Consider the following 115,531-nt stretch of genomic DNA (forward strand, 5'->3'; position numbering starts at 1 on the left):
GTTTAATGTCTCTTTAAGAATTGCAAAAAAGGCGAGAGATTTGAAAGATGAATTCGGTATTTTAGCGATTCCTGATCCGAAAAAAGGGAAAAGTTTACCTGAAATTACAATTAAAGAGATAAACAAATTTTATGAAACTGATATTAACAGTCGAGTTATGCTGAATAAGAAAGATGTAGTTAAAATTAACGAAAATGGTGAAACTCAGTATGATCCAAAAAGATTGCTACTATGTGATATTAAAGTATTGTATCGAACTTTTAAAGAAGAATGTCCACAATTTCCTATCATCTTTAGTAAATTCGCCGAACTATGTCCAAAATGGTGGGTTTTGGCTTGTGAAAGAGGCACGCATAGGGTGTGTGTATGTGTAATACACCAAAATTTCAAGGCCATGTTTGAAGCATCCAAATTGATGATTCTCACGAAGAGATCTGGTGATCCAATAAATGGTTATATCGATTGCTTTTCGTTCATCTTATGCAGAAATCAGAATCCTGCTTGTTTTTTAGGAAGTTGTCAAAACTGTGGTAATTTTTTAAGATTTGAAGAACATGTATCTTCTGTATTATACGAAAATAAGATTGAAGAATTAATTTTTAGTGTCTGGCAGTTAACAAATAAATGTACTTTAAAAAGAGAATGTCTTTTGGTGGATGATTTTACGTCTGAATTGTCTTTGAGTTTAAAAAAACTTATACCACATCATTTCATCGCAAAAAATCAATCTAAATATATAAAAGATCAGAAGAACAATTTACAAGAGAACGAAGGGCTTCTGGAGATGGATTATTCTGAAAATTTTGCTTACGTCGTTCAGGATGCTGCTTAGCAATTTCATTTTAACAATGATCAGTGTACAATATTTAAAACCAATTACAAAAATTTCAGAAGGACATGCAGTACTATATTACAGAGAAGATAATGAAACAAGGCATTGTAGTTTTATAGCACTTTCTGAATGTACTACTCATGATACGGCCGCAGTTTATATTTTACAAGAAAAGATTATTTCTGAAATAAAGAAAAGATTCCCAAAATAGTATATTATGCAACGGGTACAGAAAGACTGCATTTTCAAAACGAGAGTTTACAAAATGCAGTCTTTATATACAAGTTACATACGATATTTTCTACCACGAGAGCCGAAAATTCACATTAAAGTTGTGATTTTGAGGTTAGAGTGGTATAAATGAATAAGATTATATACGTCACAGATGGTGCAAAGCAGCAATATAAAAATATATATCAAATGATGAACTTGGTTAATCATGAGTCAGATTTCCAAATAATGGCGGATTGGCTTTTCCATGCTACTGCTCATGGAAAAAGTTCATGTGACGGAGTGGGAGCCGTGTTAAAAAGAGAAGCTACTCGTACCAGCTTGCAGGCCAAAGCTACGGAAGCGATTTTAAATTCAAAACAACTTTATGACTGGGCGAGACAAAAGTTCCAAACAATAACATTCTTTCACTATTCCAAAAAAGATTACGAAAAAACTTCAAGATCACTAAAGAAAAGATTCTCGGCTGCACCGTCTGTTACAAAAATTTCAGAAGGACATGCGTTTTTAGTTTCTCCCGACAAAAAAATTACTGTCTTTAGATACTCTAATGCACCAAGTCCATTATCAATAGTACAATATTAATAATTGAATTTAAAATATGTTCAACAAAATAATACAAATATACAAAAATAAAAGTAATAATTAAAAAACTTAAAAAAATAAAAAAAAGAAAGTAATGCGGGTTTTGTAATAATGACAGTTTCAACCCTGTAAAATGCAGAGAGCTTTCATAGGAATCAATAAAAAAATTGCACAGTATAAACCGTATTATCAGTAATCAGTTACATTATTTAAGTGCACTGAAGTAAAAGTAAAGAAATAAAATTTAGCTTCGTGATCAAATTCAGTGGACCAAAATTCATAAAAATAGCCTTCGTCAATGATTTTCCTCTAGATTTAAATTTCTTAACCGCGTAAAAAAGACATTTTGGATGGTTTTTTGAGGTTAGGGATGGGCGCTTGAGGTATCGGTAAAAAAGACGGCCGGTTTCGTGTTCAGCAGCACAAAATACATAAAAATACTCTCTGTCAATAATTTTCCTCCCGTCGATCACAGAATAAACCTCTCAACTGCGTGAAAAAGCAATTTTGGGGGGTGTTTTTTGAGGTTAGGGACGAACGCTTGAGGTATCGGTAAAAAATACCGTCGGATTCTTGTTCAGCAGCTTAAAATACATGAAAATAGTCGTTGCTTAGAATTTTTCTGAGCCCCTGTGATTACTGACAGCTTGATCATTTCGTAAAGTAGTGATATTTTAAGATTAGGGAACGTGTAGCTCCGCCTGGGAACAAAATTTAAAAAAACGCTCCTCACTAATTAAAAGTACATAAAAATGCTAAATTTTCCATATTTTTAAAAATTTTTAGATCAAAAGGAATTTTGGGCAGAGCTTTGTTACGTTTGACTTTGAATGTCCCATATATATACGGGATCCCATATATACAGGAACAGATACAAGAAAGAGTGCGCTGTTCCTCACACATATAGATATACTAACTCGTAGAATAGGCACGTTGCTTTGGGGCTAAAAGTAAGAAAAAAAAGTCGACTCTTGAACGATAGTAATTTACGTATAAAATTATATAATTTAATTTATGAAAGTCAAAATATATAACGTGTTTTGATTAATTATGTAAAAAATTAGATAAAAAACTGTTAGTGAAAGTGCATTGTGAAGAGCAATGTAAAGTGAAATTTATCAGCAAGATATTTTTTTTATCAACAAAGACTTTCAGTAAGTTTTGTAAAGCATAATATATGTCTATATATATATATATATATATATATATATATGCCTACTTGGAATAGACTCTTTTTCATTAATTATTATTGTTATGAGTTTGTCTAAGGGACATAACAACGTCTACATATTTTTTGTACGTATCTTCAGTATACGTACTAAAAACATGTATTTTGCCTGATAATGCGTATGTGCTGATTTTGGACTGACTATTTTTAATATATTGAATATAAATATAAGTATTTGATCGCAGTCCATAAATGAGAGTACCATTAGGATACTATACATTAGGAACACTATACTATAACACATATTTATATTCATTATATTTAAAATAGTCCAAAATCAGCATATATTTATAATACACATTAACAGGCAAATAACATGTTTTTAGTACGTACTGAAGATACATACAAAAAAAAAAATACGTATGTATTTTCAACAGGGTACGTGGATTAAAAAATAATTAATTTGTATCATCCATAGATGATGGCTGCAGAGGTTACGAGAGAGGTTACACATGCTCGTGTAAAATATTTAACAGATGATTTCGAATAAGCCGAAGTACAGGAAGGACTTTGATGGAACTAAAGTTTACAAAGCTAAGTACCAGGATGAGAAAAATCCGAAAGGAGACATCTTAAAAATTCAAATAGCTGATTTAGCCTGTAAGTTTATTCAAATTTATTTGGCCATATATTATAAGTTAAATTTTATTACATACGTTATCTTTTGTTTAAATATATCAGGTGGACTTGATGAAGTAGAGGAATTAGAGAGTACTCGACCAAAATTTGCTCGGCTTCATAAAGATGACATTCCAAGTACAAGTTATGATAACGAGACGAATGAAGTAAATTCAGATGAACTAGAAACGAGTGAACAAGAAAGTGATGTACCACAAACTAAGGTATATTTTTTGAAAAATTGTATTTTATTTGACTAATGACTTTCTTACAAAAGTTTATATATTTTTGTTGACTGAATTTTTCAGTAATTTAAGGAGACGAATTCCCTTTAAACTCTGAAAATATAATATGATAAATAATAATCAAAGACTCTAATGCTCGTTGTATTTTTAAACTTTATTGATTGAAATAATAACTACGAGCAACGCTATAATGTTGCTCGTAATGATTATTTCAATCAATAAAGTTTATAACATGATAAACTCTTTTCATACAATTTATTATTGTTTATAAATTTGTAGAGAATGAAAATCATTAAGAAAAAGAAGATTGTAAACAAACGTGGATGTTCAATTATCAACCAGCTTAGTAAGCCCAGGAATTCATTAACATTTTATGATAGCAATGATGAGACAGATGATTTAGCAAGTAACCATGAAGCATGTAAACTAATTTAAATATTTATATTTTTAAATGCCAACCCCGGTATAAATGTTAACATATATTTATTTATTTAGATCCTTTGGCTTTCTCAACTATACGTAACAACCACAGCAATGCTGGTTTACCAGAAGAGATTTTACCAGGGAGACAGAATCATAACGGAGAACCTGTACTAGAAGAAAATGGTCAACGAAACCCAGAAGAAAATGTACATAATCAATCGAACGCAGAAGAAGATGCACTTAATCAATCAAACGCAGAAGAAAATGAACATAATCAGCCAGATGTGGATAACGAACCTATACCAGAAAAGAATTACTCAATGAACAATAAATTTCTAAGTAAATTCATCATTGATTCAATTGATTATTATAAAGCAACGGAAGGTCATGGATATGAGCAGAGAAATGCTCGCTATAAACCAATAAACGATACAGCAGAGGTAAAAGTATATATAATATTAAATAAAAATCCGATTTCGTTTATTATTATACGCACGTAGAGTAGAAAATTTGTTTACATAACAATATAATTAATTATTGTATTTTATTTTTAGCTTTACCTCGGTGAAGAAAAAACTGTAAGACCAGATGTATGGAGAATATTGCAGACAGAAAAGCCTAATGTGTTTTTGAGAGAAATCATAATGAAGTTGTGGACAGCTAGAGATTTGGCAAATAGAGCTCTCGATTTAAAGAAAGTACATATAAATATACCAAATAGGTCGCCAGTAAAACGAATTCAACTAAATTTGTTAAGGCTATTAATAAGTAATAAATAATTTTTGGACATTACTATTTTTGTTATTTAGTTTACTAATTTGAAATTTTTGTAGGTATATTAAATGATTTCTTGGAACGTCAAAGAGGATATTCGCCTGAGGAAAAGGCTAAAATTTTGAAAGGTTCAACTCATATTTTATCTTAAAAAATCAGAGATTTACGAAGTCAAGAAAGAGGAAAAAGCGTAGCAAGAAAGCGTATATCTTACAACTAATAATTTAGAATTAAAAAAAAAATAATTCTAAGGTTTACTGTGATCTTTAACGAAAAAAAGTTTAATTAATGTAAGATTTCAAATCAAAACAAAAGTATTAGTTATTTTTACTGTTAGATACTTAAACAGTTTTTTTATTTTTATATATTTTCATTGCAATTACGTGCTTAACGCTGTACCAAAAATATATTTGGTATTAACATAAAATATTTATCATGGTATGGATTTAATACCTGACTGAGTTATGAAGAAATATTATTCTAATAATTAATGATAAATCGTTGATCGATATGAAGTAAAATTTAAATCATTAAAAAGAATTTATATTCATTTTCATAATACAACTTTTTGAAAGTTTGAAATAAGAGTTATAAAGAGTTATAACTGTACTTTGAATAATAGCGCAAGAAGCCGCAAAAGTAATCGTGCGACAAAAATTAAACAAATAATACTCCTTTATGTTGACTATAAAAAATATTGTATTGTTTCTTCGTTTCATATAATATGATCTTATGTAAGTTGTATGTATAATGTAAACCTAAAATAAAAAATGTTTCACGACATTCAATTAGGAATTATTTTATTTAAAACATTTTGAATAAAATGAAATACGATTAATGTAACATAATTATATTTAATAAAAATAACAACATTATTATCAAACATATATTGTTTAATGAATGTACAAATTTTGCATGATTAGAGACATGTTTTATCACGTGTAATATCGTAAAATTTTTACATGCGAAATTTCGCATATTCATGTGTTTTATTTCATGTTTTTTTACGTGTTTCATCACATGTTTTTTACGTCTTTTATTATATGCACAATCACGTGTTAAATTATATATCAAATCGGTTTGAAATAATCATATGATTTACCATATGATTATATTTGCAATTTGACATTTGATAGAATATATGTTTATACATGTGATAAAACACGTAATAAAACACGTGATTTGACATGTGATTAGATATGTGATTTACCACATGTATATTTTCAGTAGGGCAACGCACGAAGACAGCAAGGATTTTTTATTTGTTAATTTAAATAAAAAATTCTTGCCGCATTCGTTTGTTGAGATCATTTCAGCCCTTCACTCTCAACTATTACGAAGGATCGAATTATCTTATCTCTCTAGGCTAGCATTCTTCTTATATCGTAGGCTTTATTTAATTATCAACATATTTGTATACTTTCAAAGATTTACATATTACATTTTAAATGGTAATACTCGTGTCTATGATCAAACTTCAAATTATTTTTAGACACCTGCTTTCAATCGCTGTAAGTCGGCACGACATAGCTTTCAAATCGTATTCTACTCGCTTTACAGTTTTAAACTACTAGCAAAATTAAAAAAATTGGATTGCGCATACGCAAATTCATCATCAAGTGGCGCGGTAGCGCCACGGAAGCGAGTTTGAGAAGCAGACAAAGCCGCGGCGCCCGTGACACTATTTACTTCTATATTAGTGTTCGGAATTGTCATTACACAAAAAAAAAACCGCTGCCAATTCATTGGCACGTAGCTTCCTCCAACTAAATTTACAAAGACTGTCGTCAATTTTTTTTCACAGAAATGCACGCATGTTTACATGTGTTCCTAACCAACCTAACCATCAAAACAACAGGCTATTCATTAGATAGGTCCCTGGTAGAAAATTGGCTGAATGATCTGGCCGCGAAACTATCTTTTGGGCAGTTCTGAAAACATTTTCTGCGCAGATTTTGGCAGATTCGGCCAGAATCTGGCCGGGAAGTTAATTTTCAAAAGAGTCCCTAACCTTAAATTACAAAAGTGTACATCCTACAATAAATAAGAATTTCGTAAATATTGATGGAAATGAGCCCAGTTTTGTTATTCAGGGGTTTTGGGGGTCGCTGAACACGAATATCGCAACGGAAACACTCTCAGAAGTACCTATTACCCAAGGTAGACAATATTGATGTCGTCACCTGGAGTTTTGTTAGAGCTTGTAACATAATTAGTCGAAACTTGTTACTCGAGGGTTTTCGAGGTCGCTGAATACGAATATCGTAACGGCAACACTCTCCGAGGTACCTGGTGCCCAGGGTGAATAGTATCAACGTCGTCTCCTAGAGTTTTGTGGGAATTTGATAGTAATTGAGTTAAATACGTTACACGGGGATTTCTCGGGCCACGGAACATGGATATGGTGTTCTAATTAAAATAATTGTAGGAGACGACGTTGATACTGTCTATCCTGGGCACCAGGTACCCCGAAGGACCTTATCGTTGCTATATTTGTGTTTAGCAACCTCGAAAATCCCCGAGTAACGAGTCTCAACCAAATATGTTGTTAATTTCTCGTAAAACTCTAGGGGACGACGTTAATACTGGCCACCCTGGGCATCAGGTACCTCGTGGAGCGTTGCCGTTACGATATTCGTGTTCAGCGATCTCGAAAACCCCCGAGTAAAGAGTCTCGGCGAAATTTGTTATTAATTTTTTGTGAAACTCTAGGAGACGACGTTGATATCGTTCACCCCGGGCACCAGGTACCTCGGGGAGCGTTGTCATCACGATATTTGTGTTCTGCGACCTCAAAAACTCCCGAGTAACGAATTTCGACTAATTATGTTTTAAATTCTATCGAAACTCCTGAGAAAACTCGTTTTAATTAATGTATAACCTCAAAATCCTTACTATTATTTTGCTCGCCACCAGATTCAGGCCGAGTACCGTCGTCCCTGGGAGTAGATTTTGCCCAGATTCTCCAAGATATTCTGGCCACCAGCATAAAATTCGCCAGATTCTGCACAGATATGGGGCAAATTTTCTACCAGGGATCGCTCGCGCCATTTTCGAGAAAACGATTTTTACATTTTAGCTCTTTAGTTAAAAACCGCTTGACGAAATCGTTTAAAGTTTTAGCAGCAGATAGCTTCTTTTATGACGAATTACCAAATAAAATTTTAAAGCATTTGAATACATTGTTTTAGAGATATAAAACATTTTCAAAAAAAAAATAATTGAAACCTTAATATCTTACGAACCATAGGGATTCAAAGCTGTGCAATGAACTTAGCCAAAACACATAAAATATCTACTTTTTCCCGAAATCTCAAGTGATATAAGGCCTTTTTTCGTCCGTAATCGAGGCACAAAAAAATTAATTTTTTTCAGTTTTCGATTTATTACTGAAAAAATAAGTGATCAAATCACTTGAAATTTTAATAGGATATAGTTTGACACGTGACCCATCGATTTCGCGAGGTTATGATGTTTAGTTTCAGAAATATGAATTTTTAAAAATAAATCACCTTTTTCATTTTATCTACCGAACAAACAAGTCGACCCCGAGCACCAAACAAGGAAAAGTAGGTAATTTTACTCTCTTTCAAATGCATTTTAGCTGAATTATTTGTAACAATGAGATGATTGAAAAAGACGCAAAATAGTGTTTTTCAAAAACCAAAAAATGGCCATAAAAAAAATAATTAAGAAAATAAAAAATAACTGTTTCCCCGAATTCAGAATCCAAAAATAGATATGCATGTCAAATTTTATTGATATTGACGGAGTCGTTTAAGAAATATTACGGTATACATACACAAACACACACACACACACATCCACACACCTACGCGGGGATGCCGATACCCCGTATGTGGCGTGTCCCCTGGGTGGCGGATAGGGCTCATCGGCGCGTCGAGATCTCCTTAACCGGCCGAAGAACAGAGCAGAAATAAAATATGCTTCGCGGACCAAACAGGCTAGGGGAATTAGAAACCCTGAAGATAAATCGAACGCAGATAGTGAGTTAATAACATTACTACCCCAAGCGGATCAAGCCACAGTGTCCAGTCCCGTCGTCGATTCCGATCGGGTGAAAGCCCCTGTGGTCGACGCCTGGCCCCACCCTGATAAGACAAAACGTTAATAAAACGTCCTTAAGACGTCTTAAAAAAGACGACATAACGTCTTTTTTCAATGTCCAAAATTTTTGGCCGCGGAATTTTCCCAAAAATCTTTTATAGAAACCTTTAAAGACGTTTTTTAAACGTTAAAAAAACGTCTTTAATACGTCTCCATAACAGTGAATAACGATTTTAAAACGTCTTTAAGACATTTTAATATCCAAAAGTAACATTCCAGAAACGTCTTTTTAACGTCATTTAAAAGTATTTTATTAATAGAAGCTAGTGATGGGCGATTCTTCAAAAAAGTATCGATGCCAAAGAATCGAATCGTCAAAAGAATCGATTTCTGAAAATCGATTATTTTCAAAAATAATCGAAGTATCGATGTCAGAATCGATACCAAATTTTCGTAGCGCGAAAAATTAAACAATTAATAATTAATTGAACATCAAATTAATACTGATAAGGTTATTTATTAATGAATGTATATAAAAATACATTAAATTTTAATTATTAAAACGGATATATATTATACATGATTTTAAGAAAAATCGTGATCACTTGATTTCAACTTTTTGAACTTGATTGAAGCTTTCGAGACACAAGCGATTTAGATGTGATTTAGAGGTTAGACTCACGTAGATGTTTTCTCTCTCTCTCTCTCTCTCTCTCCCTCGTCAGCTCAGAGTGGTAACTGACATAGAGAAAGAGAACAGAGACTACTGAAAATATATAGATATGTATACTGATTCCCTCTCCCCCCCCCTGTTTTCGTGCGACACGATTCGATTCTCAGTTCAAAAAGAATCGATTCCCGAGAATCGCTTGTCGAAAATAATCGACGAAATAATCGATTCTCCAAGAAAATAATCGTCGATTTTTAAAGAATCGAGTAGAATCGCCCATCACTAACAGAAGCTGTAGGAAACGAATAACTATAAACGTTATAAAGACATCTTAAAGACATTTTTCCAACCCGCTATATACGTCCATAAAATGTTATAATGACGACAAAAGGACGTTTTTATGACGTCTATGTATATGAAAAAAAAATTTTTAATCAAACATTATACTTTTATTTATTGAATGACTTGGTACACAAGATAAATGATCATTTTTTCAAAGATGTAAGGAGGATATTTATTAAATTTAAAAGCGATTATACAATAAATCACCTAAAGAATCTTAATCATTAATGCTTAAACTTAAGTTACATTCAATGTTACAAAATATCTGCTTACTAGCTCGCTATTATAATTGAAAATATCGCATACAGTGTCATAATATACCTATTCTCTTAATCATTTTAACATTTACAAGTACAGTTTCGTTCATAAGTCACCAATTTATATTGTATACTTTAAAGAACGCGAGATGTCGCTAATTACCTTATCGGTGAGTTATTGCATTTATAAATACCAATTTTCAATCTAACAGCTTTTATAAATTAACAATTTGTTATAACTTCTGGAAGATTTATAAATTTCTAAAGTTTAATTTTTTAATCATTTTAAACTTTGTTATTGGAAAAGTCGGATTTGCCATATAACCAATAACTTGCAAGTACGGCTGAAGTATAATTATTTGAAATTATAAATCTTAATTTTTACTCTTAAGTTTACAGTAAATTGTTACTCACTAATTATTTCTTTAATCGAAAAATGACTACAGCCCTATAGAAATGATGTAGGTAAATCGTAATCGAATATATATAAATTTTATACTGCAAAATATTTCTATATAACGTTTCATTTTCATAAACACGTTGAATGCCGAATGTTATATATGTACATGTTATAATAACCTCAAGATACAGGGAACAGCAAATGAAAAACGAGACATACCTCTGCATTTGACATGTTCATTCTGCAATAATTAATTCGTTTCAAATATTACGTTGTTTAGTCATTCAAAAATTACGTTTTTGTCATGTACTATTGTACTTGTATATGTAGCTATGGCGATACTACATAAAATTTAAATAATCGTTAATCATACAGACATCTGTTGATGTATGCAACATATCGCATAGAGTATCATCATAATCTTTTTCTTACATAATTTATGTATACTCACTATATTATTATATTCATAACTACTTATTTTCAATCTAAAAACTTTTATAAATTAACAATTTTGTATAACTCCAACACATTTTAAACTATTATTAGAAAGGTCGGATTTGTTATGTAATAAATAACTTGGAATACGCTGAAGTTGTTCAGCGATTTAAAAAAAATAAAATATTTTTTCTTTATATCCATATCGATGATTCAGTTTAACTGAAGCCATCTGCTGAGACGGTTTTATTTATCCGATTACTTAAAAGTGATAAGGCAGTATTTCTGTTTACCTTCTATCTCAGCAAACTTTTCCCCTTTCTCCGGTTAGTTCTCTTCCCTTTATCACTTTTTGCGGCTTCGTTTTTTTCTGCTGTAATTAATATTCTTTAATATTATCTGTAAAATCTTTTCAAAAGTAAAATTCCCAACTCTGAGATCTTCCTCCCCTCTGCAGATGCCTAGCTTATCCACAATCATGTACTTTGTTTTTGATTCACTCACTTCTAACCCTGTATACTCCACCGCTTTTATGAGGATTTCCGCGTTTCTTACTACCGTTTCCCTACAATCCCCCAGTATATCCAAATCATCTGCCTAGCCTAGTATCTGCGTTGTTCCATTAAGCGTTGCGCCCAGCTGGCTAACCTGCATTTTTCTAACGGCATACTCTAACGTTAAGCTGTTACAATTCCGCTACCCTAAGCGGGTCTTGGGCGTTGTCGTACAGATCGGTCGGGTGGGTGCCTATCACCACTACACAGCGCGTCCTTAGGTTGCGGATAGAGGAACAGCCCCTGAGAAAGAGGTTAGCTGCGAATAAATTGAATAAGCAGCCGCGGACAGCCGATAGGAACAGGCGTGGGTGTGATGAGCCCACACTGTCGAACGCATTCATCTAGAAACACTACGCAAGCACCACAACAACAAAAACACTTCACATTATCTCTTATCTCTCAATCTATCTCTTTCATCACACATTACAAAAATGGGCAAAAATCCTGCTGCCGAGGAGGATGCGGGAGCGATGACAACTGCCCCGAAAGGGGATGTGTAGAATGATTCGTCACCTGGTCTTACGCGGTAACGATGCCAGCGACGGCGCGCTGCCTTTCAGGGGGGCGTTAGGATGCGAGAATGAAACCGTAGTGTGTCTGACGACGAATTGACACTGTCCTCGTCAAAGTCGGAAAGCTTTCATACTTACAACTCGTGAGATTAATTCAAATATGTCTGAACGGAAGCACGGGAAAGGTCCGAGTAGGCAGTAATGTATCAGAACCCTCCCTGATAGCACAGAACGGTTAAAAAACGTTTAAAAAGCGTTTAAAAAAATACCGGAAAACGTTTTTCAGAATTAGTTGAAAATATGTTTAAATGACGTTCATAAAACGTGAAAAATGTCCGCATCTTAGATTCGTTATTATAGAATTGGTTTTAAAAAACGTAATTTTAACGTAAAAAATACGTAGGATAAACGTTGCAAATACAGTAGATAAACGTTTTTTTTTAAGTAGTATTAAACGCTTTTTTTTAACAAAAAAGGAAGCCATACAGAGGTTTAATTATACGTTTTCGTATCGTTAATAAAACGTTTATTTTTAAACGCTTATCTGACGTTTTTATAACGTTATAGCAATTTATCAAGCCGAAAAATGCTTTTTATAAAAAAACGTTTTTAAAACATGAAAGGGATGTTTAATAAATGTTTTATTCTACACCAAAAATAAACGTTTTTAAAACATCGTGATCAGAGTTTATAGATTTTTATTTAGAGGTTTGTTACAAACAATTATATTCATATTGAATATTTAGCTTTTTTAAGATTAACTTAGATTAACAAACTTAGATTAACAATTATATTCATATTGAATATTTAGTATCTTAAAACTATATTTCGTTATATTTCATCTTATGAGTCCTCTTCATCATATGAGTCATCTTCGCTTAAAATCGGGTCAACTTTGCTACAAAAAATAATACATAATTTAAGGTAATATATATTATATATTTAATAATTAATATTCTTTATTGAACCCCTAACCTTCGTTTTCTTGATTTTCTTTCGTTTTTTCCTTTATTCTCGAGGTTTTCGTTCTTTTCTTGTTCTCTTTTTTTCGCTTCACTTTCCAGCCTAGTAAAACAAATATCCGTATAAAATAATTGTAGATTATATAATTTAATTAAAAAATGAAGATATTATGATGACAAAAATGTAAAATTTTAAAATTATTCCCATTGAATGTTTACCTTGCGTCTATTCTTCCTTTACTTGATTTTAGCCAATTGCCAACGGCTGTTCGAATGTCCTTCACTTTATTTTTCACAGTGCATTTCATAGCAGCAGCTAAAATTAATAAAAGTTATGTAAATAAGAAGATAAAAAAATAGAATTTTATTGATTTAAACTAAAATTTACCCTCTAAAATATGGTAGAACGGTTTGTCATCAAATCTCTCTTTCTCTAACTGGCCTTTTAGACTATATAAAACTCCTACGTTATCAGTTATAATTAATCTGAGGATGTTACGCGCAATTGCAGCACCATCATTTTCGCCTAGTGACTCGAAGTATTTTTTCTACAATAAATACAAGTAAAAAATTAATTACTTTATGTATACTTGTAAATATTTCGTATAATTAAAGGGAACGATTATCTAAACATTCTAATTTATAATCAGAGATAGCATTTCACAAAAAAAAATATAATTAGTAAATCGTAGATGCTAAAATAACGATTCGTACATAAAATTAAAACGTACAATAGAAAATGAGTAATTTGTTTTAAACATGCTTATTTTTAATTCAAAATGAAACGTAAAATAATACTTACAAATCTCATTCTGAATTCATTGTCGGTCTTCAAATGATTGTTGAATACATCAAACTGTGCCTTTGAGCGCAAAGGAAATTTCTCTTTGATCAGTATTCCTATATCAAATAATTCATTTGTTTTCTCCTCAAAGCGCGTAGTCTTCGTACCTTCGTTAACTTTTTTTCTGATCTGATTTGTTAGAATCGTCTGCATCAGCACTGAAAAGTGATAAATTTTTGAAGCTAGCTATGTAAAAATAATTTATTACACTGACCGTTAATGGAAACTTTGAATATTTAGAACGTCAGCCATAACACTTGTCATGTATCTGTTATATGAGAAGCTTTGACGTTAAAAATATTCAAACTTTCCATTAACAGACAGACGTACAGACATCGTATCTTCCAAAAGGTTGTATTAATAAAATTAAGTTTACTTACATATTGAATGAACGATTAAGTCCCTGTCAGACAAACTATTGATTTGAGCCACTGTTAGTATCCCTAAAATATGTATAAGAATCTGTTAGTAAAATTAAATTTTTTTTAATGATCATTCAAACAAGTCTTGATTTACACACCACTTTTGTCAAATGCTGCAATTTTCTTGCTCGGAGTTTTTTCTTTACTATTTGTATTTGAATCCTTGCCTGAATCGAAAAGTATATGTATTCTTATTTAATTGCCTGTACTGTTCAGAATATAAGACTATGAAAATTCTGCAATTTTCATAGCCTTCTTTCTGTAATGTGTGTGTGTGTGTGTTACTTACTAATAGTAGTACTTGCAGATGTACGGGGTACAGGATTTCCGTTTGCATTCTTTTTTTTTAAATTTGATCCTGACGACTGCTTTTTACGTTGATTGAGGGAGTATCTACTTGAATAATCTGCATATAAGTAATAAAAATTAATTTTTTAACATAAATATCAATGTAATCTATAATAACAATGAATTCATTTAAAATTTTATTAAAAAATGGAGATTGATATTTTTACGCAGCATCAAAAATTAAACTTTTTCAAACTTTAATATGAATTATTAAATGAAATAGAAGATGACCCAGAATTATGTTAATTGACGGAAATAATTACAATTTTTAAGACGTATTTACCTTTTCTTTGCTCATCTTCTGAAAAATCTACTTCCTGCCCATCATTAACATCGCTGAACGTCGATTGATTTTTCGACAAATTCGGATCGTTACTTAAGACGTCTAGTGCCGATGAGAAGCCACCGACTCCAAGTGTAGCATAATCTTGCTTATCGCCTTCATTATTTCCTTTAGGTGCTTGCACATCATCATCTAGTCAAATTCATAAATTTTATTATTTTTTATACACAAAATTAAATTCATAATGATCGCATTAATGAATTTTTAGTAGAATCATTTCGTTACTTGGCCGAATAAAAATATGTAAAAGAATTGATGTACAATTCCAAAAATGATATTTACAATCCCTATTGAAAAATCTCACGTGAGATCTCACATGAGATCTCAGGTGAGATCTCATGACAAAATCTCATGTAACCAATTTTGTGTTATAATCACCTTTTTAACCATTCTTAGTCGATTGGTAACATTTTTTGAAAAATTTGAACTTGGAAAATTTTTGGAAAGTCGGACTCTATTTTTCTAAGTCCAATTTTGTGAAAAATTTTCTAAGTCCAAATTTTTAAAAAAATGTTACCAATCGACTAAGAATGGTTAAAAAGGTGATTATAATACAAAATTGGTTACATGAGATTTTGTCATGAGATCTCACCTGAGATCTCATGTGAGATCTCATGTGAGATTTTTCAATAGGGATAAAGATCTATAATAATTAATAACAGAACATTATGAAACATTTAAAGTAATAACTGTTTAAATTTTTAGACAATTTATACCGAAAAAGACAAAAAAAAATATATTTAAAGCGATCATCTAATTATAATTTATCTAGCGATTTAGCATTGTGGCTATTATTAAATTAAATTGCGCTACTTACTAATAATAGTACTTGCAGATGTAATCGGTGCAGGATTTTTGAGATTTACATTGTCTCTTGCCGAACTGGCCGTAGAGCCTCTATCTGTACTCTCGTTCTTCCGGTCAGAGATGCTTAATTTTAATTTTTCGATATTTACATTACTCTGCTGAATCTTTTTAACTTTGACTAGATGGGATTGAAACTCTTTTGATGGTGTTATCGGGAAAATTAGAGTACCTGCTAAATTTGTGATTTGACATTGATTGTTTTTAAACTAGATATTATACTTTAACTATATATTTACCATTATTTTTTTTCGGTACTGTCCATTTCTTTTTTTTCCTGCTATTTTCATTATGATCGACATTACTCTCTATGTCGGAATTTGATCCTGCCGACTGCTCTGTAGGTTTATTGGAAGGTCCAGTATCATCATGTGCAGCTTGTGACATGTCGTCTTCTTCACTTACGGCGTCTAATGCCGATAAGAAATTATGAACTCCTGCTCCAACATGCCCTTGCTTCTCGCTTTCATTAGCTTTTTTATCTACTTCAGCATCTGCTGAAATTTAAGAATTTTATTAATTTATTCAAAGGCATAGGCTTCAATTTTGTACATCTTGTGTACGCAAAATGAAATGCATAATTGATAGCAATCATAAATTTTTTGTAGAACAGATTTCTTCATTTCATCGAATACAAATGTGTCAGTTTTTACGTCTGTATTTTCAAGTGATATTTCAATAAAATTTATAACCGAATATTATGAAACTTTTATAGTAATTATAGATAGCTTGTTATAAAATTTATAGCGAAAAAATCCGCGAAAAATAGTAAAACATTTGTGTAAGTTTTGTAGTAAATCTTTTTTTAAATTATCAACATTTATTTTAATTGAATTGTGTATAACCAATGCTCTGGTTTCTCTATAAACTGATATTTAATTTACCTTGTTTCTTTGACTCTTGTTCATCTTCGTCAGATTCCTGTGCGGGTTCATGTGCATTATCTTCCTCCTGTTTGATATCTTCTACATTATCCTTTTGTTGTGTATCTATTCAATAACAAGATTTATGAATTTATGGTGATTAAAAAAATTTTTTTTTTAAAATGACGCTAATATATTTATTTTTTTTTTAATGTCCTTATTTTTACAGTGATATACTTTTTTTCAAGATAGAGTAATATATGAATCATCATGACTTTAGTAATAAGAGCAATGCATTCAAATTTCTATATTCTATTCGATATTATTGTAGTTAAAAATTTTAAAAATATTGTCAATTTACCAATTAACATTTGCTTTGGTGGAGTTGGCACATCGTGCAAGGATGCTATAGTTGAAAATGGTGTTGAAATTTCATCCTGTTTGATATTTTTTCTGCTGCTTGTCTCCAATTCGTCATCGCCATTATCATCGGAAGACTCTAGCGCCCTTCTTTTAAGGTTTTTGCGATTTTTTGGATCTACAAGTTTCTCGTATTCGCCATTTAAATCTGACGTATCCTCTGCAAATTCCGCTTTCTTGGCAGCTTCTCCATATGTGTCACATACTGTTGAGATGATTTATTTATAATATGTAGATATATGTAAGGACAAGTATTACTATTTAACTTTATAAGAATGTTTCAAAGTAGCGCTATATTCATTATTAACTATTGCAATTTTAGGCATTTTGAATTCCAAAGAATGCATCTGTTTTACAAGCATTTTAAAACGTTCTTTTATAGTATCATTCCATCTCTCTTAACTAGTCTTGTTTAGATAGTAAATATAACTGTATTATAAAAAAGGTTTTGTAATCAACTTTACTATAAAATAGTACGTAGTATAAAATGTAGCCTATTTTATGAAAAATAGATTTACAATAACGTGCTAATAATATAATATCATGCAAACATTTTTTTACGTCAATATTCATTCGAGTAAACAAATGAAAAACAAATCTTTATTGAAGTAATTATGCCTGGTTCATGCATTTCGTAACGAAGGAAAACCAAAGTAGACGGGAAGACGAAATTTTAATTTGTACTAAGCGAGAAACGATAAAACAGCATCAATTGTTTGCATGTTTATAGAATAATCAAACTCAATAATGGTATCGCGCATAAAACAATTATTTTCTTTTTGCGCGACGATGCGGTGCAACAACTGCGTCGCAGATTATATCGGCCATCAACAGACTCTACGCTACGTGATTATACTTATACTCGCCTAAATACTGTACTGTCAGCACACGTAGTGGCGAATGCGACCGATCACGCGCGATCGACCGTAGTGTTCAAGCTCCGCCAATGAAGAGAGCGCGCCTCACTGCCGCGGCGGCGCATCGCTACTAACTTACCGTCGTCCAGCGGCGATATTTCAACGCGGCAAGGCACAAACTTTTCGCGTGCGGCCGATTCGTATGCCATCGTCCACGAGCGATCGGGCTTGGCCAATGAAAGAGCATCTGCATGTCACAGCAGCTCGTCGCTATGTCGGGTTCTCGCGAGCGGCGGGCGCTTTTATTTCCCTCCCCTTAAAAAGTGCAAGGCACAAAGTTTTCGCGTGCTGATGATCTTATGCGATCGTCCGTAGGTCACAGCTTGGCGCGTATACTAAGAATTTCGAGAGTTCAAGACAAACGCGAGGGAAATAAGAGCGCCCGCCGCTCGTGAAAAGCCAACACCGGCGAGCACATAAGACCATAACAATAAGACGCATTGCCAATTTGTACATAGAAATCTTTTCTATATACAGATATATGTACATACGAAGCAATGAAAGCTTGCGTTTACTTATCAAATCGTTTTAATGCCTATAGACGTGTAAAGTAGATAAATGTAAAATAAAAACATACCAGAATCCCTGTAAACTTTCTTCAATTTGCAAATAGACCAACTATCCTCAGGAGATTTGCGGGATGCGATGGCTCTTATTGTTTTACGATCATTTGTCCATGGTGGCCACATAGCATCTTCTCCATTATTAAGTATCCAAAAATCGGGAATGGCTTCAACTGACTCTTTTTCTTCACCATTTTCCGCAAAAACCACTACATACCATGTTCCTTGATCGTTGAAACAATTTTCGTCGTCCATTTTTGTGGGCAGGCTACTTCCGACTCGGCACTTCGGCAGTCACAGCACGTTTAAGAAAATCTCGGATAACAAAGAACGGAGGGAGTAGAGGAGGAGCATCGATGAGGGCTAACCCGCAAATATAACAGCTTCACCATGCCCACTATATACTCAGGTATAAGTTGTACAGCGCGACCCCACGGGACTTTACGAAAGCTGCGATCGCTATGAACAGGTTGACACGGGTATAGGCGTATAGGCATACCTGCTGCACGATAGGTACTTACGCTATATGTATAAGTATTTGCGAACTACAAACGTTTTTTCTTTAGAAGTCTTACGGAAAATTCTGGTAAGAACTGGTAGGAATTGTACGTTTGTACGTTGATACGAGGGTAACAGGACTGTATCGCACATGTTTCATACATATTGTATGAAAAATCTTCGACAGTTATTGTTCCGAATTGTCTCGTCGAGTGATTTGTATATTGATTGTAGTTGTGTCTGCATAATACACCAACTACAAGACACACAAAGTCCATCAGTCAAGAAACGCTGCATAGGTTAGTATATACAAGATGTCGCATTAATTATCGAATTGTAACGTTTTAGTGTTTACTCAATAGTTTCTATCGACTTTTAAAAATTATTGTTTTAGTTGATTATAACTGATAAGAGGAGAGTAATGGCAATCATTACATTAAAGCTGTATCTCTAAGATTTCGTGCAATCACTTATATTATTATTTAACGACAAGTGACGACCGTGATGAATTTTACTCAACTACCCCCTTCGAAATTGATATTTTTTCAGGCCTACGACTGATGATTTTTCATTTTATGGGTGAGATTTCAGATAAGGGTCTGATCAGGGGTTTCTGATCATACATTTATTAATAACTATTTTTGCTTTGGGGCGTTGTAAGACATTTATGACAAATGTTTTAGAAAGTTTCTTTTTGCTTTCATATAAAATCTGGAATACCTATAGAGCTGAAAATACGTATAGATATTTGTTTTACAATGTTGAAACATTGTATTAAGTTGGATTTTACTAAAAATTTTTTTTTTCAATTTTCACTCCGACAACCTTGTGAACTGTTTGACGTCGAAAGAAAATTTCCAGTTAACTGTTGGAAGGACAAGTAAAAGTATATCACCTAAGGTAAATTGAACTTGATATCTTTTTACAACATTCTAAAACAAATCTCCATACCAATTTTCAGCTTTGTAGGTGTAATAGATTTTATATGAGTCCAAGAAGAAAATGAGATGAACATCGGAATAGAAATTTCTTGAGGAATGGTTTTGTGGCTCTAATACAAACTCTATCACACCTATGAAGCTGAAAATACGTATAGATATTTGTTTTACAATGTTGAAACATTGTATTAACTTGGATTTTACTCACATTGTCTATTTTCATTTTCCACTCCTACAACCTTGTGAAAATTTTGACGTCAAAACAAAATTTCCAGTTACCTGTTATAATGACAAGTAAAAGTATATCACCTAAGGTAAATTGAACTGGATATCTTCTTACAACATTGTAAAACAAATCTCCATACCAATTTTCAGCTTTGTAGGTGTAATAGATTTTATATGAGTCTAAGAAGAAAATGAGATGAACATCGGAATAGAAATTTCTTGAGTATGGTTTTGGCTCTAATACAAACTCTATCACACCTATAAAGCTAAAAATACGTAGGATATTTGTTTAACAATGTTGAAACATTGTATTAACTTGGATTTTACTCACATTATTTACTATCATTTTTCACTCCGACAACCTTGTGAAAATTTTGACGTCAAAACAAAATTTCCAGTTCCCCGTTGTAATGACAAGTAAAAGTATATCACCTAAGGGAAATTGAACTTGATGTCTTCTTACAACTTTGTAAAACAAATATCCATACCAATTTTCAGCTTTGTAGGTGTAATAGATTTTATATGAGTCTAAGAAGAAAATGAGATGAACATCGGAATAGAAATTTCTTGAGGTATGGTTTTGTGGCTCTAATACAAACTCTATCACACTTATGAAGCTGAAAATACGTATGGATATTTGTTTTACAATGTTGAAACATTGTATTAACTTGGATTTTACTCACATTGTCTATTTTCATTTTCCACTCCTACAACCTTGTGAAAATTTTGACGTCAAAACAAAATTTCCAGTTACCTGTTATAATGACAAGTAAAAGTATATCACCTAAGGTAAATTGAACTGGATATCTTCTTACAACATTGTAAAACAAATCTCCATACCAATTTTCAGCTTTGTAGGTGTAATAGATTTTATATGAGTCTAAGAAGAAAATGAGATGAACATCGGAATAGAAATTTCTTGAGTATGGTTTTGGCTCTAATACAAACTCTATCACACCTATAAAGCTAAAAATACGTAGGATATTTGTTTAACAATGTTGAAACATTGTATTAACTTGGATTTTACTCACATTATTTATTATCATTTTTCACTCCGACAACCTTGTGAAAATTTTGACGTCAAAACAAAATTTCCAGTTCCCCGTTGTAATGACAAGTAAAAATATATCACCTAAGGGAAATTGAACTTGATGTCTTCTTACAACTTTGTAAATCAAATCTCCATACGTATTTTCAGCTGTATAGGTGTGATGGATTTTAAATCAGAGCAACATCGTATCAAAAATATCTGACAAAAGATAAACGCAAAAATTCTTATTAATGAAGTTATAAAACTGGCAAAGTAATTACATCTGTAGGCATTGTTTGCAAATCAAAAGTTCCTCGAGAGCAGGAAATAGAATGTTGATATCAATCAATCTATTCCTGACCTCAGAGGTTCCTTCCACTGCTGGAGTTTATATCTTTGTTGCTAAACTTAAAGGTCTTCTCCTGTCGGCAGGTTCATCCTCGCATGTTGCTCCTACAAATCTTCTTGGTCTCTTCTTGCCTCTTCCTCGAGAGTACTTCTTGTCAGGATGGGTACTTGTAAACTTTTCCTTGGCATCTCGATTATCACACATATTTTTCAAATCACTACACTTCACACTTTTTTAAATAATTTCACTGCTCTGCTTTTTTCACTAACACTTCACCTATTTTTACTTTTTAGGGTTATAAGCTATAAGCTATAACCCCAAAAACACTACAAACACTACTTAGATTAATTAAAGCACACTTTTGAAAAATATCATTTTTTTTTTTATGTATTAAAATATCAGCTGTGTTTGGTCAGTGTAAAACACATCCCAGGACTATATCAGCTGTGTTTTGAAATATTTGCTGTCTGCTAGCAGAACAGCAGAACGGTCGCTCTGTCCTTCTCCGATACATGGATTCTAATCTGCCCCCAGGTGGCGCCCGGGCGCGCGATATTTGAATTCAAATAAATGTCCCTACGTTCGATCGAAGCCTCATATGAGAAGCGAAACTAGAAATTTATCTCGAAAATAACGCAAAAAAATCTTATTAATACGCTTGAATTTATTTACTAAAATGTGTACGCGGAGCATAATATACATATATACTCTACGGCAAAAAAAATGTATTTTCAACATTTACAATAAAAATTTTATTCAGATTAAATTTATACAAGTTAAAATTAAAAATATTAGTCATATTAGACAAAAAATGAAAAATACGCAATTTTACGAAAAAACGATAAAAATTTTGTTTTAGTATTTTGATTATAACTTTGCGGGAATTTTTTTGTTGTTGATAAAAGGGTTCCAGGAGCGTGGTCTACGGAACATTTCATGTCAAAATAAGCAATAAAAAAATCAATTTTTTGAAATTTAAAGGTGTCGTGTCCCCTTAAATCCATCGCGGTAACCTGTTTTTCATAATGAAAATTATTATCTTTGACATATTACACGCAACAATTATTTTCAATACAAAATTTATAAGGAGTGCATGAATTTCATTGCTCTTGTTTATTATAGCTATGATCCATGTGTAGATGTATCCATATATGTTTTGAACAGAACTAGATCTTTAATTCATTCGTTTTTGTTTAGCTCACCTAAAGTCATCAATACCATTCAAATGAGAAGGAATCTTTGTTGAACGTTGTCATTTATACTGCATTAGGTTGCATGTTTAATGTTTTCTTTATCATGAGGCATTGCGATAATTAAGCTGATAGATATCGAGCCAACATTATTACTATTCATCCAGAAGTTGCCACTACTGTTTGCAGGTATGTATTTTTCCATGTATTAAAAAGCAATGCTTATGTACTTGTAATTATTTGCAAATTTAGCAAACTAATTTTTTTCTTTTTTCATTCATATTAGAACTGGTGATAACATCATAACGAAGACTTTAATTTGGTAATTTAGTCATCTAATCCAGATTTTTCCGAGGTGAGTCAGAAAACAAAGCAGGTAATGGACAAACTTATGTGACTAACTGTGCCTGACTTAGATTGATTTAATTGCAGTGTAATAAATCATAGTATGATATATCATGTGAGAAATATTTTTGTTTGGAAATCAATATTTGAAATAGAAGTAAAAACTCTGAAATTATTTGAATTTATAAATCTAATCAAGCATTGATATTGTATAGTAATACGTATATTTTACATTTGATGGTAACTTTAATTGAAAATAATTTTGTTACCTGGACTTTCTTCCACTCGCTTCTAATTCTTATTATTATTTAATTTTCATCTTACAATTTTTTTGACTTTTTGTTAATGATTTTAGATGCTATTCTTTCTTCCTTTAAGAGGATTATCAAGAGAGAGAAAGAGAGACAAAGAGAATCGTAAGATCAAATATTTGTTAATGTACTACAATTGGCAGTAGTTTTGATCACTTCTACGTATGATCGAAGCAGCAACAAGAAAAGTGTTGCTGATTTACATTTGTCTAATAATCTGCGCTAACGGCACACCCTGCCTCTTGACGCCCTACTTAAGTGACCACAAGGATTGTTCACTGTAACAGGTCCCATAAACAGGCACTTTATTCACTTGAAAAAGCAAGAGCAGCAGTTTATTAATACAGGTGTTTGTTTTTTATTCTTTAGAATCAGAACCTAAGCTTAGCCGATTTTCACCAGAGTTTCGTGCAGTTTTACATGCATAAGTAATTGTTCACTTTCTCGCATTCATTTATGAAAAGTTCTAACTTTGCTATATTCTATAATTTTTTAATAAATAAATTTAATATTATAATAATAATTATATTAATAGAATCTATTTTTCACAGACATATCCTAAAGCGGATTTATAGTATCATCAGTTTGGACTGACTGCAGGCGTTCCTATTGTCAATGAGTGAATTCTATGTACATGATCCAACTTATAACCCGACATTCCATCGTCAAGCAAGTTGATGTTGTACGTCAACTATTCATGTTCTTATAAGCGACACGAATAAACGCAAGAATTGTTCATTGCAACAGGCCTAGTATCGGCAGCTTCATTACTTCGAAAAGCAAGAGCGAAACTTTAAAACTGGTATTTGGTTTTAATTCTTTAAAATGCCAAGAAAGTGTTATGGCAAACCTTATACGACAAGGCATATCCGCCGACAAATCAGTGAAAGAAGAGCATCTATAATGAAAGATGTAAATGCTCAATTTTTACAATATCTTGACTTAGCCTGCCAAACCTTTGAAAATGATTGCGAAGAAAACGAAGAACATAATAAAAATGTGAATAATACGGATACTTATGCAGATGATATGAATTTTGAAGCATGTATAAATATCTGTACACAAAAAGATAATACTGCAAGTTTATATTGTAAGCAATTAAGTGTAGAAAAATTCAATGAATATGATGTTTGCTCACAAAAGTCTCACAATGTACATAATAGTAATACTTTATCTACTGGTATCAATGAAATGCAGCAAAGTGATTTTGGAGAATCTGCAAAAGAAAGAACAGAGGCAAAAATGCATAGTGTTGATCCATTTATGCTTTTCCTACAGAATATTAATGACAGTGAAATAAGTAGTGACTCAGAAAGTGATTCACAAGAGACTGACAGTTTATCTGATAACAATGGAAAAGATGCCAAATTTGTTGATTCTCTTCGAAATTTCTGTTTGAAGTACATCCATACTATACCTCACGTTGCGGTCAATGACCTATTACATATCTTGAGGGAAAATACAAATACATATTTCCCAAAAGACGCTCGTAGTCTATTGAAAACGCCAAGATTTACGGAACTACATCAAATGAATAATGGACAGTATTGCCATTATGGATTAAAACGTGCCATTACTATTTTTGTGCTGAATTTTATAGAAAAAAATATAAACGTTGATTCAATACAATTGCTTGTCAACATCGATGGTGCTCCTTTAGCCACATCCTCCGAAAAAGGGCTATGGATTATTTCATGCTCGGAAACAGTATTGAACGATGTCGAATTAGTTGGCATCTATCACGGAGAAGATAAGCCTCCCGACAGCAACACTTTAGTCAAAATGTTTGTGGACGAATTAATACTTTTATGTAATCATGGTTTCGAGTGTGATAGCAAAGTATATAAAATCACATTACGAGCCCTCATATGTGACGCCCCAGCAAAAGCTTATATCTTAAAAGTGAAATATCACACAGGATATTGCAGTTGTACAAAGTGTCAGAAAGAAGGTGAATGGCTAAATAAAATTTGTTTTCCTGGTGATATTGCTACTTTAAGAACAGATCAAGATTTTAGAGATTATAAGTATGTGGATGAAGAGTATCAACGTGAACGAACCATTCTAGCTGACATTCCGAATTTCGGATTGGTCACAAATGTTCCGTTAGATTACATGCATCTCGTTTGTTTGGGCGTAACGTTAAAATTAATTGAGCAATGGATAAGCGGAAGAAGCAAAGTGAAATTATCTGAATATCAGCGAAAAATGATATCTGACCGATTAGTGAACCTACAAAAATATATGCCGTCCGACTTTAGCAGAAAGCCGAGAAAATTTCAAAATGTTCGACGTTTGTGGAAAGCGCACGAGCTTAGGCAATTTTTGTTGTACTCAGGGCCCGTAGTACTATATAATATTTTAGATGAAAATGCATATTTTAATTTTTTACTCTTGCACGTGGCTATATCAATATTAGTTAACCCTATTCTGTCTTCTAATGATTGTTATTTACATTATGCTGAACAGCTTTTGACGAATTTCGTTAAAAGTTTTCAAGTTTTATATGGTGCTAATAACGTGACGCATAACGTTCATAACCTTTTACATGTCGTTGGAGATGTAAGAGAGTACGGTTGCTTAGACTCTTTCAGTGCTTTTCGTTTCGAAAATCACATCCGAAAAATAAAGCAATTAGTAAGAAAAGGGGATAAACCTTTGCAGCAAATACATCGCAGATTAGGAGAAATCGTAGCATGTAAAACATATTCAGTGGATATAAATAACAAAACTTCTGTATTGTCAAAAAATTATTATAATGGTCCTATACTTCCATCTCATTCACGAGATAATCAGTTTCAAATTTTTAGAAAAAGCTCATTATACTTAAATATTGCTGATAGCAAAAGTAATTGTGTCTTATTAAAAAATGGTATGGTCGTCGAATGCTTAAATTTCGTTGAAAACATAGACAAAAATCAGTTCATTATGGGTAAACCGTTGGAAACAATCGATAACTTTTACTCTTATCCGTTAGATTCCAGGACTTTAAATATTAAAGTAGTGAAATATAGCAATGAAAATTTACAATCATACTCTTGCGGATCGATTTTAGCGAAATTATGTAAGTTACCGTATAATGAAAACTTTGTAGTCTTCCCACTTATCCATACCTACAATTTTGAAGCAAATTAATAATAATTTTTCATTAGAGTATTATGATCATGAAAATTAGTCATATAATGTATACAAGCGATCTGATACATGGTATAATCGAAATTTTATATTTAAAATCAAAATATTGTTAATCGTACGTTTTGTATATATTCTGCACTTACTATATTAAGACACAATATTTTAAATAATTATTGTTGTAGCCTGTTTTTGAGTAAAAGAGAGCCACATTGTAATAATTTTCTGAGGGCAATCTGAATGCTGCTCTCATAATCCTTTTATAAAATAAATAATTGTTAATCACCTTTTGTTGTACATCAAAAAGTTGTTTGTAACAAACCTCTAAATAAAAATCTATAAACATTGATCACGATGTTTTAAAAACGTTTATTTTTGGTGTAGAATGAAACATTTATTAAACATCCCTTTCATGTTTTAAAAACGTTCTTTTTATAAAAAGCATTTTTCGGTTTGATAAATTTCTATAACGTCATAAAAACGACACATAAGCGTTTAAAAATAAACGTTTTATTAACGATACAAAAACGTATGATTAAACCTCTATATGGCTTTCATTTTTGTTAAAAAAAGCGTTTAATACTTGTTTAAAAAAAAACGTTTATCTACTGTATTTGCAACGTTTATCCTACGTATTTTTTACGTTAAAATTACGTTTTTATAAAACCAATTCTATAATAACAAATCTAAGATGCGGACATTTTTCACGTTTTATGAACGTTATTTAAACATATTTTCAACTAATTCTGAAAAACGTTTTCCGGTATTTTTTTAAACGCTTTTTAAACGTTTTTTAACCGTTCTGTGCTATCAGGGCTTCATGATACGCGATGGTTTAAAACAAGGGGATTGGCTCTCTACGGTGCTGTTCAACTTAACGTTAGAGTATGCCGTTAGAAAAATGCAGGTTAGCCAGCTGGGCGCAACGCTTAATGGAACAACGCAGATACTAGGCTACGCAGATGATTTGGATATACTGGGGGATTGTAGGGAAACGGTAGCAAGAAACGCGGAAATCCTCATAAAAGCGGTGGAGTATACAGGGTTAGAAGTGAGTGAATCAAAAACAAAGTACATGATTGTGGATAAGCTAGGCATCTGCAGAGGGGAGGAAGATCTCAGAGTTGGGAATTTTACTTTTGAAAAGGTTAGCGAATTCAGGTATCTGGGTACGACCATAAATGATAGAAACGAGATTAATGTCGAAATAAATAAGAGACTCCATTCGGGTAATGCTTGCTTCTACGCCGTGAGTAATTTACTTAAGTCGAGGCTGTTGTCTAAAAGCGTTAAAATAAGAATATACAGGACAATAATACTGCCGGTGGTTCTGTACGGGTGCGAAACGTGCGCTCTCACTAAGCAGGCGGACAACCGTTTTAGGGTATTTGAAAATAAAGTCTTGCGAAAAATATACGGGCCGCAGAAAGATGAGGAAACCGGGGAATGGAGGAGACTACACAATGATGAGTTACACAATCTGTACGCGTCACCAAATATTAACAGAATAATAAAATCGCGCAGATTGGGATGGGCAGGGCACGTAGCGAGAATGGGAGACGACCGTACGGCAGCGCGTGTCATGAAGGGCAGGCCGATGGTAACGCGACCTCTAGGTAGACCTAGACGTAGATGGGAGGACAACGTAAAAGCGGATCTAGTAGAAATAGGACGGGTGGGTGTCGATCGGAGAGGTGCATCTTGTGTGGGGTTGACACAAGATAGGGCAGCGTGGAAGGCTTGCGTAGATGAGGCGATGAACTTTCGAGTTCCAAATGCCATGTAAAAAAAAAAAATACTCTAACGTTAAGTTGAACAGCACCGTAGAGAGCCAATCCCCTTGTTTTAAACCATCGCGTATCATGAAGGGTTCTGATACATTACTGCCTACTCGGACCTTTCCCGTGCTTCCGTTCAGACATATTTGAATTAATCTCACGAGTTTTTTCGGTACACCGAGAAGTACTAGAATTTGATACATTTTGCTTCGCTTAATAGAGTCGTACGCTTTTTAAAATCTATAAATAGTTGGTGTATGGTTTTGCAAAATTCCCACTTTTCCTCTAACAACTGTCTTATGGTAAACATTTGATCGCTCGTCGATCTGTTGCGCCGAAATCCGCACTGATAATCTCCTACTATATCTTCCGCGAATGGAGTGAGTCTAGCTTGTATTACGTTTGACAGAACTTTGTAGCACGTTGCGAAAAGTGAAATACCCCTATAGTTATTGCAGTCTGTCTTATCCCCCTTTTTAAAAATTGGTATAATGATAGATTCATTCCAATTTTCGGGTATTGTATCATTTTTCCAGATGGCACATACTAATTTATAGATTTTGAAAGTGAGCTCGACGCCCCCATATTTGAATAACTCATCTGGTGTAGAGTCATTTCCCGCGGCTTTGTTGTTTTTTAGTTTTTTAATCGCGGCCTCTACTTCTTGGTAGCTCGGTTCCTCCACGTGGGGTTCAGCAGTGTGAATTTCGTCCCCTAATTCTTCGCTATTTTCGTGCACGTTTAATAATTTATCGAAATAATTTTTCCACAGCGACAATAATTCGTTGTCATTTGTTACGAGGTCCCCGTTTTCGTCCTTCATCAATTGCGCTCTACTCCTAAAACCCTTTCTGATGGCGTTAATCCCTCTGTACATTTCGCGGGGGTTATTTTCCTTACTGTTAGTTTCTATTCTCCTAGTAAGATTCTTTTGATACTCACGCTTCTTATTTCTGTAGATCGCGCTCGTCTGCTTCCTTACGTTAGAATACTTTTCTACGGTCCTATCGCTTCTATTTTGTAAGCTATCTAATTTAGCCTTTTTGCGCCTTTCAAACCAGAGTTCACACTCTTCGTCAAACCATGGTTTGCTCTTTGACTTTTTCTTTTTACCCAGTACTTTGTTCGCGGCCTGTTTTACCGTTTTTTCGATGTCCCCCCATAAGCTATTCGGTTCGTCATTCCCCTCCGGCGATGTGTTTGCTTCTTCAAGTGCCTTAAACCTGTTATTAATTTCTATCTGGTACCTAATTCGCTCTGTTCTATCTCGTAGTTTCTCAATATCGAAGCTTTCTACCTTGTTTGCTCGCTTACTATTTTGATTCGCTACTAGTCTAGCTCTTAATTTGGCTACTACTAGGAAGTGGTGCGAGTCGCTATCTGCCCCTCTATAAGCCCTTACGTCAAGAACATTAGTATGACGCCTTTTTTCAATGAGGAAATGATCAATTTGGTTCTGTGTGGCCCCGTCCGGCGATGTCCACGTTGCCTTGTGTATGTTCTTGTGCTTAAAACACGTAGTTTTGATTATAAGATCTTTTGCCGCCGCGAAATTTATGACCCTAATACCGTTATCATTGCTGGCTTCGTGCAGGCTTTCCTTACCTATAGTAGGCCTAAACATTTCCTCCCTACCTATTTTAGCATTGAAATCGCCTAATACTATTCTTGTGTCGTAAGACGCGAACTGGTCGATTACCTGCTCTAAAGTTTCGTAATAGAGATCCTTAGCTTCTTCTTCTTTGTCCTCCGCAGGACAGTGTACATTAATAAATACATATCTATACCATTCCCCTTCGATAATGATGTACGAGAGCCTATTATTGACGGATTTGAAACTTTTAACCGAATGTATGATGCTTTTGCTTACGAGAAATCCGGTGCCTAGAGATCCCCCACTCCCGGCCCCATACAGGTACGTGAAGTTACCCGATGCTAGTACTCCGCCATCTGGCCACCGCGATTCCTGTATTGCTACCAAATCTAGATTGTACCTATCAGCTTCCTTTACGAGTTCTTTAAACGTACCTGCTCTGTATAGACTGCGAACATTCCAAGTTCCGACCCTTAAGTCCCTTTTGGTTCGGATTTGATTTTTTTGAGCCATGATGTTATGTTAAACCCGCGCGCTTCGGATCCTGTTCCGATCGCAGGTGAGTCCACCGTTCTAGAGGTGATAACCACCATACCTCTCTAGAACTAAGTATGAGAGCTTTCCGACTTTGACGAGGACAGTGTCAATTCGTCGTCAGACACACTACGGTTTCATTCTCGCATCCTAACGCCCCCCTGAAAGGCAGCGCGCCGTCGCTGGCATCGTTACCGCGTAAGACCAGGTGACGAATCATTCTACACATCCCCTTTCGGGGCAGTTGTCATCGCTCCCGCATCCTCCTCGGCAGCAGGATTTTTGCCCATTTTTGTAATGTGTGATGAAAGAGATAGATTGAGAGATAAGAGATAATGTGAAGTGTTTTTGTTGTTGTGGTGCTTGCGTAGTGTTTCTAGATGAATGCGTTCGACAGTGTGCCCTGGTAAAAATAACTTATTAAATCCGATTCGAAAGATAATAGGGTTTAATTGGATTTCTTAATCGGAAATTATCGAATTAAAACCTATTTAATCGATTAAAATCTATTTAATCTGATTATACGTTTTAGTCGGTCTTAATCGGATTGAAACAGTTGTGTTTTTAAATAAAATGTTATATTTGATGAAAAATACAACTGATTGAATCCGATTAAAACCGACTAAAAGTTATAATCAGATTAAATAGATTTTAATCGATTAAATTGGTTTTAATTGAATAATTTCCGATTAAGAAATCCAATTACAACCTATTACCTTTTGAATCGGATTTAATAAGTTATTTTTACCAGGGTAACCATACACACATACATATAAGAGATACTTTATACCAGATATAGTATACAGGTTGTATATGTTGTCTGCTATGTTATACAGCAGAATAACAGATAACACCGCACACAGTTCTCACATTATCAGTCAATGTTAAAAATGATATGGTATTCACTGACTCAATCATTGTTGATTAAGTGTAAATTATAAAAAAGTGTCATCTATGTGCCCAAAGTCACCAATGATGAGGTCTGCAAAGTGAATTCCACAGATATTTTTATCTCATCATCAGTATGCGAGCCAGTTACTGTGAATGTCCAAATCTGTCATTATCATGCTAAATCCATGATATTAAAGTTGGATGTCTGTTCTTTTGTGTAAAGACTTGTTAAATTATTTAAAAACTGACTGCCATGTCAGTTTTTACTTAAACATCTTGGTTCGGCTTTTGATCTTGAACCCTATGGCTTTGGCGGCAAAATATACAGGTGGGTCTATACATGAAAAACGAATTCATATCAGCTAGAATGAATTCAACTAAATATATTGTTTCAACATGCCAATACAAATTAAGATGCAAATTTTTAGTCCTCTAGGTATGATAGTTTACAAATGAGAGCAAAATCAAATTTTTATTGGTTTCGATTACTTTTTTCACAGTTTTATTTTTGCTCTTATTTGAAAATTATCATACCTAGAGCATTGAAATTTTGCAACTTAATTTATATTGGCATGTTCAAACAATATATTGAGTTGAATTCATTCTAGCTGATATGAATTCAACTTTCATGTATGAACCCACCTGTATTTTTTGACGCCAAAGTCATAAGGTTCAAGGTGAAAAGCCGAACCAAGACAGTCAAGGAAAAACTGACATGGCAGCCAGTTTTTAAATAATTTAACAAGTTTTCACACAAAAGAACAAACATCCAACTTTAATATCATGGATTAAGCATGATAATGATAGTACTTGGACATTGACAGAAACTGGCTCGCATACTGATGAGGTTGAAATATCTGTTCAAACCTCATCGTTGGTGACTTTGAGCACATGATGACACTTTTTACACAGTACTTGCACTTACACAACACAAAGTCAGTCAGTACTGCATACTTGTACATACTTTGATATATGAGTGTATGCATCTGTAGGGTTAGGTTGACCCTTTTGACACATACCTTTTATACTAAAAGTTTACATTGAAAAATTGTCAAAAAACATATTTTTGATTATTTCTTTTGATTCTAAGTCATTTTTATTAATTTCCAATGCTAAAAATAGTAAGAAACGCACAATTGTTATTAGTTTTATTTTCAAGTCTGATTCCCCAGTCCTTGGCCAGTGACTGTGTCAAAAATCTGATGAAGTAGGCACAGCGACTGGCGAGTCACTGCTGAATGCACTGGCCAGTTCAATCTGAACTGGGCAGTGACTGCTAATAAACTGCTGAACATTTCTACCAGGGTATGAATTAGTGGTATAACGGCAAAGTAATTCTTGGTTTGTAGAGGAAATTTGCATACTTTTGCTGCAATTACTTCAGTTGAATAAATTGTAGAATGCGTTGATTTGGACTCTTCTACAATTTTAATATGTAATCTATATCCGATGTGTCCTCTAAATGGTTTTTGTACAAGTTATCAACTACTTTCAACATTTTTCCAACAACCTTTACATTATTCTGTTCGTCTTTTATAAAATAATGGCACTGAATATAATAACCATTTTTTAATAAAATACAATTGTTGCTTTCGTTGCGACAATCTATGCGAATTAAGTCCTTTAAGACATGAAATTGTTGCATTGGACAATACTTAGATAAATCAAATTTAATTATGTCGTCATCTGAATATACTTTACATGTTCTAATTTCTGCCAGTCTCTTCCAAATTTGTACAAGTGGTTGATTGCCATTTCGAACCAGTTGTTTGATTTTTCTTATATGATTTTCAAATCGAAAAGCGCTAAACTCGTCTAATGCTCCAAAATGCCTTACGTTTGTAACTATATGTAATAAATTGTGCACGTTAAACGTGACATTCTTTCTTCCATAGTGTACTTCGAAATCGCTAACAAAATTTTGCAATAGTTGATCAGCATAGTTTAAATAATCATCATTTTTACATAAAATTGGATTCACAAGAATGGAGACTGCAATGTGTAAGTACAAAAAGTGGTCATATAATTGTAATGGTAATATATGTAATAAAACAACCGGACCAGTGTATAAAAGAAATTGTCTTAATTCTGTAGCTTTCCATAAACGTCTAATTTTTCTAAATTGTCGGGGATTTCTGCAAAAATCTTATGGAACAAATTGTTTTATATTTATCAATCTTTCAGACATTTTGTCAATATCTGCATCTGACAGTATATTTTTTATCCATAATTCAATAAGTTTCAACATTACTCCAAGACAAATTAAATGCATGTAGTCAAGGACTACATTAGTAACCAAACCAAATTTTGGAATATCCTTTAAAATGGTTTCTCCATTTTTTTGATAGTCATAGCCCAATGGATCATTGTACTCGCGATTTTTTACTTTTTCGCCAGTCCTTAAAGTGACAATACAACCAGGAAAATGTACTGCACCATCGTATTCACCTTCAATTGTACACTTCGTACAGCTGTAATAGCCTGAATGGTATTTGACGCATATAACATACGATTTTGCAGGTGCATCACATACTAACGCATGTAAAATCACAGAATAATGTTTATCTTTATGGCTGATTCCATTATTTATGAAAAGTGTGACTTCTTTAAATTCTTTCAATAACTCATTGACATTAGATGGTTTATCTTCACCATGATAAATTGCAAGTACTTCAACTAGCTTAAGTTCTTTTTCAGAGACACTAATAATCCATAACCATTTTTCCGATGAAACAGCAAGAGGAGCACCATCTATACTTACAAGAAGTTTAATGCATTCAACAACAATTCCTTTGTGTACATACTCATCAATAAACGATCTTAATGCATTCTCAAGTCCATAATGACAATATTGTCCTGATCCCATCTTACGAGTACTTACAGTTCAAGGAGTTTTAAAAAATGTTTCAGCAGTATTTGGGAAGGGTGCACCGGTTTCTTTTCTTAACTTTAAAATAGGTTCTTTAACAAATTGATGTGTTATAATGTGTGCGTATTTTAAGCACATTTCTCGAATTTCCATCACAAATTTCATTTTTGGGTTATTTATTTCTAAAGTAGAAATTAAATATTCTAAATCTTCCTTTGGGCAATATTCTTCTTCATCGTCTGATTCTTCGTCAGATGCTTCATCAATAGAATACTGCAAAAAAAGTCTGAAACAACAGTTTTTGTCTGTGTCTGTTTTATTTCTGACGTTTAAGTCAAGCATATCAGCAAACATTGTTTCGTTACCCTGGTAGAATCGGTAACCCAGTTAATGGCCAGTTTTCTTTGCCATTTCTTAGGCAGAATGTAACGCTTTTTCACATTGTTAGTGGCCAGTTTTTTGTATCCATTATTTCTACCCAATTACTAAGCATTAATTTCCCAAGAGAATTGGGTGTATAAAAAGATCAAGCTATGCTCAGTCCAATAAAAGTAGCCAAGATGTACCAATCTAAAGTTGAGTGAGAGTTTAAGTAAATATACTATGAATTCCAGCGGATATTAGAAATCTTGATTTTTTTATTTGATTTTAATATATACAAGCAATAAATATTTAGAAATGGATAATTTTTTAAGAAAATATTTATTTATTTTATTTAGAAAACCTTACAGTGAGATACAATAAATAAATTTAAATAATATTGCATGCAAATATTTAAAACATTGTAAAATGTAAGTACATAGTATTTTTTTACAATCCTACATTCAATCTAGAAAGATAATCCTCGTCAAATTCGTCATCAAACTCTTCCTCATCCTCTTCTACATTTGCAAATTCAAATTGCATTGGAGTAAAAACTGTATTTGGATCATTTAAATCTTTCTGTGCAGTAGGCTCTATGGCAACTACTTGTACTAATGCAGTCGATGCTGCAGTATTCTTGGAAACTTTAGATTTTTGTGCAGGACTCGTTGACTTGGTTGCATTTTCAGGTAAAGATTTTCTTGGCACGTACCATTGGCTTGCATTCGACAGGACAGTACTTAAGGAACTTGTAATATCCTTATCTGTGATCTCCAGATTAGCCATCAATCTGTGTTCTTTTATAACAACTGAAATTATAAAAATTGTTTAAATTCATTGTACGATGGATATAGAAGTACTCAATGAATAAAATAATATTTGAAAAATATACAGCAATTACCTGTTACGCACTGAAGAAAAGGTATATCTCTTATTGGAACTCTATCTTCTAATTTCCTGACAGCTACGCATTGAATAGCTGCATCTTTCCTTAGAAACATCTTTAACATGCTGACAATTGATTTTGAAATGACCATTTGTGGATCCAATCCAGATTGAAGTACAATTGACTAAAACAACAAATAAAATTAAATTTATGAATTACAGAAAATCTTATAATCCAAATAAATATAATGTATGATACAGTACCACTGATTCTTTAAGATCACTTTTCTCCAACAAATGAATATTAAATGTTTGAAATTCTACCATAGTTTTAAATGGTATATCATAATTGTACTTTTTAGACAGTTGTGGAACTGTGGCAATAAAATCCATAGTTGTACTTCTGATTTTCTTCGTATCTTTGACTGCTGCCTTAATCTTGCTGATATCCAGTTTCATGGTTTTAACATCGAGGCTCAAACTTGAGATATCTGTTGATATCTTGGTCATACAATCTGCAATTAATAAATATGGATGATTATATTTTCTTTTAAACAATAATAATAAGAAGAAATGATTTAATTACCCAATACAGCATTCAATAATCTCTTGTTAGCACCATGCTCAGATGTATTTGTCAAATCTTCAAGTGCTTTAAGCCCCAAGTTTGGCCTTTGGCTTCATTTTTTTGTCGGAGGGATCCCATTACTTTTTCCATTGCCTGAAATGTTGTTAAAGAGAGTCGAAGTACCAGGTACACTGTCCTATACAACAGGTGAATCATCGGATTCAGATGATCTTTTTGTACCTATTTAACAAAGATATCATGAAAATAGCAGTAATATCATTATACAAGTATTAATATTCAACATATAGACATACAAACTAACCTATTTTCTTAATGAGTCATTGAATGATTTAGCAGCAGACCGTAATTGCTCTTGTCGAATGAGATTAGCAGCTCTCTGTTCTGCCTCTGTATCGCTCTCACCAGATTCTGCAGTCAGAGTAGTTTTCTGATGTGTAAGAAGTTCATGCTTGCGGTACGCATCACCCAGACTTACTGAAACAATCATTGAATAATTTTTGAGTAAATACAAAAATCTTACAATATTTAATAATTCTGCATTAATTTCATGTATTAACCTGCTTTTCCTCTTAATACAACTGTGTATGTTGACAACGTACTAGGAGCATCTGATAATTCTTTAAGCGCTGAATCCAACTCATCAGATTTTTCTGTGTCATAAGGTGGTGGTGGATATCTCGTAACAACCCTCTTTTTTTGCTTGTCGTATTGAAGCCACTTTATTGCAACAATATCTGTCTTGCGCACTTTTGGTTTTCGCCCAGCAGCCACAAATTCAACAACGTGGTAAGGGAATTGGTCTAGAAGTACTGATTGGTCATCCATTTCTGAAAATACATAAAATATTTGTTATTAAAGTTAAAATTACATGTGGTCAGTAGGACTATATTACAGGTGTCAATATTAACCTCAAAATGTGGAAAAAAAGCTTTTATTAGATGTAGACACATAAATAGTTAATCAAAAAAATCATCCAATCACAATCTTTTTTTTTTCAAATATGCTACTTTATTGTTTAAAAATTGCGAATAGTTATCATACTACCTTCCAAACAACTAATTGAGTCTTCTCGCGATGAGACGAACAAAGAATATGGCCGTGTCAAAATACTAATATCGAAATGCAATATCAATCTATTTTTTGCCCATTTACAGCCCATTTCCTTCCCACTTTCAATCGAACTTCGCGCGTTTTTTTCTCAATAGATTTTGTGGTTAGGTAGGTAAAGTAGAGCATACTGTACCGACTGAAATATCAATCTACTAATTTCAAAACAAGTTTCATTCTTACTTGATGACAATGTGTAAATTCAAGTTTAAAATGTGGTGAAAAGTGAGATGAGGTGTTAAGAAAAGGTTTGCAAAAACTGTAGACGTACCAGCAAAAAATGTTGCATGATCATGTTCATTCAACATCATTTTTAATGAAAAAAGTGGCACTGCAAAGCATCTGCACTCGTCGCTTGAGGAAAAACTCATGTTCATCTTGATTATTTTTGTGTGAATGTCATCGATAAGAACAATACTGGAATGCTGACTACTATCAGTTGATTCTACTTCATACATTTGTAGCAAGGACGAATCACAAGGACTTGAAAAAATTGATTTTACTATTTTATAATTCAATACATCCAAGTAAATCTTCTGGTCAGTTTTGATTATTTTATTTATTTTTATGACTACCATTTTTTAATATAGCTGAGTTATCCGGATGTTCTAAAGAAAAATACTGGTTTTTATACATTAGCTGAATTACTGCGCCTTTTTTTTTCTTTCAAGATTGATATATCTTGAGGAACTTTGGCCATCTGATCCAAAACTTGTCTTTCTTCATGGACTCGTCGACAATATTGTGATATTGTTCTGTGTGGTGATAACAGAACATTCTTGATTTTCCCCAGTTTACTTTCAAATGAAAAAGCTGAAATTTCACTAAGATTGCATTGCATATTGTCCACGTCATCAGGTAAATGAACCAAATTATGCACATTTAATGACACAAATTTATCTCCATAATAAATATTTGAATCCTTTACAAATCTTGTCAAATAATCTATTGATAAAGTTGTATACAATTCTTTGTTCAGCACTTTTTTCAAAACCACAGGTCCACAATAAAAAACAAAAAATCTGTGTTCAGCTGCTTTATCATTTAACATTAGTCCCAAATATAACAAATGCATGGAGTCGAGTATGAGCTGATCCGCTAGATTAACTTTAGGCTCAATAGCTAATAATGGTGATGCGCCAGTGTGGTGCTGCACATCAGTAAAAGATCTAAAGTCCTCATCTGTTCTTTTACGACCAAATTCCTTGTACACTATAGTATGATCAACTTTATATGCAGTCACATCACACCGTTCACAGCCATTGAAGCTCATGTGTGCTTTAGTACATTTTACTTGAGATCTTGTCGGTATATCACACATAAAAGCTCTAGTTTTAACATTAAAGTGAACAGACTTGATTACAATTCCTTTTTCTTGTAGAGAGTTTACTTCACAAACAAAATCTTCCAAAAATTTGTTTTGAGCCATAGGTTTTCCATTGCCATAAAAAATTGTAACTGGGAATGGCTTATAAGCTGTTGGCCTTGGCTTATAAAATATTCTACATAGAATAGACCACATTGATTTAGAATTTGACTTCTTGATTTTTACTCCGTCAATGTTATAATCCAGTCTAAGATTTTGGTCATTGTGTAAAAGTGGATTGACACATGCACGCAGTCCTTGAGTTATATCCAGGTAACAGAACTCGCCTAATGAATTGGAAGAGTCTATTATTGTTTGGCTGTTATATTTTGCATCAGAGGTGCGTAAGAAACTCTTGGAACATGATGGTATGCTCGGTAGAAGTCTTTTCTTCAAAATCTTCAGCAAAGAGTCCAAATGATTTTTTGGAATTCCAGAGTCTACAGCCCATATCCTCAATAAGTTCACTTCTGGTTCTTCATTTGTCATGTTAAATGTTTGTTCACTATCCTTTTCACTATGAGCTAATGCCTGTCGATCATGCTCATTAGAATTCACACTGTCATCAGAATAGTCTGAGAAATCATCGCTATCAAAATAATTGTCACCATCCTCACTATCAATACCCTTATTCTCATAGTTAATTTCACTTTCATCTACATCCTTCATCGCATTGTCAACTTCACTCACACTAAGGAGAAAATCACTTTTAACTTTTTTACTAATTTTTTTTTCAAGTTCAATTTTTCTAAATTAACTGTTAACTATGTGAAAAACAGTAATAAACAATTAATTGTGAACATTTACATAAGCCGTTCATTTCGGAGCAAACGCATTTTTGGAGCAACTACAAGGTTATGTCTTTGATCAAATTTACGAATCATGCTTGTATATATAGTACTACACCTGTATACTTACTTCTTGATATAGAATAGATACTATGAATCCAGCGCGCGCGCCTTTGAAAAATTTAAATGATGAATATATTCATTAATAATATTTTAATAATTATAAGATACGCATATATATATATATGCGCACTGTTTTAATTGATACCATTTTTAAGCATAAATAGTGGCTAAGAAGTGCCAAGTTTTTAAGCATGTTTCATGGGTATTTATAAATGGTAGGTATTGGCTATTTTTAATGGGTCATAACAAAGTTATTTCTCTCACATTAAAAATGCGCAAGAAATCGCTACCTTTTGTACATGTAAAATGTCAATAGTTTTCTACATTTTACTTTGCCAGTTTCTGCCTTAACGACCATTATAACTGGGCACTTTTCTACCAGGGTATTTTTGGTGAGATTTATATCAAAAATCTTTTTTTTACTGGTTCTTCATTTTCTAGTTCTTCACTTGCATGACGTTTAAATTGATCTGAAACCAGTTTTTGCAGTGATTTCTCATTTAACACACATATCAAATTTAAAGTTTCGTTCGGTAGAGCAGGAGTCTCATCATTATCTGATTTAGTTGCTTCCGCTTCTGCATCAATTTCATCTTCAGTAATATTTTTACAAATATTTGTCAACTTGTTGAACAATTCTTGAAGTTCGTCATAATTTTTTTTTTTTTTCGTATAGATACTTTACGACGTACCGTTCTTTCGGAACTCATGATGAAATCTTTACTAGATTTATCTGAAATCAAAATTATAGCATATAGACTTATTCAATCTTTCAAATGGATCTACAACTGAACAAAAAAATAGTGAAATACTCAAATTCAGCAAAAAAAATACAAATTTTAAAGAAACGCATCTTGGAGGCAAATAATCGGATTAATTTTATCTAATAATCAACGTACTCAAAGGAAATTTTCAAAATATCAGCTTGTTTTATTCGACTATGATTACTTTAATACAACTTTGAATATGTGGAAAAATTAACAGTAATTATAGAATTATATAATACGTTATTATCAGACTATCCAGTAAAGAAAACTTAATAATTTTTAGTAGACGTACAATTTATACCATATATACACCTGATAAAATCCTGGGTATAACATTCTATTTTAAAACAAATGCATTTACAACGTTTAAACTTGTAATATGTCAAGAAAAATGCATCAAAGAGTATCACAAGAAATACGTTCAGTGTCGTGAAAAGCTTACACCAGAAGAAGTGATATAAGTGATTAAAGCCGCATTTGAAAATTCTCGAGGTAAACATCGTGAGATATAAAACTGTTTACTTACTACTAACTACGTTTCACAATATTACGTTTATCAAATACGTTGATACTTAATTAAAGCTCATTCTAACAATTCATTAAGCCATTCTAATATTTTTCTGTATTGTACTAATCATGTAATCAATCACAGATCATGATTTGTGCTATATATACTTTCACGTATATGGTAATGTATTATTGTCTATTAAGTAACGGAAATAACGCAAAATAATCGCACGATTGATAAAAATACATCATTTTACAATCATGTGATAAATGTGTCGGTGAATTTCTGTGATTAATTACAATATGTATTAGATAGTTATTTACGTGCTCGAAAATTACATGATTTTTATGGTGCAACATTTTCCTATATGGCGTTTCATTTCAATATACATTTTGAATGTCGAATGTGTACATGTATTATAATATTTATAGCACGCTAACCTTAAAATGACAACTTTATTGTCAATTTTGAGGTTGTCGTGCTATAAAATATCGTATGAGACTGTTGTGGGAGGTGATTTTCTACCTTGCTCGATTTTCGCACTCGCTTCGCTCGTGCGAAAAACCTCGAGCAAGGTAGAAAACCATCACCCACAACAGTGTCATAATATAATATTATCGTAATACAGAGAACAGCAAATGAAAAACGAGGCATTTGACCTCTGCATTTGACATGTTCATTTTGCAATATTCCCTTTGTTTCAAATATTTCTTTGTTTAATCGAAACGTTCAAATTACGTTTTTGTCAAACACTATTATATTTGTATATGTAACTATGGTCATTTTTCATAAAATTAAAATAATCATTAGTCATACAGACAGAAATATGCTCATATATGCATATTTTAATAACTATTTACAAATGTTATTTCCATTTTACAATATATTGCTTATCTTGAGGAAATTATAGGTGAACGGCGTGATAGATATCATATTTCTGAAATAAAAATAAAATTCTATTTGAATGTTAATACTTAACGATTTGCATTATTTTTCTATAGAGGCAAAAAGAGAAAAGAAATAAACATAAATTTTATAATAGTTTATTCACTGCGGCAAACAACGTCATCTGCCACAATTATGTGTATATATACATTTGGAAAAAACCGTATTTAAAATAACGTCATTTACCATCAAATTCAAGCACTTACAAACTTCAATTAATTTAATTACAATGTTTGCTGATTAAACAGCAGTTTTATTAAAACAATTACAACTTTATTGATTCAACAACGATGTTGTTAAAATGGTTACAATTTTTGTTAATTGAACCACAGCATCATTAAAACAATTACAATTTCTGTTGAATTGATATAGATTTGTGCTCCAATTTGAGGGTACATGATGTTATTTTAACTAAGCTTCTATCTCAGCGCGCGCGCGCGCATGTGTGTGTCGTATCGGGACATACATTGGATGTATCGGTAGGTATCAGGATAAAGTGACGCTAATCCTGGTACATCTCGATAATCACCACCTCATTTTCAGAAAATAGAGATATTTACAAAAATTGGATTTCCAGATAACTAACTACATATATATCTACACACACACATACACACACACATATATATATATATATATATATATATATATATATATATATAAGGTTACATAGCACCACAAATGAATCGACACGAAACAATTTAATGTATCTTAAAATACAAATATTGCCATTTTCAATGCCATCGAATTTTTCAAAATATCTTTATAGCACTGCGTGACATAAGTCCGCATTTATGTCACGCCTATGCGTGGCATAAGTAGTCCTTTATTGTACCGTGCATATCGCCCTCGCTACGCTCGGACGCTAACCTCACGGTGCAAAAAAGGACTGCTAATGCCACGGATAGGCGTGACAGCGGATTTATGCTAATCAGTGCTATAAAATATCGTACGATACACGCGTCATAAGTCGATCTTCATGGCACGGCGTTAAGCGCACTCGCTACGCTCGAGCGCTTATACACGCCGTGCCGTAAAGTACAACTTATGCCACTAATATCGTAATGTACTATTATAGCACTGCGTGGCCAAAGTTTGCGCTTGTCACGCCAATCCGTGACCTAAGTAGTACTTTATTGCACCATGTTTTATCACCCTCGCGACGCTCGGGCTAGTAACCCTGGGTGCAGTAAAGTACTGCTTATGTGACGGATAGGCGTGATATGGCGAACTTAGGGCAGGCAGATGCTGTAAAATAGTATGCGATACTTGTGAATTAAGTGAACTTTTTTTACGGCACTGCGGTATAGCCCTCGCTACGCTCGGGCGATATACTATGCGCCGTGTAATAAAGCGCCACTTAGGTCACACGTCTCGTAATGTGTATCTTTGTAGAGTTATAGTTTGTGGATTGACAAATATTTTCAAGGTTTAATATCTTGAAGGATAAATTAGATTTTTCAAAAATTAAAAAAAATCAAGTTCTATAGATGGAGATTCCCATTAAGCAACCTCAAAAAAAAAACCCTGAGAACGATTTTATATGTTGAAAAAAGTAATACAAACGTTTGTGGTTCAAATGATAAATGGATTTTTTAATGTACAGAAATTTATACATATTGAAATTTAAAAGTGCGATATCCCGGCGAAAAAAGGAAATATTTTTAAAAACTCTATGAATTATAAAGGGGAACTTTGTATTTTAAAACTGAATACTTTTGTGTAAAAAAATTAAATTGCGATGCTATATAACCCCAAATATCCCGACCAAAAGCTCAGCGCCTGGCAGCAGATAGGCCTCATGTATTTGTCTCTTCCCCAAAAACGACCAACGAATAGCTAATGTACAGGCGGTATAAAAAGAATTATTATGTGGTTACTGTCGGGACATTACGCAGTAACCAAACTTCTGGAGAGTTACACTCTACATGTTTCACTTGGCACAACCCGATAGGTGTATAGTCTCCTGTATAGTGTATTGTTTATAGTACATAGATTGGTTCTTCAAAATTCTCCAACATTTTCCGAGAACAACAATTTTCCTTGGCATTCATGCGATTTTATTTTTCCCTATCACTTGTCGCATACATTTTCCATATTGGTAGTTTAAATTATTAAATACCTTTTGCACAAAGTAATTATTATCTGGAGCATTTCTTAGGTATTTATTAATTTCTTCCACACTAAAAACTTGATCCTTTTTATAGAGGTATCCAACTTTTTCTCTTCTAACAAAGCTTGCAACTTTGGATATGTACTAATATCTACATTGTGTTTAGATTCCATAACTGTTTGAAGCAATGAATACATTGACCATAACGTATTTCATAAAAACGTTTTTTCCAAATCATCAAAATAGCTCAATAGGACGGTTTCGGACCAGGATCATGCGTTTATTTTCTCTTTCCATTCTAAAAACACATTGTATGCATGCAAGTAACATTCTCTTGATTTTGCTGACTGTAGATTAACTGAGATGTTTTTGGATTTTATATCTATCGTTTATAAGTAGGATAAACTTTAATGTATGCGTTGTTTAGTTACACGTCAACGGTGTTTGTTTATTTACCACAGAAAAATTAATAGTAGCGTAATATGAAGGATGTAGTGATGTTCAGGCCGTGTAGAAACTGGAGGTTTCTTCGCTAGTGATTGAAAAGTAGCCGAGTGCTTGTGTACAGTCATATCACCACGGCATGAAAGCGTTTCTTATGTCAAACGATTGTTGCAGAAAATTCTGAAATTGACCGTTTTTATCGGTTATGATGGTATTGTAATTTGAGTTTTCAACACAGGCGTTATGAAAAATATTTTGCACAATTTTTCTGCAGGTAGTTTTCGTAAGGGTGAAGGCAAAATTAAAATATCTTATAAAAAAATGTTTCGTTTATCTGCTAGTAACATTCCAAATATGTCAGATATTGAAATTTAGAAAAAAAATATCTTAGTTTGATCATAAGCTTTTGAAAAGCCAGTTAATCTCCAAAAATTTTATAAAACTACAAAATAACTTATAAACTTCCTGCTACAACTTTTTTGTATTATTTGAAACATCTTTTAAGCATACTTTTTTAATAAAGGTGATATACAAAACAGTTTTCTATACTTTTCTGACAATGTTAAAAGAGACGTTAGACGCGGTTTGTCAGATATGTACTCATGTATTAACAAAATGCATGCGTGAAAACTTTTTTAGTCTAATGTAAAATAATGTAAACACAATAGCTATGTTTTAAAATAATATAAAAATTTTTTATTATAATTCATGTCATTGTGATGCTTCATTTTTAGATTTATACAAAATGGCTCTGATAGTAAAGAACCAGCGATTGTGCTGCTATCTTGGTTACGTGATAATAACAAGTCAGTAATGTGGCCTCCTACTTCGTCGTCATACAACAAGTGTATTATTAAAAAAGCAGTTCCTGGACAAAATTGGTTGAAGTATGATGTACTAAAGATCTATTGGAAATTAGGTTAGTTACGTAGAAAACTATATTTTATTATAAGAAGTTATTTTTGTTGATGTGGTACTTGCCAGTCAATATGGTTTTCTTAAGGCATCCCGTCTGCAGACGGATTAGTATATGTTTCGTATCACATCCCGTCTATGGACCTTATACCTGGCAGACGTAAATAATATATATGGGTTCCTAAGGCATTCCGTCTACAGACTGATCGGTACATGTTTTATAAACCATCTCGTCTACAGTAAGTGATACTGCTAAAAGGGTACCTAAACCGTTTGTAGACGTATTCTCAGATTTCCAGCCTGTATTACGTCTGACGAGTTTCCTGTGTTTTATATACAATCGCGTCTACGCAACGTCAATACAAACGTTTCGTTACAATATTTGCGTATATTGACGTATTTACCGTGCGTTAGCAAATACCTACTTCTACATTATTTCTAATTTCGCGGGTCGATCGCAGCGCTCCTATACTGCATCAACTTGTGCGCGTGCGAAGTTATTGCTGTGTAACGCCATCTGGAGCGACGCCCAGCTGCCCTCAGTTCCAATGTGGAAGTCAGAGCGTGTTGTGTCCTGCTGTCCTTCTCTCGTGCTCCAATTAAGACAATTATTATGGCTCTAAATATTTCCGATCGATACTATTTCAAGCATAATGTCGGCGGCTTGGAACGTTTGCTGTGGTCCATCGAATTTCTTGAAGCGTCAGGTGAGAATTTAGACATCGACAACGAGCGATTTATCAGGACCTTGGCAGGAATGGTGTCCACAGCATTCAAAAGCAGGTATGCGGCACATGTGCTGCGCCAATTCATCATGTTAGAAGGCGGATTCGAGGGTATCATGCGGAGGAAGCCGTACTATTACTCCATGAATGTTGCAGCCCGTTTCTTCTCTGAGCAGTAAGTATACAAAACGATGTAGTAGACGTATTAAAAGATATGTCAATCGGTCTGCAGACGGGAAGCCGTAGGAAACCTATACATATCCGTCTGTGTGGGCAGAAGCCTCAGACAGGATATCATATAAAACATTTACAGATCTGTCCGCAGATGGGTTGCTCTAGGAAAACCACATAAATACGTCTGCGGATATAAAAAGGTTCCAGACGTGATGCCATTTAAAAATTATATCAATACGTCTGCAGACTAATCCATGCACTTTTTCCAGATATCCCGTCTGCAGCGTTAACACATACATTTACACATTTTCATTCTTAATTTTACAGTGTTGTCGCAACGTTTCGTGATCAATTTCCGCTCGAACGAATAAAAAACAAGGAGGCTGTCCGCATTCTCATGGTGCTGTACAGAGCGAACATTTCCCAATTGAAGCGCTTGATCAACGTGACGGGTAAAAAGTTGGAAAAAACAAAACTTTTGACCGAACGGGTCAAACGCTCCAAATCGTCGATCTTACACAGTGGGCGTCTATTGAAACATCACCTGTGCGTATTCCGTCTACTTATGTTTCCTACGTGATGTCATGTGATCGCTGTACATTAATCCATAATATTTATTGCAGGGACAGATTTAAAAAGACAACGTTGTTGACGGATAAATTCATGAGGGGTCAATTGAAATGCACATTGCATAAGGTGCTCAACACGTATACGCCGAATGAAATTGTGTCCAAGAATTACAAAGATTTCATTCACGTTCATCATCAGCTGGACGAAAGCACGGTCGACTCCGATAATGAATGAAAACAAATGTCATGCGCCTAATTGTAAATGTTTTTTCAAATGGTGTCGTAACACTGTCTACAAGCGGTGTTTGAGTATGTTACAATATTTGTAATTATTTGTTGCTAGTTTTTTTTTATCTATTTATAACGAGAATATTTGTTTGTATAATCATGTATGCGCATTTTGTTTAATAAATGGAACGTTTAAAATTTGTACTTTAAGGAAGATTAATTATTTCATAACAGATCCTACAATTACGCTAATTGCTAAACTTCATTGCGACGACATAAGAGCTTTCACAGGCTTAAACACGTCTAGACGAAATAACCGGAAAGTGATTATCATGGATAACAGTCTACAGACGGATATCTATACTTTTATTCAGCATCCCGTCTACGTCCTGCGAGACGCAACATAACGACTACAGACAATGTTCAACAGAATACGCTTATCTTCGCGATGCACTTTCCATTTATCCTTCAACCACATACTTCACATAGATACTTTCATTCGTTCATGCACAGGTGGCGCTACCATACTCATCTTCCGCTAAAACAAGTCATGCAGTACCTCTTACGTTGTGCTTCCTTTCATGGCGTTCCGCAAGTTCCACCGACACTTCTCAGCTGTCAGAAGTGCGTGCGTACTATTCCACCTTTACGACATCGAAATAATTTATTGCTCATACTGCGGTTACCATGAATGACAATAATAAGACGTTTTATAACATTAAATCAGCATTTGAGGCTTTCCATAAACTCCCGGACACTGTAAGAGAAGATGTATTGATGGTCAGTAAGCAAGTAACGGAGCAAGGTTCACGAACTTTCCATCTGTACGACAGGGACTGGTTCGTTCACCATTACTTTAAATGGCATCCAAAAATTACTTTGAGGTTAGTCCACAATTCAATTTTAAAATATTATAAAGTCCATCCTTCTTATCTCATATAATGCACTATCATCATAGGTTATTCACGATACTGATACATTCTTCTTTGATTTCGAGTACAACTTGTCCAAAGCATCGCAACAGTCCAGCCGTCAATTCGTCCTCGATTTCATACAGTTCTTCAAGGTAAAGGGTTCTGGATACATTACCGCCTACTCGGACCTTTCCCGTGCTTCCGTTCAGACATATTTGAATTAATCTCACGAGTTTTTTTGGTACACCGAGAAGTACTAGAATTTGATAAATTTTGCTTCGCTTAATAGAGTCGTACGCTTTTTTAAAATCTATAAATAATTGGTGTGTGGTTTCACAAAATTCCCAGTTTTTCTCTAACAACTGTCTTATGGTAAACATTTGATCGCGCGTCGATCTGTTGCGCTGAAATCCGTACTGATAATCTCCTACTATATCTTCTGCGAATGGAGTGAGTCTAAAGAAAATAAAAATAGTGCAGTTAAATATGAATCACTGCGCGACTGCACATGATCTACTGAGCCAGTATGTCCGTGAGACAGGAATCGACATAGCCATCGTTCGTGAACATTACAGAGACCTGGACAAACCATCGTGGGATATTGACAGTACTAGTAAAGCAGCGATATGGGCATGCGGAGACGCCACTTTCCAGGAAAAAATGACAAGACGTAATAAAGGATTCGTACGCGCTAAGGTCGCAGGCGTACACATTTACAGCTACTATGCTTCTCCTAATATGTCGATAGAACAATTCAGACAACTATTCCGCAACACGCAACACGCATGCTCATGTATGAACGAGGAGGTTATGTGTGTTTGCATGAGAGTAGTGAGAGAGGGCAGCACCTTCCGGGGGCCTCTTTCTTGCGAGCGCGGACTCGCGCGCGTGAACGGGCAGTTAGTTAAATGACTTCGGCAGCGTTCATATCTGAATCGCGACTACAACCGAATTCTTAACGTTAACTTAACATTCAACGAGGATTTCTGATCCTCTGTCACAACGTGACATCAACGCCATTTTTGGCATTAACATCAATGCCTTTGTTAGCATTTAACATCAACTTAACGAACGATTTAAATTAGAGCGTTTTTTTGTTGTATCTGTGCGTGCGAGTGCAATCATTGCTTTGTGTGCGTGTTCGGCGTTTTTTCCCGTTTTATCTTTTATATATCATTTCGCTTTTTATTGTGTCAGTTTGCTTAAATATTAATAAATCAGGGTTTTTTATGCCAAAAGGCTTTTTCCCGTAAACAAGTGTTTTCATTTTAAAACTTTTATCCAACAGTGTAAAATCATAAGAATCTAAAGTCAAAGTATCCTAATTATTCAATTCAACAAAATTATCTCTTTTTTAATAATAACTAACCTGCCACCTAAGGCAAGTTAGATAGTCAATGTTTATTCATGGTGCCTCCTGTGAGGTCTTTGTTCTCACAAACAATCGCGAGTGACGTCACACGCACACAAGGATTGAACTTTTGAACACTTGCACGTGCCGCGGCGACAGCGACGGCGAGTGCGCCAAAACATCTAGCAAAATTCGACCGGCCTTTGTTTCGTCAATTACGTCATTCAACTGCATCTTCATCATCGTGTCGTCGCTCCGACACAAGGAAGCCTCACCGCCCAGTTGACAGTCACGTCGAGGAACAAGGACATCGAAAAAAGCTAAGTGTTCTTTGACAAATTTAACGATTTCGAATTCTTGGTTTCGTTGTTATAGGCTAGCGCGGTGCGTCGATTTCGAGTATTCAGAGGAGAGCGAAACACGAGCGCGCAAGCACATAACATTCCGCGCAGCCTCGTGTTATTGTAACTTTAGATCTAGCGAGAGTTGAGTGTAAGGGTGTGGTATTTTTTCGTTCGAACACATTGACTCGCATTTATTTCTCGTTATTTGAATCTCGTTATTGTTTCAAATCGTCATTATTAATTTTAAAATTCTTTCCTGTTCAACTGTTCAAAAATATATATTTTACGTTTAACTTTACAATTTAAAGTAATATAAATTTTTAATTAAATAATTTGCAATTCATGTTCAATTGATATAATTATTTTATAATAGAATTATTTTATTTAAATTAATTATAGTCTATCAAAATCTATAATTTTATTCTCATTTTTTAATAACATATAATTTAATTTTTCTCATCTTTAAATTAATTTTACTCATTTTCTTCAAAATGGCTCTCACCGCAGAGCAAAAAACCCGTGTTGCGTATATTCTGCAGAAAGGAAAATCTCTCGAATCGCAAGTGGCGAAATTAGAAGGGTATCTGAAGGGTTCTGACCCTGATCCTGTCAACGCTAAAATGCGGTATAATAGTCTTGCGGCGTTGTACAAAGAATACCTTAAGTACAATGACGAATTAGTCCAATTAGATTCCGAAAATTCTAAATTGACAGATTTTCTAGAGGTCGAATCGCGCTACTTTGATGTTGCTAGTGCAGTTACTAAATTACAGAGAATTGAACCTATTGCAAATTCGACATTAAATGCTAGCAACATCACAGTGACGGAACGTCAAGATTTGCCTCGACTTCCCGAAATTAAGCTACCCATGTTTAACGGCAAACGTGATGAATGGGCGACATACAAAAACAAATTCATTTCTCTTGTGCACAGCCGAACTGATCTCAGCGATGCTGTAAAATGCAGCCACTTATTCGCTTCTTTAAGTGATAAGGCTTTAGAGACTATAGCCCATTATGATGCCAGCGAGAAAGATTACAAAGCCGCTTGGCAGGCTCTTCTCGAATTTTTCGATCAAAAACGTATAGTCGCTGTTCAACACTTAAATGCCATTCTTGATCTTCCAAATCTTTCCAAGGCAACCGCAGATGGCCTTGCATCTTTGCTTCATCAGACTCGTCAACATCTTAAAATTTTGGATCGCCTTGGTGTAAAGCCAAGTGACGAGCTTGTCGTTCGAATTGTAGAACGGTGTCTGCCTCCCGCAACATCGAACAGATGGCAAGACAAATTGGAAATGGACAAACTTCCAAAATTGGAGAATCTTTTCCAGTTTATTCAAAGCACGATTTTTAAATTGCAATCAATAGATTCTGAATCTGACTCTCGCACAAATAATAACACTAGGAAGCGAGCGGGAGAAACAGTTCCGCAATCTCAAACTACAAACTCGAAAACAAGCGCTCGATCTTTGGTAACGACTTCTGCTTCTTCGTCCACGTCTTCTAATTCGTCCACCTGTCCCAAATATCTTGAAGAGCATCGGTTGTTTAAATGTCCCGCATTTAACAAGCTTGCCATTCAAGAGAGATGGGATTTTGTTAAAACTAACAAGCTTTGTCGTAACTGTCTCTGGACTCATCAAATTCCTTACAAGAGCGATAAACGTTGTAAGAAGTGTAATAAAAATCATCACACTTTACTCCATAATGAAAAGGGAGCAGGTGCTCAATCGTCGAAGAATCAGAAGACCAAACCCAAAGACGAAAGTTCTTCGTCCAGAGAGTCAACAGCGTGACTATCGCATTATTCATTCACTTCTGTAGCATTTCCTTCAGAGTCTCAATTGATGACTACTGCAATGGTTAAAATTCAGAACAAGCAAGGAAATTTAATCGTAGCACGTGCGTTATTAGATTCTTGTTCGACTGTTAATCTTATTACTGAAAAATTTGCAAAACTCTTAAATTTACCTAAACGCACATGTTCAGTAAATATCGGAGCAGTTGACAGTATGTGCACTGTTTCAAAATGCCAAATTCAAGCTACTTTTCATTCAATGTATAATAATTCAAAACATCAATTAAATTTTTTAATTGTACCAAACATTGCTAACGCCGTGCCTAACGATACATTTCCTCGTGAACATTTTGACATTCCCAAGCGTCTACAATTAGCTGATCCGCAGTTTCATTTACCTAAAACTGTCGATTTGTTATTAGCCTCTAACATCACTTTATCTCTTTTAGCTGTTGGTCAGATTAGACTTCGTCATAAGGAATCGGAAATCATTTTGCAAAAGACTAGTTTAGGATGAATCATAGCCGGGGGAGCTCAAACACTTACTCCTTCGAAAAAAACTTCTTGTAATGTCGTTAAATTGGATAGACTTCTTGAACGGTTTTTTGCAATCGAGGACCTCGACCACGAGCCTGTGCGATCTAAGATGACGTAGCTTGCAAAAAATATTACGTTGATCATATTCAGCGTGATGCAACTGGTAGGTACATCGTACGTCTTCCATTTAGGGATAGCAAATTTCTGCTAGGCGAATCTAGGGGAACAGCTTTGAAACGTTTTTATTCATTTGAAAGAAAAGTTCAATCACAGCCAAAGTCCATGTTTGAATATAAAATGGTAATGGAAGAGTATATTTCGTTAGGTCATATGACATTATGTGAGGACGACATCAATGATGGTTATTATCTTCCTCATCACCCTGTCATAAAGACGTCTAGCGAAACCACTAAGTGTAGAGTAGTTTATGATGCGTCAGCCAAAACGTCTACAGGCATTTCTCTCAATGACGTTCTTTTAGTTGGTCCCACTATTCAGAATACAATCTTCGAACAAATTCTTCGGTTTCGTACTCATCGTTATGTCATCACAGCGGACATTGAAAAAATGTATAGGCAAATCCTAGTTCATCCAGATGATAGGTAATTCCAAAAAAACGCTGTGGTGTCATGAAGGCAAAATTAGGACATTCAAATTGTAACGGTTCAACTTTCCCCAGGATGTTCGACAGTCAGTCGGTTCCAGGATCTGGATTGGGGAAAGGGGCAATAAAAGAGTCTGTTCTTATGTTTTTAATGTTAACAAAATATATTCCCTTAAGTAGATAATAGTAATTGGGAATCAGTTGTTAAATCCCGTCTGACACAGAAATCAATTATGCGCTTGGTTAAGAATATTTCGCCTTTATAAATGGAATTGTTTAAACTAGCGCTGTTAACAATTTATGAAAATATCTACGCGACTTCGCTATAACAATGAGTCGGTGGTTACGGCTACGGTATTTCGGTACGGTGACGGTATGGCGGATCGGTGATGGGTTTGAAGGTTAGGATTTCATTCGGTACGGTGGAGTCGTGTGCGCACGGCTACACCGATCCGGGTGACTTGCGTAACAACAATCTCGACCGCCCTGTGTGCGCACAGTAGCGGCCAGGATAGTGTAACGGGGTTTTGAGGTTATCCCTCGGATTTACGAAGTCGTGTGCGCACGGCTTCACAAGTCTTCGTCGCTCGTCTCGTTCCTCTCTTTATCCTGTGTGCGCACAGAGATAAAGCTAGTCGTGAGATGTCGGCGTAAGGCTGGCTTTGTTGGTTAGGATTTTTACGGCGGCACCGGGTATCGTCACGTGTGCTCACGACGGCAATTCGGAGTTTCGGGGTTCGGAGATACGGGTTTCGGTTCATCTACCAAATCGTGACGCGTGCTCACGAGACGACTTCGTCGGCGCAGATCTATCTCTCGCTGTTCCCTGTAGTAACGTGTGCGCACGATGCTACCTGGAGTGGAGCTCGAGTAGAACTTTCCTACCGTGTTGCGCTGTCCGTCTTATAAAGGCGCGCGGTGCGGATACGTATGAGCGCGTACGCCGCTCGCGCCATCTGGCGCGTCGTTGCTAAGCTGTTCGTCGGCTGTCGCGCTCCGCGCTCGTGCGGACTCGCCTTGCGGTTGTTGCGCGCGCGCGCTCGCTTCGCTTCGTGCGGACTCACCTTGTGAATGTTGCGCGCGCGCGCCCATTTCGCGTCGTATGTATTCGCTCGCTGCGCATGTTATGCTTATTACGGCCGTCTTCATGTGTATTTATATGTGCGAGACTCGTGTCTCGTTACAAAATTAAATACGGTTACTTTCGGTACCGCTTGTGCGCCATTTTTAGCGATTCGAATTCTTCATCAACTTGCTCGCGACGATGCAAAGGATTTCCCACGTGCTAGTAAACTTCTTTTACGTGATTTTTATGTTGATGACTTCATATCTGGAGCTGACTCGATTGAGGAGATCCTTAGCATTCGTGATGAGATGATCGAGTTGTTAAAACGTGGTGGATTCGTTATTAGACAGTGGGCATCTAATCATACATCTGCTTTAAATAACATAGATAACAAACTTTTCAATCTTGACTGCGTAACTAAAGAGAACCCTATTCAAAATATGCTTGGAATTATTTGGGATTCCCGACAAGCCTTCTTCACCTACAGGGTGCAATCATTAGATCCTCATGCTATATCAACCAAAAGAATGCTCTTGTCCGAAATTTCAAAAATTTTTGATCCTCTTGGTCTCTTGGGACCAGTAATTCTCTACGCTAAGATATTGATTCAAGATTGTTGGAAAGCCAAAATTACTTGGGATGAATCGCTTCCACAGGATATCCATACCAAATTGAAATCGCTCGAAGTTCAGTTGCCACAATTAGAAGGATTTTCTTTCCCTCGTCAACTTCTGATTTCAAATCTAGTCAAAATCGATCTTCACGGATTTTGCGATGCTTGTAATTACGGATATGGAGCGTGTCTCTTCATTAGATCAGTCGATTCGCATGGTAATGTCTCCGTGAAACTAATTTGCAGTAAATCTAGAGTCGCGCCATTAAGTGGAGTCACCATTCCGCGATTAGAACTTTGCGCCGCCTCTATTCTTAAAAAACTCTATGTAGAGGTTAGAACTCAGTTTGATTTTACGATAGATCAGGTAACTTTGTGGTCAGATTCTACCATTCTTCTTTGTTGGTTGAAAAAGGCTCCTCATCTTTTGAGAACTTTCGAATCTAATAGAGTCGCAGACATACAGTCTTTAGGAAACGAAGTCACATGGAAGCACATTCGATCTGAGGATAATCCAGCGGATGCTCTTTCCAGAGGACAGTTACCATCTGATTTCGTTAACAACTCTCTTTGGAATTTCGGCCCTAAGTGGTTAACTCTAGCTGAAAATGAATGGCCTCAGCCTATTGAAACTTCACCTTTTGAATTGCCTGGATTAAAGAAAGATGAATTGTCGCGCGCGAAATATTCTGAAGCGAATATTCCCGCTTTTTACGTGTGTGTTCGAGTTCGCAAGGAGTGAGGTGTGGGAGAAATAAAGAAGTCGATTGAGCGAAAATCGAGAGTATTTAATCGCGCTCAAATTGAGAGGGGAAAGCCGTGAGGCATAAAACCCCTCTCGAAGATTTTACAAGCTGCGAAGAAAAAGAAGAATGTGTGTCGTGTTCGTGTGTGTGTCGTGTTCGTGCGATTCTCAGAGAGAATCTTCGCTTCGTGTCAGTGGCGCAGTTCCACAGACTCAAGTCGGTAGCGCAGTTCTACCGACTTGCACGTTTCGACGCGCGCGAGATACGATTCGCGGAACCGGGCGCGAGCCGAACGCGAGTAGCAGGCAGCGAAAGGGATAAAGGAGAGAGATTTAGAGAGAATGAGAGAGAGAGATAGAGAGAGAGAGAGAGAGAGAGAATAGCACAAGCACCAGCACCAGAAACACTCGATGGACGTACGGACGGATTCGCAAGAGCCAAAGTGTCGTTCGATCGTTCGCTAGCTTGACTGCACGAGCTGTCAAGCTTGGCGTCTTATCGTCAACTGACTCGGCGCTCGTCCGGCCGCGCGCGACACGAGGCCGGCGGCGCTGCCGGCGAGCGCGGCAAGTCGCGACTCCGCTTGTTCAACTCGAGCACGGGAGATGGAGCCACATGCTCTACGTCGACCTCGCTGAGTTCGCTCGACACCGTTTTCACGGCGGAACTTACACCTCGGGTCTCGACGGAACAAAAGATCTTTGTCTTTTGACAACTCCGTCTTGTGACGAGATCTATTCACGCTTTTCTAGCTTTGAACATTTCACTAAAGTAATCTCTTATATATTGCGTTGGAAAAATTCTAAAGGAAAACGCTCAGAGATTGAAGAAATTGCAAAATAAATTCAACATCAAAAAAAAGAAGTTATTTCGCGAAGTCTTTGTTTGCCTTGAGAGCAGACAAGACCGAATTAAGTTTTTAGCTATATTGAGATTCGAATGATTTAATTATTACTGATTTTAAGATTTTCACTGATTTTAATATTTTTGAAGGAAATTAAATAAAATAACACTTTTTATGGGAAAAAGTCCGCAGACATAAAAAACCCAATTTATTAAGAAGAACACAAGAAAAACAAACGTTGATTAAGAATACAAAACTGCGAGTGAAGTCGACACAAAGAAAAACGCCGTTGAGCGCGCACGCAACACGCGGTACACGCAAATCACACATTCACATGCACACACGACTGTTCAATTTTATTGTTGCTGTCACAGTTTGACAAAAGAAAAGAAAACCGAACGTGGGTCGGTTGATGAACGCAACACGCGACTCGTGGGGTCCCGTATATACGTCGCTAGGCCACAACAAAGGCAAACCGCTCGTGGGTCGGTTATGAATAAAATGCGATTTAATTGAATATTAAACTCGCGATATTAGTTTGAACTTTATAATCGTAATCGCGTAAAGCAAAGTCAACAACGAGGAAGACTTCCGCTCGTTGGAATGGCTGTCGACTGACTGACTGGCATGCACCCGCACGGGAAGATGGCAAAAAACGTGGCGCGAATGCGCGCGCAAGAACGAAGCGCCCGGCAGGTGCTGCCACCACCTCGTGAGCCGTGTTGCGACGCAACATACTCCCGGGGAAGATTGCAGAATCGGAGTTATAATTTTACGAGATGACGCAAATAGAGTTCAAAAAAGATACAAGCAACGCTTAATTAATCGCAACATGAAGTTTATAACTAATTATATCGACGAACAATAACATATTTACAAACGTTAAACTTACATTTTAACGCTAATCTTGATTTTACTTGACAAGGAACAGACTAGACAAGTAAAAGATCAGTTTCCTTTGGAGTGACTGATCTGTTGATCACAGATGATTATCCTAATGGACAATATTTACAAGAGATAGCTTAAACCTATGAAGATAAAATACTACTTAATAACTAGAGGGAACCTCAACCATCTTGAAACCTAATACCCGAATTTTCCGTATTAAGCATCGCGTCGCAAAAGCCAAGCTTCGCGCTTGACTCCTGAGCTTCTGGCAGTAGAAATTCCGGATCTACTTCTCGCGGGCCAGGTATATAAGGTGCTACACAGAATACGACGTGGCTCAACTCATTTATGGCAAGCCAAATCGCGCACATCTGTGGCAAAAATCGGCATTACAAAACGACGCTAATGGTGAGGTTCCGATGCGGTCGCTAACGGTCATAACAATTTGTTAATCTAAGTCGTGGGAAGAATACACAAACGGGTGATGTTACGCTTGTAGATGCCGGTTGAAGTCTTGACAGAAGCTACTCGAGCGATGCCGTCACTCCCAGGATGTACCTCGACGATCACACCCAGTGGCCATCTTGAACAATAGGTGATATCGTCCATTAGAATCACCACCGATCCAACGATGAGTTCCGCAGTAGAGTCATGCCATTTTTGGCGGGTTTGCAATTCATGCAGGTACTCCTTATGCCATTTATTCCAGAAGTCCTGGCGCATTTTGGTAAGGAATTTGTACGTCGAGAGTCGATTTCCTGGAACTGAAAAGACAGATTTTTCTGGTAAGACATTGAATGGACGTCCTACTAATAGATGAGCAGGAGTAATGGACACAGGATCGTTGGGGTCAGTAGAAAGCGAACAGAGAGGACGAGAATTGAGGATTGCCTCAATTTGGATGAGAAGAGTGTTAATCTGTTCGTAAGTGAGTTTCTGATCCTTGAGAACACGCTTAAGATGGTGTTTGAAGCTTTTGACAGCTGCTTCCCAAATACCTCCGAAATGAGGAGACAGAGGTGGATTGAAATGCCACTCTATCCGTTTGGCAATGGCATAAGTGCCTATTGTCTTTCGAAATTCTGGAGTTTCAAAAAGATCATAAACTTCACGAAGTTCGTTACTAGCCCCAACGAAATTAGTGCCATTGTCCGAATAAACATGTTCGGGGACTCCTCTGCGGCTGATGAACCGATCAAAGGCAGCCATGAAACCTTCAGAGGAAAGATCGGTCGCCAGTTCGATATGTACGGCCTTACAAGCTAGACACACAAAAACGCAGCCATAGGTTTTGATGAACGACCTATTTCGATCCTTTTTTTCTTTGATTAAGATTGGACCAAAGAAATCTACTCCTACATGAGAGAAAGCTGGCGATTCATTTATTCGAGTCTTGGGTAGATCGGCCATTTGAGCATGAACGATTGTTGGCCGTTGACGAATACACTCCACACAATGTCTAACAACATTCCGCACTTGGTTTTTTCCATTGAGAATCCAATACTTCGATCTGATGGAAGAAAGAGTGGATTGAATTCCAGCGTGGAGATTGACACGATGAACCTGGCGGATAATCATATCTGTAACCGGATGTTTACTAGGAAGTAAAACTGGATGTTTTTGATTGTATGGAAGATCCGACAATTTCAAACGACCCCCTACCCGAAGTAACTTGTCGTCTTTGATAAAAGGATGTAAACTGCCTAACCAAGTTTTGAGATTGGGAAATTTTTTCAATTGACGAATTTCAATTGAAAAATTTTCGGATTGAACCATGAATATGATTTGATCTTCTGAATTTAATAATTCAGAGACCTCCAATGGTCGGATCAACTGGAGAATCTTGGAAATCCTATCCTTCGATTCGGAGATCTCTGGGAACAACCGTTCTGGTTTCTTTTGAGATCTGATTCGTTTCCAACGCAGAATAAAAGCAACAACCCTCACAAATCGTTCAAAACTCGAGAAACGCAAATAGATTTCGCTGTATGCAGGCTTGGTAAGAAAACAACCAGCCCTTTTGAGACCTAGAGTTACCGATGAGCAAGGAGTGGATGATTCAGGCCATTCTCCTTCGGGAAGACGTAACCAATCAGGACCAGAATTCCACAAAGAATTAGCTAGAAATTCAGATGGTAATTGGCCTCTGGAAAGTGAGTCAGCTGGATTGTCTTCAGACTTAACATGTCGCCAATGCACGATGTCTGGTAACGATTGGATGTACGATACCCGATTAGCCTCGAAAGTTTGCAATACGTGAGGAGATTTCTTTAACCAAAAGAGAACGATGGTTGAATCGGACCAAAGGTAGATCTGATCAATGGAAAAATGGAGTTGAGATTTAGACTCAGAAAGGAGCTTTCGAAGAACTACAGCCGCGCTGAGTTCTAGCTTAGGAATGGTAAGTCCCTTCAGAGAAGCCACTCTAGATTTACTGCAAAGCAATCGAATAGAGACATGTCCCAGAGCGTCAGATGATTTGACAAATAGACATGCTCCGTATCCAGAAATACAAGCATCGCAAAATCCATGAAGCTCGCTCCTAATGGGATTCGCAATCAAAATCGTGCGAGGAATTGAGAATTCCGTAAGAAGAGGCAACTGAATAGAAAACGAATGCCATTTGGTATAGACATCCTGAGAAAGAGATTCATCCCAATTTACCTTAGATTTCCAACAGTCTTGCATCAACACCTTGGCATACAAGATAATTGGTCCTAACAATCCAAGAGGATCAAAGATCTTGGATATCTCTGATAGGAGCCTTCGCTTGGTCACAGTAGTCTCGTTATCCATTTTTACAACTGTATATTTTAATTGGTCATTCTCGGAATCCCAAATGATTCCCAGCGTTTTCTGGATTGGAGTCTCTTTGACCATGTGATCCAACTCGAAAACTCCTGAATCTATTTTGTCCAAAATAGATCGATGGTTCGATGCCCATTTTCGAATCAGAAAACCGCCTCGACGCAGCAACGCAATCATTTCGTCACGAATGGCTAAAATCTCCTCGAACGAATCCGCTCCGGATACAAAGTCGTCGACGTAAAAGTCGCGAATAAGCAATTTGCTAGCTCGAGGAAAATCCTTCGCTTCATCGTGAGCGAGTTGATGAATTGTGCGTATTGCTAAGAAAGGGGCAGCAGCCATGCCAAAAGTGACGGTATTTAATGCCCAAGTTCTCAATTTTCCTGTTTTTGGATCAGGCCAAAGTACCTTTTGGAATTTTCGATCTTCTGGATGGACAAGAATTTGACGGTACATCTTTTCGATGTCCGCTGTTACAACGAATAGATGGCTACGAAAACGTAAAACTTGCTCGAAGATGGTGTTTTGAATAGTGGGACCCACAAGGAGAATATCATTAAGCGAAATGCCTGTCGAAGTTTTAGAGGAAGCATCGAAAACAACCCTATACTGCGTGGTTTCGCTGGACTCCTTGACCACAACGTGATGAGGCAGATAACAGCCGTCTTCGGTGTCGTCATTAGGAGTCATATGACCTAAAGTGATGTATTCTTCCATAACTTTGTAATAGTCAGCCTTTAACTTAGGATCTTTCTCGAACCTTCGTTCAAGAGAATAATAACGACGAAGGGCCTGTGATCGAGAACTACCTAACTCAAACTTGTTGTCCTTAAAGGGTAAGCGAACCGTGTATCGACCGGAGACAGGGTCACGAGTGGTGTGAGCGACGTAATGCTCTTCGCAAGCTATTTCTTCCCGAGATCTTACGGGTTCATTAGGAAATTCTTCGATTTGCCAAAAACGTTCGAGAAGTTTGTCCACTTTAACGATGTTACATGAAGCTTGTTTTGAAGAAGTAAGCGGGTCTACACCTCCAGCTACTAACCATCCTAACCTAGTTTTTTGTAGGATGATCTCCGATCGAGTTTCCTCGTTACGCAATTTAATCTGTCCTACCGCAAAGGTGGACAAAGTAGTTCTAGAAGCAAGGAGCAGATCGATGGGTTTAGGCAAATGAAACTGAGGATCGGCGAGTTGAATATGTTTCGGGATGTCAAAACGATCGCGAGGAAAAGCTTCGTTAGGCACGGCTTCTGCGATATTCGGAACTAGCAAAAGGTGTAAATTAGCTTGAAATTTGTTATAACTCGATTGCAAAGTAGTTGAAATTTGACTCTTTGAAACAGTGCACAGTTGGTCAACTGCTCCTATGTTAACGAGGCAAGAATGTTCTATTAAATTTAATTTTTTAGCAAATTTTTCTGAAACTAGATTTACGTTGGAACAGGTATCAAGCAGAGCACGTGCCACGATAAAATTTCCTCGAAAATCTTGAATCTTGACAACAGCAGTTGTCATCAATTGAGAGTCCATGGGAAAAGCAACAGAAGTATATGTGTATCCATGGAGTCATGATTGAGGATTCGAAGAATTAGGAACCTCTTTAGTTGAAGATTCAGAAGTCTTTGACGCCTCTGGCGCCTTCGACGACTGCGATCCAGAACCCTTATCATTGTGGAGTTTTGTGTGATGAGCCTTCGAACACTTCTTGCAACGGTGTTCACTCTTGCATGGAAAAGGATGTTTTCCGAGACAATTGCGGCACACCTTATTGCTGTTTACGAATTTCCATCGTTCTGAAACGGACAGCTTCTCAAAATCAACACATCTGAATAAATTGTGTTCGCCCTTGCATTTTGGACAAGTGATTTGAGAAGCTTGAGAAGTTGAAGACACTCCAGAAGTGACCAGAGAACGAGCGTTCTGTTTCGGGTTCTTAGAATGCGATTGCGGAACGGCTTCCCCAGAACGTTTTCTGCTATTGGGAGCAGTCGAAAAAGTGCCATGCAGAGATTGCAGTTTGAACACTGTATTGTCAATAAACTTGAGAAGATCGTCCAACTTAGGGAAAGCATTGGGTTCTAGTCTATCTTGCCATCTACTAGAAACTGCAGGAGGTAGACACCTCTCTATTATCCTAACAACTAAATCTTCGCTAGGCGCTCTTCCCAAGCGCTCAAGAATATTGAGACGTTGGCGAACGTTGTCCACCAAAGATGACAAATCCTCATCGCACGCCTTCTGCAAGCGAGGAAGATCTAACAGAGCATCTAAATGTTGATTTGCGACGATACGCTTTTGATCGTAAAAACTGAGAAGACTGGTCCAAGCCTTCTGATAATCGGCTTCACACGGATCGTAATGGGACACCTTTGCTAAAGCCGCTCCTGTGAGCAGAGAAAACAACTGACCGGCCTTCACGGCATCCGATATGTCCGTAAGAGTATGAACGAGCGTGGTGAATTTGCTCTTGAAATGGGACCAAGTTTCACGATTACCGTCAAACATAGGCAGTGATACCTGAGGAATTTTGGGAAGAGCCTGATGCTCCGCGAGAACGATTGTACTCGCATTCAGAGTGGAATTCGCAATTGGGATTGGCGGATCAACACTCCGTTGAAGTTTCTCAACAGCAGCGCCAACCTCAAAATAACGATCAGAGAGATCGGGAAACGAACCTATCGAAGGATTGTCGGGATCTAACTGGGAAAGTTCATCATTGTACTTCATGTACTCCTTGTGTAATGAAGACAAAATATCCAACCTTAACTTCGCATTGGTTGCCTCTGGGTTGGCACCCTTGACATAAGTTTCGACTCTCGTTATTTGAGATTCGAGTGACTTATATTTTTGTTGAATGTATGCAACACGCTTGCTTTGGTCAGCAGTGAGAGACATTGTTGAAAAATATGAATGTAACCAAAAAAGGAAAATAAACTTTTAAATAACGTAAAAAGCTAGTTATACGAAAAAATTGCTTGGCCTTTAGATTACACAAAATGATTTTAATTTACTGAAGTTACTCTAGTCCAAGCAAAGGAATAAATTCAAGAACTTGATTAATTATTATAAAAAATTTAAATTATAACGAAGTGAAAGGATGATACAAGGCAATAAAAAATAAAAAAAAAAAACTTTATAAAATTCAATTAAATTGACCAAGAAAAGATAACTAATTGCGAATCGTTATTTTCGAATAACGAAGCAACGCAACGTCCTAATAAATTTCCGAAACCGTGGAGAAAACGATTCCGGAAAACAAAATATAATAATCGGATAACTATTCGAAAAAACGCTTGCGGAAAACTCAAACGAATGCAAGTATATGATTAATAGAGGCGAGAGAATTGAAACAAAAACTTATCTTAATCACAATCCTGGACATCCTTCACGACGAGATGGCCAGCTGGGTGGAGAGGTGACCTGGTCGTGGAGTGACGGCGGCAAGACAATGATGATGTTGATAGAGTTGGATGACGTCACGCTCGACGAAACTTTCGGCCCTTTATGACGCGAGAGTTTTTCGCAGAATCGCCACCGATACACCGGTTGCCACGCGCACAACGGGTCGGCACTTGTTTGTGTGACGTCACTCGCGAACGATAGTGAGGAAAGACCTCACAGGAGGCACCATGAAGAAATTGCAAAATAAATTCAACATCAAAAAAAAGAAGTTATTTCGCGAAGTCTTTGTTTGCCTTGAGAGCAGACAAGACCGAATTAAGTTTTTAGCTATATTGAGATTCGAATGATTTAATTATTACTGATTTTAAGATTTTCACTGATTTTAATATTTTTGAAGGAAATTAAATAAAATAACACTTTTTATGGGAAAAAGTCCGCAGACATAAAAAACCCAATTTATTAAGAAGAACACAAGAAAAACAAACGTTGATTAAGAATACAAAACTGCGAGTGAAGTCGACACAAAGAAAAACGCCGTTGAGCGCGCACGCAACACGCGGTACACGCAAATCACACATTCACATGCACACACGACTGTTCAATTTTATTGTTGCTGTCACAGTTTGACAAAAGAAAAGAAAACCGAACGTGGGTCGGTTGATGAACGCAACACGCGACTCGTGGGGTCCCGTATATACGTCGCTAGGCCACAACAAAGGCAAACCGCTCGTGGGTCGGTTATGAATAAAATGCGATTTAATTGAATATTAAACTCGCGATATTAGTTTGAACTTTATAATCGTAATCGCGTAAAGCAAAGTCAACAACGAGGAAGACTTCCGCTCGTTGGAATGGCTGTCGACTGACTGACTGGCATGCACCCGCACGGGAAGATGGCAAAAAACGTGGCGCGAATGCGCGCGCAAGAACGAAGCGCCCGGCAGGTGCTGCCACCACCTCGTGAGCCGTGTTGCGACGCAACAGAGATCATTCCAGAATTCTCAATCGTAGAAGATAAGATAAGTTACTTAATAATTTTGATACATCCATTAAAATGTTCAGAAGTTATGAATGCAGAAGGTCAGATCTTGAGTATGATTCAACACGAAAAATTTCCTGTAGAACTTCGACGTTTGACTAAAACTTCCAGTGACGGTTCGGTTCATTTTCAAAATAGTACTCGTTTTAATACTCTGCATCCCTTTGTAGATGAAAAAGGACTTATCCGTGTAGGTGGATGTTTAAAGAAATCAGATCTTTCTTAAGAGCAAAAACATCCTATATTGTTGCCTAGCAAACACCATGTCACCGATATGATCATTCGACAAATCCATCAGGCGAATTTACATTCTGGAATTCAATCTACTCTTTAAGCTATTAGGACTAGGTTTTAGATTTTAAATGGAAAGGGTCAAATTAGGAATATCGTTCGTCATTGTGTAGAATGTATTCGTCAAAAACCTAGGATAGTTCATGCTCAGATGGCAGATTTGCCCAAATTGCGAGTTAATGAGTCGTCAGCTTTCTGTCACACGGGTGTAGATTTCTTTGGTCCGATTTCTATCAAGGAAAAATTACATCGAAATAAAAGCTTTCTCAAAACCTATGGTTGCATTTTCGTGTGTATGGTTTCAAAAGCTGTCCATATTGAACTTGCTACTGATCTCTCCGCTGAAGGTTTTTTGGCTGCATTTCGTAGATTCATCAGTCGTAGAGGAGTACCTGAACATGTCTTCTCAGATAACGGTACAAATTTCGTAGGAGCGAATAAAGAACTTCGCGAAATCTATGATCTTTTCGACACTCCAGAGTTCTAAAATTCGATAGGGAGTTATGCTTTTGCTAAAAGAATTGAATCGCATTTCAATCCCCCCTTATCGCCATACTTCGGTGGCATTTGGGAAGCCGCAGTTAAAAACTTTAAGCATCATTTAAAACGTGTATTAAAAGGTAGTACTTTTACTTATGAACAACTCAATACTTTTTTGATTGAAATTGAAGCAATTTTAAATTCACGACCTTTATATACTGTTTCATTTGATCCTAATGACCCTTTAGCTATAATACCAGCTCATTTATTGATAGGACGCCCGTTTCAAATTTTACCCGAAAAATCATTGCTTTCAGTCCCAGATAATCGACTATCCACTTACAACTTCATCACCAAAGCCAGACAGGACTTGTGGAGTAAGTGGCATAAAGAATACCTTCACGAACTTCAAACGCGCCAAAAGTGGCATGAATCCACTGCAGAGCTGATACCTGGTTCAGTTGTTATTCTTATGGATGATATTACGACTCCATCAAGATGGCCACTGGGTGTGATCCTCGAGGTGTTTCCTGGGAGCGACGGCATCGCTCGAGTTGCATCAGTGAAGACTGCGAGCGGCGTTTATAAACGCAACATTACATGCATTTGTATTCTTCCTTGTACTTAGATTTAAAACAAAACCTTTCTGTGCATTTTTAGCTTTTTGCCAAAGGTTTAATTAATTTAAGTTTAGTTCAATTCATTCTTTATGATATAAGATTTTAATCAACGGACTTGTTCTTCCAAAGAAATCTGATTTTATTTGTTTATCTGGTCTTTGTTGAACAGGTGAATCAAAGATTTCGTGTTACCATAATTTAAGGAATGTAAATATGTTATTGTTCTAAGAAGCCTTTAGCCAATGATAGTTTTATTTTCATTACTTTTTCGAGTTCTATTGTAGCTTAGTTGTAGAGTATATATGTTTGCATTTATACTTGTATTGTTAATCTTATCTGCGTCATATCGTTACTATTAGCTACTCTAATTCGCAGCTTGCGCCCGGAGTATGTTCCGTCATAACTATTCCGCAACACGCAACACGCATGCGCATGTATGACCGAGGAAGTTATGCGTGTGTTTGCATGAGAGTAGTGAGAGAGGGCAGCATCTTCCGGGGGCCTCTTTCTTGCGAGCGCGGACTCGCGCGCGTGAACGGGCAGTTAGTTAAACGACTTCGGCAGCGTTCATATCTGAATCGCGACTACAACCGAATTCTTAACGTTAACTTAAAATTCAACGAGGATTTCCGATCCTCTGACACAACGTGACATCAACGCCATTTTTGGTATTAACATCAACGCCTTTGTTGGCATTTAACATCAACTTAACGAACGATTTAAATTAGTGCGTTTTTTTCTGTATCTGTGCGTGCGAGTGCAATCAGTGCTTTGTGTGCGTGTTTGGCGTTTTTTCTCGTTTTATCTTTTATATATCATTTCGCTTTTTATTGTGTCAGTTTGCTTAAATATTAATAAATCAGGGTTTTTTTTTGCCGAAAGGCTTTTTCCCGTAAACAAGTGTTTTCATTTTAAAACTTTTATCCAACAGTGTAAAATCATAAGAATCTAAAGTCAAAGTATCCTAATTATTCAATTCAACAAAATTATCTCTTTTTTAATAATAACTAACCTGCCACCTAAGGCAAGTTAGATAGTTAACATTTATTCACAACTGTAGGATCAAATAGTACAGGATGCTGTAGGAAGAAAACCGGTACTGATAGCAGACGATTTCAACGCCTGGGCAGTAGAGTGGGGCAGCCAAAGGACAAACAAAAGAGGAAGAGCGCTATTAGAAGCATTCACCCTCCTTGGTCTTAGTTAACCAGGGATGTTCTTACACATTTCAAACAGGAGACGCAGGGTCCATCATAAATTTCACGTTTGTCAGCAGCTGCCTGATTAGCTCAGTTAGATCGTGGATGGTGAGCGATCATTACACAAATAGTGACCATCAAGCAATAAAACAGAGATCCAACGGGAGGGCAACGACAAATAGAGTCGGTTGGAAAACGAAGGGTTATGATAAGGAGACATTTCTGCTGTCTCTAGAAGAAATATAGCTGGATCTACGAATGATAAGGTCGAGCAGGTAATGAGACATATAACCCGAGCATGCAACGCAACGATGTCAAGGAGGGCTCCCAACAATAGACGATCACCAGTATACTAGTAAGATAAAGAAATTGGCGAGGCCCGCAAAGAGTGTCATCAAACCAGAAGACGGGAACAGCGGGCTCGGAAGAAATACTACAAGACTGGTCGTGGTAGAGAAATAGCAGACGCCCTAAATAAAGAAATGAAGGATGCTAAACGGATACTCTAGAGGAAAATCCGAGAGAATATAGGATAATGCCTAAAAGAGTTACAGGACGAGGTTGAGTTGGATCCCTGGGGGCGACCGTACCAAGTGGTAATGAAGAAGATAAAGGAAGGTTATTTCCCCCCTCCTAAGAGCCCGGAATTGCTCGATCGTATTGTGACCACGCTATTTCCCCTTCAACTAGAAGTAACAGCTATTTCTAAATTGAAGGCGAATGACGGAATCATTCCAGCAATCACCACAAAGGAATTACTGGCTGCATGCAAAAGAATTGGAAACAACAAGGCTCCAGGTCCGGATGGCATACTCAATATTGCATTAAAACAAGCTATACATGCACGCTCCGATGTCTTTGTGGACTTGTACAATTCATGTCTTGAAGAAGGGACGTTTTCTAAAAACTGAAAGAAGCAACGCCTGGTGCTACTACCAAAAGGAGATAAGCCATCGGGAGAAGCTGCTTCATATAGACCACTCTGCATGCTGGACACCTCGGGCAAAATCTTAGATCGCATAATCGGCGTTCGAATGGACCAAGTCATTGAAAAACCAGGCAGACTTGCGGAATATCAATACGATTTTAGGAAAGAACGCTCTACTCTTGATGCCGCAAGCTTAGTAGTTGACATCGCTAGAACTGCAACAGAAGGAAAAAAATGGAAAGGAGGACCCAAGAAGTACTGTGCTATTATTACACTGGATGTTAAAAATGCGTTTAACTCAGCCAGCTGGGGCAAGATACAGGAAGCACTACGGAAAAAGAGGTACCCGCATATATAAGAAGGATTATGTCTGACTACCTGAAAGACAGAACCCTTTTCTATGACACAGAGCGGCATGAAAACCTACAAGTAACCGGAGTGGTCCCACAAGGGTCAGTGCTTGGTCCCTTAATGTGGAACAGCATGTACGATGGAGTACTTAGGCTAGAGCTACCCGAAGGGGTAATGGTTGTAGGGTTTGCAGATGACATTGCAGTAGTGGTAGTAGCAAAGCCAAAGGAAGAGGTGACGGAAATGTCTAACGAGGCAGTAAGTATAATCCACGATTGGCTAAAGCAGACTGGACTTGAGCTTGCTAGCCATAAAACAGAGGCTATTCTTATATCCAGTAGAAAGAAAATAGAGACAAGAACGCTGTCAATGGACGGACACGAAATAAACTCTTAGCCGACAATTAAGTACCTGGGAATCACCATAGACGTCAGACTAACGTTTAAGCAGCATCTTGAGAAGGCGAGCAATAAGGCAGCAAAAGTCGGTGCTGCACTATCGCGACTAATGCCAAATGTAGGTGGGCCAACACAGGGTCGAAGGTTAGTCCTAGCCAGTGTAACTACATCAATTATGTTATACGGTGCCCCAATATGGGCGGACGCTATATTGGTGAAGTGCTAAGCACGAAAGCTGTCAACAGTTTACAGGAGAAGTACATTGTGGGTCGCTTCTGTCCACCGAACAGTATCAGAAGATGCAGTGTGCGTTATTTCAAGTATGCCACCTATTTACCTTCTAGGAACAGAACAAAAGAATATATACAAAGAAAACCAGCGCGGTGACAATACTCAAAAGGAAGTTTGGAACTTCGCAATGGAACGAACCCTAGCTGAGTGGCAAAGACGATGGGACTCCAGTGGAAAGGGGCGTTGAACGCACCGCCTCATACCACGTATTGTTGTCTGGTCCAATAGACGACACGGGGAAGTGAATTAGTACCTTAAGCAGTTTTTGAGCGGACATGAGTGCTTTTGAGCCTACGTACACCGCTTCAAGATAGAGGATAATCCAAATTGCCCAGTATGTTTGGAAACAAACGAAGATGCGGAGAATGTCTTCTGCAGCTGTTTGCGATACGAAATGGAACAAGAACAACTCGATCGTTACCTTCAGACTAGGGTGACCCCTGAGTCAATGACGACAGCTATGCTAGCGTCGAAAGATGGCTGGTGCGCAGTAAACAACTACGTAAGGACAATTATTAAGAAGGTCATAAATGACGAAGAGAATAGAAGGGAAGGACAAGGCAAAACAGTAAGTAAGTAAAACTGTTGCTAGACGAAGGCCACTAGGTAATGGATACAAAACGCTCCTTGGACTGATGCAGAGGAACGTAGGTCGCAGAGTTAAGCTCTCACTCCCCTGCCTGATGCAGAGGAACATAGGAGCTAGGGTTGAGTACCTCTAAGTGCTCCTCAGACCGATGCTAAGGAACGTAGGTAACTAGGTTGAGCCCAGACTCCCTCACCCGATGCACAGGAACGTAGGTGTCGGGGTTGAGTCTGTCCAGAGGATGGCCAGTCGATGTTGCTCGAAGTAGACGAACGGACGATACGGTAGGAAGTAGATGGCTGGACGATGTAGAAGGAAGAAGACGGCAGGACGATGCAGAATGAAGAAGATGAGTTTGATTCTGAACCCCTAATCACCTTGGTGGATGGGGGATGTATAGAAATGTCAAACGTCAAAGAAGAAGCCAAAAAAGGCTAGTTAACGGGCCTAACGGAAGTATTGTTAAACGATTGTACCTGTGGGGATCCGGTGTCGGGAAGCCACTTGTGCGCCACATAAAAAAAACACACAAACACAGTAGAAGCTAAGATACAGGTGTACACAAACAAACACACAATCCGCACGAACATTTTCAAAAAACACTATTTTTTGACTAAAAATGCATCAAAACACACTACATGTTTTTACACAAGCTTAAAAAATGACTATTACAAGGCTTCCTAGGAAGGAAGCAAAAAAGTGTTCAGTCTCGCATGCACGTTATCGTGGCAAATTTTTTCGATTAATAGCGATTTTAGAGGCGATATGAATCATTCTACGAGAAGTCAGACACTTCTCGGTCGAAAAATCGAGCTCTTGCAATTTTGAGGGCACACTTACCAGACCAAGTTTTTTACATGTGCGCGGACATACAATATGTTAAAAAAATGGGTGCTACCTCCAAACCCTATGCCAACAAAAAGTTACGGGCCAATTATTAAGTACCAAAAAATAGCCTTTATTGTACCTCGGGTAATTAATTATCGAGTAATCGTTTTTTTCTGGTATTAATGAACAGCGGAGCTCGCGATATTGAATTTAAGAAAAAAATCGTTGAAAACGACTGTCTCTATCGAAATTTGCAACAATTAATTTTTTTTTCCCTTATTTCGACGATTTTTACCCTTTTTTAAATTGCTCGCCACTTTTAATAGGGTCAGTCGTTCTCAAATTTTTTTTTTTTTATTCCAAGATTTCGGCCGAACAAAATATTGATGGCTTGTCTGGGGAATAAATTACCCAATAGGGGCGCAATAAAAGCTATTTTTTGGTAATTAGTAACTGGCCCTTATAACTTTTGCTTCCTCCTAGAGGAAGCTTAGTAATAGTAAAATTTTGAGTTTCGTCAAAACTTCTGGAAAATACTTTTTGATATATTGGATAGTTCGTATATATATATATATATATATATATATATAGGTGTGTGTGTGTGTGTGTGTGTGTGTGTACAGTAATATTTCTGGAACGACTTCCTCAATATCAATAAAATTTGACATGCATATCTATTTTTGGATTCTGAATTCGGGAAAAACAGTTATTTTTTATTTTCTCAACTATTTTTTTGGCCATTTTTTGATTTTCGAAAAACACTATTTTGCGTTTTTTTCAATCATTACATTATTACAAACATTTCAGCTAAAATGCATGTTTTAAAAAAATATATATATATTTAAAACTAAATATTCTAACGTTTTGAAAAAAACCGCTGCCAAGTCTAAGTTTATAGAATTTTAAATGCTATTTTTATTTTAATATTTTAATTTAATTTATTTTAATATTTGTGTTTACATTTTATTTACCTCTCTTTCTCTCTCTCTTTCTCTCTCTCTCTCTCTCTCCCTCTCTCTCTCTCTCTCTCTCTCAGAGAGAGGTATCAATTTTTTTTTTTACATGGCATTTGGAACTCGAAAGTTCATCGCCTCATCTACGCAAGCCTTCCACGCTGCCCTATCTTGTGCCAACCCCACCCAAGATGCACCTCTCCGATCGACACCCACCCGTCCTATTTCTACTAGATCCGCTTTTATGTTGTCCTCCCATCTATGTCTAGGTCTACCTAGAGGTCGCGTTACCATCGGCCTGCCCTTCATGACACGCGCTGCCGTACGGTCGTCTCCCATTCTCGTTACGTGCCCTGCCCATCCCAATCTGCGCGATTTTATTATTCTGCTAATATTTTGTGACGCGTACAGATTGTGTAACTCATCATTGTGTAGTCTCCTCCATTCCCCGGTTCCCTCATCTTTTTGCGGCCCGTATATTTTTCGCAAGACTTTATTTTCAAATACCCTAAAACGGTTGTCCGCCTGCTTAGTGAGAGCCCACGTTTCGCACCCGTACATAACCACCGGCAGTATTATTGTCCTGTATATTCTTATTTTAACGTTTTTAGACAACGGCCTCGACTTAAGTAAATTACTCACGGCGTAGAAGCAAGCATTACCCGAATGGAGTCTCTTATTTATTTCGACATTAATCTCATTTCTATCATTTATGGTCGTACCCAGATACCTGAATTCGCTAACCTTTTCAAAAGTAAAATTCCCAACTCTGAGATCTTCCTCCCCTCTGCAGATGCCTAGCTTATCCACAATCATGTACTTTGTTTTTGATTCACTCACTTCTAACCCTGTATACTCCACCGCTTTTATGAGGATTTCCGCATTTCTTACTACCGTTTCCCTACAATCCCCCAGTATATCCAAATCATCTGCGTAGCCTAGTATCTGCGTTGTTCCATTAAGCGTTGCGCCCAGCTGGCTAACCTACATTTTTCTAACGGCATACTCTAACGTTAAGTTGAACAGCACCGTAGAGAGCCCATCCCCTTGTTTTAAACCATCGCGTATCATGAAGGGTTCTGATACATTACTGCCTACTCGGACCTTTCCCGTGCTTCCGTTCAGACGTATTTGAATTAATCTCACGAGTTTCTTCGGTACACCGAGAAGTACTAGAATTTGATACATTTTGCTTCGCTTAATAGAGTCGTACGCTTTTTTAAAATCTATAAATAGTTGGTGTATGGTTTCGCAAAATTCCCACTTTTTCTCTAACAACTGTCTTATGGTAAACATTTGATCGCTCGTCGATCTGTTGCGCCGAAATCCGCACTGATAATCTCCTACTATATCTTCCGCGAATGGAGTGAGTCTAGATTGTATTACGTTTGACAGAACTTTGTAGCACGTTACTAAAAGTGAAATACCCCTATAGTTATTGCAGTCTGTCTTATCCCCCTTTTTAAAAATCGGTATAATGATAGATTCCTTCCAATTTTCGGGTATTGTTTCATTTTTCCAGATGGCACATACTAGTTTATAGATTTTGAAAGTGAGCTCGACGCCCCCATATTTGAGTAACTCAGCTGGTATAGAGTCATTTCCCGCGGCTTTGTTGTTTTTTAGTTTTTTAATCGCGGCCTCTACTTCTTGGTAGCTCGGTTCCTCCACGTGGGATTCAGCAGTGTGAATTTCGTCCCCTAATTCTTCGCTATTTTCGTGCACGCTTAATAATTTATCGAAATAATTTTTCCACAGCGACAGTAATTCGTTGTCATTTGTTACGTCATCAATTGCGCTCTACTCCTAAAACCCTTTCTGATGGCGTTAATCCCTCTGTACATTTCGCGGGGGTTATTTTCCTTACTGTTAGTTTCTATTCTCCTAATAAGATTCTTTTGATACTCCCGCTTCTTATTTCTGTAGATCGCGCTCGTCTGTTTCCTTACGTTAGAATACTCTTCTACGGTCCTATCGCTTCTATTTTGTAAGCTATATAATTTAGCCTTTTTGCGCCTTTCAAACCAGAGTTCGCTCTCTTCGTCAAACCATGGTTTGCTCTTTGGCTTTTTCTTTTTACCCAGTACTTTGTTCGCGACCTCTTTTACCGTTTTTTCGATGTCCCCCCATAAGCTATTCGGTTCGTCATTCCCCTCCGGCGATGTGTTTGCTTCTTCAAGTGCCTGAAACCTGTTATTAATTTCTATCTGGTACCTCATTCGCTCTGTTCTATCTCGTAGTTTCTCAATATCGAAGCTTTCTACCTTGTTTGCTCGCTTACTATTTTGATTCGCTACTAGTCTAGCTCTTAATTTGGCTACTACTAGGAAGTGGTCCGAGTCGCTATCTGCCCCTCTGTAAGCCCTTACGTCAAGAACATAAGTATGACGTCTTTTTTCAATGATGAAATGATCAATTTGGTTCTGTGTGGCCCCGTCCGGCGATGTCCACGTTGCCTTGTGTATGTTCTTGTGCTTAAAACACGTAGTTTGGATTATAAGATCTTTTGCCGCCGCGAAATTTATGACCTTAATACCGTTATCATTGCTGGCTTCGTGCAGGCTTTCCTTACCTATAGTAGGCCTAAACATTTCCTCCCTACCTATTTTAGCATTGAAATCGCCTAATACTATTCTTGTGTCGTAAGACGCGAACTGGTTGATTACCTGCTCTAAAGTTTCGTAATAGAGATCCTTAGCTTCTTCTTCTTTGTCCTCCGTAGGACAGTGTATATTAATAAATATATATCTATACCATTCACCTTCGATAATGATGTACGAGAGCCTATCATTGACGGATTTGAAACTTTTAACCGAATGTATGATGCTTTTGCTTACGAAAAATCCGGTGCGTAGAGATCCCCCACTCCCGGCCCCATACAGGTACGTGAAGTTACCCGATGCTAGTACTCCGCCATCTGGCCACCGCGATTCCTGTATTGCTACCAAATCTAGATTGTACCTATCAGCTTCCTTTACGAGTTCTTTAAAGGCACCTGCTCTGTATAGACTGCGAACATTCCAAGTTCAGGACCCTTAAGTCCCTTTTGGTTCGGATTTGATTTTTTTGAGCCATGATGTTATGTTAAACCCGCACGCTTCGGATCCTGTTCCGATCGCAGGTGAGTCCACCGTTCTAAAGCAGCCTCAAGCCTAAAACTTCAGCGAATCTTGCACGGGGTAAGAAATAAAAACGAGCTAAGGTACTCGCGGTGTTGCTACTGCTGGTCTGTGTTTAAGTTGATGGGTCCGAGGTAGAAGAGAGACTTTCCGCCCCTGATTTTCCACTTACAGCTCGTGTGTTTTCTTAGCCAGCGAAGTCATTTGCCACTTTCTCTGCGACGCTGTGCCTCCCAACACAGGTGTGCAACACCTAGAGCCTCGCTTGCGCTAGGATTTTTCTTAAACATAGGATTTAACGCGACCGTCACGTTTGGAAGAACGTTAGGGAGAGGGGAAAATAATTACACACAATGGTTTATTGCACTTGTATTTCGCCCAGCCCTTCCCTACAACGCGGTGGCTGCAGTGCCTCCCGCGCACAATTTAGCCACGCAGGGCTTATGCTGGCACGTTCACAAACGAGCCGCGCTCGCGCAGCAGACGGCAGGCCTCAGGCTCAGGCCCAGGTCCAGTCCGCGGACGTCTCTCTCTCTCTCTCTCCTCTCTCTCTTTCTCTCTGAGAGTGTGTGTCAGCAGCTAGATTCTTCGCTACTGCTAGTGATTGTGAGTTTTCTAAAGTTGTGTGCCTTCGGGCTTTTTGTACTGCATTTTCGGCTAGCACACTCATGCCTCTATCTACTGGCATAATACCCTGCATCGAGTGGAGTAGTTTGAAGCTGTTCTTTCGAATCTTTCTGGAGGAGGATTTCTAACCTCACTTCTGGACGAGAGAGGCTTGTTTGGTCATCGTTGATCTTATAGCGTGACAGAATACAAAAAGTGCGACATCTATTAAGATCCTTATTCACCCTGCGGCGCGCCTCGCTAAGAAGGCGATGGCTGGCGCCAAGAGCCGGTTCTCCGGAACCGAGCAGTTACGTACTGAGTCTGATGACTCCGATTCAGATTTTCTCACAGCTGATCAAGTCATAGAGCAGATTGCCGGCATTAAGGCTCACCGAGACAAGTTGTTTGAGTGCCTGCACGGAGAGAAATGTATTACTAAATATTCCTACAATTTTCATCAAAAATTACTATACTGTATAGTAAATAGGAGACAAACTCGACTTATTTTAGTATACGGTATGGCAAAATTTCAGATCACCAGATTTTACTATACTACATAGCAATTTTTACTGTACTGCATATCAAAGTTTATGGATAATAAAGCTTTTTAAAAATATTTTTGGCCCTTCTATTTTGCCGTCTGTTAGTGCTTTTACTATTATTTGTGTTTGTTCGTTGTTGCAGGCGAATTTTCATTTATTTATTTGTTACATTGAATCTCGAAGTCGCATCGCATAGAATTTCATGATATCCTAATTTACATACATCGTAAGTTGATTATTATGCATGTCGCAACCTAACCATGCATCGCTAGACTAATCGCATTATGAGTCGCCTCCTAGTGGCAGTAAGTGATCAGGCGAATTCCTGTCATCGGTTTGAGTTACGACGAATTTTTTAGCTCTGTCGGTAATTTTTTACCAATGGAACACAGCGAGTCAAAGTGCAGTACAATTTTTACTATACTGGTATAGCAATTTTTGTTGAATGTATAGTAAATATTCACACAAACATACTATATTTTCTGCATAGGTTGAGTTTGTCTCCCGATTAGGAGAAAATATAATAATTTTTAGTGATACATTTCTTTCCAGACCTACCAGACCAACTTGTGTCTTAATACGATCAAAGTATCAAAAGAAAGCTTTAATTTGAGAGCTAGTAAGTTAATAATCGTTGCTTGGGTAAAAATTTGTCTTGGCTTAAAAATAGTAAAAAATCGTAAAAACTTGGATTTTTTACGAAAATCAGCGATTTTCCTTAGTTCTAAAATCCTTATAACTTTTGATCTGAGCGGTCAATTTGACCATCCACGGATCAAATTGTATCTCTTTTTTTCCGCTTTAAAAATTTAGATTAACATTTTTATTTTACGATCAGCTATATGTGCAAATCCAGAAAAAAACCGGACACTTCAAGAGGTCTGAGTGAACAAACTTGAAATTTGAGGGCACACCTACCAGACCAACTTTTTTGAGTTCCTTAGGGCACCCAGAACCCGAAAAACCTTGGGTTTCCAAGATTAAAAAATACCTATTATTTTATGGGGCAGTTGAAATTCTCTTATGGGAATTTAACACGGAGAAATTTAACGAAAACCAGGAAAATGCCACTTTTTGTCTGGAGGCGCAATTTAAAAATGTGTTTTAATAGAATCGAAGTATTAAAAAAAAGAATTAATTTGAGGGCTGGTGGATTAAAAATGGTTGCCTAGATCAAAAGTTGTCTAGGCTTGAAAATGGCAAAAAATCACCAATTTCTCAATTATTTACGAAAATCAGTGATTTTTCTTATTTTTAAAATCCTTATGACGTTTAATCCCAGCAGTCAATTTCGACCTTCCGGGGCTTGAATTGTAGCTCTTATTTTTCTCCTTCGCTTTCAAAATTTAGATTAAACATTTCACTGGTTTATCAGCTATATATATATATATATATATATATATATATATATATATATAGCTGATAAACCAGTGAAATGTTTAATCTAAATTTATATATATATATATATATATATATATATATATATATATATATATGAATAAAAAAGATAAAAAACAGCCATAATTGATGGGCATATATATATAGCTGATCGTAAAATAAAAATACTAATCTGATTTTTGAAAGCGACAGCAGAAGAAAAGAGCTAGAATTTGAGCCCCGGATGGTCGAAATTTACCGCTGGGCTAAAAAGTTATAAGGATTTCAAAAAAAAAGAAAAATCACCGATTTTCGTAAAAAATCCAAGTTTTCACAATTTTTTGTTATTTTTAAGCCTAGACAACTTTTGCTTCCTCCCAGAGGAAGCTTTGTAATAGTAAAATTTTGAGTTTCGTCAAAACTTCTATAAAATACTTTATTGTGTTAGAAGTTTAAATCAAGTATTTTTAGAAAATGCCAGTATGGAGTTGTGTGTGTATCGTAATATTTCTGGAACTACTTCGTCAATATCAATAAAATTTGACATGCATATCTATTTTTGGATTCTGAATTCGAGAAAACAGTTATTCTTCATTTTCTCAACTATTTTTTTATGGCCATTTTTTGATTTTTGAAAAACAATATTTTGCGTTTTTTTTGATCATCCACTTGTTACAAACAATTCAGCTAAAATGCATTCTAAAGAGAATAAAATTACCTACTTTTCCTTGTTTAGTCCTCGGGATCGAGCGCTTTGTTCGTCAGATAAAATGAAAAATGTGAATTTTTCTCTAAAATTCATATCTTTGAAACTAAATATCATAACCTTACGAAAAAAATCATATCGATGGGTCACGTGTCAAGCTATATCAGATTAAAATTTTAAGTGATTTGACAACTTATTTTTTTAGTAATAAATCAAAAATTAAAAAAAAAGAGATTTTTTTGTGCCTTGATTACGGACGTATAAAGTCTTTATTGCACTTGAGATTTTGGGAAAAAGTAGATAATCAAGGGGGATATACCACGTATGAAATTAAGATCAAAATTTTTCATTAAAAATTTATAAATACTTATATAAATAATAGTATATTGTGTACCAAGGGCGTAAAGTGGGCTTTTTTAGGCCGAGTGTGGATTTTGCAGTACGAGCCGCAGACGACAAAATACGTCCGTCAAAACGCGAAAATACGTCCGCGCGTTACATAAAATATGGTGAACACCAAGGGCTAAGTGCACTTTATGCCCTTGGTACACAATATACTATTATTTTGATGGTTTTAGACCTTCTATATACCTCTATAATACCTACGTATTTTTTTTTATCAATTTTTGATAAATTTTAACATAATTATCATGTACCTTTTTTTTCTATGAAATTCAAACCAAATCCCCTCATTCATACCATAACTGATGTACTTTTAAACAATATGCTGGAGTTTGAGCTCATTCAGGCTATTCGTTTCTTTGGAATCTTACGGTCAGTGAATTATGGACTCCTTACTATACGTAGGTATTATAGAGGTATATATAGAAGGTCTAAAACCATCAAAATAAAGGTAATTATGTCTAAGAATATTAAAAAAAAATTGGCTTATTTATACAAGTATTTATAAATTTTTAATGAAAATTTTTGATTTTAATTTTAAAGGTGGTGCACAGCTTTTAAACTCCTATGGTTCTTAAGATATCAAGGTTTCAATTTATTTTGAAAATTTTTCGATTACTGATATCTCTAAGACAATGTAGTCAAATTTGGTGATTTACTATAAAAAAGGACACCGTATTTTTAATTTTTATTTTTTTATTTTAATTTAACATTAGGTTATATGCTTGTGTAGAGTTTGTCGGTGTAGTAAAATTACCGAAAATTTGTGTAGGAAATTTCCGTGCAGCAAATATCTGTGTAGAATTTTTCCGTGCAGTTATTTCCTGTGTAGAATTATTTTGTGTAGCGTGTGGGGTTATTTTTGTGTAGAGTTTGTACGGTGTCTAAAAAAGCTGTCTGCTGCTAAAATTTTAAACGATTTCGTCGAGCGGTTCTCAAGTAAAGAGCTAAAATGTAAAAACCATTTTTATTAAAACTTTTGCTTCCTCTTATAGAGAGGTGTCGTTTCACGTCGTTAAAGTCCCTCCATTGCGAATTATGCGAACTTTTTCCCACCCACCCGCTGATGTACGATAAACTTCTTTTATACCCCTCGTTCTGGTCAGTATCCATATTATTTTATTAAGAAACTTGCTCCTTTGGCAAAATAATTGAAATTAATAATATCAATTGGTAAACTGTTTAATTCTTTTTTTTTTGAGTTTAATTTGTTCATTACTACAAAAAATAGATCAGATCCATTATTATAAAAAATAACGTTTCTAACACACCCTATCAACATAAAGTTAGTACTGTATCCCCGGCGAGTCGAGAATAAAGAGCTACAAGTATGTATATAGAAACGGAGGATTCAGAGGAATAACAAGAATCAACGACGAATTTAACATCCGCTACTATATCTATAGCTATGGGGAGCACTGAGCTTATTCCTCGCTGTTATAATATATGCGACATCAGAGTATACGATTGCCCTTGTGCGTCTCGACTTGGATTTTAGTGTTTTTGCGTGTGTGAATTATTTATTTAAAAACAATAATAAAAGCATTAACATACTGTATATTTAAACAATATTTTATTTATAGGAACTACGAATTTAGTTGGAGGTAGCTACGTGCCAATGAATTGGCAGCGGTTTTTTGTTGTGCATTTGTATCTTAACGTTTGAAGCTTTAAGACTTTGCTATATAATGAACATAAAATATAATTTCAAGCATCAGGATAATATCACTAGAAATAAAAGTATCATCTTACTTAAATATAAGAAGAGAATTAGTGATGAAAATAACGATAAAAAACCATTCTTACTTATAATCAGCCACCGAATAAAATAATGGTATTAAATATTGAGAAAGCTTCTTAAAATCAAATTATTAAAAACTGGATGGAATTTAATTGGTAATTTATTAATTAGCTTATGTAAGCTAATATGTATATTTTGTGTATAATACATGTCGAATGCTTGTATCAAGTAATATCAAGTATTAATTATTAGGTTATTAACTTGTATCGGTCTGTCTAATTACATTTGCAGTAATTAAATAACTGGTTCCTTTTTTTTATGATGATGCTTTGGACAAAAAGTACATCAAAAACCCATCGCAGCAGCGGAAAATGCGGAGTTCACCACTCCCTAACGTCACGGAAAATTCCAGCAGAAATACTTCTTCGAGAAAACACGGCTGGCTAAGAGAAAAAGAATTTCGTACTGTCGGACTCATCGCTGCCCGTATACGAAATGCCGCATCCGGTCGTGTCGATGAAACTATAGCTAAGATGCAGATTTCCGCGGTTGCGTGGGTGCGCGCCTTTTTGTTTGTTATCACAACATAGTTTACTCGATTTATACGTCAGCCTGCAAAATGCTCGTCGGTGCTACCACATTTCGTTGACTGCTTCAAACAGCTTCTTTCCACTCGCTAATGCGCTTCTGCCAAGAGATCTTTTCAAGAGAATAGTTTTCGCAAGAAAGTTCTGTTAGAGCTTGGGAAGTATGAATCATACTATCTTCATAGTATGAATCAGCTGTTGTGACAACGTGCACTTTTAAAAAGAAAATAGATAAGCTAATAGAGTTGAATTCGAAAAGTTGTATCTAGCCATCGCTAAAGCAAGAAATGTTTATACAGCTATGTTGAAGAAAAGAGAAGAATCCTGAAGTGCCTTTGTATCTAAGTGTCGAGTGATTAGTTTTCGTGAAAGAGCAGCGGCTGTTCTTCAATGAGTTGTTTTACTCGCAGAGAATTGGTTGGTTATTCAACGATAGCAAGACGATTGGTTCAGAGAAGAAATTCGAAATCGAGAAGACAGATAGTGTTACAAGTTATTTATTGTGGCAACTCGTGCCATCAAATGAAAATCAATAGTCGGTTAGAGAAAATATACTTGTCGACGAGTCGATATGCAGCTACAGTCCGTGACATCCTCTCAGGACATTTTACGACCGGTCGATGAAACTTCAAACCATTATTCTAAGGTATACATTATTATTTAAATAATCCTCTTTTCTGCTATCTTATATCTTCTTTTCTTTATACGATAAATACATTTATAAAAGATTCCTAAACACTTCAAAGTCCCTTTAAAACTAAAAAGCGATTAGTTTATAGACTAGTCTGTATATTCTTTTTTGTGACACATGAACGATTTTCGCGTTTTTTGACCTAAAATTAGGGACAAAAGTAGTCGTTTTCCGAAACGCGTGCGAAAAAATGCAGCAGCGGGCGCAATAGTATATTACGTGACTAGGAGGAAAAAACTTGGACAGTCCATATCTCGTGTAAATTGTCACCCAAGCCGAAGGCGAGGGTGGCAAACACGAGGTATGGGCTGTTCAATTTTCCTCCCGTGGTGCGTATACTATTTTTCTTCACACCAGCACCGAAAATGCACATTCCTCTCCAGGCGCCCGGAAGGGAATGAGGTACTTTCGGTGCAGGTGTGGAGAAATAGTATATTGTGTACCAAGGGCGTAAAGTGGGCTTGTTTAGGCCGAGTGTGGATTTTGCAGTACGAGTCAAGGCGAGTTAGCCCGAGCCGAAGGCGAGGGCGTTTACGAGCCGCAGACGAGTACTGCAAAATCCACGAGGCCAAAAAGCCCACTTAGCCCTTGGTGCACACCATATTTTATGTAACCCGCAGACGTATTTTCGCGTTTTTTCGTACGTGTTAAGAGGGACTGATGTGACTATTTTTTGACACGGCAACCGTGCTCTTATCTTGTTCAAACAAAATGTTGCGGGCAATAAAGACTTTTTAGCGGGCAATAAAGGCCATTATTGCCCGCTAAAAAGTCTTTATTGCCTGCAACATTTTTTTTTGTAATTTTAAAAAAAAAGTTGATAAATTTGAATTATTTATTTATTTTATATAATGTTTGAACAAGACAAGAGCACGGTTGCCGTGTCAAAAAATAGTCACATCAGTCCCTCTTAACACGTACGAAAAAACGCGAAAATACGTCCGCGCGTTACATAAAATATGTAAAATACTCGTCTGCGGCTCGTAAACGCCCTCGCCTTCGGCTCGGGCTAACTCGCCTTGACTCGTACTGCAAAATCCACACTCGGCCTAAAAAAGCCCACTTTACGCCCTTGATACACAATATACTATTATAGCACAGTGTGGCTAAAATCCGCTGTTAAGTCACGCCTATCTGTGACTAAAGTAGTCCTTTTATGCGCCGTGTTTATCACACTCGCTACGCTCGTGCGCTAACCTCACGGTGCCAATAAGGACTACTTTAGTCACGAATAGGAGAGACTTGCGGATTTTAGCAGTCTGTACTATAAAATTAAATGGTTCTTTTTTACACGGCGCAGTAGCATCCGAGCGTAGCGAGGGCACTAAGCGCCGTGTAAAACTGAACCATTTGAGTCAAGAGTACCGTATACAATTTTATAGCACAGACTGCTAAAGTCCGCAAGTCTCGCCTATTCGTGACTAAAGTATTCCTCATTTGCACCGTGAGGTCAGCGCACGAGCGTAGCGAGTGTGATAAACACAGTGCAAAAAAGGACTACTTTAGTCACAGGTAGGCGTGACTTAACAGCGGATTTTAGCCACACTGTGCTATAAAATTATTTTTGTTATCAACTAATTTCTACATGCGACTAATCGATATTCTGTACATAATAAAAATAACTTTAAGATCCTTTAAAAAATAAACAAGCAATAAGCAAGAAAAATCATAAAAGAGTGTTATTGAAAATGTCCAACACCGGAAAACGAAACCAAACATTCTAAACGGCTTTTAAACGCAGCTAGCACACTGATCAGTATTATTTTTAGAACTGGCGAACTCAATTTTCTTACTTTGATTTCCGATCAACTATTAACTTTCTTTCGGTACTGCAGCATTTAAAAAGATTGCTATGTGCACATGCGAGCGCTAAAACTTTTATTATAGACAAACAGGCTTTAATTTATAACCGATTGCAATTCGCTTCCCGCATGTTGTTTATAAAAACCAAAAGCTTGCAGAAAATTATCCAAAGCGCAAATCTCAATGCGTTAAACTCTTCGCTAACCGACATTCTTACTATCTTCCACAAGCCCGTAAAAAAGTCCACTCTCTGCGACAAAGCTCGAAATATTTCGACGTAGTCAAGCCACGTATAAAGAAATGCACGTCGGCGTGTCGAAACGAAGGCATCGGCACGCAACAAAGAATCACGCAGAAAGCACAGTCACATATGGAGACGAAAGGCACAGTAGTACAGCAGTAACTGAGATTTATTAGACAGACGTGCGAGGAATGCAAGCTCGGCTCGCGACAGGAAATTCGATCGTTTGTCTAACCCTCCAAAATGTCAGGCACATAAAAAACATGCGGTAAGCCGGCTGTCACTCAATTGATAAAATAAAATTTCTGCCGATTACGCGGCGAGATAGTCTGCACATCTATAATGTATGGATCAACGGTGACAAAACTCTATTTAAATATGATAATGACACCGCGAAATGCATGAGTACGCTCGCTTCAACGAGTTAGGGAAATAGAATGCGCCGAACTAACCGCATCAGCTGCAGCAGCCTGAAATCGTCTCTCGCAATCTGCATATGCGTGCGAAACAGGTGTGAGTTAACGCGTGCTTCTACTAGTTTACATATACGTAAATACGCGCGTGACTGCGTGTCTATTGCTATATTACGGTACACGTGATTTCGGGGCTGAGAGTAAGCTCACTTCTTCGCATAAATACTGGAGACGATGAGTTATTAGAAGGCAATGATGAATAAAAAAAGTGATTATGTGTTTAATGCAATTGAATCTATTGACAAATTATAAGTGATTGTGTTCAACGTTTTTTAATTTTTTCAAACAAAACGAAAAAATACGGAAATTTTTACTTATCTGCAGTTTGAACTGATGTTAAAGTGATGTTTATATCATACTGCTGAAATGCATCAAAATCTTTTATTTATTTATTAAATAATTATGTATAATTTTCATTTTCTCTCGCCTCAAACTCTAAAGGAATTATGGAATGAAAACAAAAACAATAATTTTAATAGAACTATTTTATTATTTAAATTAAAATTTTAATTACATCAAAACTTTTCACGGTTGGTAGCAACGGTTTCATAACAACCGGTCAACGCTATTTTAAGAGAGGAATAAAATGCACATCTACTTTACTACATAATTGTAAAAATTCGTCAATAATACATGCCAGCCATTATGGATACAAAAATAAAGCATACCCGTAACATCGAATTTGTAATAACCTTGTTCGCATTGTTCAAACAATCAATGTTGATAGGAGTACATAAATACAAAAACGTACAGTCCAAATGCAAATTGTGTATTTACGAAAGCATCGTATCTTTCCCGAAATTCAAAAAGGGTAGATTTCAGCCAACGGAATCCAGGGAATGAGATTTTCCATATGCGCGTGTTTACATGGACTTCGTATGCATGGATGGGTTTGCATTGATGTCAGACGTATATACCTACACCACATGTACGCACACGGGCACACTTGCCCTCGCCCCGTTGCACGACTTTCTCATATGTGTTCGCAATGTAAAATTTGCATACATACATAACAGAGAGACGCAAGCGCCAGTTCAGTAAAAGGGCAGAAAACTGCGGACGACGTCGGGAGATCCCCGGCGATCTACCGAAGACCTTACGCTGTATATACGCTATATATAGTACAGTTCTTACGCTGTATATAGAATATACACTTCACGCGCAGTTCGCGATATGAAAATGCATGCGCTACACTGCTGCATAGCCTGCACTGTATGAGTGTATGTAGCTCTGCAACTTCATCTTCCTAACTAAGATCGGCACTATATGTTCCCTACAGCCCTAAGAAGCTGACAGAGCTTGGTGCGTTTCCTTATCTCTGTGACTGATTGAGGACATGGTAATTTTTCGTAACGTACTTGATTTTGGGGAAAAGAATGAAAAGACTGCGGAAAATTTACATATGCTATATCATACGAAGTTGGACTGACGTCGTTTTTCTTTCTACTAGCTAAATCCAGCGCGCGATTAACTTAATTTTCTTGAGGTTATAAGTTCAAAATAGTAACAATATTTAGATCAAATATTTGTTTTCACATTGTAATAAAATTGCTTTATTGACGGCTTTACAACATCCAGTCATTACTTTTTTTTTAGAGACATTATAGGTTATCGTATTATGTTCATGAGTCGTCCTTGTTTTGCGGGCGCGTGCATCAAAGATTCGAAATTTTATTTCGTTACATTCCTCGGTAAAAATCATCGTGTAGTATTCACAGAATTTGATTACTGGAAAAATGCTATTGTAATATGACAGTAAAAACTGTAAATATAGTTTTATTTGTATTTAAATAATTTAATAAACATATTCGATCGCTATAATTTTTGAAACTCAAGTGTATGAGGATGTTTGCCCTGCAAGCTTGAGCACTGTTGTAGCCGCCTATAACATAGCTCCGCTAGTCGACCGCAAATTTACTTAAACTAACGTGATTTATAGCATGATTACAGCATATTTCGCAAAACGCAAGGCATCTTTATAATCTGTAGTGAAATCGCAAACATTTTGTGTTACTCTTATGCTAATATAGAGACGATTTTCAAATTTTCGCAGTATTGACTTGCTAGGTACATGAGTTCGCAGTAGACTAGCACAGTTACGTATTTAGATATATGTTATAGGTGCGCCAGTCACAATAGTGCTAACGTGTACTGGCATCATCTAACTCAAGCTTGCAGAGCAAACATCCCCATAAAAGACCGAAGAGTCTATTTATATACTAGTATTGCAATCAAGCACTTTTTTGTTCAAATTAGGAGGAAAGAAGACGGACTGGTCGCTATGTCGCCGGTGGAGCAGCCTTAGCCATTATACTCATTGCAGTTTATCATGTGTTTGCAAGAGGGGCATCAACAATAGCTGGAATTTGTATACCTGCCATTATTATGGTGACTTACATACTTTGGGTACTTTATGCAGCACGAAGAGATCGGATAAGGGTACACAAGAATTTAATATTTCTTATAATAAAGAATTTTATTTGTCAGATAAACAAATTTGTTTCTTTGCTCACGTACTGCATATTGTTTAGAATTTAGTCCATCTATAAAAAAAAACCGCGATTAGTATAGAATTGAATCTTTGTTGCTAAATTTAGAGCGTTATTCATAAATTTTATTTGAGCAACAATCAAAAAGGCCATAGTGCCTATGTGTGGGGAACGCACTTCGCTTAGAATCTTGTCGATTAAAAAAGCATTATGCTCATGTTACAAATGGTTATATTTGTGCAAATTAAACACATCTAAACGAATGTATAAATTCACAGTATTCACGAGTCATCCGATTCATGACACAAGGGATTTGAAAGCTGCGCAAATAACTTAGCTGAGACATATAAAAAATTGACCTTTTATCAAAATTTTCAATGAATTCAACCATTTTTATTTAAAATATTCGTTGTACTCTCTCGAGATGCGTACCTATTAGATTTTCATAAGACATTTCTTTTCACCAGCGGTAACTTCAATCTTACAATTTTGGTCGATAAAGTTTCCTACATGTACTGAGAATAAAACCTTGCTGTAAAGTCCAGTAATTTTTACTGGGTTACCCGAATGGTAGTGGCACTTCAGCCAAAACAGCGAGTAGCCCCACTGGTAGTTTTGGCAAGTTGGGTCTCATGCTGTTGGCTAAGCGCTTGGTCATGCTTGATCTGTTACGCCAACTAATAATTTGAAAATGTATTGGTTATACATAACCTTTCCAAAACATAAACAAATTTCAGTAAATTTAATTTTTTAATCAAATGATTAATGAGTCAGTTTAAAAAATACATTTATCAAGAATTACTAATGTCATAGATAGGTTACGCATGTACACTGAGCGACCACTCATAAATTGATTCCTAATAACGGCTGAACTTTACGGCAATTTCAGCCAATCTAGTCAGTTAAAACAGCATGGTTTTATTTTTAGCGTGTATCGGCAAAGACCGTCATAGAGCTCTAAGTTTTTCAGCTTAAAATTATGTAGCTATTTGAGTTCATATTTTTTATATAAAATAAGCAATTGCTTTATTTCTTAGCTACCAGAACTCGTTAATTTTCCATGAGAGAATTTTGAAATTTTTATTGCCCACTAATATTGGCATTCTGTATAATTCTATATAGATAGGAATAAAACAATCGTTTTAAAATTTTCCATTTCAGACACTAAGACTTGCATCAGCTATGAATTTGCCGAACATCAATGACACTTCAAACATCTGCGATATGACAAGACGTAATATTACCAACCCTCTAACAAGTACAATAGATGTATAAAAGTGTGAGTCAAAGCAGTTTCAATCTGATTTTCTTTGAGACATCATTTAGATAATATTTAATATTGTGTTACTGACTTAATGACAACAGTGATTACTCTATTTAAGTAAATGTAATTCTAGTGAAATATTTTTCAAATCGTGCTTTTTGATTGATTAGGTTTATTAAATTAACTAGTTGGATTGGATTTCGAAAATATTCTAAAAAATACCCTTCTCGAGAATTGATAATAATAATAAAACTGAAAAAGAAACAGAAAAAATCTAAATTTATTATCTACATTATTAAAAATCGCCGAGAACTCATTGGCATTTATTGCAGCTTTCTCAGGACTACATATTCTATCATTTTTATAAGCAAACTTAATGTGAATGTAAATGCGTATCATAAGAGATGGAGACAAGTACAAATACCCAATGACAAAAGTCCGTTTATCGGACGTATACTAAAAAGATAATAATTGTTACTTTTGTTAAGAATATTATAATAATTTTCATAGAAATTTGTAAAAATATAAATTTTTGATATAATTTACGAATTTAATCACTTAAAAGTTATGATACTCTGTAAAATGTAAAAATACTCTGTATGATTAATTTGTATAGTACTATGTTCACCGCACATTTTTGAACATGCATACATCAATTTTTTTCTACAATAACAATACTTTAAATTATTATAGCAGAATCAAATAAAAAAACAGAACAGTAAACGATCAGCAAAATACTTTATGCATATTGTTAATTTTTTTTCTTTCAGACAGTGGCACAAACGTAAATGACAAGCAAATGTTAACTAAAGAGCAACAAAGCATTTGAACGATGCAGCAATGGAAAGAATGTATTTATATTTTAAATATTTAAAATAAATTATACACCCATATTCATACGCATTTTATCAACGAATGTAAATATACATACGTTTAGTGTTGATTTTGATGATTATAATAACGATAAACAAAAATTAAACAAAAGTTATAAATATATTTTAGAAGCCTTGTTTAAATGTTTAACAAGCATTATCACTTTCAGAAAATAAAAATTTTGACAACATCAATGAAAACATTTCTCAATCATTTGGCCAACGTATCTTAGGCAACGTAAGCAGACATTGTATAAAAACTGATAAATTACCTTTAAACGTTTTATTTTATCTGCGTTTCTTAAATTTTCTATACTGCATAATCCACGATGTATCCATCGGATCGACAAAAGTGATTTTTTCCATGTTTTAGTACCGGAAAGTATATTCCAAAAACACCAGTAATATCAGTTTTTTATTTGATGGCTTTTTAATTTGGCGTGGTTAAAGTACTTGTATTCCATTCGCAAACACACTCACCTTTGACACGTGTTCGCTTGGCTTCGAGTCGTACTACAAACTCTATACTCAGCGTGAATCCCACTTTATGACCTGTTTACACAATATATTGCTTATATAAACAAAATAGCTTTACTGTTTTTGTACGTTAATTAAAATAATGATAAAAGAATGAGTTTAGAAAGTTAGGCTTTCTAAAAATTTACCATTTTCAAATTTTCTGAACCTCAAATTATTTACAGATTAAAAAAAGATTAATATGTTTATAACAAACATAAACAAAAAACGCATTGGCAAATCGTGTGTTAAGTATCTAAGCCGTAGCTATACATACATAAAAAGCTCTTATCTATCCACTAAAACGTGTCCAAACATCATCGAACTCTTTGATTGAATCCATATTGATGTGGCCTTACCGCAACGCAACCACCAAACGCATGCGTTCAATTTTCTGATTCTCTGACTGTTCAACTTCCCTTCTCTTCTCTCTCTATCTCCAATACCACGTCACATATTTACCTACAGCATCTCTTGACGCAAATACACATGCGACACGCAGCACTTGCAGTATGATACGCATATCGCGCGTTCTCGTATGTCTCTGTCGCGCGATCGATCGAGCAAAGTTCACGCGGTGCCCTGCATCCGACTGCCGGTGTATCCCCCTCTCTTCTCACCCTGTCGCACCGACAACTACTCTTCTACTCTTTAGTCAAGTTCCACTTTGTTTGCATAAAAGAGTAGGGTAGAGACATAATCATGTTGCTCCTTGTTTGGCACATCGCTGCCGCTTTCGTCATTGTGGTCAAGCGTCAGGAGCCATGGTAAGTGTTTATGCGAAAATTCTCGGACGCTTATGACGTGAATGGTGATGGCAGGCCACCGCACTGACTTAATCGACCAAGTGTCATTTTCTTTGATTTTATTATAGCACAATGCGAAAACAGTCCGTTCTTACATTTTGTAGACACTTTTTTTATAGCGATATCTTAGTTTTGAAAATTTTAGATTTTTCTAATAAAGTTATTGGGAAAATCGCTTAATATGTACCTGAAAAAAAAATAACCCATCTTTTTACCGAGGAGAATCTATATTATCGTTTATCGTTCTTTTATTATACACAATAAAGTAAATTTTTTTTAATTGTTTTAACTCGAAAAATAAATGTCGAACCTTTCTAAAGAAACATGATTATTGAAGGTTATATTATAACTATACACCACTTTAATTCATTCATGGAACTATAAGTCATTTCATGGAGCACATTCGGAGAAAAACATCGCAAACTTAAAAAAGTCGTTTTTCTATGGCGCTCGATAACTGCAGTAAAAAGGCGTATCAAGTTAAAATTTTGGATTTAATTAACATTGCATACCATTTTAATCCCTCTCCATGGGCTGTTTAAGAAATCAGTTAGGTTCAAAGATGTTGAGGCTCAACATTTTTTTTTTCATCAACTAATAGAACTAAAACCCTGCCCTGGTAGGAGCATATGTTTTACTCAGTACACGAGAAACGCGGCAGGGGCTTTAATCAGTAACGTTATCGGATGATGTCCACTATTTTGACTAATCAGGAAGATTCTCTAACACGATAAATCGCTATATCGTGTTCGATACACCTTAGTGAATATCGGCTGTCCATAATATCAGTAGATTTATCGACTGATTCTAAAGTCTATAATAGTGAAAGCACTATTATATAAGTAAATAATATTATAACTAATAATAATAGTGCAGAATAATATTGATGGAAGTGTTTTCAACAAATTTTTTAATAGCTTTTATAAAGCGAATTACATATACGTGTTTTTAAGAATACCAGTATACGTATACACGTATACTGCAGCTGTATACTGCACCTGCTCAGACTTGTTCTAAACGATCCTTTAAATCGTTAATTATTATAATCTCTAAAAAAATTAACTTTTGAAAAAGTATAAAAGGTTAGGCGAGTTTGATATATTCCGCAACGAAATTACATATAGAAAAGAACTGAGATCAATCAAAAAAAGTCAAGTTTATCATATTTAATCGTAATGAAGCGAGGAGCAACTATCAAGATAATTACTATTTAACTTGCCATGCCCGTTTCATTGTACTTATGGTGTTTGTATGACGTTCTAATACATAAAAAGAAAATTTCAGTTGTCAACCAATAAACAAAGTCGCCTAACCTTTTACTTTTTAAAAGTTAATTTTTTTTAGAGATTTTAATCTTTTTTTGTAAATTTTTTTGAGTATTTCATATTCGACGTCGTAAAAATATAAGCATCTTTAACCCTTTGACCACAGCTTTTTTGTAACATTTTTATCACTAACATGAAATCACTAATTGTTTTGATATACACCCCTTTTGAATTATTTCTACACCTAGACACCAAAAACCACGGTGCAAACCACCTAGACTTCGTCATCGGCCACCCTGTACACCTAAACACCCCGTTCAAATGATTTTTACACCTAGACACCAAAAACCACGGGGCGAACTAACTAGACGTCGTCACCGGCAACCTTATACACTTAGACACCGCTCTTGAATGATTTTTATACCTATAATATAAACTCTTAATTTAATAGGACGCAATATTTTTTTGTATGTAACCCCCCAATGATATAAGGAATGTGAGGATATGTAAAAAAGGTGGAAAAGCTATTCCCTATCATTTTTGATGCGCAGCTAACTTCACCGTCCTTTCACACTGGAGAAAAAAATAATGATTTGAGCAAATCATATACAAGATTGTTTATATTATATAAATAACAGCGTTTTTTTTTGACAACTTCTATTAAAAATCACTGATTAGCACACGAATGTAATAATATATAAAAATTACTTAGAAACAATTATGGTAAGTATCGTTTTTCTTAAAAGTAAAATCTCGGATACCAATATAGAAGTAAATAGTGTCGCGGGCGCCAAAGCTTCGTCTGCTTTTCAAAGTCGCCTTCGTGGCGCTACCGCGCCACTTGATAATATTTATAAATTAATTTAAGAGTAATAAAAAGCCGTATACATTATAATTATCACTTTTCTTCGTTCTCGATATTCTAGCTAAAGCAATACTTAATGTTAAAGGATGCTACGTGCCAAAGAATTGGGAACGGTTTTTGTATCAAAATAATATATTGTAAACTTTTGGATTAAGAAAATATAGTGCTTATATTAAGGCAGTCAAGGGAGAACGAGGGCAAAAAAAAACGAAGCAAAGAAAGCAGTCTCAGCCAATCCAATACAAGACTTACGCGATTCTTTCAAGAGAGGAAGGCTTTAAAAGGCCTGGAAAGCATGAGAAAAATGTGGGTGAGACGTTTGCACGAAAAGAGCAAGAAACGCAAAAGTAATCCCTTAAGCTCCTTGGGCTTAACGCAAGGACCAAGAACGAGAGCATCAGCGGCGGCAAGTTTACTACAGAGGTCAACTTTCCAGAATTGGTCTCGTTTATCGAGTGGACTAAACGTGAGTTGACAAAAAGAATGTAGCAGCACTTGATGTGTATTTCTTGCGTTGGCGTTTGATTTCTACTAACACGCATACACACACTGACTACGGCTCAACGCGCCCTCGCAACAAACACGACGGGCGATGTTTGCGGTGCCTGAAAGGAGTGATTGCATCTTGTATAAATTGTAATCCGTATCCGCACGAACATCAACAGTGTGCACCGCTCAGCCATCGGCGAGATTGCTTCTTGTAAAAAGAAGAGTTGTGTGAACAAACGAGTCCGAAAAGCCTTGACACGTTAAAATCTAATTAATTTGTGATGGCCTCGTAACGGATAATCAAAATAAATATTTTTGTTTCTTTGATAGTGACTTGCGTCATGTCAAAGCTGACTAATAAAAGTAGTTTGTAAAATGTTAAATTAAAACGTACGTATACATAGAAATGATAGAGGCCAAAAATAAGTATGAAGCTATAACAGACGAGAAATCGAAAAAAAACCGCTGCCGATTCTTTGGCACGTTGTTTCCTCCAACTAAATTTATAGTTTTAATAGATAAAATATTATTCAAATGTACAGTATAAAAATGCTATTTTAAAATATTTTTGATATTAATTATTTTACTAAAGAAATTATTTTTCTTAGCAAAAGACTATGAAAATTAGAAAAACCCGATCAAAATCTGTAGGATAGGGAAAGATTGATACTCAAAGGGGTGGGGCGCCCAGCAATCGTGCTGACTGGCTGTTTTCATCTACCACCTGTGATAATAATAAATCATATAATTTTTATAAAAAAATTTAAACCTTAATATTTTAAATACCATAGGGTCCTCATAACCTCATAAAAACATGTGTGAATTTTCACAAAACATTCTGAACTTTAGCTAATGATATGATGTAAGGGGTAAAAAAGGAGCCAGTTACTGCTTAATTTTTTTAATAAAAAACCAGAGCTAAAATTAATTATGTTGGATTATTAGTTTTTATAAAACAAGCATTTTTAGCTTGCAGTCTGGGTATATGGAACAATCAAAAACAATAGAAATTTAGAACTGCTCGAAATTACTTGTCCAAATTCATGTAAAGATTCAATTTAAAAGTTCTTGATAATCCGTCTCGCATAAATCCTACGGCATTTGAAATAATTTTAGCAAGCATCATCATGTATGTAAAAATCGTAAAATTTCCTTTACGCTATGCAAGTGCAACTTTAAAAGGCTTAAGTATAAACTATAATCTGAACTGATTTGTGAAAAATAAAGTTGAATCCAGAGCATTCGGCTATCTGCTACATGTTTGAAGGTTTTCGTGACGTGAAGTGGTATAGTAGAGAAGAATCCATTAAATTACGAAAGCTATTATTTCTTTCGCCGATATGCTGTTGTGGAAGATAGGAAAAAAATAAGTATTCGCTTTATTTTGTTCGTAAGTAGAAGCTTTGATTTCATCTTGTTGATGACGACAAGGTATTCGAAACGAAATATAAAGTAAATATTATTTTTCTTTATTATATATTGGAAATGGGTGAATATTAAATGAACAAATCAGTAATTTATACTAAACAAAATAAGTTTCATTTTATTGAACTGGTATAGGAAAGAATTCTCGTCAATATTTTACAAACATTTTTTTAAATTATTCATTTTTTTTTAGAAATCTACTAAAATTTCTGAAACCTTTTAAAAATTTGAGGTTTGTCTGTCTTTGTCCAAGGGTTTTCATTAACTTAACCAACAAAATAAACCAATAAAAACGTAAAATACTCACATTTTAAGTAAAATAAAGTTGCGAGTTATGCTACTCTTGACCGCATTTCTGAACTGTGCTACTCTTCGCGGCAAATCGTGAGTTGTGCTAGTTTTTGTTTGAAAATTTGAACTGTGCTAATCTTCGTACGGAACAAAGATATTATCTAGGCTGATCTTTATCTGGGATAAATAGGACTTATAGGAAAAACGCTCAAAAACGACCAAATTTATTTTAAACTTGTTTTTTATGACCCAAAGGGTGTGGACGCTCCTCGTAAGTGTTTTTTTAACCTCGTGTGTGGTTTTTAAGTACTCGTCTCCGTTTCGCTAACACCCACTTGCCTTCGTGGTAGTTCATCTTTAATTCGAATCGCAAACTACACACTCAAGCTAGAACACACCTTGGTATAAAAAATATCCTACTTCTTAGAATACTTAAAGAAATTATAACTCATCAGCACGCGCCTCAAAAAAAAACTTTGCGATTTCTTTTAATACTATCTAGTTCAGTTAGTGGTTAACAACGTCCACTAAATCAAGAGCGTTTTTTTTTTGCGGAAATCCTGTAGGGTTTGGGAAAAATTCTGCAGATGTCAATTGCATAAGATTTTTTCTCCCTAGGTGTTAAGACATTGCCCGATCCTGGCGTGTATAATACGTTGTGTACAAAAGTATGAATTAATAATAAAATTTTTCCATGGATGTAGAATAAAAAATATTCACAACACATCAACTGGCCAAGTGTAGAATGCTTAATTAATATGTACCATTGTGAACAATAAAATGTGTAAAACTTTGGTATTTCTTTAAAACTTATTCTAATGTGTATAAACATAGGTGTAGAAAAAATGTTATTTTGCGTATATATTAGGACGTGTAAAATTTTTTTATGTTAGTGTAAAATAAATCATTACTAATCAAAAATAAAGTTGTGTATAATTTAATTGTATATAATAATATGTGTTAAATACCAACCACTCGTAATTATTTTCTAAACAATTTCAGTGCACAATATATTGTGTACAATTTGGAGGTATATTAAATATTGATTTCTTTATCGTGTAAATTTATACGTGTAGAACGATATCTAAATATTTATATTTTCCATGTGTGTTCAATCAAAAACACATTGCGCAGAATAAAAACTTCATAAACGTTTGTGTTATATTAAATCGTGTATAATTCTTATGTGTATGAAACTGACCCTGCCCGCCAGTGCGAGACTAAAACACTCGACAAAGAGTCTACAGGCCTTCGACGCATATGCGTAGTTTTCTCTCTTTCTAGGCTCAGATTTCATGCTACAGTTCTGGACCTATACATAAGCAAGTCGAGTCATTTTTGTATAGTGCGTAACATTGTGAAACTATATTCTTAGTTATAGTATACATTCATAGTAATATTCCAACATTATACCAAAAAAGTTTGGAAAATCGATGACTTATGACTGGTAAATAAAAGCTTGTCAGGTGCACGCGTTACCGACTGGCGCCAAACGTCGCTCCACCAAAACGTTTCGGTAAAAATAAAAGCGAAAAATGGATGAGGTCTACGTACTCCCGTGCAGAGGGCGATTTTCTACAGTGGCGTAAATCTTTAATCTCTTGAACCTCCTGCATTTGTGAGAGAAAGAAAAACACGCGAGTTAAAAAAATTGCCCTGTGTGATATCTTTCGCATAGTGTGTATATAAAAGCTTAGCTGCCGCTCTACAGAATGGTCGCGGAGAAAAAATGAAGCAGAAATAAAAGTCTATCGTCGTGGATTTATGATTGTGTCTTCGGGTGAGTTTCTACTATACGAAATGTTTTCGCTCAAAAACGAAAACTTGGGGAAATTTTAGAAACTATTTTTTTTTTCAATTTTTCTTTGTAGAAATCGAAAAATCATGTAAAATTCTATCGAATTATATAAACAGAGTTAAAAATAATGTTTATTCTCATTAGCTAAATGCCAATTCTTGAAAAGCTATAAGTAGTGCCATATTCATCATCTTTGATAACATCCCTGGTAGAAATGTTAACGGTTAATAAGCTAAGTTTTAAGACACTTAGCTAAGTTGTAGTTAACGATGTAACTAAATAAGCGTTTAACCGTTAAAATGCATAGATATGACGCGTTAACTCATGATAAAACGAAACTTTTGCTTGAAATTTGTCAAATGACTGTTACAATCCAAAAATTGTAGAAAAATACGTTACAACCGTAAAGAATTCAAATATTCGTAATAAGACATATATACGTTTTAATGCCAAAAAAGGGAAAAACAATTTTTAACTTAATAATAATACTGATGTGGTATTATAGATACGCATCACGAAAATATTAGCAATATTTTAATTTATTTTTTTACATTAAAATTTGATAAAACTGGCCAATTAAACTTAACTTTTTAACGAATTTCAACCGTTAATTTTCCACCAGGGATAATCTAAAAACTGAAAAGATACAATTCAACTGTAAAGGACAATGCTGGGGTTTGAGGAAAAAACGGTGTTGTAGAAATCACAAATTTAATGAACGAGAAATATTACAACGACGATTACCTTTATTTCCGCGAGGCCAGAGGTCAATTGAGCCGAGCGCGTGTCGCGCTGCCCTTTTAAGCGCTCGCACGAGATTACCCCTCTCTGGGTTTTGTTTTGTAGAAACCCCTGATCATTGTGCGATCACGTCACCTCCGAGCCACCGCCTTTTATCACGTCAGCCTTTCGGCCCGAGTCCTGACATTTGTCAGCGGGTTCCTGCCCGATTTTCCTGGTTTTGAAAACCAGAGATTTTCCGCACGGGAAACCACCCTCGCGAGACTACAGCTTTCGAGAACCATACGTTCGTGATTGCTCGGAGCGCATTTTCTAATGTCGTTTTCCCCCGAATCTCTGGCGTCGCTTTACATATTTTTCAAGATATTATTACAATCAATTCAGCTTAAAATTAAATCGAGAAAATGCGCGCGGTGCTAAGAATATTCGCGGTTATCGCAAGTGTCGTGCGAGAAGCTTTGTCCGCCTCGTATCGACGTTCATATTTGCCGAATCTCTTTCGGCTTTGTCTCGAGTCTTTCACAGCCGAGCTTGTTTGCATCTCGAGACTTAATTCGCGATAATCGGTATTTTGATTCGCGAATCCACACTCGGCCGGTGCCGACGTGCGCCGCTGTAAAGTGTACATTTACAATATTCCATTATAAATTCAACGCTTAAATAAAAAATGCAATTGTGCACGCTATATCAACAATAATATTCAAACTTGTGCATTAACAAATACACCACGTCCCAGATACCTCGTTGGAAAAAACCTTTAACCCGTGCTGGAGTTCTTTCTCAACTCTTCGCTATAATTCAAGTAGTAAAAGCACTGACACGTCAGCAAGAGAGCCTCAATGGATCTTAAAATCCAGGCACACTTGGCTCTCGCGAGTCGTCACCTCACGTCTGCCCGTTATGTACGTACGTCCAGCGACAACAGCGGTAGCCTTTCGGATCAATAAACCCAAGCTGCGGTATGCCAACTATTTACGCGCTTCTGGGCGTTGCGCCGTCTTTGCATATGGCTCTCGTCGCTTACAGCGGCACCTTGAACTCTTGAACTTGTTTAAATCCTCTCCTCGCGGTAAATCTATATAGACTAGCCACTGCGCACTGCAAAATACTTGTGCGCTTATCGCTTTTTAAACTTTGATTTTTCTTCAACTCTTCTTACTCTCTGCACTGCTACATACCAGCGCGGATTAAAAAAGTTTCGTGGATGCTTACTGCCTGAGTTTCTGTAATTTTAGGACTCTATGCGCTCTAATCGACAGCACAAGCTATGTGTTTTTGGTTCCTTGGCCATCTAATGTGTAAAAATGACTAGTTTTCATTAATTATTCCCGTGTTGAATTTCCGTAAAAGATTTTAAACTGTCTGACGAAAAAGTTTAGCCAGCGATGGGGCGTGGATGTAGGCATTATCATACATTCATTAGTGAATCGTATAAAAAAAATTGGTATTGTAGGTGTGCCCTTAAAAATAAATATTCAACTTTAAGGACCTAAGTTGTTATAATACTGTTGTCCAGACAATCACACAAACGTATGAAAAACATTGTCGCCTTTAAAACTAAATTAAACTAGCGCGCTTCGCGTTTTGCGCATAAGGCACGACCGCTGACGCTCGCGCTTCGCATTCGTAATGCCTGTCGGTGCTTATACAGTATTATCCTGTTTTTTTTTAAATATTGTTGTCAAAGTTTTGATTGGTATTCTTCTAGCGGTCGTTAACACTATCATCAAAACTACTGGAAAATCAAGTGGCGCGGTAACGCCACGAAGACGAGTTTGAGAAACAGACGAAGCCGCGGCGCCCATGACAATATTTACTTCTATATTGGTGTTCGAATTTTTCATGATATAGAAAAGAATGCTTATTGTTACTGTTCGTATTTCGTAAGATTTTTTGGCTTATTAGTATGTTTCCTGAACTAAACTATGATTTCCAACAAATATATTAGTGAAAAGGCTGCTTATTTTTATAATATGTGAGTGTATAATCCACAAATGCTAAAATTACGTTTTTCTTCTTCAGCCCGAAATGTGAAAGGACCGTTAAGTTAGCCGCAAGAAGTGTTAGGACCGTGAAGTTGGCCGCAAAGCTATATACAGATGAGAATTGCTTTCTCAAGAAAATATAATAATATATTACGATATTTTGAATTAAGAGGTTGTCAGTGCATATTCTGCTTTCCGGAGCTGTAACAGTAACTAGCTTGCCAGAGTAGTCGATGACAAGGTCTAGGTGGCGCGCTCCGTGGTTTTTTGTGTCGAGGTGTAAAAATCATTCGAGGAAGGTGTCTAGAGGTACAGGGTGGCCGATAACGACGTCTAGGTAGTTAGCCCCGTGGTTTTTGGTGTCTTGTAAATTTTGAAATATTCTTTTCCTTTTTTCTGACCTTGTTCTTTAATTATGCAGTCGGTATTGTAGAAAGCTGCTCTTTTAGCTGCTTCTACAAGGTCAGTGTATGGCACTCGAGCGTAGTTTACAAATTTCTTTTCGGTAGTTCTTTTGGCTGCCTGATCAGCCAATTCATTTCCCTCGATTCCTAAGTGCGCCGGGATCCAATAGAAATGGAGATTGTTTTGTGGGTTATTCTTGTTAAATAGTTTGTAGTTGAATTTGATTTTTAAGATATATGCATTAGTGTGTATATCGGTTTTTGAGCTTTGGAGACTTAGCAGCGCACTTAGTGAGTCTGAGAAAATCATGACGTCGCGGTTATTATAATGCAATGCAAGTTCGGTAGCTTCGTATAGAGCAATACATTCGGCTGTATAGATCGATGCCTTACAGTTTATACTCTTATTTACTTCTAAATTAAGCTTTGGAATCACGCATGCTGAGCCAACATTTCTGTTACCAGGTATTTTACTTCCATCGGTATATATATATATCTAAAGTATCTTGGTTTTCTAAGAATGATTTGAGCGCTAGATTTGGGAGTTTCATTTTTTTTAGCTTCTGTCCGAAACTTGTGTTGATTGGAATTGAAGTGATCGCGGTATTGTAGTCATGGAGAAAGATATTGTAATTACACTGGGAGTCAATTGAGTCAGCAAGCGTGTTCATGTTCGTTATGCATTGGTTTAGTATACTTTTCCGATCCCTTTTTTTTTGCTGCTACAGTCGCATATGCCAGTTTATTATAGATTAAGTTACTCTTATTAGACGTAGCTTTACCGATGTATTTACTACCTAAAAACTTTGCTCGTTCTTGGATCAATGTTAGCTTAGATTCAGCTAATAATATATTAGTTGGAGTGGTCCTCCTATAACCTAAGGCAATTCTTATTGCTGTATATTGTATTTGTTCCATTATTTTAGAGTGCTGTTTTGTTGTTGGGAAGTATAGAAAGATACCGTAGTCCATAACAGATCGAACGAAGCTTTTGTACAAATTTATCAGTGTTTCCGGGTCCCCACCACGTGCCGCAAAGGTACTTCATAATATTGAGAGCGTTGTTACATCGAGTTAGGATCATATTGACGTGTGCGGAAAATGTGAGCTTATAGTCGAAAATGATACCCAGAAAGCGAGCGTTTTCTTTTGTTTTTATTTCGTAATTATCTATATGTATCTTGATTTCTTCAGGTAGTATATTTTTGTTATTAAAGTGCACTAGATTCGTTTTTTCAGGTGCTAGGTCAAGTCCTAATTTAAATAAATTTTGCTGAATAATTTTGACTGATTTTTCAATGGTATTTTTACAATTTTCGAATGGAACTATTGTTGAGTAAATAGCTGTGTCGTCAGCAAATTGCGAAATAGTGACGCCTTTGGGTATATTGTCGGCTATATTTGCCACGTAAATGAGGTAAAAAAGCGGGCTTAAAACCCCTCCCTGTGGAACTCCTTTACTTACTTTAATTAATTCTTGTCCCTCTATGTGGGTGTGTATCCACCTTGTTAGAAACTTTGCAAATCTAACAACTTTCTCAGAGCACTTAATTTCCGCTAATTTATTAAGTAGAATATCACTTAAGACGTTATTAAATGCCCAGAGACATCCAAGAACGCCGCAAGTAGATCTTTATTTTCTGCCAGCGCGCCCAGTACTTCAAGCGTAAGGTTCGTTAGATTGTCCGTGCACGACCTACCTTTACGAAAGCCAGATTGGTTTATCGGGATAATGTTATTTGTTTCAACCCACCATTCTAGCCGATTTTTCACTATTCTTTCAAATACTTTAGATAAGCATGGGGTTAGTGATATGGGTCTTACTCCACTACCATCCGGTTTTTCTATAAAATGAACAATCGACTCATTCCACGTGTTAGGGAAGTCACTCTTTTCGTACATTTCGTTGTAAATGTCGAGGAGTAAAAGCTTGTATTGGATAGGTAGAGCTCGTAGGATTTCATAGTCGATTCCGTCTATTCCCAGGGAAGAATCCTCTTTACCTGAACTTAACGCTATATTAAGTTCGGAAAAGGAAAACTGTTTATCGAAAAAATCATTGTTTTCGCAAGTAGGGATGTAGTGGTCTTGAACACTAACCCAGGGTGGGGCGATTTTATCTAAGCATTTTAGAGCTTTCGCATTAAAATTGTCTTCCACTGTAGAATACTTTATATTGGCCGAGCTGTTCTTTAAGATTTTAAATATATTCCAAACGCGTTTCGGGTTCGTTGTGAGGTTAATGGATTTTGCAAAGTCTCTAACGTATTCCCTTTTTTTCTTTTTGAAAAGCTGTATGGCTAGTGCACAATTTTTATTGCATTCAATCAGATCCTCGAGTTCGTTGGAAAATTCCCATTTATTGAAAGAGGCACGTCTAAGTCTTTTGATTTTGTTACAGTCTGAGTCCCACCAGGGGACAGGGTTTCTAATCCGCTTTTTGTCATTTTCAATTTTTTTTCCGGCGTAGCTGCTTTAATCGCGTTCGTAATAACATTTACAAAAAAAATCATACTTTTTAGACGGAGACAATGTATCATAATCATTAGAGAAAAAGCTAGAGTATTCCGTCAAATCATTTTCAAATTTGTTCCAATTGGTTTTAAGTCGTTTTAATTTACATGATTGTTTATGATATATGTTCTTTCGAGCGTCTACATGTATCAAAATAGGATAATGGTCGGAACCAAGAGTTTCATCGTAATCTTTTACACTCAACTTATCCGCAAAGTTCATGGTGGAAAATACTAGATCTATATTAGATTTATAGCTGGTTCGCGCGTTTAGATGCGTAAATGAGTTGTGGTTATGTAAAAATAAATTTTGATCAATTGTACTGTTATAGAGTCTGTCACCGTTCGAATCCGTGTCTATGCAATTCCATATTTGGTTGTGTGCGTTGAAGTCCCCCATGAAGATAGTGTTGTTATTGTTTACACACTCTGCGATCGCATTCCATTCTTCTTGTGTAAGTGTACTTCCAGGAATTTTGTAGCACGCTAGGAGATCAAAAGTGGGCTCGCGATTTGTTATTCTTACACCTGTCATTTCTATACCTGCGACTTGTGGTGGAATTCAGGTTAAAGTCGAAAAAATGATGCCTCTTCGTATTGCAAAGAGTATACCTCCTCCTCGCGAATTCTTTCTGTCTTTCCTATATGTATGTGTTAAATCCTGTGACTTTAAAGTGATCTTTAGGCTTAAGGCATAACTCTACGCATAGTAGTATGTCAAGGTCTTGAAGGATTTGTTGTAGTTCGTTTTTGCGTGGTTTGGCACTTCTAACGTTCCAAAATAAGATTTTGAGAGATGTCTCGTTTGGAGCCATTACGAAAATTGGGTGTTAGTTTTTTATTAAATTCGAGATTTTCGATCTCATGAGCATTTTCACTGTTTGAGTCACTGATGGAAGATGTATCGTCATCTGGGTTTATCAAGTGTTTTTTACTTTTAGTGATGCGTGATTTCATATGTCGTTATTTATATGTTGATACACTTCACTTAGACAGGTTTGTAGAGATGTATAATTACTTGTATAGTTATCGGCAATATTTCGTATATCGGATCTTCCGTACGTTTCTAAAATAAAATTCGCTATCGAGTTGAAATCCACGGGAAACTTTACACTATTGGAATTAATGTGTTCTTTAGCTGGTTCTAAGTATTTTTTGATTTCTTCTATAGTATGGCTCGTGTTCCCCAGAGGTTTGACTTTCTTGCGCGCGCTACGATTGCGTTTTATTTCATCTTGTGCGTCCACGGTGCTTTTTTCTCACTGGTTGTTGAGCTTGTAGATGAGTGAGGTCGTTTGAATGGAGGTGGCATTGCTAGCTTATCATCTTCTTGCACTTTACTTGTCACGTTAAGGGGATCGACTTGTTGTGCTGATGTTATAGAATCCACTGGCGGCTCTAATTGCAATTGCGTGTCGTTGATTGAGTTTATGTTTTTGCAATATTTTTGAGTGTGACCTTCCTCTTTGCAGAGAAAGCACACAAGTTTGTCTGTGGAAAAGTATATCCAACAAGACATATCGTCGTAATTTATTTTGAGTGTTTCTGGAAGTTTTGGGATGTCATCTGGGTGCACGTACATTTGCCTCCTAAAACTCATAAGATGCGAAGAGTCACCCCTCGCTGTACAAGTTCCTTTTCTATTACATGGGCTGGTATAAGTGGTTGGACATTCGAGAGTAGGATGCGTTTACTTTTTGTGTACAGTGGTCGAATTTCGAGAGTGATCCTTAATTTTAACTTGTTTGATTGGGTAAACAAGTCTGTCAGCTAATTCCCCAGAACTCAGATATAAACAGATTCGCCTTTGTGAAATTCTTGAGACATATTTGACATTTATGGGTAGAATCAATTTGCCAATTGTGACGCAATAGTCTTCTATTGTTAATCCTTCGATCGAGTTCAGAACAATCGCTTGTTCCATTGTCGGGTATTTTTCCTGTTGAACTACATTTGCGTAGGTTGCAGCAGACTGCACCCCTTGCGATGTTGTCGCCATCTTCTTCTTTTATATTATTTTTATTTTTTTTTTGTGACGCAGGCTGCCTCTGTGGAGGCACCTGCGGTACGAGATTGCTAGCTGCAAGGCTAGTATGAAGTCGGAATTTTCCAAGATTTATAGTTTGGAACACACACACACACACACACACACACACTCATAATACCGAAAGTAAACACGCGAGCGAGGATAGTTACTGGAACGGGAATAGACACGTCCTACTCGCGCGAAGGTCCGCGCGAGACTGAAATTTTCTTTTTATATATATTAGAACGTCATACAAACACTATAAGTACAATGAAACGGGCATGGCAAGTGACGTAGTAATTATCTTGAGAGTTATTATTTGCTTCATTACGATCAAATATAATAAACTTGACTTTGTTTGATTGATCTCAGTTCTTTTCTATCTGTAATTTTGTTGCGGAATATATCAAACTCGCCTAACCTTTTACTTTTTTAAGTATTAATTTTTTTTTAGTAACTTATTTGTATTTGTATCAATTATTTATTTTTGTTTATAGATATTCTTAAAATATATCTTATTTTAATTTTATTCTATTGTAATTTCAGATAAATAATACAACACTTTTGTATCGCAGTTTTCAAGAGGAAGTAAACAAAAGGATGATATTTCGTTTGTAGGATTTCAATTAGAATATTAGAAAATTGATTGTTTAGGTATTTAGCATAGTTTAGAGGAATGTAATAAGCTACTTAGAGCTTTTCTTCAATCTAAGCAATTTTCTTTATTGAGTTTAGGTTTTTCTACTGATTCAGCTTAAAAGATTTAATTAATATAGCGTACGTCGTTATATGATGCCAAGTTACACGGATTGTATTCGGCGATTACGTATTTCCTAAATTATGCATTTTTTATAATTTAATTAAAAAAGTGGTTTAATTTTGTATATATGTATGAGATAAAGGCCAAAATATGACTTTCAGCTTTTAATAATATAGGAAAATTACTGAAAATAATTGAGTTGGATGGGGCAGGTTGCACCGAAGTTATTATTGAATTTATGTATCAAAAAATCGCTTTTAGGGTTGTGTATGTGAAAAAGTGTTAAAAAAATTCAAAACGACGTAGAGGATCGGGATACAAACAAAATAGTTTTTTAGCTTTTGCAAAAGGAAACTTCTCCTAAAATTTCAGCCCGATCAGTCGAAAATTGCGTGAGATATCGCATCTCACACATTTTTCGCACACGAAACTATAAGGCACTTCCGTGTCGCGGTCGTGCCTAAAAAGTTGTTTTTTCTCAATCATGTATATAGATTATTGAAGTACCACTTTTTTATAATTTTGCTTGCTGGTATACAATGCGTCCGAAACTTTTTTCTAGAGAAACTTTCTTCTACAAGAAATTCTATGCGATGCGACTTTCGTTCTTAAACTGCGAGATTGAATGTGACAAATAATAAAAGTTCTCCCCTCTAACACGCTACAAACATAAATAAAAGAAGAAACATTAAGAGACGAGAAAATGAAAGGGACAAAAATATATTTTTAAAAAGATTTAGTATCCATAAAATTTAGTATGCGGTATAGTAAAAATTGCTATGTAGTATAGTAAAATTTGATAATTTGAAATTTTACTATACCGTATACTAAAATTTACTATAAGTCGAGTTTGTGACCTCTTTACTATATTGGTATAGTAATTTTTGATGAAAATTGTAGGAATATTTATTGATATATTTCTCTCCGTGTTCTAGTCTTCGAAGAGTACTAAAACACATGGATAAATAAAGGCAACTTTTAAAATATTAAATGCCTAGAACTAAATAAAAACCCTGCGATGGTAGGGAAATAAAATTTGACCGAAGGTATATGTTGACCTGGTATATGCTGAACATTAAATTTGTTTTATGTTTATTTAGGGTACCTAAATGTATAACGATTTAAGCTTCTTCGAAAAAATGTACAATAAATATAAAAATAAAATTTAATTGTTTGATGATTTTAGGTATATCTACTTCCTGAACCACAGATTATGCTTTCTTGTCTCTTCTGGATATTGCAACATATGCAGAACAAGTGTGAGCGAAAATATTATCTAAAATAGTTAACATACAAAATTTCTATCTCAGTCGAAATATTACTATTTATTATTTTTCAAACTGCTGCAGGAACATCGCAATTTCCCGAGGATGAAAAGGTTCAAAGTTTAAAAATACTTTGCTCGACAGAACATTGTAATAAATGTAATTACGTATTTTATAAAAGATTACTAATTTTGTTCAATGCTCTTAAATGCTTACAAATATTTAGGAATGTCTAAAAAGTGTTATTTTTCTTTCAAAAAATAAAAGAAGTTTTTGTTATCGAACATCAAACATTTAGAAATACATAGATTTTAGTGACTTGCGTGATACCCAATAGTGAAACAAAAATCGTTATGGATTTAACAGTCAAAGATTAAATTGAATAAATTTTTTTCTATTCGTATCTTACATCTTCTCGCTCACATAGCCGCCGAATTTTGATTCGAGTCTCTCGTCTAACATCTTTCACGCTTGCAGAATAACATTTTTGAATATTCGAATTCAAATTACGCAGTGGTAAAACGCTTGCTTCATAATTTTGCGGTTCCAGGTTTAAGTCTCCACAAGTTCGGATTTTTTTCATCGTAATATTTATGTAGAAAAACTTTTTTAAGCATATTATAAATTTCTAGTTTTAAATGTCCAGACCTAATGCTCTCAAACCCCCACCCCTTTTACCGTCCACCTTCACTGGTCCTAACAAAGCGCCCTCTATATCCTGGCATAGACCAACAGAACATCTTCCCCTTTCCTCTGTGGCCTCCACCTCGGCTTGATTAGGTTAGGTAACCTAACTTTGTTTTATCCCCGCTTGGCGTCGCTTGCGTAGCTAATTTTGATACTATACTTGCAAATGCGCAATTAAATAAATAATTTCTTATTAACAAATTATTCTTTCCAATACTGCATTTATTTATATATTCTTGAATTTTACATCTAATTATACTCTACACTATATATTTTAGGAGAAGTCGTTTTTGTAATGCATTTAACTGACTTATAACTAGCATTAGTAACTTACTTTGCCTTTTCATAGCATTTGAGATTTCGTAAAATTTATGCGATTATGCGACTATGAAGTTGCAAACACCCCTGGTAGAAAATAACTACTGCCTAACCAAATTTATCTATTAGAAGCCTGCTCTCCGTGTATTAGCAAACATGTACTCTGCAGCTGACGCCGCGCATGCGCACTATAGTCATTAGGGGTGACTCGTGCGTAAACCTTTTCACATAACCCCAAAATTTAATGAAAGTTTATACTTATTTAAAATCTAATTCTACGATGTCAAAACCATATTATTGTTCGATCTTATGCTTGTCTATTAATAATAAAGTTGTAATGTGCCACATTTATACTCTAAAATTATATATTTGTACATCCTGCGAACCGACAACCGTGTGAGCACGTAGAGAGTGATACGTATCGCAGGTGCATCCGATTGCGACAGTGCAGCGAGTGCTCTGACCTCTGTGTCAGCACTCCTCGTGCGCGTGAAAGACGACTACAAGGCGTATGCGTCGATCCTTTGTGGCGAATGCTGATTGGACTACCGCGATGTTTCTCATCTCAATTTTATAACTGCGTGAATCGGTACCGAGGCTTTAAAAACCCCGGAGTCGATCCACGCAGTGTCTTTTTGCGTAGAGACTTACTCACTGATGGCTACAACTGATTCTAAGGTGAAGCGGCGGTGTTTGCTAGTGTTAGTGTTTGGAGCGTGCTAAATCCGTCCAACACCTTGGGAGTGTGCTAAATCCGTCCCTTGGCATAGCATACACCGGAGAGCTCTTTGAATACAGATCAGTGCCACAGAGAGAAGTACAAGCTAAGGACTGTCGAGTGGAATCTCCGGCGTTAGCAAGAGCAGTTGACCATCCTTATTTCAAATTGCCACGTGAACGCGTGTAGATTGTAGAGTCAGCATCTGCTACAAAGGGTGATTAGAACCATCTAAAGATGAATGATTGGTACTTTACAATTAATAAATAAATAAGACTAAACTTATTAAATACTACTGTAAAACGACAATATCCTAAGCTAAATATGGCGAAATTCCGTCAACTCTGTAAACTGAACGTCTGTGAAGTGCTCTGGGCCAATAAAAACATAACAATCAATATAAATAAAACCCTTGTGTACCAAATTGATAAAAATAACTAAACCTCAATCAGAACAAATAAATTCAAATTAGCTTCGCAGTCACGACGTGCAGGTAATAGTACATTACTTGTGGACGAACCATCAGCATCCACACACGAGGCGAGTTAAGAGGACCTAACCACCTTAAAATAATGTTTGTTATGCTGTCATATTAAAAAATAAATAAATAAATAAATAAACTGATAGATGTTTAAAATACATTATAATATACGTTATATATAGTAAAAACGAAAAAAAAACAGTTTTAAATATTTTTATGTAACACGCGAACGATTTTCGCGTTTTTCGTACCTATTAATAGGGACTAAAGTGACTCTTTTTTGACCGGCGGGCAAAAAAGTTATTTTAGCGGGCAATAAAAACCTTTATTGCCCGCATATTCAAACAGCGGGCAATAATGGCCTTTATTGCCCGCTATAAAGTCTTTATTGCCCGCAAAATTCTTTTTTTTTTAATTTAAAAAAAGTTGATTTTGATAAATTTGCATTATTTATTATTAAATAAAAAATGTACAAACTGTTATGTTCTTGAACAATATATAATTTATAACTAAATATAAATTAACATTGTCGAAATTTCTTATTTTTTTCTTTAAAACCCTTTACATAATACTTTATTTCATTTTTTTCCAATTTTTTCATTATAAATTCGGTACTGTTAAAATCAATTATTTATTTACAAAAAAAAAACAAAAATGAATTTGACTTTTATATAATGTTTGAACAAGACAAGAGCACGGTTGCCGTGTCAAAAAATAGTCACATCAGTCCCTCTTAACACGTACGAAAAAACGCGAAAATACGTCCGCGCGTTACATAAAATATGGTGTGCACCAAGGGCTAAGTGGGCTTTTTGGCCTCGTGGATTTTGCAGTACTCGTCTGCGGCTCGGGCTAACTCGCCTTGACTCGTACTGCAAAATCCAAACTCGGCCTAAAAAAGCCCACTTTACGCCCTTGGTACACAATATACTATTTATGGCCTTATACGCTCAAAAATAGCTATGCTAATAAGCGTGCTGTTTTTTTACTGACCGCAGGATTCAAAAGCACTGGAGCATCATCATATTAAAACAAATCAATAGTTATTTTGTTTGTTGTGAGTATTTTCATGGTCCGAGTTTGGGATTTTAAAAAAACAGCTAGCCGTAAAAAGTTTAATGGAATGAAAGTCAAAATTTTTGTATTTTTCTTGATTTTATTGAAAATTTTGACTATCGTTCCATAACATTTTTTAAGGTTATCTTCTTTTTCAAAATCCCACACTCGGACCATGAGAACACTCACAACGAACAAAATAACCATTGATTTGTTGTAATACGATGCTTCAGTACGCTTGAATTTTGCGGTCAGTGAACAATACTTAATCATTTCAATATTAACTTTTGTCAAATAACATTAAATATCACAGTTATAAGTATTTTCACTATTTTTTTTTTATTAATATTACATTTTTGTTCAATATATATCACATTATTCACTTTTTTACACTTTTGCAAACTTTTGTGTTCATCACTGACTGAGACTACTAATAGCGACTGGTATAGTTCAATACTTTTTTGATAACTTCTCATAATACTTTTAATTATCTGTCTGCGTCTCAATACTTATTAGACCTCTGAATACGCCAAGCCAAATCTGTAAAGACAACATATAATCTTAGAATGAAAAATTACAATTAAAAAATTTAAAATGTTGTATTTGTGCTTTTTATACACGCCACTTACAATTAAAATAAAATTTCAGTATCCACCACTGACATATTCATTATCATCAGTGGGAATATTCAATTGCCTTCTCAATCTTCGTGCTTCTTTTGAATACATTTTTGTTTGTTTTTCAGCTTCCTTGATACGTAATTGGTCCTTTATCACAGCAGCAGATAATGCATTTTTGCCAGGTCAAGGTTAGACATAAGAAATAATAATCCTTTCCAGCCAGTCGAAAACATAATGCACGCTATATATGCTGATATTTCTAATGTTTCAAGTCCAACAAAATCAGTCTTTGGTGCGATGTTCCATAAAAAATTATTGAAGGACTCGTTAGCATTCTGCGTCTGTCCACCTAAACATTTTCTAAGAAGCTCCGGCTCAGACAGTTTTTTAAACACATCTTCAATTTCATCTAACATTGCTTTTGGTATTGCCGGAGGATGGACATAATCTTGTTCTTTACCTTCTGCTAATGCCTTTTGATATTTGCACCAAAATCCGAATCCAGTAGGATAGTACATACAGGGTGGGCCATTTTAATCAAACCAGTCTAATAACTCCTAAATTAAGCCATGAACAGAAAAATTGTTCAGATGAAAGTTGTCCAGGATCAAGGGGGACATCTTTTTGTGCAATTAGTTTTGACCTTGAACTCAAATTTCAAGGTCATTTGAAGGTCAAATTTTTTTTTTAAATAGGAACCCCTATTTTTATAGCAGATTCGGAAAGAACAGGAAATTTTACGTCCGAAACGTCCGAAAGTCAACATCCTCTAAAAGCTCTGGCAGTCGATCTCTGAGCAATGCCAAATAGCTATTCTGGTTAACATTTTGACCGAAAAAATATGGCCCAATCAGGTAACCATTAATGATCCCACACCATACCATTAAACTCCATCGGTTTTGATGGTCAATAGCTCTGTTCCAGTGGGGATTTACAGGTGACCAGTAGTGACTATTGTGCCTATTTAATTGACCATCACTGCGAAATATAGCCTCGTCAGAAAACATAACAAATCTGAAAATCTGGATCATTTTGTAAAACTCCTAAAGCCCACTGGCAAAAGTTAATGCGCATTAGAAAATGGCGTGGCCTCAGCTCATGAACTAATCTTATGTGGTAATCGTGATAGTGGAGAATATTGAGAATTCTCGATGCTGTTCTTCGTGGTATACCGATTTCTCTTTCAATTTGTCGACTACTAATTTGTGAATTGAGATGAACAGAACTCAGATATTTAAAATTATCATGTTTACTTCAAAATTTACTTTTGACCACTAAAAATTTGTTAACGAATGTTAAACAAGCATCCTAGTGAGAGGCAAGGGGACTCACACTAAACAAGCACCCCAGTGAGAGGCAAGGGGACTCACGTTAAAAAAGCACCCCAAAGGGAACATAATCCTAATACGTCCACGTCGTTTTTCCTGGGTAGCGCTGAAATTAGGGAATTATTTTGTTTTCAAGGTAAATATTTTCATGGTCATTGTCACATTGGGTTTGAATATTCATCATAAAAGTACATTAACTACGATTATTCTATCAGAAAATTCGATTAAATAGCAATTACAGTATTTCTTAACATTTGACCTTGAAATGACCTTGTGAAGGTCATGAAAAAAATTTTGAAATACCGTTTCGGACGTAAAATTTCCTGTTCTTTCCGAATCTGCTATCAAAAATAGGGGTTCCTATTTAAAAAAAAAAATTTGACCTTCAAATGACCTTGAAATTTGAGTTCAAGGTCAAAACTAATTGCACAAAAAGATGTCCCCCTTGATCCTGGACAACTTTCATCTGAACAATTTTTCTTGGCTTAATTTAGGAGTTATTAGACTGGTTTGATTAAAATGGCCCACCCTGTATGTTGGGGATTTTCATCAGTCGAACCTTTATGAAAAAAATGGCCCAAATTTCTCTGGTCATGTCTTCTAAAGAATCAGAATTTCCTCTGATAGCATTTCCATAATATGTTTGTAGTTCGTCTATTAGTTTATCTGTCAACCGTCCTTTTCCACCAATTTTCTTTTTATTGGAAAGAATCTTTGATTTAATTTTTTCTTTTAATGTTCTGAGTTGCTTGCCAAAACGTTTCTGCACGTGGCCACAACACTCTTTCTTCGTAATTACTACATGATTGGCATACGGCTTTGCTTCCAAATTTTTTGAGAATGTTGAAGAATCTCCAGTAAGATACGTATTTTACATCATTCTTTTCTACTGACCGACAGAAAATATCCACAATGGCTGAAGATTCCATTGATCCAGATGAGCCAATATGATTTTTACTGCACGATGGTAAGTGCGCACTAAACCATTCTTGCCATTCTGGAGTCCCTTCAGATCCATGAATTTTTTCATATAAATTGCACTGTAAACAGTATGAGGAAAGCACTTCAATATCAATGATTTTTCCACTTTCTTGTCCAATAATTGTTAAAACGCCATTGTAAGATCTATGACCTCGACGCTGCCATGTACCATCACCTTGAACACCTATGTTTCGCGTACAAGCTACAACTTCGTCTGGAGTATTTGTCAACTCCGATTCATTCTCTGACATATCTTCCTGTTCTAAATTTTCGATACTCAATTGACGAATAGCTTCTTGATTGAAATCATCAACTTCAGCAGTTTCTTTGCTTGAATTCTGAGTAAGTTTGATTTCCTCTTCAACGGCATCAGTCATGAATTTATGAGCAACATCACAGGTAACGTTTAAATAGCTGTTTTCTGATTTTATTGAAACTTGAGTTTTGCACTGGAGCAGGAAAATCCATCACTCCACAAAAACTTCTGAGGCTTTCAAGGCCACCCGCAACTATTCTCATGACAAGAACACTACGTCTGTTTAGTTCATGAATATTTGATTTTTACCAATTTTCTTGCAATTAACATTTACACACTAAATTATTTTCAAGAATTGTAAAAAGAAATCTCATATAAAAAATCCTATAACCTTCAAAACTGACTTCTGGATAGTAAACAGAAGATAATTTATAAGCGGAAGAACCTTTTTTTTTATAATTCGCATTACTGACTTTTGGTGGTTTTTTTCTCTGCCAAGAGATCTTTTTTTAGCCAATTTTTGTATGACGGTTTCTTGAATACACTTTATATTTTTTATTATAAGCAGAAAAAACCTGTAGCATAACATAAGTATGTCAACATTAGGCTACGTATGCATGAAAAAAATTCCGTAGCTACTAAGCTGATTCTACAATAACGCACTATCTATGTATGTATGTATACACACTCGCGCACACACACACACACACACACACACACACACATATATATATATATATATATATATAATATATATATATATATATATATATATATATATATATATAATATATATATATATATATATATATATATATATATATATATATATATTATATATATATATATATATATATATATATAGACATTTTAATATTATACGAATATTATTATATTATTTTTTAGATAATAGTTATCTTCTAAAAGTCATATAAAATTATTGAGTGAAAAAATGGAACTAGAAGATCTGATTATTGGTTCCGAAATTTTGATCATAAAGATAACATTTTTAAATCATCTGTTATAAAATATTTTGGTTATTAAGTAAAAAAATGAATTTCTATTTGAATACCAAATTGATTGATTTATGTTAATTTCAGAATATATCAGACAATAAAAACGAGAGTTAAAATATGATTTCAAGATTAAATTTAAAAAAAAATCTCTATCTAAATTGACTATCTACAGATGAACTATCCTTTTTTAATTATTTACAATACTTTTATATAAATATATATTTACATTTTTTATACTCAATTTATTATTTATCAATACAATATAATAAAAACCAAAATTTGGGGGTTGACGAGCGGAGCGAGCAGGGGGGTACCCCCCCTAGTATATATATATATATATATATATATATATATATATATATATATATATATATATATATATACACACATACATACACACATCATTAGCATGTCATACATAGCGTGTTATTGTAGACTCTGCCTTAGTACTGCATGTACAAATTCAACAAAGTAAGATTTGGACACCCATATATGTATATATCTATATATATATATATATATATATATATATATATATATATATATATCGATTAAATTATTTGTAATACCTTTCTCTTGTAAATCACTAATCAATTCAATTTGGCTTCCTCTTTCAATAATCATGTAACTATCATCTTTCGTTATTTGATCATCTAATTTAAAATAACCGTCAGTTATAGCACCAAAAACTTCATTTGCTTTATTTACGTTTTTTTGGTTAAAACAATTGCGTAGAAATCCTTGTATTTGTGAAAGTCATGTGATATTAATAATTACATCAGTCAATATTATTTCAAAGTATTAAAAATTTAAAAATTTGCAAGTTTAATCAGTTTAAAATATTGATTTAAAACTGATATCAAATTGAATCTGTTTGAATTATTAAATATAGCTTTACTTATAAATCCTTTCTTTTTTGGTATATTTTCGAAAGAAATCTTGCTTGGTTTCTTGTTTTTTATAATTTGGAATTCACCCAAATTTGTTATTGTCGAATAGTGTTGTAAGTTACACTCATAATGTGTATTTCCATATGTGAAAGACGTATCTGCTGTTACGACCACTGATTCTAATAAAATCTTCTAAAAAATTAATATTCATCTATAATTTGTTTTTTTTGTTTTACAATAATTTTCATTGTTAATAAGAAATTTCCTCGTAACTTGCACTTATTTGCGTAAAACATGTAATTTATCTTAATTTGTTTATAACACATCATTATACCATTATTAAAAAAATGGAGCTTTTGAAATCTTTTTGACTAAGTTTTATAATAATGATTTTAATATTAATGAAATTGATTTGAGAGGGGCCAACGGAGGGGATGCGGAGGGGCTTGCGGAGGGGGTGTGGAGGGTCTTGCGGAGGGGGTGTGGAGGGGCTTGCGGAGGGGGTGTGGAGTGGCTAGTGGAGGGGCTAGTGGTGGGGCCAGCGGAGGGGGCAGAGGGGCGCGGAGGGTGGCGAAGGGGCAAAGAGCTCCAAAAATAACGTAAATTTTGAAACGATTTCACGTGAAAATGCGGAGGGGGTACGGTGGGGCTGCGGAGGGGGTGCGGAGGGGCGCGGAGGGGGCGGTGGAGGGCGCGGAGGGGCGTGGCGGGGTTATTGACATAAATTTACACATGCATCTATATAATATAGGAAGATTTTTATAGGCGAATTTTGTAAGCTCTCGTTTTTCCTCGCTATCGTTCCTTTCACGCTACCGTTACCCTCCGCTCAAGCTACCGTTTGTCTTTTCCATGCTCTCGCTCTCGCACAATTCCCCGCTATCGTTACCCATGTATTGTGCATATTTCCTCGCTATCGCTCTTCCCTCGTATTGTACCTCCCCGCTATCGTTTCCTCGGCCCCGCTATCCCTATCAGCTACCGATTACTGCGTGTTACCGAGCTACCGTTAGTAAGTAAGTTAGCGATTAAGTTAAGTTAGCTATTATTAGAGTTTCCGTTAAGTAGCTGTCAGAATGCACGAGTGTGCGCGGAGAGGACGGGCAAGTATTGTGTGTCGTCGCGCGGTCGTGTCGAGGTCGTCACCTCGTGAGGTGGTTTTCGGGGAGTTATTATAGTAGTACGGGTTTTTCACGACGCGGTATATGGAAAAATAAGCGTCTGGTTGGCCAGGGAAATCGCATAACTCGCGAGAATACGCCGCGACGGACGCGCTGGTCGTCGGGGCCGGTAGACGATCAGAGAGGCGAGGCGGGTATTCGCCCGCACCGACAAGTCGGTGGACGGCGCGCTGACGAGCGTGGCGGTGGCGTCGATTGCTCGTGGGCGCGGGTGATCTCCCCGGAAGGAGGTTAGAATTATTAAAATCGTTGAGGGGCCGCGTGTAGAAGTTCGCTCTTACTCACGATGACCTCGATCGGCGGCGTGACGTGCCGCATAGTAGTTTAGTTAGTTCAGCGTAGTGCCTCTGGACTGTAGAGGCCGCAGGTTTTCGGCAGGTTGCCGTGGTTGTTAAGAGGAAAAATGAAGAATAAATACGACATATCATATCCAAAGCAAGCCTTAATGAGTTTTATGACCCACGACCCTGTTCGATACTCCACCCCTTCCTTAGAGCTAGCCGAGCTCATCTCCCACGCCGTCGGGTCCCAACACACGGTGGCACTCACACGGAAAGGGGATCGCGGGATCCCTGGCATCTCGATGCCTGGCGCCCTGAGCTGAGGCGGCCCGCCACCGTGTATGCATTGGAGCGTGACGGCGCGCGAACATAGATTTAAGAACGCTGGGCTGCGCCAGCAGACCCCACTGTTTCAATATATATATATATATATATATAATTTATAGTCTCTCGACTTTGATAGAGACTTATGGATCAAAACAATTAATGTGAAAATAATAACACGCTCTTTAAACTTGAGATGAAAAGGTATACTATGTAAACCACCAAACTATTGATGTTTATTGAAAAGAAAAGAGTGTGATTACAATGTCTTGACTATGGAAAATTGAAGAGTATTAGAAGAGTGTTAAAGCACCGACGCGTTAACAAACGATATTGTTTATCATTGGTGCCGTGCGGGCTAGCGAAAACCGTCCAATTTGAACTTAAGGTGACAAGCTTATCGAACCTTCTCGCTCTCTCTTCGCATA

General features: G+C 35.9%; 10 protein-coding genes and 1 long non-coding RNA gene across 26 annotated transcripts; 4 read left to right on the forward strand and 7 right to left on the reverse strand.

Moving 5' to 3' along the window:
* Positions 1-3,188: 3,188 nt before the first annotated feature.
* Positions 3,189-5,326, forward strand: LOC116416541. Its single transcript, XM_031925403.1, has 6 exons — positions 3,189-3,476; positions 3,558-3,718; positions 4,019-4,160; positions 4,235-4,602; positions 4,717-4,930; positions 4,996-5,326. The coding sequence occupies exons 1-6, from the start codon at positions 3,353-3,355 to the stop codon at positions 5,085-5,087; spliced, it is 1,101 nt and encodes a 366-aa protein (XP_031781263.1). The 5' UTR covers positions 3,189-3,352; the 3' UTR covers positions 5,088-5,326.
* A 7,532-nt stretch (positions 5,327-12,858) lies between these two features.
* On the reverse strand, positions 12,859-22,230 carry LOC116416547. 9 transcript variants are annotated; one of them, XM_031925409.2, is made up of 15 exons: positions 21,696-22,230; positions 18,738-19,008; positions 17,185-17,448; positions 16,845-16,949; positions 16,200-16,454; positions 15,914-16,135; positions 15,037-15,228; positions 14,695-14,811; positions 14,504-14,572; positions 14,364-14,426; positions 13,942-14,141; positions 13,528-13,687; positions 13,359-13,455; positions 13,153-13,242; positions 12,859-13,075 (listed from the first exon to the last, which is right to left on the reverse strand). In XM_031925409.2, the coding sequence occupies exons 1-15, from the start codon at positions 21,705-21,707 to the stop codon at positions 13,021-13,023; spliced, it is 2,172 nt and encodes a 723-aa protein (XP_031781269.1). In that variant the 5' UTR covers positions 21,708-22,230; the 3' UTR covers positions 12,859-13,020. The 9 variants fall into 9 exon arrangements, with proteins under 9 accessions (XP_031781269.1, XP_032457487.1, XP_031781268.1 ...); XM_032601596.1 differs by having other exon boundaries at positions 15,914-16,132; positions 21,696-22,062; XM_031925408.1 differs by having other exon boundaries at positions 15,914-16,132; positions 16,200-16,457; positions 21,696-22,061.
* On the forward strand, positions 19,385-27,090 carry LOC116416546. Of its 3 annotated transcripts, none has more exons than XM_031925405.2 (5): positions 19,385-19,520; positions 22,961-23,142; positions 23,240-23,308; positions 23,654-23,958; positions 24,161-27,090. In XM_031925405.2, exon 5 carries the CDS (start codon positions 24,435-24,437, stop codon positions 26,742-26,744), a length of 2,310 nt encoding a protein of 769 aa, XP_031781265.1. In that variant the 5' UTR covers positions 19,385-19,520; positions 22,961-23,142; positions 23,240-23,308; positions 23,654-23,958; positions 24,161-24,434; the 3' UTR covers positions 26,745-27,090. The 3 variants fall into 3 exon arrangements, with proteins under 3 accessions (XP_031781265.1, XP_031781266.1, XP_031781264.1); XM_031925406.1 differs by lacking the exon at positions 19,385-19,520 and adding an exon at positions 23,979-24,037 and having other exon boundaries at positions 22,624-23,142; positions 23,654-23,896; XM_031925404.1 differs by lacking the exon at positions 19,385-19,520 and having other exon boundaries at positions 22,624-23,142.
* A 6,594-nt stretch (positions 27,091-33,684) lies between these two features.
* On the reverse strand, positions 33,685-34,404 carry LOC103317053. The gene has a single exon (XM_008213750.1). It carries the CDS (start codon positions 34,402-34,404, stop codon positions 33,685-33,687), a length of 720 nt encoding a protein of 239 aa, XP_008211972.1.
* A 742-nt stretch (positions 34,405-35,146) lies between these two features.
* Positions 35,147-36,463, reverse strand: LOC107981907. The gene is made up of 4 exons (XM_031925441.1): positions 36,242-36,463; positions 35,920-36,170; positions 35,672-35,840; positions 35,147-35,579 (listed from the first exon to the last, which is right to left on the reverse strand). Exons 2-4 carry the CDS (start codon positions 36,163-36,165, stop codon positions 35,218-35,220), a joined length of 777 nt encoding a protein of 258 aa, XP_031781301.1. The 5' UTR covers positions 36,166-36,170; positions 36,242-36,463; the 3' UTR covers positions 35,147-35,217.
* Positions 36,464-36,543: 80 nt separating this feature from the next.
* LOC107981908 lies at positions 36,544-39,653 on the reverse strand. Of its 2 annotated transcripts, XM_031925440.1 has the most exons (3): positions 37,623-37,972; positions 36,802-37,071; positions 36,544-36,718 (listed from the first exon to the last, which is right to left on the reverse strand). In XM_031925440.1, exons 1-3 carry the CDS (start codon positions 37,927-37,929, stop codon positions 36,546-36,548), a joined length of 750 nt encoding a protein of 249 aa, XP_031781300.1. In that variant the 5' UTR covers positions 37,930-37,972; the 3' UTR covers positions 36,544-36,545. The 2 variants fall into 2 exon arrangements, 1 of the variants encoding a protein (XP_031781300.1); XR_004226934.1 differs by lacking the exon at positions 36,544-36,718 and having other exon boundaries at positions 36,970-37,071; positions 37,623-39,653.
* Positions 39,654-45,849: 6,196 nt separating this feature from the next.
* LOC100678769 lies at positions 45,850-47,220 on the forward strand. Its single transcript, XM_003427626.4, has 3 exons — positions 45,850-46,220; positions 46,547-46,765; positions 46,843-47,220. The coding sequence occupies exons 1-3, from the start codon at positions 45,934-45,936 to the stop codon at positions 47,021-47,023; spliced, it is 687 nt and encodes a 228-aa protein (XP_003427674.1). The 5' UTR covers positions 45,850-45,933; the 3' UTR covers positions 47,024-47,220.
* A 9,957-nt stretch (positions 47,221-57,177) lies between these two features.
* Positions 57,178-61,065, reverse strand: LOC116416578. Its single transcript, XM_031925508.1, has one exon. It carries the CDS (start codon positions 61,063-61,065, stop codon positions 57,178-57,180), a length of 3,888 nt encoding a protein of 1,295 aa, XP_031781368.1.
* A 36-nt stretch (positions 61,066-61,101) lies between these two features.
* On the reverse strand, positions 61,102-62,430 carry LOC116416579. The gene has a single exon (XM_031925509.1). The coding sequence runs from the start codon at positions 62,428-62,430 to the stop codon at positions 61,102-61,104; it is 1,329 nt and encodes a 442-aa protein (XP_031781369.1).
* A 17,548-nt stretch (positions 62,431-79,978) lies between these two features.
* Positions 79,979-88,066, forward strand: LOC107981979. Of its 3 annotated transcripts, none has more exons than XM_016988991.3 (4): positions 79,979-80,630; positions 85,449-85,631; positions 86,843-86,960; positions 87,720-88,066. In XM_016988991.3, exons 1-3 carry the CDS (start codon positions 80,556-80,558, stop codon positions 86,954-86,956), a joined length of 372 nt encoding a protein of 123 aa, XP_016844480.1. In that variant the 5' UTR covers positions 79,979-80,555; the 3' UTR covers positions 86,957-86,960; positions 87,720-88,066. The 3 variants fall into 3 exon arrangements, with proteins under 3 accessions (XP_016844480.1, XP_016844479.1, XP_016844477.1); XM_016988990.3 differs by having other exon boundaries at positions 79,980-80,630; positions 87,716-88,065; XM_016988988.2 differs by lacking the exon at positions 87,720-88,066 and having other exon boundaries at positions 79,980-80,630; positions 86,843-87,211.
* On the reverse strand, positions 83,660-88,878 carry LOC116416550. Of its 3 annotated transcripts, XR_004226931.1 has the most exons (5): positions 88,611-88,878; positions 88,298-88,369; positions 88,090-88,132; positions 86,114-86,358; positions 83,660-85,735 (listed from the first exon to the last, which is right to left on the reverse strand). It is a non-coding gene; the product is annotated as an uncharacterized LOC116416550 (long non-coding RNA). The 3 variants fall into 3 exon arrangements; XR_004226929.1 differs by having other exon boundaries at positions 83,660-86,358; positions 88,611-88,877; XR_004226930.1 differs by lacking the exon at positions 86,114-86,358 and having other exon boundaries at positions 88,611-88,875.
* Positions 88,879-115,531: the final 26,653 nt, after the last annotated feature.

Source organism: Nasonia vitripennis, assembly GCF_009193385.2.
Source record: "Nasonia vitripennis strain AsymCx chromosome 2 unlocalized genomic scaffold, Nvit_psr_1.1 chr2_random0010, whole genome shotgun sequence".
Lineage (NCBI taxonomy): Eukaryota > Metazoa > Arthropoda > Insecta > Hymenoptera > Pteromalidae > Nasonia > Nasonia vitripennis.

Bases quoted from the DNA above. Each gene is read 5' to 3' on its own strand.
- LOC116416541 (XM_031925403.1), top strand. From the start codon at position 3,353: ATGATTTCGAATAAGCCGAAGTACAGGAAGGACTTTGATGGAACTAAA. The intron at 3,719-4,018 runs GTATATTTTTTG...ATAAATTTGTAG, and splicing joins GTGATGTACCACAAACTAAG to AGAATGAAAATCATTAAGAA. The intron at 4,931-4,995 runs GTAATAAATAAT...AAATTTTTGTAG, and splicing joins TTTGTTAAGGCTATTAATAA to GTATATTAAATGATTTCTTG.
- LOC116416547 (XM_031925407.1), bottom strand. The intron at 17,449-18,737 runs GTATGTTTTTAT...TCATCTCAACAG, and splicing joins GAAAGTTTACAGGGATTCTG to TATGTGACACATATGGAGAA. The intron at 14,573-14,694 runs GTAAGTAACACA...TTTTCGATTCAG, and splicing joins ATCTGCAAGTACTACTATTA to GCAAGGATTCAAATACAAAT.
- LOC116416546 (XM_031925405.2), top strand. From the start codon at position 24,435: ATGCCAAGAAAGTGTTATGGCAAACCTTATACGACAAGGCATATCCGC.
- LOC103317053 (XM_008213750.1), bottom strand. From the start codon at position 34,404: ATGGGATCAGGACAATATTGTCATTATGGACTTGAGAATGCATTAAGA.
- LOC107981907 (XM_031925441.1), bottom strand. From the start codon at position 36,165: ATGACCAAGATATCAACAGATATCTCAAGTTTGAGCCTCGATGTTAAA. The intron at 35,841-35,919 runs GTACTGTATCAT...TTGTTGTTTTAG, and splicing joins GTGATCTTAAAGAATCAGTG to TCAATTGTACTTCAATCTGG. The intron at 35,580-35,671 runs GTAATTGCTGTA...TTATAATTTCAG, and splicing joins TTTTCTTCAGTGCGTAACAG to TTGTTATAAAAGAACACAGA.
- LOC107981908 (XM_031925440.1), bottom strand. From the start codon at position 37,929: ATGGTAGTCATAAAAATAAATAAAATAATCAAAACTGACCAGAAGATT. The intron at 37,072-37,622 runs GTACGTCTACAG...ATGTATTTTCAG, and splicing joins TCATGCAACATTTTTTGCTG to AAATGGATGACCAATCAGTA. The intron at 36,719-36,801 runs GTTAATACATGA...TGATTGTTTCAG, and splicing joins TGTATTAAGAGGAAAAGCAG to TAAGTCTGGGTGATGCGTAC.
- LOC100678769 (XM_003427626.4), top strand. From the start codon at position 45,934: ATGGCTCTAAATATTTCCGATCGATACTATTTCAAGCATAATGTCGGC. The intron at 46,221-46,546 runs GTAAGTATACAA...TTAATTTTACAG, and splicing joins GCCCGTTTCTTCTCTGAGCA to TGTTGTCGCAACGTTTCGTG. The intron at 46,766-46,842 runs GTGCGTATTCCG...TATTTATTGCAG, and splicing joins CGTCTATTGAAACATCACCT to GGACAGATTTAAAAAGACAA.
- LOC116416578 (XM_031925508.1), bottom strand. From the start codon at position 61,065: ATGGACTCTCAATTGATGACAACTGCTGTTGTCAAGATTCAAGATTTT.
- LOC116416579 (XM_031925509.1), bottom strand. From the start codon at position 62,430: ATGTCTCTCACTGCTGACCAAAGCAAGCGTGTTGCATACATTCAACAA.
- LOC107981979 (XM_016988991.3), top strand. From the start codon at position 80,556: ATGCAGCTACAGTCCGTGACATCCTCTCAGGACATTTTACGACCGGTC. The intron at 80,631-85,448 runs GTATACATTATT...TGTTCAAATTAG, and splicing joins CTTCAAACCATTATTCTAAG to GAGGAAAGAAGACGGACTGG. The intron at 85,632-86,842 runs GTACACAAGAAT...TTTCCATTTCAG, and splicing joins CACGAAGAGATCGGATAAGG to ACACTAAGACTTGCATCAGC.